This window comes from Arabidopsis lyrata, assembly GCF_000004255.2.
Source record: "Arabidopsis lyrata subsp. lyrata unplaced genomic scaffold ARALYscaffold_7, whole genome shotgun sequence".
NCBI classification, from domain to species: domain Eukaryota; kingdom Viridiplantae; phylum Streptophyta; class Magnoliopsida; order Brassicales; family Brassicaceae; genus Arabidopsis; species Arabidopsis lyrata.
In genome coordinates this window covers 11,164,464-11,292,779 of record NW_003302549.1, presented here as the reverse complement: position 1 = coordinate 11,292,779, position 128,316 = coordinate 11,164,464, and the positions used below count along the sequence as shown (strand labels likewise).

General features: G+C 34.4%; 18 protein-coding genes across 21 annotated transcripts; 8 read left to right on the top strand and 10 right to left on the bottom strand.

Annotated features, from left to right (window-relative positions):
• Nucleotides 1-1,881: 1,881 nt before the first annotated feature.
• LOC9306157 (transcription factor MYB39) lies at nt 1,882-4,694 on the bottom strand. Its single transcript, XM_021016765.1, has 3 exons — nt 3,417-4,694; nt 2,295-3,077; nt 1,882-2,159 (listed from the first exon to the last, which is right to left on the bottom strand). The coding sequence occupies exons 1-3, from the start codon at nt 3,680-3,682 to the stop codon at nt 2,123-2,125; spliced, it is 1,086 nt and encodes a 361-aa protein (XP_020872424.1). The 5' UTR covers nt 3,683-4,694; the 3' UTR covers nt 1,882-2,122.
• Nucleotides 4,695-14,363: 9,669 nt separating this feature from the next.
• Nucleotides 14,364-16,175, top strand: LOC9304108 (uncharacterized membrane protein At4g09580). The gene is made up of 4 exons (XM_002870038.2): nt 14,364-14,941; nt 15,224-15,494; nt 15,590-15,760; nt 15,859-16,175. Exons 1-4 carry the CDS (start codon nt 14,727-14,729, stop codon nt 15,982-15,984), a joined length of 783 nt encoding a protein of 260 aa, XP_002870084.1. The 5' UTR covers nt 14,364-14,726; the 3' UTR covers nt 15,985-16,175.
• A 3,864-nt stretch (nt 16,176-20,039) lies between these two features.
• LOC9306155 (AT-hook motif nuclear-localized protein 23) lies at nt 20,040-21,455 on the bottom strand. The gene has a single exon (XM_002867989.2). The coding sequence runs from the start codon at nt 21,203-21,205 to the stop codon at nt 20,321-20,323; it is 885 nt and encodes a 294-aa protein (XP_002868035.1). The 5' UTR covers nt 21,206-21,455; the 3' UTR covers nt 20,040-20,320.
• Nucleotides 21,456-39,329: 17,874 nt separating this feature from the next.
• On the bottom strand, nt 39,330-41,483 carry LOC110226210. The gene is made up of 4 exons (XM_021016977.1): nt 40,910-41,483; nt 40,101-40,826; nt 39,895-40,022; nt 39,330-39,827 (listed from the first exon to the last, which is right to left on the bottom strand). Exons 1-4 carry the CDS (start codon nt 41,481-41,483, stop codon nt 39,330-39,332), a joined length of 1,926 nt encoding a protein of 641 aa, XP_020872636.1.
• A 5,163-nt stretch (nt 41,484-46,646) lies between these two features.
• On the top strand, nt 46,647-47,521 carry LOC9306154 (transcriptional regulator SUPERMAN). The gene has a single exon (XM_002870037.2). It carries the CDS (start codon nt 46,731-46,733, stop codon nt 47,343-47,345), a length of 615 nt encoding a protein of 204 aa, XP_002870083.1. The 5' UTR covers nt 46,647-46,730; the 3' UTR covers nt 47,346-47,521.
• A 4,188-nt stretch (nt 47,522-51,709) lies between these two features.
• Nucleotides 51,710-54,222, top strand: LOC9304107 (acetylornithine deacetylase). Its single transcript, XM_021017482.1, has 10 exons — nt 51,710-52,123; nt 52,336-52,580; nt 52,672-52,780; nt 52,859-52,997; nt 53,083-53,140; nt 53,234-53,251; nt 53,335-53,457; nt 53,547-53,700; nt 53,807-53,840; nt 53,923-54,222. Exons 1-10 carry the CDS (start codon nt 51,788-51,790, stop codon nt 54,030-54,032), a joined length of 1,326 nt encoding a protein of 441 aa, XP_020873141.1. The 5' UTR covers nt 51,710-51,787; the 3' UTR covers nt 54,033-54,222.
• LOC9306153 lies at nt 54,045-56,322 on the bottom strand. The gene is made up of 9 exons (XM_002867988.2): nt 55,716-56,322; nt 55,448-55,599; nt 55,265-55,360; nt 55,113-55,175; nt 54,950-55,018; nt 54,759-54,861; nt 54,604-54,675; nt 54,432-54,520; nt 54,045-54,353 (listed from the first exon to the last, which is right to left on the bottom strand). Exons 1-9 carry the CDS (start codon nt 56,194-56,196, stop codon nt 54,204-54,206), a joined length of 1,275 nt encoding a protein of 424 aa, XP_002868034.1. The 5' UTR covers nt 56,197-56,322; the 3' UTR covers nt 54,045-54,203.
• Nucleotides 56,323-66,977: 10,655 nt separating this feature from the next.
• Nucleotides 66,978-68,338, top strand: LOC9304106. The gene is made up of 4 exons (XM_002870035.2): nt 66,978-67,400; nt 67,489-67,574; nt 67,675-67,825; nt 67,931-68,338. The coding sequence occupies exons 1-4, from the start codon at nt 67,296-67,298 to the stop codon at nt 68,171-68,173; spliced, it is 585 nt and encodes a 194-aa protein (XP_002870081.1). The 5' UTR covers nt 66,978-67,295; the 3' UTR covers nt 68,174-68,338.
• A 545-nt stretch (nt 68,339-68,883) lies between these two features.
• On the bottom strand, nt 68,884-70,892 carry LOC9306152. The gene is made up of 7 exons (XM_002867987.2): nt 70,549-70,892; nt 70,384-70,464; nt 70,082-70,261; nt 69,808-69,975; nt 69,670-69,723; nt 69,414-69,560; nt 68,884-69,335 (listed from the first exon to the last, which is right to left on the bottom strand). The coding sequence occupies exons 1-7, from the start codon at nt 70,615-70,617 to the stop codon at nt 68,964-68,966; spliced, it is 1,071 nt and encodes a 356-aa protein (XP_002868033.1). The 5' UTR covers nt 70,618-70,892; the 3' UTR covers nt 68,884-68,963.
• A 6,825-nt stretch (nt 70,893-77,717) lies between these two features.
• On the top strand, nt 77,718-78,803 carry LOC9304105 (abscisic acid receptor PYR1). Its single transcript, XM_002870034.2, has one exon. The coding sequence runs from the start codon at nt 78,014-78,016 to the stop codon at nt 78,587-78,589; it is 576 nt and encodes a 191-aa protein (XP_002870080.1). The 5' UTR covers nt 77,718-78,013; the 3' UTR covers nt 78,590-78,803.
• Nucleotides 78,804-83,630: 4,827 nt separating this feature from the next.
• Nucleotides 83,631-85,878, bottom strand: LOC9306151 (transcription factor MYC4). The gene has a single exon (XM_021018990.1). It carries the CDS (start codon nt 85,755-85,757, stop codon nt 83,961-83,963), a length of 1,797 nt encoding a protein of 598 aa, XP_020874649.1. The 5' UTR covers nt 85,758-85,878; the 3' UTR covers nt 83,631-83,960.
• A 3,385-nt stretch (nt 85,879-89,263) lies between these two features.
• Nucleotides 89,264-91,663, top strand: LOC110226757 (probable ADP-ribosylation factor GTPase-activating protein AGD8). 2 transcript variants are annotated; one of them, XM_021019343.1, is made up of 7 exons: nt 89,266-89,436; nt 89,590-89,708; nt 90,021-90,453; nt 90,543-90,818; nt 90,899-91,024; nt 91,106-91,207; nt 91,299-91,663. In XM_021019343.1, the coding sequence occupies exons 1-7, from the start codon at nt 89,359-89,361 to the stop codon at nt 91,404-91,406; spliced, it is 1,242 nt and encodes a 413-aa protein (XP_020875002.1). In that variant the 5' UTR covers nt 89,266-89,358; the 3' UTR covers nt 91,407-91,663. The 2 variants fall into 2 exon arrangements, with proteins under 2 accessions (XP_020875001.1, XP_020875002.1); XM_021019342.1 differs by having other exon boundaries at nt 89,264-89,436; nt 91,106-91,663.
• Nucleotides 91,664-92,042: 379 nt separating this feature from the next.
• LOC9306150 (ubiquitin carboxyl-terminal hydrolase 20) lies at nt 92,043-95,314 on the top strand. The gene is made up of 8 exons (XM_021019003.1): nt 92,043-92,794; nt 92,878-92,998; nt 93,086-93,196; nt 93,302-93,456; nt 93,560-93,889; nt 93,997-94,119; nt 94,216-94,726; nt 94,859-95,314. Exons 1-8 carry the CDS (start codon nt 92,297-92,299, stop codon nt 95,077-95,079), a joined length of 2,070 nt encoding a protein of 689 aa, XP_020874662.1. The 5' UTR covers nt 92,043-92,296; the 3' UTR covers nt 95,080-95,314.
• Nucleotides 95,315-99,464: 4,150 nt separating this feature from the next.
• On the top strand, nt 99,465-101,848 carry LOC9304104. The gene is made up of 4 exons (XM_021019530.1): nt 99,465-99,716; nt 100,332-100,529; nt 100,648-100,866; nt 101,280-101,848. The coding sequence occupies exons 1-4, from the start codon at nt 99,654-99,656 to the stop codon at nt 101,475-101,477; spliced, it is 678 nt and encodes a 225-aa protein (XP_020875189.1). The 5' UTR covers nt 99,465-99,653; the 3' UTR covers nt 101,478-101,848.
• Nucleotides 101,849-102,972: 1,124 nt separating this feature from the next.
• On the bottom strand, nt 102,973-104,402 carry LOC110226009 (putative RING-H2 finger protein ATL53). The gene has a single exon (XM_021016404.1). The coding sequence runs from the start codon at nt 104,048-104,050 to the stop codon at nt 103,118-103,120; it is 933 nt and encodes a 310-aa protein (XP_020872063.1). The 5' UTR covers nt 104,051-104,402; the 3' UTR covers nt 102,973-103,117.
• Nucleotides 104,403-105,392: 990 nt separating this feature from the next.
• Nucleotides 105,393-108,247, bottom strand: LOC9304103 (uncharacterized protein At4g17910). Of its 3 annotated transcripts, none has more exons than XM_021019798.1 (16): nt 108,169-108,247; nt 108,005-108,068; nt 107,888-107,933; nt 107,675-107,814; nt 107,526-107,602; nt 107,352-107,424; nt 107,181-107,270; nt 106,990-107,063; nt 106,801-106,888; nt 106,593-106,719; nt 106,406-106,510; nt 106,212-106,335; nt 106,079-106,130; nt 105,960-106,004; nt 105,777-105,875; nt 105,393-105,690 (listed from the first exon to the last, which is right to left on the bottom strand). In XM_021019798.1, exons 1-16 carry the CDS (start codon nt 108,222-108,224, stop codon nt 105,538-105,540), a joined length of 1,413 nt encoding a protein of 470 aa, XP_020875457.1. In that variant the 5' UTR covers nt 108,225-108,247; the 3' UTR covers nt 105,393-105,537. The 3 variants fall into 3 exon arrangements, with proteins under 3 accessions (XP_020875457.1, XP_020875458.1, XP_020875459.1); XM_021019799.1 differs by having other exon boundaries at nt 107,675-107,811; XM_021019800.1 differs by lacking the exon at nt 105,960-106,004.
• A 3,190-nt stretch (nt 108,248-111,437) lies between these two features.
• On the bottom strand, nt 111,438-113,090 carry LOC9304102 (putative pentatricopeptide repeat-containing protein At4g17915). Its single transcript, XM_002867984.2, has one exon. The coding sequence runs from the start codon at nt 112,897-112,899 to the stop codon at nt 111,508-111,510; it is 1,392 nt and encodes a 463-aa protein (XP_002868030.1). The 5' UTR covers nt 112,900-113,090; the 3' UTR covers nt 111,438-111,507.
• Nucleotides 113,091-115,017: 1,927 nt separating this feature from the next.
• Nucleotides 115,018-116,410, bottom strand: LOC9306149 (RING-H2 finger protein ATL29). Its single transcript, XM_002867983.2, has one exon. It carries the CDS (start codon nt 116,046-116,048, stop codon nt 115,164-115,166), a length of 885 nt encoding a protein of 294 aa, XP_002868029.1. The 5' UTR covers nt 116,049-116,410; the 3' UTR covers nt 115,018-115,163.
• Between the last annotated feature and the right edge of the window lie 11,906 nt (nt 116,411-128,316).

Genomic DNA, 128,316 nt, shown 5'->3' with positions numbered 1-128,316 from the left:
TTGCTTTGTCATTCCCTTTAGCATTATCTACTGTGATAGTGAATACCTTTTTAATTCCCCATTCCTCTAGACATGCTCTAAGATGATCAGCAATGGTGTCTCCTTTATGATCTGTCACAGGCTTGAACCAGATAATCCTTTTCTGCAAATCCCAGCCCCTGTCAATCCAATGAGCAGTGATCACCATGTAGCTGCAAGCAGTTGTAGGAGCAACCCAAATATCAGTCGTCAAAGACACTCTCTGCTGTTCACAGCTAAACAGACTCTTCAATTTAGCTGTTTCACTAAGAAACATCTTAAAGACGTCTTCAGTTGCTGTCCTCCTACAGTGAACCGTGTACAATGGAAGCATATTTGCACAGAATCTCCTAAATCCTTCAGACTCCACAAATGCAAATGGTAACTCACACAAAACAAGCAACTCATTCACTGACCTCCTAAAAAGCGCTTTATCATAAGGAACTGTAGTGATTGCACCCCTCATATCACCAGCCAACACCTTCTGAGTACCAAGATCTTGATGTGCCTTGTAAAACTTGCATCTTAGCAGATGACTCTTCATGGAACTTGTCCCATGTAACTTAGTATCACAGCCAATCTGTTGGGAACAATACCGACACCTAGCTACACCTACAAGATCTTCCTTCTCAATATAATGCTGCCAAACTTCAGCTCTATGCGCTTGCTTTTTCTTTGCTTTCTTCGGCTTTGGAACATCACTGCTTGATCGCTCTGTCGTGGGTTTTCTTCTCCTTCCCGCAGAAGATTCTGTAGTACCATCACCATCAGCTTCCTCACCCAAAAAAGCTTCGTTGTTGTCTTCAGTTTCCGACATCTACATAGAAGAGAGATTATAAGGAATTAAGGTTTCAGGTTTCAATCTTTCAGTTTCAGACAAGCAGAATACCTAGACAGACACAACCGGAAATGATAAATTGAGCAATAACATCGATTCGTAAAAGCCCCAAACCCAAAGAACGAAACCCTAAATCCCAAATCGAAATCGACACTTAAACAGAGAGAGTAGAGGATTTCTAACTCACCTTATACCAAATCGGAGGACAAACAAGGAAGAATGACTGATAATTTGACGAGGAAGACGAGATTGAGGCGTCGCCAGTCGCAAATCGAGAGTGAGGCTCGAGGAAGTGAAAGAAATGAAATGAGATTAGGGTTAAAAAAATTTGGCTTTTATATTTAGGTTTAATTTTCGGTAATCGTCGGTAACCGATCGGAATACCCGAACCGAACCGACCGAATAGAAAACCGAAGTCCTAATTTCATCTATTCCGATCGGTATATCTCCCACATCCGAAGCATACCGAATTGCGTTTTTTCGGGTTCGGTCGGATCGGAAAGTTCGGGTCGGGTTTTTATCCCAGGCCTAATTGAAAGGAACACAAAACATTTAACCTATAAATTAAAGAAAATCATATTTATAACCTATACTATACGAAAAATTAAATCAATTTCTGTCTAAAAAATTCATCAAAACTCAGTTGGAAATGGATATTATTTATCGATTCTAAGATGTTGAAAATTAATATCCGTCCGATTAGACTATTAACTAATTGTCTTTATCAAAGTATTTCAAACCTGCATAATGCTTTTTGGGCAAAACTAAAAAAAAAAAAACTAAAAATACAACATTCAACATAATTTCGTATGAAGAATACAGTAATCGTGTGTTTGGGTTATCATAACTCAATAATTAAAAAAGAATACCATCTCTTGGTATTTAACATCTTTACTTAACTTTCTTCAGTGGTAAACAGGCATAGACTGTACCTATTAACACGCCCAAATTAAACATCCCTAGGTATAATTTTTATTAAACTTGTGAATCAAGTTATATAGAGTTGTTTGACTGTATAATTAGACTGATGGATCCAAAATATTGTTATTAAATGGGGAGATATAGAAAGGTCAAAGGATTACAATGTGTTTCTTTACACAACAACCAAACCAAATAAGAACAAATACAAACATTCCTTTACAAGAAAAGAAATATAAACTTAAAATCAATAATTAATGACAAAAAATTAATAATATCAATCGAATATTTATCTTTGTGTATGTATTTTCTTTAAAACTGAGTATACGACCCGAACAAAATCCAGTTCTACCATGGGACGGGTGACGATGTGGGCGACGTTAAGCTGCAGATTTAATAGTAAAACTCTGTTAATAAACATTTTAATTTGAGAAAGTATTTTGTGTTACCATATATAAATATAATATATATATATATATATATATATATATATATAAATCAATGTGGAAAAAGATCTTACTCTAAGAAACTTTTCCAGCAAGAATCACTTGTTTCATCATCAAGGAACTTCTCCCAGTCCTCTAGGAGATCTGATGAACCGGATGACTGTTGAGCCGTACCGGGATGGTTCAAACTGGTTGTCTCAGGAGATACCGATATCGAACCAGAAGATGGGATTTCTAGTAATTGATCACCATAGTAACCCGGTATCATACCGGTTCTGGTATGATCATTTACCTCGGTGGTGGTACTGGTACCCGGTTTTGCTGTATTCAAACTATCTTGAGAAACCGTAACCAAACCAGGAAGCTGGTTATCTTCAAAACCATCCCAAACATTTTCATAAGATGGAATGAAATCCGAGGTGGCGTCAGGAGCGATTCCACTTTGGTTTATGAAAAGTCCAACCGGGGGATTCGGTTTAGGATTCACTGAATTGGTATTGAAGCTATTGACTACCGGTTCCGGTTTAGGATTCACAGAACTGGCGTTGAAGCTATTGATGTTTGGTATGGCTTTGGGGGTTATGATTTGAAGCATTTTATGGATCAATTGGAGTTTGAGAAGATCTTTCAAAGCAGTGTTATTGTTGAAGAGGTTATTGTTACCAAACTGGCCATTGTTGATTGCCGCGGCTAGCATTTGAGAAACATCGAGGATAGGACTAAGATCGTTGGTTCTTGGCTCATGCGTCATTGGATCAATCCCCATTTGCAACAACTTCTTCCTCATGTGAGTGTTCCAATAGTTTTTAATTTCATTATCGGTTCTTCCTGGAAGATGACACGCAATTTTCGACCATCTGTATACAATTCGATTCAAACGTTACTAAAAAGAACCAATATAACATTAACCTTTCGTATGGTTAGAGAATCATAAACTGAATTTAGACTATAGTCTTGACTCTTGAGCATGTGAATTCTATAATAGCAATAATAATATATTCCAAACATAAAATATGTTTGCACATTACATAAATATTTTATTGTCAAACTGAAAATGTTTTATATTTCAAAATTTTGAGAAAATCATGTAAACCAAAACACATAAATTACGCCTGAAACAATCAAGACCTAAATCATTTAGTGCTAACAAAATAGCATAAAAGCTTTAACGGAAAAAAAAAAAAAAAAAGTCTTACTTGTTGCCAAGAAGGGCATGGAGTCTAACGATAGTACTCTCTTCTTCATCGGAAATTTTGCCTCGCCGGATATCAGGACGGAGATAATTCATCCACCGGAGGCGACAGCTCTTGCCACAGCGGTTAAGTCCAGCGAGCTTAGGAAGCGAACGCCAATTCCCATAACCGTTCTCGTTTATATAAGCAGTGAGCTTATCATCTTCTTCTTGCAGCCACGGTCCTTTCTTCACGCCTTTGTCTTGATCGCAACACGGTGATCTTCCCATTTTGTTTATATCAAGAACCCTAACTTATCAAAGGTTTTTGAAGATATGATCTTCTTTGTTTCGTCGCTCCCTACGATCAAGTTTGTATGTATATATAGAGATATGTGAAAAGTAGCCATGACATAACTAAAGTAAAGTTGTGTATGCATTCGTCAGAATTTGATGTAAATATTATTTTTCAGTGCGTGTCATAAGTCTACAATATATGAGTCATTCAATAAATCAGTTAAATAACTAAAATAATTATAACAAAATCAAGATTAGGTAATGATAATATGATATGTGTCATGGCGTTCGAAATTCGAAGAGTAATTCGAGGGGATGACGTTCAAAGAAAGAATGTATTAAAAGCATAGGAATAATTGTTAATGGATTTTGTTATTGTGGGTTAGATTTATAAAATATGTGCCCTAGCTTTGTTAGAAAAAAATGTAGATATTCCCTCATACAATATTTTTTGCCAAATTTCTTACACACTTTTACTTGTAGATACAATCACAAATTATAAACAGTTTCATAATCTGAAAATTCAAACTAATCTTATTGATGAAATTCTGTTATAAAAAAAATGCCACATGCCACATTTCAAAAGTTAAACATGCATGCAGACATGCAAACATTTCAAAAGGCCACATATGTGCTCATTTTTGAATATTTCCCATATATATGTCACTGACTTGCTGTATTTTTTTTTTTTAAACTACAAATAAGAATTTGGCTTAAATGCATGATTATAAATTAAACTTGTTAACTACTTTTCTTGAAGGGTATATATAAGTAATATTTAATTAAAAAGCAAAATTATGTTCTCATTGCAAAGTTCATCAAAATTGGAATCTTGTATTTATCATTAAGTGATAGCTTCCACCGCATTCAAAGAAATTATCTCTACCTGCTTCAATGTCTCATGGTTGATCAAAGCCTACTCTTTCTCTTCTTTTTCTTCTGTTTGAATTCAAACGAAGATTATTATTCTCCTCCTCGTCGTAACCAAAACCTTGTTTGTGCCTGCCCCGCGTTCTGAATTTCTAAGTCACATAAAAATTACCTATGCTATATTATATATATATATATATATATATATATATATATATATATTTCATTTGTTTTTTTGTTTAATTTTTTTGTAGTTTTTTTAACGTTAAAATGTTATTAAAAAACTACGTGAAACTCTCTTTAGTATAGGTTATCTCAAATTTCTGTTTTATGTATACACAAACTTATATTATTTGGATGATCTATTTAATACGAGAATTGCGAATTGATTTACATTAATAAAGGAAATGGATAGCTTTTTCGATTGATTAATTTAATTAAAGAGCTTCTCTCGAGGATTCCAAACATTTACTCGATAGCGTGAGGAACACATAAACTACAACGTGGATTATATTAGAAGGTGTAACTATAAAGTTGGTATTATACTTCTGGATCCTTGGAAAAATCTTACATAGAATAGAATGTTTGTTGTCTTCAAAGGAATGAGAAGGATCACGACAAACTAGAAAAAAACATAAAACGAAGTTTCCCACGGTTGGAGAAAATGTTTACTATAATTTTTAATAATGAGGTTTCACTCTCACAGAAGATCTTGTTTATATACTTAATTACTATTTTTGACCGTTAAATTACTGTCATGAATAAAAGGGTCAATGTGATCAGGCACTTGTTTCACATTGTCAAATTAAAACCAAACACTTACCAACTTTCTATTGATCTCGTTGACTATTTAAACAGTCGTATAAATTAAGGGTTCCATGTAAGTAGCACCATATAGTATAAAATTCCTATGCTATATTTATTTGACATTGTCAACGAGTATAGATAAGACAAGCCTTAAAATTCTATGTAATGTTATTGTTACACGGCTTATGCCACATAGATAATACATTAATAACGAGTTGGGATCGCTCAATATGTTATAAGACAGATTGCTTCTTTGCTATTTTGAGCGCAAATTTGAGTGGGAAAGAGACTTTTGCTTTCACTTAATACGAAAAGAAACAAATTTGTATATGTCAAATGCCAAAAATTTGGTGGACAGGCGATCCAGCTACCCCCGGACATTAGTCGGAAAGCTTTCCAAACTCGGTTCAGGCAGTGTGGTAGCCCATCCTTCGGGGTGGTAGTGAGTCCACTCTGTAGCACTCCGGTGCGTTCCTACCGAGACTGACCGGATCAGCCAATCGGGTATATCAAAAAAAAAAAAAAATTTGGTGGACACCCGAAAAAAAAAACTCTATAATCATGATGCATGTTAGTTTGGATAAATTTTCTCCTGCGCTTATCTCACTTTCTTGACAAGGAAGTATATAATTTGGTAGATGGGAAAATCTTGGAAAAATCAGTTAACTTGTAAACTTATATGAACGACCAAAGGTTAGGCTATACGTAAATATAGAATAAAACAAGAGTTTAAAATAAATCAACATAATTGCATAAAATATCCGTTTGCAAAAGTTTCTAAATAGTGTCCTATACTAAAGCGAAACATCCGTGATCGTGTCTCTTGGAGACGTATATGTTTGGTTATTTCCAGCAAAACAAACACTAATTGTCATATTATATGTTGTCGTTACATAACGAATCCATATATATAAATTCTAGAACACTGAACACCCAAGCTAAGAAGAAATAGTCAAAATAATTTTCAATAAGAAAAGGTTAAACAATAAAAATGTGAACGCGCGTTTTTCTTACATACAATTACAGTAGTATAATAATTTTATTACAAGATATGCTATTTAAATTATACGTGTTCTTCTATTACATTTGAATGAGGGAAATCGAGAAGGAAAAGAGTTCCTGTAATATTTGTTAATTCATTGCGTTTATAGATATGTATTTCACAATTTTTTGCGAATTAAAAGTTAAATCAAAGTGAAACTAAAGTTGTTCCTACATTTTACCGGCGTTGGCGTTGACCGTTGTGTAAATATTTTTAAGGGTACTATAACCTATATTTTATATATATTTTTCTATTTAAATTTAATTATTTGAGAAAATTTCTACAATTTTTCAAATTATTTCAGAAAATTAATGAAAAATTCCTTCAAGTATTTAAAAAATCTTCAAGTATTATTTGTGGATTAAACCCTCTACTAAAGCTTATTAATGAATTAATGATTTCTATTTAATTAACGTTGAGTTGTGCTTTTCGAAATAAAAAAAAAGATATATGTTTTTGAGCTTAAGAGAACAATAGTATGATTAGAAAACGTCGTTTGATATAATTGATCCAAAATAAGTTCGACTATTGGTTGAACCCAAATTATAACCTTGTATTTTGTTGATTTATATGCTTACACACACTAGATCTATTAAAAAAAAGTAGTCGAAAGAGTAAAAAAAAAAACAAGTATGGCCAATTGTTCTTTTTTATGTCGCTGGCGACACAACATAGCGACTGAACGAACAACTTTATTTTTAATTAAATCTAAAACCATCGACAAGTTACACATGAAAGGCCGTGAAAATACCCAAAAAAAAGTTAATAATTAAAAGAGTTCTCTCCCAGGCCCAATAATCGAGACAACACTCTACGACATATTCTCCGGCGCCGGTGTAGCTTTTGCTCGCCGGCGTCGGGATATCTTTTGCTTCTCTCAATTTTTCTGCAACTTTTCTCGATCCCTTTATAATCTTTTTCAATCCCTTTGCAACTTTTCACTCTGTCCAGTACTACTCTGCAAAATCAAACCTAGAAACTCTCCGGCGAATCCTCTACACTTCGTCCAGTCCAGCCCTTGGCCAGCAAAATTGATGAAAAAGGACTCTTATATGTCTTCTTGCTCTTCAACTGACGAATCTGAGATCTGTCGCCCAAAGTTCTCTGGATCTATGGATTTTAAAACCCTCGCCATCCTCGTCGCTCATTGTCTCTACCAGTTTCCCTTGAAGTCAAATCTGCAACCTTCTTGTTTCTCTACGAAATGGAGCTCTGTCGGAAGGATTAGACCTAGCACAATCGCTCCCTTTTCCCAGCATGAGTCCGTACAGCGACGGCGACCTTCTCTTCATCTGCACAACTGAGACAAAGCTAGGGTTTTGCTTGTTGGGCTCCAGTAGAGATGTCTTGGCCCATATGGAAACAACCCGGTCCAGCCCACTTAGCACCAAAAATCAGGTTTGATTGGAACTCAAATCTATCTCCCTCTAGTCAATCTCGGTGTAGTTTTATGAAACCATCTGTTCGAAGACTGCATTTGGATAATAAACTGCCGTTGTTGCTAGTATGGTTAAAGATTTTTTTAGACAACCTGTTATTAGAATTATCTAGGACTCTTGCCTTTGAAGCTAGCAACTTGAATGAACTCGGCATTATGATCCAGTCCATACGGAACTGTGGTTACCGATGTGTCTTCATGCTCCCTTCATCAACTCGACTGATTCATGAGCCCGTTAAACTGCCTCTCATCAACTTGTTGAAGTTCCCACTTAAGAACCTGAAGACTAGTGGCATTATGATCCCCATTCAATGTAGTGGGGGTTACCACAACATTTTCAAGAGTTTCTCACCTGAGCCTAAGACCGCAACCAACCCTATAACCATCTTCAGACAGAGCATTCTTAACCCTGTTCAAACCCTTGGCAAAGCTCTCCTTCGGGTAGACATCCTCATCCCGGTGAGGTTCCCAGCTTTAGCTTTCTCAACGCTGCTTAGTCTTCGATCCAAGACAGTGGCCATCTTTTCATCCATCGAAGTATTCATGGAAGAAGCATCGTTATTTCTTGACCTCACAGGTTCCAAAACCCTTGCAAGGAGTTGGTTCATAGCTCTCAAGTCCACAATTTCGATGACCCTTATATATTTTTATCTCTTTGTTGTATTGGCTTGGGGGATTGCCTTACCTTGCTGTTTTTTAAACTTTGATCTTTATGTTGTATGTTGTGTTCTATTTTAATGGAATGAAGCATATATTTGTCCAAAAAAAAAAAGAAAGGCCGTGAAAAAATGCAATTGAGTCACCACGTCGGTCAAATGGATGCAGGAAAATTTAACGACAACAGTGTCACAGCAACATAAAATCTGTAGAAGATATTTTTCACAACAAAAATCAAACTACAAAAAAGGGCAAATGGATGTATTTTTCAGTTACCAAAAAGAACAAGGCGGCCTATATTTGCTGAAAAGATTGAAAAAAAACAACGGCAAACATAAATTTAGAGTTTTGAAATCGAATTTCAAAGGAATATAGAATGAAATCTCAATCACGATTTTATCATTAATTGAAAGAGTACAGAAAAAACAAAAATATGTATTGAAGGTCGAACACATTACCTCCTAAATTAAATGTTGTCGACTGTCGACCACTTTTATCATTTTGGTGGGAATAACGATTCACGATTCACATTTATCAATTATTTTTGTATTGAATTAGTTCCTTCCCTAAAGTCAGTTTAAGAAAATAACTCTTTGTATACATAAAAGTGAAACCCTAACTCGTGAATCATTGTTGCAAGTCTTTGGATACATAGAGTTATTTTCTTAAACTGACTTTAGGTAAGAAACTAATTCAATACAAAAGTAATTGATAATTTTAAACTAGATTGGGTGATACTTAAGAATTTTATTTTATTAACGCCTTTTGATTTTTTGGTAGATTTTGTGGAGTTGTAAAACTATAAATATAGTTCGGACGGTAGTACTATATATGACCTAGTTGATGATAAAAAGTGTTATAAAGTATGGGAAAAATGTCATTAAAATCCTCAACTTATTCAAAACGTTGATTTAAATCCTCAACTCACGATGAAACGAAATAAATATCAAACTTATGTTGACTTTCCAAATAAACACCAAACTTTCATTGACTTGGCCATATTAGGCATGACGTTAAGTGAGTTAACAGACAATGTTAACGAGATTAATTTTCTGTTAACAGACCCGCTAATTAAAAATGACAGTATTGTTTTACTATAATCAAATCTCATCTAAGTCATATAACCTAAAGTCGTATTCATATAAGTTAGTTATTTACGTAAGAGTCACGAATGTACGTACGTATAGTTGTGTCTGTTCGTAAAGTTGTGTATTTTCGATTAACACATGTACGTACACGTTGTTTCGTGTTGTATAAGTAGATCGAGTCAAACTCAATAACATCATTGTGTGTAATACATTTTATCTTATCAATAAAGATCAAGTTTCTCATACTCTATTTTTCATTTTGGTTTTGTTCTTCATACTCTGTTAAAACAGAGTTCGTTTGTTGATCAAAACACTAACAAGTATTCCTTCTAAACATAAAACGAAGTTGTTTTGTCGTAACTGTTCAATAAAATCTCGAGTTTCAAATCATACTCTATTTAGGGTTAGGAATTTTGCTCGATTTGGGGATCTAAGATTCACTTTAGGGATTTAATTCAATCGTTACGACAAAACGACGTCGTTTTGTTGTTATATGAAACAATGTCGTTATCAATTAACATATATGTTAACAGAAAATTACCTCCGTTAACGAGATCTATTAACCCACTTAATTAATGTCGTACCTAATATGACCAGGTCAACGGAAGTTTGATATTTATTTGGAAAGTCAACATAAGTTTGATATTTATTTGGAAAGTCAACATAAGTTTGATATTTATTTCGTTTTGTCATGAGTTGAGGATTTATTAACCCACTTAACGTCGTACCTAATATGGTCAGGTCAACGGAAGTTTGATATTTATTTGGAAAGTCAATGAAAGTTTGGTGTTTATTTGGAAAGTCAACATAAATTTAATATTTATTTGGAAAGTCAACATAAGTTTGATATTTATTTCGTTTCGTCATGAGTTGAGGATTTAAATCAACGTTTTGAATAAGTTGGGGATTTTAACGACATTTTTTCCTATAAAGTATCTAATACAATTAGTTGTGTTATTTCCAAACTGTCAGATATGTATACTTCGTTTGTAACAATTCCAACCAAAATTTCAAATTTAACATATGTTTAAATATTTTCCAAGAAACAAAGATTTTGAAGAAAGTCTGGTTCGGCTAAAACTAGTTTGGTTCAGTCATTTTGTACATAAGTGAAACTGAACTGGTTGCAAGAAACACTATATTTCGATTTTTTTATTCGGTTTGGTTCAATCATCTCTTTGGAAGAAGAAAAAAACAAAGCCATGCTGGTTTTGTGGAAAATTGAACCAGAACTTTTTTTGGTCAGAGATAAAGCCTCTTTAATTATAGAAAGCTAAAGGGAAAGTCGAAAGAGCCCACGACCCAATGAAAAGATAAAGCTGTGAATATGCACTATTGAAACCTTTTCTATGAACTAAGCAAACATCAAACGGTGACAAACAAAAAAAAACATCAAACATTATGTATTACGTGAATATATCTATTTGGCTATTTCTTTCAAAAATGGTTCCGGATCTAAATCAAATCGCATATGAACTTTAATATCGAACATTTGAAATTAGGATATCCTACTTTTTAAAGCAAAGATCCATTGAGGCTATATATGTTAAATTATATAGAGCCAATATATTCGATTAAGATGAAAATATCATGAGGATGCTTCTTTGCCCATGAACTCTTTTCTTGTTTTGTATATATCGATCTTTTTATCTTTAATAATATGAAAATTTCTTATTATCAGAAGTTCAGAACCAACTTGAAACTATTAAATTAAACTAAAGTAACCCTGAAGTGTTGCACGCTGTGTCTGTCTCTTTATTGCCTTTAACAAAAGAGAATCCATCTTGATTTCCATCTAACATTATACTCTTTATATAATAATGGTGTATGTAAATAAGTTTAATTAAGCCCACTAAAACTAAAGCAAACTTCTTTTTTTTGCGGGATTTCAAGTTGGATTCAAAAACTATAAGACTTTTAAGATAAGTATATAAAAAAAAAATTCAGTTATTAGTTTATTCATATTCGCCTTCAAAATGCACCTTTTGCTCCATCTCACAAATTCTTTTAAGTAATTAGCTAGCAAAGAAAGTTTATCATTTTTCTCCTCTATATATATATGTACCACCATTCCTCTTATACCTATATCTCCACAAATTCTTGACCAAAAACAATCGCCACTTTCTCTCTGGTTTCATTCTTTCCCCCAAATGAAATACATACACAGTTTCATTTTATTCAAATCAAGACCGACATATACGTATAAGCTATCCACCATTCATATTTAAAGTTTTTGTATGCATATATACTATATATAGATTTAAGGTCGTGCCTGGCTCCCTGTATGCCACAAGAAAACATCGATTTAGTTACAAAATCGATCACTAGTGGCGTACAGAGTAGTCAAGCATGACCAAAGCTTTCTTGATATATATATATATATATATATATATATATAGCACAGCATGGATTGTGTCTAGATGGTTCTGTTTTGTGGTACTCATATCTATATTATTTTTTCGAATTCTTTACTTCAGTAATGTTTGAACCATGTAGTTAGCAGTTACTATATAACTTAGATGTCAACGAGTTGGTAATCCAAAAAAATGCTAACGGGTTTTATATTCATGTTTTTTGAAATTATTTATGGCGGTAAAAAGTACATTGAATAATTGTCGAGTTTGTCAGCACTAATTTTTTTTTTTTAAGAAAAAAATTTAGTACGTCAAAGAATTAATCATCATTCTTCTTGGGTTTTTTTTTGTTGGTTTGTTAAAATTTCTTACTTCTTCTTGGTATTTGTTTTGCATAATCACATATGCATAAGCATAACTAAACCTGTTTCAGATCTTCTAATCCAGCCAGGTCTCCATCATTCAACAATATAATAAATATTTTTCTTATGTGGTCCTATCGATCACACAAATACCGTACCTGTTTGGGAGCCCTACCTGTTTAATCACACTCCGAAATTTCGTAAAAGTTGTAGATTACCATAGTAATGTTGTATCATCAACGGTTCCAATCTTTATTCATTTTGTTAAAATCTTGTAAGAATAGCCAGGTACATCGTCAAGACCTCAACAAGAGGCTCTCAAGTCTGGTTAGAGTTAAAGCCTCTCTGGCTCTCTTTAATGGAGCGGGGTTTAAAAGACAGTGCATGCGATGCGTTGTATGTTGTCTTTTCTTGTGTGACAGACGAAGTAGAGAACACAACACATTTGTCTCACCTATTCATACATTTGTCCCTCCCAAATTTTCTCAACTTTATTTTTTTTTCATTAACAAAAAAAATTAAATTAAATTTTATTTTTTTAATGTTTCTTTCCTCAAAATCATCGACACTGATTAGATGATAGATATTTCAGAGAGGTAAACCTAGGTCTGTAGATTAATAGCTAGTAACAACAACAGGTTTGACTGAATTTTTTAATTGCCGATTAACAGCAAAAAATGGCAGATATAAATCTAAGGACATGTTTTTTTTTGTTTTCCTTTAAATCCCGGCAAATGAGTCTCCTCTTTTGTTGTTGCAAATTTAGATATTTTTTCAAAACATAAGCAAAAAATCCATCCAAATGACGTTTTTGGAGTTTTGCAATATAATATAAATTCCCTCAATGCCATAACACGAATGGAATTGCATTTTACTTGGGTAATTTTCCGTTATCTTTTGGCAGGGAAATAATATCATTTGAGCTCAAGTTTTTGTCTATCTTTTACTTCTACAGACTTAATTCAGTATTATTAAGTATAGTATTCTCTTCATATATATCTATGTAATTTACTTTTGTCGTGAAGCAACATAGGCAATTTTTTTTGGTCAACAGGCAATAATAAACTCACATGTCAATGTATCGTTTAAACGTGTCATCTGCCATATTCGGTGGGCGAAGCGCCACACTATCAATTATCAAATCAATATATTGATTGTACATTTTTTTTAATAATGAATTGTAGATTTATTGTTAATACTCACAATGAGAGAATTCTATTTTCAAAATACAATGTTGATTGTACAATATAGTAAAATTAGTAGTGCTACTTTTTTTTGCTGCCAAAAAAAAAAACAAACAAATTATCCTCCATATTATAATTTATAAAAAGAAACAATATTGCATGCTTAATGATTTTTTCTTTGAATGGACTATATATATACTACCAATTACCAAATGTAATATTCAATCATCTACATATCCATAGCTTGCACGAATCATGTAACTTTGGTTATAATTATGTTATACTTATGCGTACCAATCATAAAACTTTTCCAATAATACGGACAAAATTACACTCATCATGTGTCTTCGAACTTCGAAGCTATTGGAGAGGTAACATGCATTATGAATATTATAGCTAAAAAGTGATATGAAAAAAAAAAAAAAAAAAAAAAAGTGATCATAACTTAGATCAAAAAAGAAAATTAATATGATGTTTAAAAAAAAAAGATTAACAGATAATGTCAGTATGTCACCTTTAGTTTGAATAGCCAATAGTTGAAACAATTATATGTAACGTATATATTGCTTTAATTTTGTTTCATAAACATATATATATATATATATATTGATTTTAAGCAGAATGAAACAAATTAATCCTATTGCACTATTAAAAAAAAAATTTTATTGCTTAAAGTAATCGGACGTCTCAATTTCTCATTTTCATTTTTATCTACGTTTTCTAAATTAAGCACTCGTGTTTATCTATATTATAAAATCATCCTTATTTCATTGTTCAAGCAACAGTTTTATAGTATTTCCCAAAATTTGTACGACTAACACATATATCAACTCTAAATAAATGATTTACTTATATAATAATCAAATAAAACCTTCCTAATTGTTAACGAATTTGGGTATACGACATGCATGTCTATAAATTCCGGGGCTAAATTTATAAACCACGAAAACATGAGGGCCGCAAATAGTTTTGTTATTTGTTTTAAATTTTTTAATTTAGATTTTTACATAATCAATTCCAAAAACAAATCCTTCAAAATCAAAATTCGAATATTCCTTTATATATTTATTTTCTTCTTTCCTCTTCGTCTCCTTCTTCAAATTCAATCTTTCTCCGTCATTCAGATTTCGAGGAGACAGAGACAGAGAAAAGGATTCGTGTAAGCAAAAGCTTTTAACTTTTCTTTCTATTTATCCTCCTTTCTTCTATCTCTCTCTCTCGATCGATACAAGAGAGATGGAGAGAGAAGAAGGAGAAACAACAATGATCGGCGTTGTTCCGGCGAAATCAGCGACTCCGATATATTCTCTGAGCTTTTGGGAGGTCACGGCAGCTTCCGGCGTCGTTTTAGGGTTTCTTTTGGGACTTGTTTGCGTTTATCTCACAATGCCTCAATCTGATTACAGTTTCCTCAAGTTACCTCGTAATCTCGAAGATCTTCAGATTCTTAGGTAAATTTCTTGTTTTTAGAATTGATTATTTCTGGGTTTTTAGTAAAATTCAAGCTTTGATTCAAAGACCGTGACTTTCGAATTTAGGATTCTGGAATTTGTATATGCTTGAGCCTTGAAGCTAAGCTAATCTCAGATTGGGGTTATTTCTAATATTGGCAATGTTCATTCACCAATTTGATTTACTTTCCTAAAAACAGATTGAAGAAGGAATTTTTGAGTTTTTAACATATTGAGCGTTGGAATTGATTGAATTACTAAAATTAGTGTTTTGATTTGCAGAGATAATCTTGAGATATACACAAGTGATTACACAGTTCAAGTTCTTGTTGGATATTGTCTGGTCTACGTTTTTATGCAGACGTTCATGATCCCTGGAACTGTGTTCATGTCTTTGCTTGCTGGTGCTCTCTTTGGAGTTGTCAAAGGAATGGCTCTTGTTGTATCCACTGCAACAGCTGGTGCTTCCTCTTGCTATTTTCTCTCGAAGCTCATCGGTAGACCTTTACTCTTCTCGCTTTGGCCCGACAAGCTTGTATTCTTCCAAGATCAGGTTTGGAAAACAAAACAAATCAATCTTCTTGCTCTTTTTTTAATGGAAAATTTTGAGGAAATTTTGAAGAGTTTTTGCTGGTTTTGTTGTTTTAGGTTGCGAGAAGAAAAGATCGGTTGCTGAATTATATGTTGTTCTTGAGACTAACACCAACATTGCCTAACACTTTCATTAATTTTGCTTCTCCAATTGTTGATGTTCCTTACCATATCTTCTTCCTTGCTACATTCATTGGTCTGATTCCTGCTGCATTTGTCACTGTCCGGGTATGAGAAGTTCAGGCATCTTCCTGGTTTTTTTATCTTATGGTTTCAATGAGTATGAATATTTTCTAACGAAAAATGTGTTTGATTTTGTGACACAGGCTGGGCTTGCTCTTGGAGAGCTAAAATCATTGGGAGATCTCTATGACTTCAGCTCCATGGCGACTCTGTGTCTCATCGGTGTGCTCTCTGTGACTCCAACACTAATTAGCAAGAAAAAAGCCTAGAAGAAGAAGAAGGTCAATGGAGACATAAGACAAAGCCTTCTCTGCATACGATGATGATGAAAATTAGAGCATTTCATAAGCCTCTTTGTGTACATATCATTTAGAATGTTAAGAACTTAAGACCAATCATAAAACCCTGTTCTCTACATGTTTTTTACTCGAACGGGTTTAATGGGCCTTGGGATTAAGTATATGGGCCTAACAAAAAAAACTTCATAAAAGTAGTCTGAACTCTGAAGTCTGAACCTGAATTTTCTTTGCTTGGGCCTTGGGATAGGAAACGATTTTACATTTTAGTGAGGAATGACCTAACAAGAGTACGAGTAAAATATTCAATCTAAATATTTAACAGATAATAATAATAATAAAGTGATATCATAGTTTTTATTCTCAAAGTATCAAATAATATACACCCAAGAATGTGTTTGGAAGACCAGAGTTCGAATTTTTCAGTTGTGATTTAAATCATGGTTTGTTGTCAGTGTCTACGTTTTAAATAAAAAAAGATATCCGTTTTTTATAGAAAACAATGATGAGTCTAGATTTTTGTGTGTGATTCTCTTTTAAAACCCAAATATACATGAATGCATTTTATGTGTTGTTTAATACTCTCTCTGTTTCATAATATAAGTCGTTTTAGGTAAAAACACGCCGATTAAGAAGATCTACTTTTTAAAAGTTCAACTAATTATAAAAAAGAGTACATAATATAAATAATCATAAAATATTAAAGTAATATATAATTTGTATTGAAACTCGTAAACGACTTATATTGTGAAACAAAATTTTTTATCCAAAACGCCATATATATTATGAAACGAAGGGAGTACAAATAAACAAATGCATGTGTTTATAGATTTATCGTCTTTTGAGATTACAATGATAATTGATAAGGGCTCAAATTTCGGTTTATGCCTTATGTTTTGCTCAGCCTATCTGATTTGTATAGTGAAGAATACTTTTCAGTGTTAAGATCGATAGAGCAGTACTATTTGAATCATCTAGGGTAAATAATATTCTCGTGTGAGGTAAAAATGTAGGTACATGTGCAGGTGATGAAGATGATGATTCATGTCCCTCGAACTGTTTTATAATATATATGTACCAGATTTACCACTCACTCAAATGGGTCTCATAGGCTTTGGCAATAAGTTTAACAAAAAATAAAACCATAAATATTGCACGTAAAAAAAAAAAGAAAAAAGAAAAAAAATAGACATTGTGCAGCCAATCTCATATGCTTCTTTTGCTTCTCCGTTGAATGTTGATGATTAATCACCGATGAAAAACGAAGCATATCTAAATATTATCTAACTTCTAATATATAATATCATAAGTTCATAACTTTACTTTCGAAGTTTTAGAACTTGTACATTATATTCTTTTTCGGCTAAACTTGTTCATTTGAGGTAACATATAATTGTCCTATAATTTAACAAAAAAACGCTACGTCATTGAAGCCATATTAGTCACATTGAAGAAAATGAGAAGATGCTTGCCGGAAAAAGAAAAACGCAACATGAATAAACGTTTGAGTTATCTGCGAAACTTTTTTTTGTAAACTCTACTCCTCCGGCTTGGATTAACAACCAAAGTCTTTTCCGCTAATCTAATTGCACGGTTGATAAAATAAAAGGATCTTTTAGATGTTGTTGGAGTCGACTCGATGGTGCCTTTGGACAACTTCAAGCTAATATTCTCCAAGTATCAGTCAATATTGATATCAAATTAATTCATCAAAGTATTGTATTATTGTATGTCTAATAATATGAATTAGATCATCAGTCAAATAACTTTTGTTTAATTTGACCAGTATAATGCTTCAAGCTTTCAAAGAAATTATCAGTCAAATGACCTAAAGTATATAGAAATCAATAGCAAGATCAAAACCTTAGAAAAACAATTCTTACATTAACTATTTTTATGTTAGATATAAACGTTTCCTTTGTTCTATTTTAATTCTCTAATCGCATTTACAGACCAATAGTTTCGAGATTAATGTATCAACGAAATTTAGATATAAAAAACTCATGTTAAATAGAAAGCAACCAGACTTTAGATTCATTATATTTTTAGTCAGTTTAAAATATATAATAAAGATTAAATGTAGTTAAATCAAGTGTTCAGAGGAAAAAATGGTTTGCTTCCAAGAGATGTTAAATCTTGTATATATGCATATTTAAGTTTTTCAAAATGTGATTTACGTCTAAAGAGTTGTTTCATGTATTAAACACATATTATAGTTAATATATATATATATATATATATATATATATGTGTCTATAATATACAGTATATGGATAATTACAAAGCATATAAACTTGCTAACATAAAGGCAATAAATGTTTACTAAAATAAACAGTGGAAACATAAATATAGTCTCCCTAGTAATATGATAAACAATGGGTTTGAAACTCAAATAACTAGTAAGTATATTCTCGGAAAAACGGCCAAAATCAATCCCAACTATTTCCATGCGGTCTTTTTCAACCCAAACTCTGACTTCATGCACTTATCAACCCGAACCCACATAAATTTCAAATAATAAATCTGAACTATATAATTGTTAGCCAATTTCAACATATATCCGTTATTATATAATGTAACAAATATGAATTATGTAACATTTAGCCAATTTAATAAAATGAATGATTCATACACAAAGAACAGACAATTATAACTTAGCAATTCTAATCGATATTAACAAATACAAAAAAAAAATATGTTGAAATTGGTTAACAATTATATAGTTCAGGTTTGTTATTTGAAATTTATGTGGGTTTGGATTGATAAGTGCAGAGGGTCATAATTTAGGTTGAAAAAGACCGCATGAAAATAATTAGAGTTGATTTTGGTCGTTTTCCCGTATATTCTCACGCATTCGCATTACATGTTCAATATACTCTTGGTCGTTAATTATTTAAAACAGGAATATAAAAATAGGAAGGTAGCATAACTAAGGAACTTTTTTTCAAAGAATATAATTTCCAAATAAAAAGCTCAATTGAGTAATAAAAAGAAAATTCTCTTACAGATAAGCACCACACCACATCAGTTTAATATCTTATTAAGTCTACTTCCAATACGAGATTCCCATAAAATCATTAACAATTTAGTTAGATTATTATAAGCATTGGAATCTGATATAAAGATTTTAACTAAACGAGATAGAAAAACACAATCATCACCCGTACCAAATCAAACTTAATTTCATCCACACTAGTCGGAAACACACATTAATATACAAAGAGATCACTGAAAATATATAAATCATATAGTAGTAACTTTTGACACTGCATCCAAGAACTAAAATATACAAATACACATCCTAAAGGATCCAAATATTTACCTTCACTAAAGTGTGCTTTCTCAATATCTAAAGACATAAATAGACATATAGTTAGCAAGTTAAGACACATAGCAGATATAAGTATAATAAAACCTAAAACATGTCATGACACAAATCAGATCGGAGAAATATAAAACTCAATGACAAACGAATAGGTTTCATAGTTTACTTCGTCGAGACCAAAATCAAAACAGAATTGGTCATGTCGATATGTTAGGGCTCGAGAAATTGAAAGCCAATGTTGAACTGACACCAAATCATAGAAAAACATATATGTATATATAAGTTTATTACTATGCCACACACATACAACAGATGTATACCTATATCTATGTATATTAGTATATATATATATATGTCATATATAGCAGCAGATAAGAAGAGCATCCATTAAACAATATTTTTGTAGTAGTGGATCACATTGTTCTATTTGATAAAAATATTAGAAAACATATATTGAATTCATAAACTCTATCACCAAATCCCCCAGAAATATTTTTTGCACTTAATCATTGCACTGACCAAAACACAAAAATACCTGGATTTCACCCATTTTTATATGTATATACATATCAACAAACCTATATATAGGACAACAATACTATAGAAATTTTGATTCATGAGGGATATATAACCTCTATTCAAATTCTAGTCGGCTCTCTTATCATGGTCGATATCAAATTTGTAATACACGAAGTGGCTAGATATGAAGAAAGATTTGAGGGTTTTTTTCATCGCAGACGAACACAAATAGAGTTTCACAGAAAATAAAAAGGATTAAACATAAAATTCTACAAAACGCAAAAACAAAAAGACAGAGAAAAACCTAAGCTTAACATGATGAACAAGACAATGTCCGAAATCACGATGATAATTTGAAATTCATTAGTCCATAAAAAGCTTTTCTAACCTTTCTTCACTCTCGCAAATCTTCGCCGGAAAAGCTCCTCCGCCGGTATATATATAATGATTATTAATATATACACATCAGAAAGGACCTCTTCCACTGGAATTCCCCGGCCAACCTTCCACCGGAAGTTGCACATTTGGTTGCATATTCATCGGTAGATTAAAGAACGGAAGTCCTCCTCCTCCTCCAGCAGCAACCTCCGGAAACAAATTACCTCCGCCGTTAGATCCCCCTCCCAGCTGTTGCTGCTGCTCATCTTCTTCTAAAGGAAGTCTCTCATAAGCAACATTAGTAAACGAAGCTGCAATTACAATCACCGGTCCAGCCGCCGTAAGCTCACCCACAACGCTTCCTCCGACCACCTGACCTTGTCCTCCGGCTAAGAAAATTGTCAAACTAGTTGCTCCGGGAGGAGCCGGAGGAGGAAGAAACGACCCGGAGAGAGAAAGAATCTCGAACGTTCCTTGTAGCGTCACAACCGCTCCAGCCGCAGATGGCTGACGTATGCTGACGTTCGTGACCGTCCCGCTACCGCTCAGAACGCAGATCCCTCGCTGCCTCCGACGAGCATAAGTCGCAACGCAGTCGAAAACGTCGCAGCCGTTTGTTACTTCAAGAATGTGAGCTCTAAGAGTGTTTGCGCTCTCGCGCGTGATAATCACCGGAGGTTTCGGTTTGTTCTTCGATCCCGGTGGTCTGCCACGTGGACGACGACCAACGACGTCTCCTCCGCCGCCGTGACCTCCTCCTCCTCCAGAGCTTCCTGATCCTCCACCAGAGGCTAAGTCAAGACCTTGATGGTTGTTGTTGTTGTTGTTGTCTTCGTCGTCGACGGTGAAATGACCCATCCCAGCTCCGGGAGTGACGTCATCGGAAGAAGAATTGTGGTGAAGGTGGAGATCGGGACGATGGAGCTGATGATTAACGTAACGAAAAGCTGTGCCTAGATCAAGACCAGCCATACCCACATCAAAAGCAAAGAAGAGATTTTAATTTGAAAAAAAATAAAAATTATATAAAACACACAACAAGATTAAAATAAAGCTTCTCTTCTCTGTAGATTTGTATATGTTTTTTTTTCTTCTATTTTATTGAAATTTAAACTAAGAAAAAAGATATGAGAGAGGATTGAGAAGAAGTTATAGGAAGACTAAAATGGGAAGAGAAAGGGAAATGATAAAAAGTAGAAGGAGAAGGTGAGACTAAAATAAAGCATTAATGAAGAAGAAAAAATGATTGTGTATATATAGATATATGTATGTAAATGCAGTCACTTGTCTAACCTAAACTCTTACAAAATAGATATTGATAAAATTTTCGTTTTGGTATCGACTTCAATTCAAATTTTTTTTCTCGTTGAGTTTTATGTCGTTTTGTGTGTTTTGGACTCGACAATAAACTCCACTCTTCTTCTTCTTCTCCAAAAACAAGAGCGTGAAATATACGCGACTGCCATAAGCAAACACATACTCCCTCTGTTCCTAAAATAATGATGTTTTAGTTTTACACACAAATTAAGAAAAAGTAACTTTTATATTTTTTTAATTATTATTTTGTTAGTTTAATAATATTAGTTTTACTTCCCTCCTTCTACTATTGGTCACAAACAAAAATAATAATGATATTTTTAGAAAACATCAATCTTGGTGGAACAAGTAAAAAACTCAAAACATCAAATAACTAGGAACAGAGGGAGTATTAGGTTTCACTGTTTGTGTTTGTGTTTTTTTTTTGCTATGTTTATAACTTATATAGTATTTGCCAAAAAAAACTTATATAGTACATCTATAATAAAATAAAACTATTATATTTTAGTATTTCAGTCGATAACTATTGGAAAAAAAAAAACTTGTTTGTCACATGTTTGTATATGTTTATAGATTAGAAAAGTATATTATTAATAATTCCAAGGTATGAGTTCGCTTATTTTGTTCACATATAAACCCCCATTCAAAACAGATAAACTTATCTCATACTAGTTGTTATTGGTTTAGCCAGATAAAATACAAAGTTCCAAAGTTGGCGATACATTATGAATGGTATTAAGTAGCTTAACGGAAGTAGTATCCACGCGCATAATAGGAGCGTCGGAAGTTGGGAAGGAGATGTGTGTGAGTGGGTGTGATCTAATTGGTATAATAAGTTAAAATATTTGGAGAAAATGAAAGTTTAAAGTTTAATTAAGATGAATGAAGCCATCATGATAATATGTGGTTGGGGTTATCTTGTGGGTTTCATTAAGATGCTTCCTCTTTTCTGTCTTTCAAAACATTCTCCACCATCATTGCCTTGCCTTAATTTATTTAACCTTAATTAATATTATGTATACTCAGGCCTTATATATACCAATCATATCAGTTTCCTAAATTAAGATGTAAGCCTTGCAAGAAAAAAAAAATGTACATAAGCTATATTTTGAAGAAAAAAACTTAGGCTAACACATATAATCACTTATTCATAAATTAATCTTGGAAACAAAATAAATATTTTATTAGTTAACCATGGTTAACTATAAAGTTGACCAAAACTAATCAAAGTTAAAATTAATTAGAGAGAGAGAGGGAATACCAAGTGGGGAGAGGAGGGAAGCGGCGCGTGGGGTCCACGATTGTCTGAACCAATTTGGATGGGTTTCTCTTGGGGCTCATGGAGAGCTAAGCATTTTTATTTGGCTTTGACCGTCTTTGGTTGGAAATTAGTTGGATCTAATCATTTCAAACCAATAATTTCGTGCCTTTATTAATGTTGTTACATTCAATACATTATTTAAATTTACGTTTTACAATTATACTCCTCAGTATAAAAGATTGATTTTGTAAAGTTTTCACCCCATTTTAATGTTTAGTTATAAATACATTATTTATTCACACTAAATCATTTCTCATAACTATTAACCAATAGTAATTCATCAAATTTTAAAATTCTCAATTAATGATTTTTGAAATTCTTAATTTATTAACATTAATTGATAAAAGTTTTCAGAAAATTAATCTTTTTAATACAAAAATAAAACCTCAAAAATCATTCTTTATAAAACAGAGAAAGTATTTTTTTATTTCCTTATATAGATGCATCATGCATGTATGAATTAAATAAAGCTCAAGAAAAAATAAATATGATAATTGAGCTCAATTTAGTGAAGGCGTTTACATCAGAAATTACTTAAATTTCTTGCCATGTGAATCATTTGGTCTAGATTTTGTTCTGTTTTTTTTTAATCTTACAAATGACTTCAACCTTTTTTGTATGTTGACTACGATATGTTTGAAACCAACTTTGTTTTTCTTTTTTTAAAAGTTTCATCATTATCGGTTTCCAAGTGTTGTTGTCAATTTGAAAAACAAAACAGAAATATTGAAAACATCTATAATTAGTGTTTCATTATACGAGTCTACGATTTTCCAGTGAATAATATTGCAACTTACTTGATTTTGTTTTGGTTTACGATATTTAGTATTTTGGCATCCAGTTCATAAGATTTTTTCAAGACAACCAAGAGGTCCAAGAAATTTTCTGTTTACATATGTAAAGGATCGGCTAGACAATGCTACATCATATATCGTGTTAAAAACCGTCAAGACTCAATTGAAACAACCAATTTTGACACCATAGCAACACTTGGAGCTGCTTAATTTCGAAATAGTATTATTTATTTTTTACTCTACATTATCTGATTTCTAAATGCATAGTATAGTATGAAATTTATGGAACAGTTTCTATGACATAATGATTACCGTCAAATCAAAGAACCTGTGTCTTTATAACTCATTAAATTGTTTAGTTGGCTTCGATATTTTAGGGTAAATAGCACATTCCACGTGCAAAAGTTTTTAGATCTTTTAAACCTTTAGAATTTATAATTGTTTCACATTATGACTTAGTCACTTATATATAATCAAAAGGGCTTGCTTTTCAGTGAAAAAGTTGTTAATTCAGTTTTACGTATACAGTAATAATATAAATTAGTATATATGTGTATGAGTCGCTTCCATTATTTAAATTATAGTATCTAACATATTATTTAAATAACTTGATAGGTTGATTTATTTGTAACCACTAAAATTAAAAGGAACAACCTATTGGCAATGACGACTTTTGGAACGAACGTAGTGTGATGTCTGACAAAGCCATATATATAATATACATTTATTTTATGTATGTTTATGTATATTCAATATTTTCTATATTATATTTTAAGGATGTTTGTGGCATATAGTTCCTTATCCAGTTGCATTGTCTAGGCACATAAAACTTTCTTTTACAAAGATATTTGAAGTAAGTGGGTCTTTAAGTTATTAAATTAGCCACATCCAATGCCATCCTAAATATGTTTAACAAGGTAGGTAACCATATTTTACACACGTATAATATATGCATAAACCTATAAACATGTATATTTGTGTCGGTAGATATATTATAAAGTAGTTTCTATATTATTTCTTGACCATGTAATATTGAAGTTGTTAAATACTAACCGAATCAACACCGATCGTTTCAATTTCATATTATAAGATAATTCACCATAAAGTAATTGAAATACAATACAAAGATAATTTTATATAGTTTCACAGAATCTAGTAATCTACAAAATCAATAAATAAATAAATTCAATGGGTCCTTTAAGACAACCAAAATTCATTATTATTGATTGACTATCGTCTGAGATTAATTTATACTCTAATTTAAGTGAAATATACTGGTGCATATATTTTAGCGTATAGTAAAAGTAATACAAAATGGTGTAAGAATATAAAATATTGATGTGATATCTGCAACATCGTTACTGGTTATTGTTTTTCTTCAGGTGGTGGGAAACTATAGTTGCAAGTTGAGTACCGGTCTACCACTTTCTAAAACATAATAACCTGTAATTCTAATTAGTCATCAGTTTAACCGATTACAATACAAAAATGTTCCAAATTTTACTACTATTTGATTGGAACTCGTTTCTGATTCAAAAATATATAAGTAAAAGCCAAAAGTTGAACTCTCCGTAATGGTTAAAGGCCAAAAGTAAGTAGAGGGGCTAATGACGTAATGCCGTAGCTAGAGATACGCGTTAAGTAAACGCGCTAAGTTGCGAACTTTCTCGCTTAATTTAGTTTAAAAGAATCGGAGATGTCAAATCCAAGTTCTTGGATCAAAGCACGTACCCTCTAGGGTTTCTCTAACCAAGGAAAAACAAATTTATAAGCTAAATTATCCCTTGTTTGAAAAATCGCTAGGCGCTAGTCGGGCGCTCGGCATGGGCCTAGCGATTAATCGGAAAATCGGATTAAAATCGGGGATTAGTTTTAGGGTTATTTTAATATTTTTAAAATATATTATTCTAATATTGTAAAAATTTATGATTTTTATTAAAATTTGAACACAAGTTATTGTAAAATATCACAAACTCCCCATTCAAATGATTGAATAACAAAAATAAAAGGTTTTTTTATACTTGCAATCTAAAAAATAATCGGGGTATATAAGATTAGGCGGAAAGTAATCGGATTAGACGGAGAATAATCGGGTTACTGATTTTTTAGGGGATTAGTCATTAATCGAGGCGGATAGGGTGGGCCTAGCGATTAAGCGGGGAGTAATCGGAGCTAGGCGGGGATTTTTAGAACAAGGAAATTATCTATCATTCTATAGACAGAAAAAATAAAATAATTTACTTGTATATATATATATATATATATATATATCAATATATGTGTGTAGGTTTCTACAAAAGTACATGATGAATATTGAAATACCTAATTATGTTCACGCAAACACAGACATTGAACAGTGTTGGTACGAGGTTGAAAACTACTGTTCGTAAGCAGAAACTGGTTTTATTTCCAAAAACCAATAAAAAGCCTGCAGGCTAGCTGGAGATAAAAAATAACAACTCTATAATAACAATTTATCCCCAAAAACTAACAACTATATATATATATATATTATTAATATGTAAGAAAAATAAAAAATTGAAGTGGTAATATCCCTATTTCAAAGATCAAACTTTCTCGAAAAATATATATGAAACTCCTTAGACTCCACAGTGGTAGAGACTCATAGAGTTCTCAAATATATTATTATACTACTTTTAATATAACTTTTTTATTATTTAAAATTTAAAATTATAAGAAAACAAATAAAATCAATAAAATTTTGACAAATGTGAAATGAGTCTCTAAAGAGGTTCTCATAGATTTTCTAATGAAAACTAGTTCTCTGCTCTCTCCTTTTTTTATTACTTTTCATTTTAATATTAGTGAAAGATTTTATGAGAACCTTCCACTGTGAATGCTCTTAGAGCATGTGCAATGCAAGTTTCTCACCATAGTCTCTCAACTATAAAAGTAACAATAAAATAAAAAATAATAATATTTAATTATGTGAGTCTCTAGAAAAAGTGGAGAGAAGCTCTCAAAGTCTCTCCTATGAGAGACTCTCTCTACTTTTTTGAGAGACTCACATAATTAAATAATATTATTTTTTATTTTATTATTACTTTTATATATGAGAGACTTTGATTAGAGACTTGCATTACACATGCTCTTAGAATTTTGTTTATGAACATACGGGTTCTTGCATACATGTATTTATGGAAAATATGAACATACCAAGGAGAATGGAGGACACGTGGGAAATGAAAGAGGAGAGAGATGAACGCATAGCTGTCGGCCACGAAGCAGCTGTCACTTCTCTCTCATGAAAACATTGGGAATTGCTCTCTTTGTTTCTCTCTCTCTAAGCCCTTAAATTTCGGGGGAGAGTTATGTAAGAACATCTATCTACTAGGCTTCTGCATTTTCACCTGCCCTAATTTAAAACCTTTTTTACATCAATATGACAAATATCAAAAGAGAAGTCACGAGGTGGCTTTTATAATTTTTGTATATACCTTCACTGAAAAGTAGTTTTTGGTAATTCTATATTATATCTATAAGCTATTTGATTAGTTCATGAAATGATAATTAGATTAAAAAATCACTAATTTCTCAAATTTCACAAAACATAAAAATAATATTCTAGTATCTACATATGCATAATAATCTTACTAATTTATTTGACGTCCCCGATCCGATAAGTTTGTCCAAGTAAACTATTATAGAATTTCCACGAAACTGGTCCTAGTAATCTATTGGGTTCATTGAAAAGGACAAAATTAGTTATTACGTCTATATATTGACAACATTATTCAGATATATACATACGTATATCCATCTATATGAGTGTGAATGTGGTGTGAGGATAAAGAAGAGCAGGTAAAGGATGCAGAGGTATGGGGTTTGCTTGAAGTTGGAGATATCCTTTTTAATCATTTATTAAGCTCTTTGTGCTTCCCTAAAAAGCCTCCCCAACATTTAAGCTGTACTTCCCAGATAAATCCCTAGCTCTTTTTTTTGTGCCTTTTCTCTATTAATCTACTTGCTTTTTTTTTTTCTTATGGAAATTAATATAACTAGGACTCAGGACCCCCGCGATGTCGCAGGGGAATATATTTCAAAAATTATTAAAAAAATACTCCCTCCGTTTCAAAATATAAGGCTTTTTGGAGAAACTTTTTTGTTTCAAAATATAAGTCGTTTTCAAGTTTCTATGTAAATTATATATTATTTTAATATTTTATGATTATTTTTATTATGCAGTCTCTTTTATGATTGGCTGAACTTTTAAAAAGTAGATCTTCTTAATCGGCGTGTTTTTAGTTAAAACGCCTTATATTTTGAAACAGAGGGAGTATCAAACGAAAAAATCATAATGAATTGTAATAATTTTGAATTTTTTTAATAACAAATCAATATATATTCTACAAAAATTATGATAAAGAAAACCCTCACAAGCATTTATTTAATATATTAATATTAGAAAAATAATAATTTGTAACTAAAAAACTATTCCCAAGTGCAAAAAGCATAAACTAATAAACCAAATATTACAATGGTTTGATAAATAAGCCTAAACGTTCAACGTCAAATAAACCAAATGCTATTGTGTTAAATTAAACGGCAACAACAATTCATTTAAATATATTTTAGTATTTAAATATTTTTTTAAAAATATGACGAACTTATCCGAGAAACGCAACCGTAAATATCAAATATTCCAAAAACTGCAATGGTTCGTCAATTATACCAAATGTTGCAATAGTTCATCAAATATACTAAAAATAACAATAGTTCGTAACACAAAACCAAAAGTTGCAATAATTCGTCAAATAATCCAAATGTTGAAACAGTTCAATTAAATAGATACAATCTCATTTAAATACATTTTAGTAATTAAAAATTAAGAATTAAAATAATAATTTATGAAAAGTTACACTGAGAGACGCGGCGGTAGATAATTAAATGTTATAGCTATTTATAAAATAAACCAACAATTGCATTTGTTCGTGAAATAAACTAAATATATAAACCAAAAGTTGCAATTGTTCGTAAAATAAACTAAATATTGCAATGATTCGAATAAGCGGTTCAACTGTTTATGAAGAGTTACAATAAAAAACGCAATCGTAGAAAACATTCCGAATGCAATTTATAAAGAAAAACATAACCGTAATATATATATTTTAATTAATAAAAATATTAACAAAAAGTTGCGATAAAAAAACGCAACCGTTCAGATGTGCAAATGGTATTTATTAGATTGCTATTATATATAGATTACTTTCATATGGCTATATTGAAGAAACCAACATTATACCTTACAAACGTGTATCAATTGTTAATTTGTTGCAACATTGGTAATGATTCGGTTTTGTTGTCAATGATGGTTCAAATTATTAAGATAAATTGATGTTACCGAACGATATTTTATGTACTGTATATAGGTCAACATTTCGTTTTTTCCCACGTCAGAAGCACAAATCTATTGAACGATAGACAAATATTCGGCAGAAGAAAGGAAAATGTTATCAGACAAATAAGAAAGGAAATGGAAAGACTTGTGATTGCTTAGGAAATAAATTCTGGGATTGTAGAGTAGTTGTGTCTTCTATCTTAAAATAATTTTAGAAAGATTGTTTATCATCATCTGAAACTGATCGAATTCAAATGTTTTTCTACTTTAGTTTTTTTAACCTCAAATTAATTACCCATGAATGGTCTCCTTTAGGGCTGGGCAATCGGGTACGCGGGTCGGGTTCGGGTAAAACCCGATCGGGTTCGGGTCCTTCGGGTAGAGAAGTTTAGGATCCAATAGGGTAAATCTAAAATATCGGTTCGGTTTCGGTTCGGGTCCAATCGGGTTCGGGTCGGTTCGGGTTTAAAATTTCAGAACCGCTAAATACCCGAAAAAATCGGGTACCCGTCGGGTTCGGGTAAATTATACCCGATTATACCCAAATACCCAAAATTTTACCCTAATACCCAAAAATTTGCCCAAATACCCGAAATTTTTACTCGAATATCCGATTTTTATCCAAAATTTTATCCTAATATCCGAATTTTTACCCAAAATTTTACTCGAATAACCAAAATTTTATCCAAACATCCGAAAAACTTACAAATATCTCATGTATAAGTATATTTAGTCTTAAGTATTTAAATATAAATGTATTTCTTTTTTGGTAATTACTCTCGGATATTTGGATATAAATATATTTAACTCAAATATTAGATATATTTAAAATTTTATATGTAATTTCGGGTAATCGGGTACCCGTTCGGGTATCGGGTTCGGATCGGGTTTTACCCTATACCCACGGGTACGACAATACAAGACCCAATAGGGTAAATAGCTAATACCCGTACCCGCCCCGAACCGGTTTTTTCGGGTCGGTTTCGGTTTGGGTTTTCGGGTCCGGGTTTTTTGCCCAGGCCTAGTCTCCTTACAAGAAAATCGGTTTACATCCAAACAAACACACATGCATGTGTATTATTCAGCTATATATATTACGTACGGTATATATATATATTTACAAACCACATCAAACAAAATCGAGCTTAATTATTAGGAATTCATTTTTTTTAACATTCATACAAAAAAAAGAAGAAAAAAAAGAAACCATTTGTTTGAGATTTGTATGCATATGCCTAATTCGAGAAGAATAAACAAATTAGAAAAGATGGTTTGGAGTATTAAAAACCAGAGAGAGTATTATTACATCCGTTCTTTTATAAGTGATGTTTTAAGCTTGTAATTTTGTTCTTAAATAGATGATGTTTTCAGTTTTCAATGTAAAATTAATTACGTTTTTATTGGTTTTGACGATTTATATTATGTAGATTGTTTTTTAATTGGTTGATTAGATAATAAATGATGTTTTAGTTTAGAAATAAACAAAAATTAAATGATTTCTTAATCTATATGCATTCTCCTAAAACATCATTTATAAAAAACGGAGAAAGTATTTTAGAATAAGAAGAGCTAGCTAATTAGCACCATTCTTGGTTACAATTGACCAACTCGAATAATTGAGGCCACTGAGAGCCTTTTGTGATTCTTCCAAGTGCATTAAACTCTAATGGAGTCTTAATGCATGAGCTAATTTGTCCATTTCCCACCATACACCTAATTAACGAAATATATAAGTTAATACAATCTTTAATTAATAATAGAATTGGACCAAAACCAATTGGTTGATGACTTTCGGACGCGAAATCGGTGATTAGCTCGCCTTAATGCGTTTTTACGTCCGAAGTCCCCACAATTACTTTATGCCTTGAAAACCAAACCCTTCACTTTAAATTAATCAAGTACTGTAGTAATTTAAATTAATAAATGTCGTTAGCTTGTTATTTTTGTAATATGCAAATCTATAATTGTCGGCCTCTAATACGGAGCTTTGGATGCTAGACGACAAAAACTCAATGCTTCCTTTAACTTTTTATTCGTTTTTAGTAAACTTAACTCAATTTTTTTTGTTTTAATACTTCGATTATAAGGAAAATTTAAGGTGATGCAAGAATTTGTTTTTGCAATATTTAATTAAAATTGATGATATTTTCGTGGGGAAAAACATATTGAACACTAGTTTTCAATTAACATGTGAATTAAGGCAATACACATACACGTTTTAAAGTGTACTATAAAATTAGTTGATAAGCTTTGTGATTTACAAAATAGCCAACGAATCGGTAGTTAATTAAACAACATAACACATACTTAATTATGAAATTAGTAATTTTAAACCCCTTAAAAGTGTGACATATATAATTATAATAACATGAAGAATATTTTAACCATATGAAGTTAGATACAGTCATACAAAAAATAATAGGATAATCGATGCATTTTTATATCGATACTTCCTTTTGTTATATTATAAATCTACAAATTTTTAACCATTTTTGATTAAGAAAGGTTGTGTAATAAAAAGTTCCACGAGACTAGGATAATGTTTTTACTATGCAATCATTATGCAATGAACACTTTTCTTATATATTTAGGACATACACATAAATTCTTATGTCTTTTATGCACACTCCCATATAACAATAGTAATCTAATATAGTAGTATTTTATCAAATATCCACCCATTTATTAGTTAAAGAATAACGTGTGTTGAATACAAAAAATATATATAACCAAGATGTATCAACAAAGGAATATTTCATATATATATAATTAGTTGACAAATATAACTAATTAACTATTTGTGTAAAGTAATCTTATTTTAAAGTACTTTTTAATGGTCTAATATTCACATGCTTGAAAACACTTTCCCTAAACAGTATTTGTGAAAACAATAGTACACAAATACTTAATTATTAGGTTAACAAAATGATTTTTCATAGTTACTGGAAAAATTAGATGAGATTATCAAATCTTAAAATACTACGGTTACAGCAGTCCGATATTTATTATCTTCTCGTCATTTTATTTCAGAGATATATAAGACACTTCAGATTAATTATTTCAATATATATATATATATATATATATATTAAAATTCAAAGATTATTATAGAATAAAGGTTCAAAAGTCATTTTAAAAATCGAAGAAATAAGAATACTAAGAATATCTAACATATACAGATAGCAACCTTGATCAGTACTTGTACTTGTGTTTTCTTCTTCCATTACCTAAGAAAAATTTAGTGTGAAAAGATATGTAATCAAATCGCACTAACTAATAGAGGACATTGATTATGTTTGCATATAATATTTGTACTCCTTTTTTCCTTTATACTATACATATATTGGTGTCGGATCCCGTAATTCGGATCCGGCCCGGAAAGTTTAGGATTCAGGAAACGAAATGGGCCGTCAAGCTAGCCCATATGATGAGATGAAAAGCCCACTTGATTTCAAATCCAGCTCGAATGTAACGTCGGAATCTGCGAAGTAAATAAAGTGCGGGTCATACGGAATTCGCAGATTGGAGAAGATTCGAAACGGAAATAATAATAAGGGCGTGATTCGCGGCTAGATTGGTGGGAACGGATTTCGACGATGTAGTTATAAATAGGGGTTGTAGATCATTGTAAAGGGGACCGAATTTTCTTGAGCAATAAACGGATACACATACTTCACTCTTTTGTTTTCTTTTTGACGATTGCTATTCGAATTAGCAAGGCTAGACGACCCGATACACATCATAAAATTTGTATTGCGGATTCCGACATCCACAATTTGGCGCTAGAAGGAGGGGATTTCTAGTCTTTTACTCCAGAATATCAATCGAAAAGATGTCAGACATAGCGGATCCGGCTTCAGTCCTCGACGAGATCAAGAAGTTGCTTAAAGATCTGTCCGAGAAGACCGACCAGCAGCAGCTCGCCACCACTGCGTTGTCTGAGAAGCTTTCAGCGTTTGAAGAGCAAAGCGGCAGCCAAATCGCAGTCCTCACAGCGAGTTGTTCCGAAATCAGGTCAGCCCATAATGCTTATGCGGATCGGGTTGATACAATTCTTGCAGGAACTTTGCGGACCAGCGGACCTCGCGGCCATTTGGACTTCCATGGTCCGAACGTTTCGGAGGTTCAGGATCCTAGGCTCGTTTCCCCGAACAACGTACTCCCATCTTCTTTGCCTTTTGGCTCTCAGAGTGAACCTGGAGATGGATCCCGTCATGCTCAAGCACCTCAAAACTCAGCCGGCGGTCCCTTTGTTCCAGCCAGAACACCTCTCCCCATTCATCTTGGCAGCACCCCGCATCATCCTCAAACCGAGTCCCATCCACCTCACCTTCCGGTCAACCCGGAAATCCAGAGCTTACAAAATCAGATTCGGGAAATGAGTTCGAAGGTTCATCAAGCCACCAGTTCGGCTCCCGAAGTCGATAGAGTGATCGAGGAGACGAGAAGGACTCCCTTTACTCCACGAATTGTAGCCCTGCGAATTCGAGACCAAAGGAAGGTCAAACTTCCGGGGTACGACGGTAAGGGAGATCCCAAAGAATTTTTAGCGTCTTTTCAGGTGACCGCAGGTCGGGTACATTTGGAGCCAGACGAAGTAGACGCGGGCTTATGCAAGCTCTTCGCCGAGAACCTATCCGGGCCGGCTTTGACCTGGTTTACTCAACTAGAAGAAGGATCGATCGATAGCTTCAAGGAACTATCTACTGCCTTCATCATGCAGTACGGATACTTCATCAAGAGCGATGTAACTGATGCCCAGCTGTGGAACCTCTCACAGGGAGCCGGAGAGCCGCTCCGGACTTACATCACCTCCTTTAAAGAGATTATGGTCCAGATCCCAAATTTGTCTGATTCCGCAGCTATTGCTGCACTCAAGAACGGTCTATGGCACGGATCCCGTTTCCGAGAAGAGTTGGTTGTTAACCGACCAGCCACTATTCAAGACGCCCTCCATCGGGCAACGAACTGGATAAACGCGGAAGAAGAGCGGGCCGCTCTAGCTAAAAAGTTCAAAGCAGCTCCGAAACCTGCTCAACCTCTTCCTCAGAAGAAACCTGTTCAACCTGAAGCTCGGAAACCTGGAGCTGGCACATTCTCAGTGGATCGGGAGGAGCCAAAAGGTTCTCCGAAGATTTCACCTGCGAAGCAATCTTTCTCGCCAAAGAGCAAAAATGGCGCTTTCCCGAGTAACAAGTGGGTTCGTGACCCAAACGCCTACTGCGAGATCCACAAAGTCAATGGGCATGCTACGAAAGATTGCAAGGCTCTAGGAAGGTTACTGGCTGCCAAGTTCGCATCCGGGGAAATAACCGAAATCGACATTTCGGAGCTCGAACCAACTCATCCGTCGGAGCAAACAGTAGCAACAGAGGAACCATCTCCTCCTAGCAAAAAAACCAAAAGGATCCAGTCCCCTGATGTTTTTAAAGGACCGAAGAAGCAAATCCAGGTGATTATGGGGGGATCCAAGCTCTTTCGAGATTCCATTAGTGCAATCAAGCAACACGAACGGAGGGCAACCCCCCCCGATTATCAAGAAGGCCAGACTTACTGAGGAACAATTACCCGAAGTAACATTCTCCGAAAGCGAAACCAGTCAACTTGACAAACCACACGATGACGCTCTGGTCATAACACTCGATATTGCGCATTGCGAAGTATCTCGGGTTCTCATTGATACTGGGAGTTCGGTGGATTTAATCTTCCTCGATACTCTGACAAGAATGGGGATATCGAAGCAAGATATAAAGGGGCCACCATCTCCTTTGGTTTCCTTTACTAGTGAAACTTCAATGTCGCTAGGAACGATTGTGCTCCCGGTATCCACAGAGGGCATAGTCAGAATGATCGAGTTCACGGTGTTCGATCGTCCGGCTGCTTATAATGTTATCTTGGGAACACCCTGGATTTATGAGATGAAAGCAGTACCTTCAACGTATCATCAATGCTTGAAATTCCCTACGAAATCCGGAGTAAAGCAAATCCTGGGAAGTCAGCGAGCTGCGAGGATGTGTTACATGTCCAGCCATAAGCTTAAAATTCAATAGCAACCACAGTTCGAGGTGCCTGCAAATCCCGTAAAAAAAATAAGCAGTGACCTCGTGGAGGCAGTGGTAGTTAATGAGGAGTATCCGGATCAAACTGTGAGAATAGGAGCAGGATTAAGCGAAACACTCCGAGTCGAACTGATAACTTTCCTAAAAAGGAATAAAAAAACTTTCGCCTGGAAAATCGAGGAGATGACTGGGATCGATACAAAGGTCATTTCGCACGAGCTCAACATTGACCCGACTTTCAAACCAGTAAAACAAAAACGCAGGAAACTTGGTCTAGACCGTGCCGAGGCTGTAAATTCCGAAGTTCAGCGCCTGCTCGATGCCGGTTTGATTCGCGAGGTCAAATATCCGGACTGGTTGGCAAACCCTGTTGTAGTCAAGAAGAAAAATGGGAAATGGCGGGTTTGTGTAGATTTTACAGATCTTAATAAAGCCTGTCCCAAAGATAGTTTCCCACTTCCGCACATCGACCGACTTGTGGAGTCAACTACGGGCCACGAAATGATGTCCTTTATGGATGCTTTTTCCGGGTATAATCAGATTTTGATGAATCCGGAAGACCAGGAAAAGACAGCTTTCATCACGGACCGTGGAACTTACTGTTATATAGTCATGCCTTTCGGGTTGAAAAATGCCGGAGCCACTTATCAACGGTTGGTGAATATGATGTTCAAAGACATCCTCGGTAAAACGATGGAAGTGTATATTGACGATATGTTGGTGAAGTCAATATCAAGCACTTCGCATATTGAGCATCTAGAGCAGTGCTTCGCAATTTTGAATAAGTTTGGAATGAAGCTGAACCCGACCAAGTGCACTTTTGCAGTTTCGTCGGGAGAGTTTTTGGGTTATATTGTCACGGAGCGAGGAATCGAAGCTAATCCGCGACAGTTGAACGCTTTTCTGGCGATGACTTCGCCTGGCAACATCCGGGAAGTTCAGCGACTCACGGGGCGGATAGCAGCTTTGAACCGATTCATCTCGAAGTCAACTGATAGGTGCCTTCCATTCTATAATCTGCTCCGAAAAGCGAACAAGAATTTCATCTGGGACGAGAATTGCGAAAAGGCTTTCAGAGATCTAAAAGATTATTTGTCCAAACCTCCTGTGTTAGCGAAACCCGAGTTCGGAGAAGAGCTTTTCTTGTACGTATCGGTTTCTGACAGCGCAGTAAGTGGAGTGTTAGTGCGATTGGATCGGAACGACGAAAAACCGATTTTCTATGTAAGCAAGTCTTTTTCAGGAGCGGAGTCAAGATATCCGATGATGGAAAAGCTAGCTCTGGCAGTAATTACTTCGGCTCGGAAATTAAGACCGTATTTTCAATCTCATACGGTTATTATCCTAACCACGTAACCTTTAAGGGCAATTTTGCATAGTCCGAGTCAGTCAGGAAGATTGGTTAAATGGGCAATTGAGCTAAGCGAGTATGATATTCAGTTCCGAACAAGGACAAGCTTGAAATCTCAAGTCCTCGCAGATTTTCTGATCGAACTACCTCTGGTCTCCATGGAAGTCAAAGAAAATGAAGGACCTTGGATACTTCATGTAGACGGAGCGTCCTCAAAACAAGGTTCCGGGATCGGTATCCGATTGCAATCCCCATATGGTGAAGTAATTGAACAGTCATTTCGTCTCGCATTTAATGCGTCGAATAACGAGGCGGAGTACGAGTCTCTCCTTGCAGGACTTCGTCTAGCGGTTGGGATTGGTATCACAAAATTACGGGCATTTTGCGACTCGCAGCTCGTTGCTAATCAATTTTCCGGTGATTATGAAGCAAAGGATGGCAGAATGGAAGCTTACCTCGCTCAGGTTCAGGAATTGAGTAAAAAGGTTCTTAGTTTCGAACTCACTAGAATTCCGTGAAGTGAGAATTCAGCGGCGGATGCCTTAGCGGCATTGGCGGCGAGTTCCGAAGTAACAGTGAGCCGAATGATCCCTGTCGAAGTAATTGAACATCCCAGCATAGCCACCAGAGAGCTGAATTTCGTGACTACACGGTCCATGCAAAGAAGGATGAGTGTGGAACAAGAACCACAAAGGGTCGAGGAAACTGAGCAGAACTCTGAAGTAGAATCCCTAATCGGAACACCGCCTAATCCAGAACCACTACAACCAGTGCTACCGCTTCCGGATTGGGGGGCAGACTGGCGGATACCCATCAGAGAATACATCCTTAATGGTATTCTCCCTACGGATAAGTGGAGGCACGGAGACTGAAAGCTAAAAGTGCTCGTTTCTGCATTTCGAGCGACATCCTCTACAGAAGAAGCATCTCGGGTCCTGACTTGATCTATATTTTCGGACAGCAGGTCCGTACTGTGATAAAAGAGATTCATGACGGAGTATGCGGAAATCACTCCGGAGGTCGCTCTTTGGCTTATAAAGTAAGAAAGTACGGATATTTCTGGCCCACGTTAATCGCGGATTGCGAGGAGTATGCGCGGAAGTGCGAGCAATGCCAGAAGCATGCACCTTCAATTCACCAACCCACCGAGCCATTATCATCAGTCTCTTCGCCTTATCCATTTATGAAATGGTCTATGGATATTATTGGGCCTCTTCATGTTTCTACTCGCGGAGTGAAATTTGTCTTGGTTCTTACCGATTATTTCTCGAAGTGGGTAGAAGCGGCAGCCTACGTAAACATAACTCAGGTTCAAGTTCGCAAGTTCATTTGGCAGGACATAATTTGTAGGCACGGTTTGCCATATGAGATCGTTACTGATAACGGACCTCAATTCATTTCACGGCAATTCGAATCTTTCTGCGAAGAATGGCAAATCAGACTCAGTCGATCAACGCCTCGTTACCCGCAGGGTAATGGTCAAGCTGAAGCAATGAACAAAACTGTTTTGTCTACTTTGAAGAAAAAACTCAAGTCGCACAAAGGAACTTGGTTTAATGAACTACAGAGTGTTCTCTGGGCAATTCGCACTACTCCTAGGCGTGCAACTGGTGAAACACCATTTTCATTAGTTTATGGAATGGAGGCTGTAATCCCTGCTGAAATATTTGTGCCAAGTCCGAGACGGATGAATAACCCGCAGAACGAGGCAGCAAATAGCGAACTGATGGTGGACGTTATTGATACCATTGAGGAGCGACGTGATCGAGCTTTGATTCGAATGCAAAATTACCAGAATGCCGCAGCTCGATACTATAATTCGACTGTCCGAAGTCGGCACTTCGACGTTGGGACATTAGTATTACGCAAAGTTCAGCAAAATACAGCCGAAGACGGAGCAGGAAAGTTAGGCGTCAATTGGGAAGGTCCTTATCGAATTACTCAGGTAGTTCGCAATGGAGTTTATCGCCTTGAAAACATGGAAGGAAAAACAGTCCGAAGAGCTTGGAATTCCATTCATCTGAAGAGATACTTTGTTTAAGTATTTTATTATCTTCACTATTGTAAATCGAACTACGACAGACTTGATCCCCACCTTTGGGTACGTAGGCAGCTCGGACCTCGAGTGCAGTCTCTAAATCAATAAAATATTTACATTGATGAAACAGTCTAAATATTCAAAGCCGAGATCTATCTCGCAACTCGTAAAACCGAGAGTAATCTCGTAATTCGCTCTTCGCAAACCGAAAAGGTTATTTTCGTACTATTTAAGATTCTTTTCATCCGAGCTCAGTGCTCGAATAGACGAATCTTTATCTCTAGAAACAAATGGAGATTTTTCTTCTAAAACAATTTCTAAGTATATTTACTTAAAAGAATAGCTGGTTCAACACAGTTCAATTCGGACTTCGATGTCCAAGTCTCGTGTCATGTTTCTTAAAAACCGGAAATACTTCAAATGTATTTCGTTTTCCTTTATGAACTTCTTGTCCGACTTGCGTTAGCAAAAAGATTTTCGGGAAGGAAATAGCTTAAGTTTTTAAAATCCAAAAGATACGGGAAGCAAAAGCAAAAGGTTCTGATTAAAAACAAAAGGGGGGCCATTTAAGCCATAACAACCCCGGAAATCAAATCAAGGATCTTTAGGCTTCGGGATCCTGCTGTCGCTTTTCCTCCGACCCCTAGACTGTTTTGAGCTCGGACATGAGACTTTTGTTGGAACCGAACTCATTGATTACAAGTTCCTCCTAGGTATATGGACCTTCAGGTGCCGACTCGGGAGGAGTGGCAACAAAGAGATGAGCAAACTCATCAGGACGAGGCTTGAGAGCGTTTATCTTGTTAACTCTGGCCTCCGCATCCGCTTCATCCTTCTTCACAGACTCCAGCTCGGCATCAATTTGCTTTAGTCTCCGCAGCTCGGTTTCTTATTGACTCATTCTCACTCAGGGCTTTCAGGTAGATCTCATGCTTTGAGATCAAGCCACTGTAGTGTTCTCGGAGTTTCTTTCGCTCATCCTTCCTTGCTGCCGCGAGCTCCTCGTCCCGTTTTTCCGCAGCAATCTTGCACCATTCCTCACTTCGCTTGATTTCGGCCTCCAACGAAGTTATCTTGTCACATGCCTCAAGGTACATGTTCTTTCCGGTCTTCAGTTTCACCGACAGATCCGTGTTAACTACATCAAGATGGTTACAGCGAGCTTCGGCACTCAACATCCGTTCCCAGATATCGTTGGCCTTCGCCACAGCTTTAGCATTCTCTTCCTCCATCTCTTTCATTTGACGGATCTCCTCTTCGAGTTCAGCAACTCGAGTCCTAAGGCTGTCAAGCTCGTTCACGGGGAAGAGCTGGCTCTCGTGACAAGAAAAGGTGGTGTTGTATTCGAGCATAATCTATCAGAATGAAAAAGAAATCGTTAGTTCAAGCGAAACGAGCTGAAGTAAGAATTAAAGGAGGTACCTCTCCAAGTTTGTCGGCGAAGCGAAAGTAATTCGCCCTGTTGACTTCTTTTAGCTCGCTGAAGGCCGGGATCTTCATCCCAGCCGGAGTGAAGTTCCTCATGAAATCAGCTGGAGACTTTGGAGGGGCTAATTGAAAGTTTTATAGGAAATCAATATGAATGATTCGTACTTTGCAAAAAGAATCGAAAAACAATATAGGATTACCAATTGGAATAGGGATTTCTTGACGACCAGATTCCCGATTCTCTGAGTCTCGCGAAGGCAAGACCATGACTTGAACGGGAGGTTCGGACAGCGGAGTCCCCTGAGAAGTGTCTTTAGCTCCTTGGCTAGTAGTCCCGGCATCTTCGGAAGGAGTCACATCGACATTCGTGTGAGAACGACTTTTGCGATGTAGAGGAAGAACATCTGAGTCCTCGCTCTTGCGTTTCCTCGAGGAAGTTGCAGTTGGTCCTCCGTCAGAATACTCTTTTTCTCGAGATGATCGGGAGGAACGGGAATCCGAAACTCGGACTATCTCTTTACCAGCAGACTCCTTCACTTGATCTCGACGATCAGAAGTCTTCGATTCAGATGCCGGCATAACAGAGCCGGAAGACCTTCCTTTCCCAGATGCGGATCTGGACTTTCCCTCTTCCAGGGCCTTCGCCATTCTGGCCTTATCTTCCTTTTCTCTTGCCTCCCTAACCTTTTCCCTCTCTTTTTGGAGCCTCTTCTCTTCACGGTAGGAGACTGGAGACATGTTTCTATCGATGATGGGAGAAGTGTGAGGTGGAGAAGAGGTAATAAGGTCGGAGCGACTGCGGACACGGGAGCACGAGTTCCGAATTCGTTCACAAGTAAAGAGTTCCCACGCGAGGTCACTTTGATTGCAAATCCTGATGAACTGTTCTGCAAAGGTATGGGAGACCGGTGTCTTCGGAAGTTTAACTGCAAAACAAAAAAGGATTATTTCACCGAGGAGCGAAGTCAAGAAATGAAAATATGCAATAAATCCCTAAAAATCGTCTAACCAGGACGACGTGTCCAGTCCCGAACAAAAAATCCTGCATTTGGACCATAGGTGAACTCGTTAACAGGAAAGAAGAAATACGATTTCCTCCACTTCTCATCTTTTTCAGGAAAGTCTCCGAAGACCCTGAAATGACTCCTCGGGCTAAGGAAGAAGGTTCTCGGGGTTCGCCCCTTCTTCATTGTGTAGAGATGAAAAATGTCGGATAGCGTAATCCGGTATCCATTCTCCTCTGCAAGAGTCTGGAGGCATAGAACTATCCGAACTACGTTCGGGCAAAGCTGAGGCAAAGCGATCCCCAGTTCATGCATAAGTTCTATCAGAAGCCCCGGTAAAGGAAAGGAAAGGCCGCACTCCGAAAAGAATATTTCGAAGGCGCAACAGTGATCGGTATTAGGAGATTCAGGAGACTCTCTGGGCTCCGGAGCTATCAGTTTAACTTGTCGAGGGATACCGCAGCCGCCTTTCATCAGAGCTAGTTTCCTGTCATCGAGTTCTGAGGAAAAGTATTTCCCAAACTCATCTTCGAGGATGAAAGATTCATTTCGGACCTTCTTACTCTTCTTCGGAGCCATAACATGAAATTGAAAGTTCTAAAGATGAAAAAAGATCTGGCAAGAAATGAATCGAGAAACCCTCAAGAACACTGGTGAAGATCTTCGCCGAAAACCCAGGAGATGAAGATCCCGACGGAGAGTATTCTTCGGATGACGGGGGAGAACCACCGGAATTCGAAGGAGTACGGCGGAGGAACGACAATTGACGGAAATTTCTTCACACCTAACGGTTGAAAATCTAAAAGATCTTCAGATCTATGGCCTAAACCTAGCGGAAAGCAGGTGCTAAGAGTAATCTACTTCTAAAAATCTAATCGGATTCAAGAGTTCAAAGCGAAAAACAAAATCAATCGGAGAATTTAGGAGTAAGGAGAAGAGGGATACCTTTAATAAACGGAGGACAGAAGTGGATCATGGGTATTGAAGGCAAGGTACAGAACCCGAAGGGTCCAGTCTAATATATAGAACGTTTTGGCGGGAAAAGTGAAAACCCTAGGATCTCGAAGCGTCGCCTCGTTCCCGAGAAGAATCTCTCGGTTGGCGGGAAAAGTGAAAACCCTAGGATCTTGAAGCGTCACCTCGGACACGGAAAAATCCCGAGATTGACGGTATTTATGTCGAATTTCCTTTGTTACAAGATTTTCAATATCATAAGTATCCCGAAGCATACACCTCGGAACACTTGGGGGGCAAACTGTTGGTGTCGGATCCCGTAATTCGGATCCGGCCCGGAAAGTTTAGGATTCAGGAAACGAAGTGGGCCGTCAAGCTAGCCCATATGATGAGATGAAAAGCCCACTTGATTTCAAATCCAGCTCGAATGTAACGTCGGAATCTGCGAAGTAAATAAAGTGCGGGTCATACGGAATTCGCAGATTGGAGAAGATTCGAAACGGAAATAATAATAAGGGCGTGATTCGCGGCTAGATTGGTGGGAACGGATTTCGACGATGTAGTTATAAATAGGGGTTGTAGATCATTGTAAAGGGGACCGAATTTTCTTGAGCAATAAACGGATACACATATTTCACTCTTTTGTTTTCTTTTTGACGATTGCTATTCGAATTAGCAAGGCTAGACGACCCGATACACATCATAAAATTTGTATTGCGGATTCCGACATCCACAACATAGACTTCACATTAATCACTATTTAATTTGGTTATTTTTTCGGGTGATATAAATTTACATATATATGTTTGTTTTTTCTTCCAAATATATATATATATATATTTGTTTGTATTTGTGTGATATATATGATTTGTAACTGTTTCTTACATCTAACTATCTAAGTATTGGATTTTCGATTGTCAGAAAATACAGAGAGCATGGAATTTAAATATGCTGTAATAAACTTCATTTTCAAATTCAAACTAATAAAGCTGAAAAAAAGTAGTGTAAACTTTTGTGGCACATGTTTTGCCAAACTAATGTTTTAGTTCTATATCACCCATTACATATAGATTCGTCGTAGTCTTTCCAGTTTTGTTACGTTTTTAAATATCTTATAATGTATACTTATTTAATAACTTTAAAATAAATTATCTAACAAAAAATAAAAATAGAATTAGTGTCCGTGTGCTTATTTTACCTGCAAGTACGGGCATGAAGGCTAGGGATTTGATAGATAGCCAATACGAACACGCATCACGTGCTTTTCCAAACGCTTCGATCACTCTGAAGACGCCACGTGTAAAAACTAGCCAAATAGTGTCAGAACTTGCCATGTGGGCACGTGCGATTCCCAAGCTCTAACATCTATGTATGCCTCCATGACTCCATGTGATCATTTGAGCCAATCTAAAAATATTGTGGGTGTATTGTATATATGTCAATAAATATTACTCCTAGTAGATATACATTTAAATAAGTTTTTTTTTTTTTTTTATGAGTTTAAGATTCAATTAAGCCGAATATCAGCTACTCAACTTAGTATACATTGGATATACTAATCGATTTTAAATAATTTTACATAAGATAGATTTGTTTGTGTATATAATATTAATATTATGTCATCGACATGCACCAAGTCGTTGTTTATGATAAGAACATTAATGGACCGATTAGGTCTTAATTAACCAATATTTTGTTTCACGGAAAGCAATATGAGAAAGCACGTATTAATTACTCTCTCTGTTCCTAGATATTTGATGTTCTAGAGTTTTAGTTTGTTCCACTAAGTTTGATTTTTTAGGTTTTTGTTTTATTTTTTATTGATTAAAATTAATATATCGTAAACTTCAAGACGTAATGATTAACTGTTTTCTAATACTATTGGTTCAAAGTTATTAAAAAATATTTAGTATAAAAAAGTAATTGACAAATAATTAAACAATGATTGTTTCTTAATATATGTAAAAACTCTAGAACATCAATCTTTCAGGAACAGAGAGAGTAGTGAATAAACAATAGCCAATAGCTTGGAGACATGAAATACAATAATGAACCGAATCAAACAAGACTCAGTCCATATTATTTTATTGTCTGAAACATGAAATCATCATGTTAATTTTACAGTCAAGAAAACAATGCGTCTATAAATTTATTTTAAAGCAAAATCTTATATAATATATATGTTGACAAAAGAAAATCTTATATTACATAAGATCAGGATTTTTTCTTTTCATCAAATATATGTTAAATAGATAAATATAGAGAAAGATGTGATGGGCGGCCAAAGGTCGTCGTCCGGGAGAAGCGGTCGTTTGATAGCTGCAAAAGGATTCTCTTTGCTCCCAAAAGCTTCGCTGGCAAAACGTCATTTTTTGCTTCTCCCTTAATCTATCTTTCCTTTCTTCTCAACTTCAATACAATATATACAAACGTTTTGACCCAATGAGATATACAAGTACCAACAATATTGGTACATTTGTTTAAATCGGAGATGCATATTATGGGGGTAAGCCTTTCTTCAACATCGTTCCTCTAGTGTTTGTGATGGATAAAGTTGAAAAATTATATACACTTATAATTAAATGATGATATTAAACTGACTAGAGCTACAAACATATTTTGTAACTGATGGCGAGTAGAACGATTTAATTTATTTATTAAAAAGTGATTGACATAAAAAAACTTGAGTTTATGATGGATGTCTAAGATTTTATTGGAAAAGAAGATGGTATTTCAGGAAAAGATAACACTAATTTTCAGCTACCTTATTTTTTTCGCATTATAACAAAAAAAATAAAAAGAGCGTTTACTTCAAACAAAATGGTTTTCTAAATATAGTTAGAAGGCCTAAACTACTTGTCCAATGGCCCATTTGAAGCAAACGCAAGGATCCACAGTGACCTTTGTTTGGGCTGAGCTTTTAGCATTAATACTGTGTTTTGATTTTCTAAGGAAAATTAACTGCCTTTTTAGAATTTTATTTATTTGAAAAATATGACAAAACAAATGCAATCCACATGGTCCAACGAAAGAGTGATCTAGTTGAAATCTAACTAAGTTCCCAACGACACCAATGTAAATGTAACTTTATATGGCAAATATATTTCGGATATCAAGGCCCATCACTTTCAGGGAGAAGCAAAAAATGACGTTTCATAATAAAATTTGAATAAAATTTTCATTTGGCATAAGAGAAAAATAAATATTATATTTGTCTACATAGAAAATTATATTCCCTCCGTTTCATAATATAAGTCGTTTTAGATAAACTTTTTTGTTTCATAATATAAGTCGTAAGTTTTTATGCAAATTATATATTACTTTAATATTTTATAATTATTTATATTATGCATTTTTTTTTAGGATTGGCTGAACTTTTTAAAAGTAGATATTTTTAATCTGCGTGTTTTTAGCTAAAACGACTTATATTATAAAACGGAAAGAGTATATATAATGAGTTCATACACCATATATGTGTGTCTATATATGTACATTGTTTGTAATGTATATCTTGAATTGTAGCCATATATCATATATGTAGGATGATTATCTAAAATATATGGTCATATTGTGACACTGTAAAGCTACTCAAGTCATTTGTCAGATTCTAACAAGAGAATCTTAGTAATGATCACGCAAAGCTAAGATCTTTGCCTCACCATTTAAAGCAAACAAACTTTGTCTGAACCTTACATAGGACATCAAAGTCACAACCAACTTTTTCCTCTTTAAATCTTCACCTATTTTACTAATTTGAACATTTGTTTTTTTAGTTGCGTTTCCTATATTAATTAATTGCATAGCAATCTATGACTTAATGTCTTTTTATAACAAAATATCAATGAAGATAGAAGACGAAAAAAAAAAAAAAAAAAGATAGAAGACGAACACACCTAAGTGTAGAGTTCTATATAAAGACGTAAAGTTGTAATGTAAATTTCGGAAAGTAGCTAAATATATGTAAGTAGCTAATAGAAAATCAGACTTCATTTTTAGTTTTCTAACATATTTTTTTTTTGATCAACGGTTTCAAACATATTTAAGTTACTAAAAATATGTTTGCAATGAAATAGAAAGATAGTATATTTTATTGCAAATTTTGAATTATACATGTGATAATCAAAAGAGTAATACTTCGGTTCACCCCTAGGGGTGAATCCTTTTATTCACCCCTATTTATTTTAACCAATCAGAATTCGCCACATAATAAAAAAATTAAATTCAGTTAATTATTAAATCTAATCCCTAACCACTCTTTTATAAACCCAAACCGATATATAATCTCGTTTAATTACAAAATCTAAACCCTAATTCTTCTTCGTAAACCCAAACCGCCATTTAAACTCGTTTAATCGTAAAAAATCTAAACCCTAATCGTACTTTCTAAACCCAAACCGACATTTAATCTCGTTTAATCGTAAAATCTAAACTTGTTTATAAACCCAAACCGATATTTAACATCGTTTAGTCAAAAAATCTAAACCCTAACCCTTTCAAATAAACCCAAACCGATATATAATTTCGTTTTAGTAGCAAATTAGATTTTATAATTAAATTTTTATTATTATTATTATTAAGTGAAATATTCTGATTGGTTGAAATAAAAGGGGTGAATATAAAGGGTTCACCCCTAAGGGTGAATCCAAGTATTTCTTGTGTGGTCTTATCCTCAGTAAAATTTATTAAGGTTAAAAATATTATTTTCATTTACTGAAAAAATGATATTTTGAAGATAAGTGACCTATCTATATATATTTCGGGTCCATCTTTATATTTATTATTATTTACATCATTATCCACCAACCCCATCTTCTTCTTATTCTTCATCTTCTACTGAGATTTCTCTTACAATCAAAAAAACTTCATCCTTGAATGAACGGTGGTGCATGGATGTGGAACCCTAACAAAATTGAAGAATTGGAGGATGATGATGATTCTTGGGAAGTCAAAGCCTTTGAGCAAGACACTAAAGGCAACATCTCTGGTACCACTTGGCCTCCAAGATCTTACACTTGCAATTTCTGCCGCCGTGAGTTCCGTTCTGCTCAGGCCTTAGGCGGCCACATGAATGTCCACCGCCGTGACCGTGCCTCATCTAGGGCTCATCAAGGTTCCACTGTTGCGGCTGCGGCTAGAAGCGGCCACGGCGGGACCTTACTCAATTCTTGTGCTCCACCGTTGCCTACAACAACACTTATAATCCAATCCACAACGAGTAACATTGAAGGTTTGTCCCATTTCTACCAATTGCAAAACCCTAGTGGCATTTTTGGTAATTCCGGTGATATGGTGAATCTTTATGGCACGACTTCGTTTCCTTCGAGCAACCTTCCGTTTTCAGTCTTGAATTCTCCGGTAGAAGCTCCTCCTCGGCTTATAGAATATTCGACAGGAGATGATGAGAGCATTGGCTCGATGAAAGAGACGACAGGAACATCAGTGGATGAGCTTGATCTTGAACTTCGACTAGGGCACAATCCACCATGACATTTCCTTTTCATGACCCACTCGAAGTCTCGAAGCTTTCACATTAATATCCATTTCATACACAGGTTCTTTAAATCGTAATTTACATGTTGTTGTTAAATTCTGAATTAAATTTGGCTTGAATTGTGTATCACAATTTAATTCATTCGATTTCATGGTTTGGTTCCTTGCTTTCATAGCGTAAGTTTACAAGTATATATATGGTTACTTAATCTCATTTGGTTAGATCGACATACATACACTAGACCCTGCATATAATATCTGATTTATATATACTTAATTATATAATTTTCATATCTCAGAAATCTTTCACAATCTATATATGTATTGATGGTATATTGCTTTATATATCTGTCTTGATCATTACTTGGTTTAGCAAGGATTTTCTTAAAAAGTAACAAGGCTTTTTCTAATTCAAATCCCCGTTTGATGGAGAAAATTTACATTTTTAAAACATTATCAGTAGTTTATTTCAAATGCTCAAAACTTTCAAATTATTAAAAGTGTCTTCAAATTTTATAAATCATTAAACCATTCCTCAACAGAAGATAATTAATATGGCAACATTTTTTTCATATTTCGAAGAAGAAAATTTGTTCTTATACCATTTCCATATGCTCTAGGGTTTTGGAGTATTTGGAATGACGAAGAGATATACATTGAAAGGATTTTTATTTTTTACTCTGTTTTATTACTCCATGGCACGTTAACTAGTTTGTACATGTATTATTTTGATTTAGTTTTTGATTAAATATTTAACTACATATTTAAAACGATTTATGGATATATTAATATCTTATCATAATTAGTTTTCAAATGGTCAGAAGTATCATTTGTGACAGAGAATCTGTTTTTTTTTTCTAACTAAAGTTCTCTAATATATCTGATATAATTTAGCAATAATGCTGAATTTTGATGCATTTTTTATATCCACGAGGTAGGGGAGAAACTTAAATTAATCGTGCTCTTATATCCTCTCGACTCTAGCTAAAGAATCATGGGTTCGACAAAAGAAAAAAAAAACAGAAAAAAGTTGAACAAATCTATTCATGAGGGAAGGAAGAGCCCTCGGAACCGTGTGATATATGTTGCTTCTACTATCTCGATATTAAATACTTTCAATTCGGTCTAATTATAAAAAAAACGTAGAACAAAGAAACGTCACAATAATAAATAGAGGATCTAAATTAGGGTAAAGACAATTGGAATCCAAAAAATGGAAGAAGATTTGAGGACCACCTGAAAATGGAAGAAAGGATAGAGAAGGCATGTGAGTTCTTTTTAATTCGTTGCATGTTTCTTCTTACTCAGATCTATTTCTGTCTCCACTTCCATTTTTTATTTATTTCTTTTCCTTCTTTTTTCTTCAATATAGTACTACTCTCTTTATATTAGATTATAACCCGAATATTAGTACAACTACACTGCCATAAATTGTTTTTTAAAAAAGGAAAGATAAAGAAATTATCAATAGAATTTGACATTATCTTGTCTTGGACCCCCACATGAAAAATTCAAAAACATTTAAAAGTAGGCAATTACCTTAGAGTTATATAGAATTAATTACGGATTTTGCTTTTTTTTTATAATGGCATTTATGGATTTCGCCCTTTTTTGAAAAATTTATGGATTTTGCCCTTTTTTAGGCTCCAAAAATATGATTTAACATGCGTTTCATTCGTTATGTTTGGGTTTAGTCGGTTCAATTTGTTCTTAGGGTTTAGTATTTGGTATAATGTACGTATTTTTGCAAAAAAAAATCATAAATACGTACATTTTTAAGTGTTAAAAAGGGCAAAATCCATAAACTTTTCAAAAAGGGGCAAAATCCATAAATGCCATTATAAAAAAGGGCAAAATCCGTAATAATCCCGAATTATATATGTTGTTTCTTCTAGTTTTTGGTCCCCGCTTCCTCACCATCTCTAGCATTAGCATCATACTTTTCTTTTATTTCATATATATTTTCGACATAACATGTGGATTTTCGATTATAACTTTGGAAAATTTACACCAATCATTTATAATAGTATATTCGTAAAACAAAATAAACCATAAACTTTCTACAACGCAGGGTCATATTCAAAATCAATTCTAATATTTGCGTGTTTTTACTTTGAAGATGAACCGAAGAGGACAGAGATACAAACCGAAGAGGACAGAGATACATATACCGACCAAGATTCGTGTACATAAAAGCAAAACTGAGATATGAATTTGTTGGCATGCAAATAAATTACAAATGTTTGATGCTAAGACCAAATAAAATTAAAAAGGGATTTAGGGATTTGGTATCTGTGAGAGGAACAGTCCATTGAATCAGTGAGATAGGATACTTTTAATTATGCTGTCTTCTTCTGCTCAACATGGTTCGAATCCCCATAACAATCATCCATTGTCTTTTTCACCTTTGTTTTCATAAATGGCAAAACCTTTGGTTACAATTTGCGACAAAGGATGACGTAGGTGCCATTTAAAGTTGTATAATTAGATTGTGAATTCTGTTGTAGTTTAACTCTTACTAGCATTGTTAGTATTTGAAATTTGATAATGTCTTTTTTTTTTGTGCAAATGTTTTTGATAATGTCTATTTCACAACTTATCCACATTTCTTCGTTTTTATTAAAATCATGGTTTTATTAAAAAAAGTAACAATAAACTAACAAGTTAATTAAATAACAAATCTAAAAATTACACAATCAAATTTACTTGGTTAATCTGTTGATAGTTTAATTCTCTCGTGAAACCTAGCTCACATGTACTAAAAGTTAATATTAAGGGAATGTATCATTTTCCGAGAATAGTCTATATGGGTTGTTTGGGGTAAACCGGAGATATCGTTTTCCAAAGACCTTTTGAGAACTTATCAATCGTAATCCTTGTACATTGTTGAAGCTGTGATCACTCATATATTCCATTATATCAAGAAATCAATGGGCATTGTACTATTGCTTTCGATTGGACTAAACAGAAATGGCGAGTATATACCTCACGCAAGGTCTGAGCATCAATCTCGTTGTTTCTATCCTCCCCGTTTAGTTATGTTGCCTGGTTGCAATAATTTTGAAAGTGATAGGATATTAAATGTTGTTTATTTTGTTAATCCATAAGTTTCATGATATAACCATATATGGAATCGTGTAGCTGTCTCGAAACGTAGTTTCATCACTTTGATTCTTACATTAATTGGAACCATATTCGTGGTTGTCATCTCGTAGGGTTATCACAACTACAACAATTTGTCTTCTGTGCAACTTGAGAGGTAAAACACGTGCACCATATCCTATTGGAATGCACCTACTTATCAACTATTTGGAATGATGTGATGATCAGAATTGGTCATATATTACATCCTCCATGCTTCGTAGGATAATATCCAGAGCGATATTGCAACAGATCCTTACTTGGTTGATTACCAATGTATGGGATGCTATCTCGTAGGGTAATATCCAGAGCGATATGACATCACTGCAACATATCCTTACTTGGCAGATTATTTCAGAGCTACATGAACAAAATAGGTGCTACCACACGCACACAAGCCTTATAGAATGAAAAACTCTTTTAACCGTGGATTATACTGTGATAGATCACATCTTCGTCTAGGCAAGTCTCTTGAGTAATTAGCTTCTTCAGTTTTTTTCCTCCAACCTTATAAAATCACAATTTAGTGATGTTAATTGGTTTAATGTTATGCTTGCTTTTATATTCGAATCTTTAATTTCTTAAATCTTAATCCTTAAATTTTCCAAGTTTGCATTGTATCACAAAACTCTCTTTATTTTGGTTCTTTGATTCTATAAAGTATACATGTTATAAAAAAACATTATAATTTTTGTTATTTTGACCACCAACTTCATTTCCATTGACAAAAGTGAAAGATACAATACAAATGCATTCAAAGTTGGCTAAAGATATTATATTACAATGGATTCCAAGAAATATACATAGAGAGGGTGTTGCATCCTTGCATCATTTGCTAATTTGTCCGCCTACTATATCCTCTTTGCTCTTCTGACTTGAGAATGTCCATCATATATATTGCCCAATGATGCGTAATCTTTCTGGATGCTTTGCTTGGCCAATTGATGTTGTATGTGTGAGTTGCAATAGATCCCAATTACGCCAAAGAATACACATTTTCAAATCAATATAAAACGGAACAACATTAAGCAAAACCTTGTATTTTGCTCAAAAAAAAAAAAACCTTGTATATTAATTTATTTTCTTTGCTGTGGTTAGTGATATCAAATATATCAATCTTCTTGTAGATTATTTAATTTGGTTCCGTATAAAATTTTAATTAATTAACGTAACACTCCACCTAAAAAGGTCCAAAGTCAAAAACCTTAAACAACACACGAAGCTCGTAACAAGCAAACCGAAACTTATTTGTTTTGTTTGCAAATCACAAAAAAAAAAACCACATCTTTGGTGCAACAATGGCTTCGTATTCCAAAGCACTGGTCGAATTCATAGGCTCTCTTGACAAAGACTCATACGTTTCTCTCTTATCAAAACTCATCGGCGAGTCAAAATTCGTCCAGAACAATCCTCCGGAGCTCATCCCTCAAGAGGACCTAATCGTCAAACACGTCCTTGAGTCTCTCCGTCCTTATAGCACAGAAACTGGTGGTGGTCCTCTGGTGATCAATCATGTGGCGTATCATTCAGGCAGAGGTAATCTCATCGTTGAGTACCCAGGATCTGTTCCCGGAAAGATCTTGTCTTTCGTCGGAATGCATATGGACGTCGTCACCGCGAATCCTGATGATTGGGTAATTTATATTGATTCCAATTCGTGATTTTGATCGGTGCCCATTTGAATTAGGGTAAAATCTGATACTGGGTTCTTGTTAATTTCCGATGAAATGATCCGAATTGTTCCAAATTTCAAATCTTTCTCTGTTTTGTGTACTCTAGGGTTTAATCGGTTTATGGATTCCAGCTACTGTGATATTGAATTGTTGATTTCGGTTTTTGTGCATAGGAATTTGATCCTTTTTCGCTAAGCATAGATGGTGATAAGCTTCGTGGTCGTGGGACAACAGATTGTCTTGGTCACGTTGCTCTTGTCACCGAACTCATGAAGAGACTCGGGCAAACTAAACCGTCATTGAAATCAACGGTGGTGGCGGTTTTCATCGCTAGTGAAGAGAACTCTTCCATTCCTGGTGTTGGTGTGGACATGCTGGTTAAAGATAAACTTCTTGATAAGCTCAAATCCGGACCCTTGTTAGTTTCCATTCTTTTCTAATCTTCTTGGGGAGTTTTTAGACGAAAATTGGAGGATGATTGAAGCTTTTTGATGTGTATTCTTTTGAAGGTATTGGATTGATACGGCGGATAAGCAGCCGTGTGTTGGAACTGGCGGTATGATACCGTGGAAGATTCATTTTACCGGAAAGCTTTTCCATAGCGGTTTAGCTCACAAGGTAGTTTCTACATGAATGGTTACTCGGATTGATGAAGTTGCAAACTCGGCATTGATCTTTTTCTTCTGTTACATGAAGGCGATTAACGCGATGGAGTTAGCAATGGAAGGGCTTAAGGAAATCCAAGCCCGGTTCTACAGAGACTTTCCGCCTCACCCACAAGAGAAAGTTTATGGTTTTGCAACACCATCCACCATGAAGCCTACACAGTGGTCTTGTAAGTTGAGGAATCTAAAGCAAAATGTATGCCTAATGACTTCCAATGTTGTCTACTTACTCCAAAAAATTGTTTGGTTTTGCAGATCCAGCAGGCGGAATCAACCAAATCCCTGGAGAATGTACCGTTTCCGGTGATGTCAGGTTATGTTTCTAAAGTTGTAAATACTGTAAGTAAAATCGAGATGTCTCATTTTTTTTTGCTTACTTTTTCTTCTCTATTCTTTTTGATTTCAGGTTAACTCCTTTCTACGAGTAAGTCACTTCACACTTCGCCCTTAATTCGTTTCCTTAATGCGTTTAGACACACAGTAATGTTTTTTTGGTTGATTTTGCAGAGTGAAGGAAGTGATAACGAAGTTGCAAGAGTATGTTGACGACATAAACGGTAACATAGAGAAGCTCGAAACCCGTGGTCCTGTTTCGAAATATGTCTTGCCAGATGAGAATTTACGGGGAAGGTTTGGATTTTCTTCTTCGCCTGATTCTATTCTTTCTCACATTTTATTGTACGTACCAAAATCTTAAAAGTCTTAATTTTCTCTTGCAGGCTCACGTTAAGCTTTGATGAAGCATCAGCTGGAGTTGCGTGTAATCTTGATTCCCCCGGCTTTCATGTTTTATGCAAAGCAACCGAAGAAGTTGTTGGACACGTGAAACCTTACTCGATCACCGGTACTTTGCCTCTAATCCGAGACCTCAAGGTAATCCATTAGATAAAACCTAATCTAACTAGACTCAAGACTGATCTTTCAGAGTTCTCTGCAACTGACTCTTTCTAAATTGACGAATCATGGTCTTGGTTTGTAGGATGAAGGTTTCGATGTGCAAACTTCAGGATACGGTATTACTACACCCACCTCGGATTCTCTCCTTTTCTGAATTTCCTCATCTTTGATGCTTATCTCTTTTAAATTTTGCTGCAGGTCTCATGGCTACATATCATGCAAAGAACGAATACTGCCTTCTTACAGACATGTGCCAAGGCTTTGATGTCTTCGTTAGGATCATTTCTCAACTTGAAGAACAAGACTAAAATGAGATAGAAGATCATAAAATAAAAGCTTCACATAGCTACTCTCTCATTAACTTAATGGTTCTATACATTTACTTTGCTTCTATCTATTTGTACAAGTCAATGGTGGCTCAATACATAAGACACTTTACAAAATTTAAAACAAAGGATAATGTTTATTCAGTTATTTATCTATCTTGAGTTGTCGTCACCTTCAGTTTCAAGTTTCTGAACGCGTAGCCGGAGTCTTTGCTGATGATGGTGTAGTTTCCAGAGACCATTCCCCAATACAACGGCAGAGTATATACCATGTGTGATGATAGGAGCAAGAAGATTGTTTGTCTGCAAGATTTTCGGTTTGGTATCAACGATTTTTGACAAATTCGAAAAAAGGAATGCGTGAACAGAAGAAGTAAAAACCTGAATCCATTCAAAGCCGAGGTATAGACCCAAAAGCCCTTCGAGAAGAGGAGAGTAGATTTTCTTCATCTGTCTTCGCTCGTACCACGCTGCAAAAAGGAACATTGAGAATCCTTAAAGTGTTTGATTGTGAAACATATCTAAAGCCTTCTGCTTTACTAAGTTATGGTACCTGCAAACAACTTCTTCAGCTCATCACGGGCAGAGCGAGTTTTCAAGACAGGTGCCATTATATAAGTTGGATCTAAGAGAAATAACAAAACAAATTTAGCTAAGAGGTTAAAATGTTTTGTAACATAGAGAAAGATTTTAGGAGTACACGGAAACCTTTAGGGGAAGCAGCGACGTAATAGAGAGAACCAGTGAGAGCGGCTGTAATAGTGGCTGCAAAAACTTGAGCAAATGGTACAAATGGTGGCAAGAGTCCAGTCTGAAAATTCAATCAATCTAAAGTAAATACGCTTGTACAAGTTCAAGGAACAAGAAGGAGACGAGGACGAACAGCAAATCTATAATACCAAAGCGACCATTCCTCGAGAATCCGAGATGAGATCTGTTCCCCTTAGGAATATATCAGCTAGTGCACCCTGTAAAAACAATATCAAAACCACAAAAACTTCACACACCGAAAACAGAAATCCGAGAAACAAAACAATTGAAGATTATCAGACAGCACAAAACCTGAAACGCAGCGCGATAGAAGAGCTCTTCTCCAACTGAACTTGCCGCAACTACTAAGATAAACTAAAGAAAGACAAGACAAAGGTTTAACATTCTTTCTCAAAGATTCAATCAATACTTGAAATTCAAAACATTCTGTTAGAGTTCTTCACCTGCCAAGCTGACATTCCATGAAAGAAGCCTCTAAGCTCGTCATCTTCAACATCTCTAATGGCACGAGCATGCGGCGACAATTTTACAACTTCATCCTAAACCAATAAACAATCAAATCTTTCCCATAAACACCAAAGCAGCTTCAATACCATTTAAAGAGAAATCCCTTATCACTAACTTACATCAAGAATGAAGAGAAGAGCCATAATAGGTGGAGAAGCATAACCAAGTCCAGCAATAATTGTATCCAAAGAAGCATTAAAACCTCCTGTGTAATCAATTCCTGCTACTTCACATATGAATCTTCCTGCTACAGCCATTCCACAATATATTCCTGTTTTTTTTCCCCAAAAACACAAAATCAAATTTCAAATTCATTGTTCAGATAAAGTTTCAATTTTGAAATTTCATAAAGGAAACTTCTTTTTCGAAATTGCTCAATCATCTTACCGATTCCATAACTCAACCTAACAATAGCATCGATCTTATCCCAAGCTTTAAAATCTCCACCGCTTCCGCCGACAAATTCGCCGACGGAAGTAACCTCACCAGAAGGTCCAGCTAAACCGCCACTACCGGCTCCAACAAATTCGCCGCTACTGAAACTTCCCACCGACGTTACATCTCCAGAAGTAACAGCTAAACCACGCGCCGCCGCATCTCCGTCGTCGATCACTTCACCGCTGCTCTGTCCAGCGGATGACGACGACGCTTTAACTGACTTTAATTTCTCTAACGAAAGTCCGTTTAACCGTGAATTACTCTTCCCGTTACGTTTCTTCAAATCCGATCTCGAACTCGCCGGAGAATCGAAAAGCTTAGAACTACAATTACTACTCCTAAATCCACCGCTTCCGCGACTACACCAAGACGAAGAAGAAGACGAGAGAGTGACTCTTGTGGTACTACAAGACAACAAAGGAAGACCCATTTATAACATGCGACGGCTCTCAGGCGAAGTTATCGGAATAACGCCGGTGATCTCGTCGGAGAGATTCTCTTCTTCATTTAGTGAGAGAGATCGGTGACCGTGCGTTTTTATTTTCTCATTTTATTTAATTAGTAATATATAATAAATAAGTGGAAAACCATCGAAGCTGTCAAAATAAATAAAAAAATAAGTGGAAAATTTTGGACCGTTGGATGATAGAGAAAGAGTTGATCTAACGGTTGTGAAGAGTTTAGTTATAGAGACCACTTAAATTGAGAAAGAGTAATTGAACTTGACTACGTACCTTCGTCGATGATTTTGATTTGTACTACTTTGCATGTCTACACGTTACCATTTGTTTTTGTGCAGTACGTAAAATGGGCCGTAATTTTATTTAATGGGCATTAGTTAGAATGAGTCTATTAACTCATTTCCATTGCTTGACATCTTAGCATATATGAATGAGACCGAGCGTTGTATGTGGATTACACCCAAAATGTATGTGGGAAGACAGTCATGTAAAGAAGCCAAGACGTAAATCAACATAAACGTAAGGTAAGGTTTATGTTGATTTACGTCTATATGTGGTGGTGTGTGTCATTTAGAGGAGATGGGAGGTGATTCCTCTCGCTTCTTGGTATTCTATTATTTGAAATCGGGAATCTATTTCATTGTGCGATATGGAAAGGTATTTGTAAATGATTGTTTAATTTTTAGGTAGATTTTTTGGGTAGATTTTTTGGTGAAAACTCTCATCGGAATGACCGATTATAGACACGATAATTTTTTTGTCTTGAACACTACATGGTGGTATATTGGAATGTCAAAAATAGAGTTGGTTTAAAAAATTGAGGTCCAAAGAAACTAGCTTGAAAAGCTAAAGATATTGACTACAGTTCAAAGTGTTTATTTTGGATGTTAGAGGAGAAATCCAACTACACATGACCTACATGCTTGGGGTAATTTATGAGTGAGAATTTGATATATTTATTTTCGAGCTCTCACAGATTTGATGAGATGTCTATATTTCAAAACCTTTCCCACGAGTTTAGGATGAGAGCCGCCCTTGAGATTTTGTGGGGTAGAAGCAAAAAGTAAACATTGTGGACCTCTTATACAATGAGTAAGAAAAATGTAACAAAAAAGCAAGGGCTCAAACTGCCACCTCTTATTATATCACTTAAATTCTTTAACCAACTTCATTAACATACAAGATTGCAAGCGCGTTTGAGTTGCTTTTATTCAAGGCCAACTCTGTTAAGGACTGTATGTGCTTGTCGTTTTAAAGTGCCTAGAAAGATGAAAACATTGGTAGGCTTCACCGAATGCAGTTTTACTAACAATGCATTCTTGTGTGCTCAGTAAATGATTCACCTTATCTCTGGATAGCTAATAAATTACTCCAACAATTGTCTATGTTATTGTAGTCTTTGTTGGGTATCTAACAGAAAAAGTATGTTAGTTGGATAATGTTTGATGTGGAAGCAGAGCTAGTTTTGCACATTATTGTCACACTCGTAATGAATGCAAAATCTCTAGAAAGATTTGTCATATCTATCATGCTTGCCACAAAACAATATATAGGCACACGCTCTGACTTTTCTCGTCACAAGAAAGAATGTCATTTAAAGAATAGGTGGTGTTTCAAAAATGATGATGCTTATGCATCTTTTGTCTTGAGTTCATATACATTCCAAGAGGAAGATATATTAGTTGGATCATACTGTACTCCTCACATGAAAATGTTTAAATCCATGAATCTTCATCACACTCGCTGATTGCTCGAGTAATTACCCGATACACTTAACCGCAAGGTAGTATATACGGGGTCGATCCACAAGAACCAATGGTACACTAAAGACTTCCGAGACTCGTTCTTAGCTAAAGCGAAGAGTTGTTTTGTTTGGGTTTTCAGAATTATAAGTAAAAATGCAAGTAATTTAAACGATTAAACTTATGAATTAAAGACATTGGGCATTAGGGTATTTCAGAGATCAACGAATAATGGAAACATGAGACAAGGAATTCAATGATTAAGCACCGTTCTTGAACATGAACACATTTAGACTAATTCTCTTTCAAGACATTAATCACTAAATTTGACTACTCGATTACTAAACTTTCGCATGTAATTTCCTAGTCAAATTCGCATTATCAAACAAGTTCATTAAGTTCACAATGCGTCCTAACGTCAACTTTCGTTGGCTAGAAATACATTGCTCAATTCACATTCTTTCAGGCATTCTATCGAACACTTTTGATGCATAGAAAAACCTAGAATCTACAACAGGGTGATCAATTCTATTATAGCATTAAGAACATTTGAATCAAAAAACCTATAGAATGAGAATTCCAAACAACAATCAATCCATCAATCCATTGAATCTCCTAATTAGAACCCTAAAACCCAATAGGAGAACTACTCACACATAGAAAAAGAGATAACAAAAATCAATGAAGAAAACATGATGAAATTGTAGAAATAACAAGATAGGGTTTAGAAATCTTCTCCAAGTGTCAAGAGGATGAATTCCTTTGCCCAAAATTTTTTACAAACCAAAGAACAAAGTTTAGAACTGAAAAATATCAAGGATAATGTGTAAAGAGTCGAGCATAGGGTTTTAAAATAATAGGTAACGAGCCGGGTCGGATCTGGAATCGGGTCAATTATGGGCCAAAAGTACGTCTGGGGAAGGGATCGATCGATCCGGTGGGTAGATCGATCGATCCCGAGTCACTGGAAACTGCTTCTCGTCCGTCATAGGATGGGATCGATCGATCCACTTGTGGATCGATCGATCTGGATCTTCTGGTCTCCAACTCCGCAACAGCTTCAAATGCTCGGCAGATTGACATGTCTTCACTAATTCGGGTGTAACTCTTCAATGCACCGTTAGATTTCCGTCAAACCACTTGGAAAATCAAGCTAACATCTTCATCTAACTTGTGCCAAAAATACAGAAAGATCTAACGGTAGGAAGTATTCTATCTGAGGCAAAACGTCTGACACTTCTAAACGAAACTGCATCTCCAAATGTGTGTTTATATCCCAAAACAGCTCGTTTTCCTCCAAAGCAACCTAAAACCTGTAAAGACTCGATAAATGACTAAAAGACACTAAAAACACACTTTGACTCTATAAAACATATGATGTAGGAAAGAAAACAAAGATTCAAAACCGATAAAAACACAACATATCAACTCCCCCCGACTTAGATCTTTGCTTGTCCTCAAGGAAAGAAAAAATCCTTATCAAGAGAAGAGGTTTGAAAACACGAGAACTCACATTTTCTTCGGGATCATGATCTTATCAATTGCCTGCAAACCACTATCACAAAATTCATCAAACCGTACTAGACTGTACTTCGCCATAACCGTAGCAACAAAATTAAGTCCCGAGATCTAAAAGAACTTCCAGAATCAGATAACTTAACCTTTTAACATTTATTAGCAGTGGCATGTACTCTCACTAAGGGAATATCAAACACGTTATGGGCTAGGTGAAAGGGCTATTATTTGGTGACTCAAGTGTTTCGGGTTCTCAAACAGGGTAAAACGGATGCATGTCATTATGCGAAATCACAGTGAGACACAAACCAATTAGGAGGTACATAGCTTCCCTTAAGCTCGGATCAAACTAACCAACACACTATCCCAATCAAATCAATGAGTACCCTTGATGCTTATCAATATAACTAAGAATAACTTGACATTTCCGGTTCCATTCACTCTCCTTTCCCGTTTCTTCTTTTCATTTTTTTTTTTTTTTTAATAAACAGGGGAGTGGAACCGGTGTCTCACAAAATTTGCACCAAGAGAAACCGCAAACGACAACAACATATCCCATGAATACAACCTCTAAACCATAGTGGCTCAATCTCAAAACATATCAACAACCAGTAAACTACAAATCACTATCCTAACAGAAGGAAAGCTATGTCGGTTCGTATACTCCGTAGTTTTCGCACATGGATGCATATCATGATGATTATATAAGAATGCATGAGGTTTCAAACAATGGATGGGGGAAACAGGTGTGGTACTAGACTAAAAATGAGTCTAGCCATTCAGAGTTAGCAAAGAGTGGTGAAAATGATGCAAACAAAACTCTGAATGTATGATCCATTACATGATTCTCAAGCCCCTAAGTGAGATAAATTAAGTCCAGATTAAGTTCAAATATATAAGATAAAGCTCAATTCATCCGAATTTCAAAGAGATAGGGACTACTATAGAGTGATAAAGTGATGGATTTTCCTGAACTTCCAAGTTATCGAATAGTGCTAAAATGGTCCCAAGGCAATGTAATCAAACACGGTGCAATTCCCCAAGAAAAGATCATAGTTCTCAAACAAATTTTGACTCAATAAAATACACAATTTTTTTTTTTTTACTCGATAAAAGGAACTCGACGACTCAAGAGAAAACATCAAAAGAAACAACCAAAGCAAACTCGATTAGTAGACAAATGACATCCTCCCCCCGACTTGCTTCACACCGACTCGGTGTGAAAACAATTCGAAGAAATGATGCCATACACACTCAAAAGAAAAAAATTTTAAAAATGAAAATGCAAAAAAGATAAAGAAAAAACTTACTTGGGATACATTGTGGGTTGCCTCCCACCAAGCGCTTATTTTAGGTCGTAAGCTTGACCTCTCAACACTAAATATTAATCATAAGAATCAAAAGGTTGAGCCAATGGACATTTTGTCCTTCTCATGTTAGTGCAAGAAATGAGATGTGCCAAGTAACACAATATTATCCATGGTAAAGAGATAAAATTCGCATCAAGAAAAATTACTACAAATGTAGCATATACTTTGAAATATTCCTTGATGGTTGAATGCTTATGAGGATCAAATGCATTTGGAGGGAAAATAAAGTCAATTTCCTGGTTACAAGAGGTTTGAACAAAATAATCAACTTCATCGCCATTAATCTCATATAGCACAATATCTCCATCCATATAATCAACCTCATGATCTTCATACTCATGCAAAATCTTATCAATATCAAGCACAAATCCTAGGAAAGATTCATCAAGAAGAGATCTAGATATTTCAGGCATTGAAAACTTAAACTCGAGATCATGAACATTCAAAGCACAATGATATTTAATATCAAAACATATTTCATGGTAATCCCTAGCAAGTTTTGCTGCTCTTAAAGTATCTAGTCGTTGAAACTCACATATCAAATCGTAATATTCATCAATGATCATGGGAGTATGCAAACTAGAAGTCACATCTTCAATGCATGACAACTGAATATCCTCAACATCATGAATTTCAAGGGTTGAAACGCATGTTCCTTCTAATTTGCTTGGTGGAACCCAATATATTACCTTTTCAAGCGCACGGGCTTCTTGTTCTTCATAGAATGTGACTTCTCTTCCTTCACATGCTGCCCGGTGTGATAAGAGATTACACCGGATCAAGATCGCTAAATCACTCCTAACAAATGTCGGATGTTCGTTGTGAAGTTCATCCAACTTCACTTTTTGTTCCGGTGTAAGAACACTCTCATCAAACGGTGGCTCCACATATGGTTCATCATCTTCTTCTTGCGGCCAATCATTGTATTCCATGGCATAGAAAAAACAAATGAAAGTTAGTAATAAATAAAAATGCTCTAGACTAAAAACTAATCCTAAATCCTTAGGTAACGCAATTGGTCCCCGGCAACGACGCCAACTTGATTGCTCGAGTAATATACGGGGTCGATCCACAAGAACCAATGGTACACTAAAGACTTCTGAGACTCGTTCTTAGCTAAAGCGAAGAGTTGTTTTGTTTGGGTTTTCAGAATTATAAGTAAAAATGCAAGTAATTTAAACGATTAAACTTATGAATTAAAGACATTGGGCATTAGGGTATTTCAGAGATCAACGAATAATGGAAACATGAGACAAGGAATTCAATGATTAAGCACCGTTCTTGAACATGAACACATTTAGACTAATTCTCTTTCAAGACATTAATCACTAAATTTGACTACTCGATTACTAAACTTTCGCATGTAATTTCCTAGTCAAATTCGCATTATCAAACAAGTTCATTAAGTTCACAATGCGTCCTAACGTCAACTTTCGTTGGCTAGAAATATATTGCTCAATTCACATTCTTTCAGGCATTCTATCGAATACTTTTGATGCATAGAAAAACCTAGAATCTACAACAGGGTGATCAATTCTATTCTAGCATTAAGAACATGTGAATCAAAAAACCTATAGAATGAGAATTCCAAACAACAATCAATCCATCAATCCATTGAATCCCCTAATTAGAACCCTAAAACCCAATAGGAGAACTACTCACACATAGAAAAAGAGATAACAAAAATCAATGAAGAAAACATGATGAAATTGTAGAAATAACAAGATAGGGTTTAGAAATATTCTCCAAGTGTCAAGAGGATGAATTCCTTTGCCCAAAATTGTTTACAAACCAAAGAACAAAGTTTAGAACTGAAAAATATCAAGGATAATGTGTAAAGAGTCGAGCATAGGATTTTAAAACAATAGGAAACGAGCCGGGTCGGATCTGGAATCGGGTCAATTATGGGCCAAAAGTACGTCTGGGGAAAGGATCGATCGATCCGGTGGGTGGATCGATCGATCCCGGTGGGTGGATCGATCGATCCCGAGTCACTGGAAACTGCTTCTCGTCCGTCATAGGATGGGATCGATCGATCCACAAGTGGATCGATCGATCTGGATCTTCTGGTCTCCAACTCCGCAACAGCTTCAAATGCTCGGCAGATTGACCTGTCTTCACTAATTCGGGTGTAACTCTTGAATGCATCGTTAGATTTCCGTCAAACCACTTGGAAAATCAAGCTAACATCTTCATCTAACTTGTGCCAAAAATACAGAAAGATCTAACGGTGGGAAGTATTTCATCTGAGGCAAAACGTCTGACACTTCTAAACGAAACTGCATCTCCAAATGTGTGTTTATATCCCAAAACAGTTTATTTTCCTCCAAAGCAACCTAAAACCTGTAAAGACTCGATAAATGACTAAAAGACACTAAAAACACACTTTGACTCTATAAAACATATGATGTAGGAAAGAAAACAAAGATTCAAAACCGATAAAAACACAACATATCACTCGCTACAAAAGTGAGTCCAACTTCTTTCTTGAGAGATTTTTGCGATCAACCATGTTCGTCAAAATAATAGATTATAACATACATCTCCATCTTATATAGTGTAAGAATGGAAGATTTTTTTGAGATTTCGTGGCATCCTCATATATAAAATTTTTTTATTATTGTTAGAATGTTGCTAGAGAACCGAGTTTTCTAGGAAGGATAAAAAAAAAAGGGTGGATAAATTTCTACCATAAATTAGGAAATTGCTATGAAAGCTGTGGATCTTCCATAAGGTGTTTCTTTTGGGAGGCGTTACTATTACAACATATGTAATATTTTTCGTATTTTTCTTACGCATATGTAAAGTTTGTCCTACGAAAAATGATACATAAGAGGTGTTTCTAGAGGAAGCTCAAGTATGCTTGAAAGAGAAGAATGACTTTAACAGAGTGTATGAGAGGGAAGTTCTCATAAACAGCATGTCTTGGTTTTATGAAAAAAAAAAAACTCTAAAAACAAGTGTGTCTCGGGAGGGAGCACATGGAACACCTCAATAAGTGCCTCTATCTATTGCAGAAATATAAACATTGTACGCTTTTGTTATAAACTATTTTATACATGCTTCTTCTCTGTTATGGTTTGTTTGCATAAAAAGCCAAACAAGAAGTTTTCCAGAGAATAAGCATATGTTAGGCAGGATTTTAAACATGTGCAAAACATGGTATTATAGACAAGTTCATCTCTTCCGCATCATCTAATTCACATTTTAGGTTTGCATTTATTTTTGTCCATGCAAGATAAAAATCTTTTAGAAAATTATCTAAAGATGATATCATCCAACGAGTTCATTTCTTGCTAATCATGTCCACCTATGAAGTCTATAAAAAATAAGATGAAAATAGAATTAGGTATTTGCTTATTTTATTCAAGGAACAATGCAATAAAAAAATATATGTTTCTATATATTGCAATTCGACATACATGCATATGGTACTAGCTAGACGTACATTGACATTACAAAAAAACTATTTTTATGGATACGAGATGCATATCTCTAATCTTAACATACGGATCAAATGTTACACAAACATAAAGCAATTATTAGGATATGGTAATTGTAGACGTGCATCAAAATACTTAATATAGAAACTTCATTAATCCAAATGATACTAGTTTATTGTATGTCATCTATTTCACACTTTATACACACACACTACTATAAAAACTTAAAAATACATATAATTGTGAGAAGACATATATTTACGTTTCTATCACAGATTAAAGAAAAATCAAAATATACTACTACAAAAATGGTCGTATATCCTTGAATGACAAAAACTGACAAAATTAGTGTATAAAGTTTTCATTAGTTTCATCAATGTTATGAAATATTCACTCAGAAGCCGTAATATATCTTTTTGGGAATTGGTAATGTAAAAAAAATCTGTTAAGAAATTAATGTTCGATAAGGTAAAATCCACCAATAGACTCGAGAATCTTTATTCAAAAATAGAATTATAGAACATAGCATTAATACATAGAAAAGTTTCTTATCACATAATGTTAAATTTTGTTACAAGGAATCTTAGTTTTTGAATGTGTCTTCAAATCTCACATCCTCCAACAAAGATTCCAATTATGGTTTCTTGTGTTACCAAATGTGGATGATTTATATGATTTCACGAAATTTTAAATTTTGTGTTTCGTGTATAACACCAACTATAGAATATTTTTTTCAAAGAAAAGATAGTTTTAAGGATTTATATTCGTTTTAAAGGAGAACTAATGGAAGTAACATTACTAAGAAAACTATAAAAGCATAAAGTATGCATGCCTTGACATTACAAGTTAGTCGCTATTAAATATGAGATTTTTGATGTTTTAAGTATGTATCCTAAAATGAGCAAAAACTACGTAGTGCATCATATTTATCCAATCAACGCCATTCATTTGTAAATAGTTTCATATTCACGTCAATATACTATGAGATCGATCACTCAACTCAGTTTAATTTCTGATGAGTTTTGGATATGTTCTTTGAATCATAAAATAAATGATTCATGTGAACTCTCAAAGTAGGTTTTAACTAAATTATAGTAATAAAAATAGCCAATATAAAACAAGTACATAACCAAATACCAATCAAAACATGCATTTTTATAATTCGCGATTTAACTTATTTAACTAACAATTTATATGATATGATTTAAACGTGATAAACTCATATAATAAGTAACTAAAGCTGAATTAACACATAAAATATTTTATTTAAAGATTCGCATAGACCTCCATTGCGAAAACCACAATATATACCTTTATCACGATTTAAAACATACATTTCGATCATTAAAGCAAAAACGATTATCTTACTCATATAATAATCAAGATGTAGAATTATTATTTGTCTTTCTTTAGTGAATAAATTGGATATATATATATATATATATATATTCTTATGATTTTAGCCTACTCAACTACGAACAAAAATTAGTGTGAATCATTATAAACCAGTTCAGAATACATGACCTTAACATAGACTGAGTAATAATAGTCTTTCACGACTAAGTAGGGTAGACATTTGTAGAGCAGACCCAACATTTTAAGAACTAAATTGTTGGGTTAATTCATAAACATGAATATACTTGTGGCGGTACAAGATATGTAAACTACATTATATGTGTTATTACAAAATTTAGATAAGTTAGGTTACATATGCGAATACAAAATTCATCTCAATTTATGTCATTTTTTAAATTCAAACATATGTCATAAAAGAATAACAATTATAAAGCCATAGAACAATTTATAATTAAAAACTAACAAGTAAATATGGTGAAAATTTTATTAATAAAATTAAAAATGATAATCAGAGAAAACAACAAGTAAATACAACTAAATATACTTCCTAAAATATAAAATAGGAATACAGTTAATCAATTAATTGCTTTAGTTGCAAATAAAGAAAATAAGACAAGATATTAGCATAATAAAGTAATGAATTGATGGATTGACCCCAACTTTGGTCTTTAAATATGGTTGATCTTCTTTTCCTTTGGTCATCACTTTTGATTTTGTTTTGTATTCTCTGTAAGTATTTTTCTAAATTCATCTATTTATCTTCACTTTGATTGGATTTTTCTTTACATCAAGTGAAAAACGTGTTAAATTTCTAAAATTTATAGTTTTTCTTTTGCTTATTTTGACTAAAATAGTTTTATTGCTTATTCTAGAAATTTGGGATATTATGGTTTTTCAAATTTCTTTCATATTTATGATTAATTTTTAATATTTATTTATGAATTCTAATTATAATTCAAGATGATCATTTGTTTAACTTGTATCCTTGATTATGAATCAAAGATCAATTTGGATTTAGGATTCTTCTTTCCTTGATTAAAATGATTTAAAGCTCTAAAGTTTTTTATGTTCTCAATGTTTCATTTTGTATCTTAAAATTTGATTATATAAAAGAATGAAATATAAATTTATAAACATTGATCATGTAGTTTTATTTATGGAGATTTCTTCCTTTTTCTCCTTGAATTGTGTTAAATATATTTTCAAGTTCTTTTATAGTTAAAAAATCACATTATCAATAAAATTAGGTAGTTCTTCTAATGAATTGGATTTTAAACTGTGGTTCATTATTATTGGTGTTTGAGTTTCATTAACGATTTAGTTTTTTTTCTTAAGATTCAGGGATTTGGACTCTAATAGATTTGTCAAGAAACAATTTATAATATCAACTATGGTTTCAAACACTCATGACTATGATCGGATTGTGGTATCTAAAGAGGTTACAACAACATCTTCCTCTAAAAACACATATGACTTGAACGAATATAATATTACAAAACCATCTTTCTCATTACTATATGATTTATCGAAGGTTTTATACATATGTTTTATCCATTTATGTTCATCATGGATGGAAGAATATCTTTCATTTCCATGAAAAATGAATCTAACTACGGGTTTATGTTTTTAGAATGAGGAACAAATGACATCGTATGTGCAGCCTGATGACGATAGTGTTGAAAATAAAGAAGTTGCAGAAGCTATATTCCTTGATGATAACAATGACTTGTCTCATATTGAGGGAGAAGTACGTAATGTTTTTTTTTAGATAGTTTGTTAGATATTAGCTTATGCATGTTACCAATATGATAGTATAACAAATAATAATTTTGCAGATAACTGTTTGTGATACATGTGGTATTCAAGGATTTGAAGATTTACTTGTGATATGTTGCAACTGCAAAGTTGGTGCTGAACATACGTAATATTTGTTGTCACTACATACATAATTTTTAACTATGCAATTAGATAGTAGAAACTTTTTTATATGAGTGTCTTTTATCATTTGTTTGTTATTGTAGTTATTGCATGATGAAAAAAATAGATAAGGTTCCCGATAATTGGTCTTGCTATGAATGCACTGAAGAGTTAGATGGAATGCGAGAAGAAAAGGGAAATGAAGAAACCAACTCTAGAAAAAGGAAAGCAGATGCTGTTATTGATTATTTTGAGGTAATCCACAAAAATAAAGTATTTATAAAAGAATTATTTTTCTAAAACATATCATAATTGGCGATTAAACAACAAAAACCACTAATAACTTTTTTCTTTTTGCAGGCATCAGAAAAAATATCATCTCAAAGACAAACTAATTTGTTGAATACACAAAGTAATCCTAAAATCGGAGATGTTAACTTGAACGTGGACCTTAACATAAAACTAGATGAAGTCCCTGGTATAGATATTAACAAAGTCCATGGCATAGATCTGAACATAGATCCTAACATGGAACTAGGTGAAGTTCCTGGTATAGATATGAACGAAATCCGTAACAAAGATCTGAATGTGCATCCCAACTGAATATGTCCATGTTTCATATCTTGAGACAGGATTTTCAAGTAACTTCCAAGCTCAATGTGCTAAGAAACCTCGAATGGATACAAAACTCCCTTTTTAAAATAACTTTGAAAAAAAAATTATTTTGTAATTTCTAATAAAAGAGAGCATAATATATAAAAAAATAAAGAGTTATTTTTGTTATTTTTAATTATTATTTTCTTAAAATGTGTTATAAAAAAATGTGTTATTTCTTTTGATAAAATATGTATTATTTCTTGTAATAAAATATGTGTGTTTCTTATTAGTTGAAGATTAAAATTCCTAACCTTTTTTATCCAAAAAATATTGATGTTTTGTTATAAAATGATTTTCAATGGTTTCCTTTTTTTGTCTGATATATATTTTCTAACAAAATGAATAAAAAATCTAATGGATATACATCATAAATACAAAATTGTTAGCACTATTCACCGAAGGTGAGGCTTTTTCGACAACACTCAATCTTTATTCTCGTTTGAGTCTAAATTATTTATTGTCTCCTTTCCCATTGCTGCTTGTTAAAATTGTGCAATCAAAATTAGTTGTAATTTTATAAGAAAAGGAATAAAAATTTATTTAAGAAATTAATTTAGTTCAAATTTATAAATTTTATAAAATATATAAGAATAATATTTTTTAATCAATTTGAGTAGAAAATGACATAAAATCGGATGTAAAAATTATTTGCACTATTGTTATGAAATAACAATAACAAACAAGATAAACTACAATAAAGAAAGAAAAAAAAGAACAACAACAGTAAGAACATTGATTAGATACCACACTGTCCACCAGGTCCACCGAAGGTGAGCATCTCTCCTTGGCCTATTTCAAACTTACGAAACCATACATCATAACACTTCGGACTATCCACATATTCCTCAAACTCATTCGAGTCAATATCTACTAGTCTTTTGTCCTCAAAACACTTAAGTTGTTTCATGAAACATGAAAACTTGTTTCGATATCCTACTTCTTTCGGAAAAGTCCCTGCCCCCATAGAAGGGCTGGTAGCTCCAGCTAGCCCTCCTGTATACCCGCCGAATAAAACTTGTGATGCTCCTTGCATCGAATAAATTTGATAAGGCCAATAGCCTATCAAGGTTGATCTCGTCATCAATAACCAGTTTTTTGTTCTGGAATCCTGTATAATTGGTCCATAGTTTTAATATATAATTTGCTAAATATTTAAATATAATTTTGTTACTTTATTTTTTCTTACCTGACCGACGAGAAGATGAGCAGTGGACTGTCTTTTGCCTAAAGTACTAACTTTATGGTAAACCATACCGGGGTAGATTGTTTTATGGACTTGGACATAGCCTCCTCGACATAAAGCGTTGTAGCATCCGTTTGGGTGTCTACTTGACTGTAATATATAGTTAATATACATTTGATTACTAACACATCAAAACCAAAGAAATTTGAAGTCATTAAGTTTGACATTTGAATAAAAATATAAAGTAAAAATCACTTACTATCCAGTATGTTGTTAACCTTGGACGATCATCTCGGTACAATCCTGTATGCACCTAAAAGAAGATCAATTGTGCGATAAATTTATAACTCGACATATGATGATTTTTATGAGCAGCTAGATTTTGTAGTATACTTACAGCCCAACCAAATTGGATGCTGCTTATTACATCTTTTTCTCTGTGATTTAGCCAAATCCAAGCTTTACTAAATTGATTTTCCAATACTCGTGGTTTGTAAATATTGAACACCGCTTGCGCTCCATCCCATCTCTTTGTGTAATTCTCAAATGGTCTAATAATTGCATACTAACCAAAATAATTTGCAATGTTATTAAAATTTTATAAATAAAAAGTCGCAAAATAAATCTTTTAATAAAATACTTTATTTTAACATCGTGGTTAAAATACTTACATGTAGATTGGCTTCTGTAATTATTTTCTTCGGCTGGCTAAAGTTATTAGTATAGTTAATTTGCGGTATGTGAATTGGTACTTGTCCTTTAGGACACCTTTCTTCAGATTCACCGGTGAACAAATCTGATGTTTCCGGCTCCGTCGATACCATGGCTTGAAACTCGACACTTGGTCTCATCTAGAATGAAGACAAACAATCACTTGAGAAATAATTTTGATATGAAATATCTCCATGGTTATGGTAACATGAAATTTGTGCATAAATAAACTCAACTTTCTAATGATCATGAACCCCCATACCTGGATTTGGTGATCCTTCATCAATGGATGTTGAAATGCAGGTTGCTTATAGATATCTACACATTCGTATTCTATTTCTTCCTGCGATAAACATTAGATATATGAGTCAAATTACAAACAAATAATGTATTAATTGACTATCAAAATTTTGTTTTTTTTTGCTACCTGAACTGTTTGAGCAATATGACAAGAAAAAAGATAGATGAAGAGATATAATAACCAGTACGAAGCCATAGATTATTGTTTTGATCCTAATCTGCTTTCCAAGACAACATCTTGTAGTATGTATTTAACCTTGAATTTTTTTTAGATAATTTCGAACTCTTAATGTTTTCTGGTCTTAAGTCAACGTAACGTACTGACTTATTTTACAGTAATTATTCCAAAAGAGACGTGATTGCCAACCGAAAGTCAAAACCTGCTGATTTTGTTCCTAATTTGTTTGTGTTTTCGATTGATAGACTTAATTAGCTTATATAGCTTCTAATTATTTGCAAAAAAACACGTAAACTATTGGATTTTGTGAATAAGATTTGCTAACTCGCCAATTTTTGTAATTTTATCCTTTATCTATAAAAATATAAATAAATTCTACGACGTACGAAGTTAGAAATAATACGCATTATAAGTCTTATACATATTTTCTAAACGTTTTCATGGTCGTTTACTGAACTTTTTATAATTGTAAATAGTAGATTAAACTCCTTATCACAAAAATTTAAATTTGACAGTAACAAAGACGGGTTATATTGCATTAAAATTAAACTAGGGGATTTAGACTACAAAACATAAGTTCAACATTTTTATATTAATAGAAAGAGATATATTTAATTACTACAAATCATACTCAGTTTTGATCGTACCCAAATTGATTCAATAATTTCATGGAGACATTGGAGACATAGAGCCAACCAACCAAAGAGAAACCAGTGCCTTTTCTTTTGTCAACAGTCATATTAAATTAGCTCAAATAAGCCAATGTTAGGAAAAGTTGTTTACATAGGTAATAAGATGCGGCTGGGTAATTGTAAGTGTAAGTGTACATGCAAATGTAACTATATTACAGAATAAGATTTCACAGACACACAAATCATAGCATTAAAAATATTTTTTCAAAGAGAAAGAGAGAGCTTTCTCAGAATAAGATTTCACATACACACAAATTTTTATACATTCCACTCAATCATAATGATTTAATAATAATGATTTGGTATTAACACAAAACTTTAGAATACAAAAAAAGTAAATTAAAACCAAACTTTTTTTTTTTTCCGTTTTTAGTATTTTCAGTTAATCCTAATATCACACACACTAGATCATCACCCGTACTTTTGAATTTTATTTATTACAAAATTTATATAATATATATATTAGAACTAAGTTTTAATATTATAATAGTAAGTGAAAAAATATTAATTTTTTTGTCAGTCCCTATATACAATATTAGAATAAATATAAAATTTTTTCTATAATACTCAATTATGAATAATTTGTTTTTTAAGATATGAAAACGGAAAATAATTTTATTTTTTAAAAAGTAATATTTTTTGAACAATGAGTTAATTTATGTTAACAACCACAAAATAAGATTGCATATATTTCAGTAAGATCAAAAATTAAAATATCATAAATAAATCGCATATAAAACATAGATTATTTTCAATTAATTAAGAAAATTAGGTATTATTTTGAATTAATTTAGAAAATTCTTTTTCAATTCATAATTTTTTGGTTGTTGAAATAGAGATTTGTTTGAGCTAATCTAACTACAGAATTTGTTTGAAATTTATAATTACGGAATTTACCAATTATTCGCATAATCGAATATGTTATAAACATATATTTAGTATATAATAATATCAAAATTAACCCGTGCATGAAGTCTATATTTTTATTTTAGAATCTCAATATTTCATTTTAAAATATTGCGTGCACAATCTATTATTTTTTAATTCTAAAATTGCTTGCGAAATCAAATTTTTAAATATTTAGAGGTGTCAAACCATATTTAAATGTTCTACACTATTTTTAAATGTTCCAAATTAAAATCTTTAATTTTTTTTTGTAGTTTAAAAAATTATGAATTTCAAAAAACAAATTGTATGAAATTAAATATAACTATTCAAATAGTTATAAGGATCAAAACTCATTTCATCATATAATATATTATATTTAACCCGCTACCTATTATAAATATTTTTAAAAATAATCAAATTAGAGTATTTATAATTTTTAACTTTTTGAACTATTAAGTATTTATGATATTCTCTAAAAATATCAAGTAAAACTTATTTTAAATGTTGCAAATTAAAATATTTAACTTTTTTATTGTAGTATATAAAATTATACATTTCAAAAAAATAAATGTATGAAATCGAATATAAATATTCAAATTCTGACCCGTTGCTCAGTCGGAATTTTTGTTGACTTTATTTTTGTGTAAAAAAAATATATTACTCAAGTCTGAATTTTTGACCCGTATAATTGTTTCCTTTATATTGAACAATTTATATGCGTTTTTAAAAATTCAACTCTTGGCATATGCAGAAAAAATTTACTTTTTTTTTATTATGTAGATGATATGATGATTTATTTGTTTCATATAAATATAATCATATAAAGATGAGAGGTGAAGTTTAATGATTAATAACAAATTAATATGGTAAGTTAGATATCAAATCTTATATGTTCGTTTTGATTGGTCATTTAAAAAAAAAATAATAACAGATTTTCGTTTTATAATTTAATTAAATTAATTAAATGACATAAATTAGTATTTTACTTGTACAGTAAAACCTCTATAAATTAATAATGTTGGGATTATGAAATTTTATTAATTTAGAAAGGTATTAATTTATCGATAAATTAATAATTATTAATTTATAGAGAGATTTAACTAATTTTTTAATTTCTTAAAAAATTTCTATCTAAAAATAAAATTTTTTTATATAAGCAATATCTTTTTAAAACCAATAACAAGTAGAAAAACAGTTATTAAGTTTAAAAGATAATACAAATTTTTTTCCGAATAATAGAGTCATATTTTACATATAATATTTTAAATATATATCATAGCAATTCATATATAACATATATAAATTTATATCATATATATATTAAGTTAAATATACATATATATATATATATATATATATATATATATATATATATTAGAGAAATTGTTAAAAATGCCCATTTTTCAATACCCCTTTTCAAAAATACCCCTTTTGAGAGTACATTTTTAAGTTTGCCCTCTTTTAGTTTTTAATGACCATTTTACCCTTATTTGAAATAAAATTAGGTCCACAAAATACAAAATATTTTTTGGCGGGAAAAGTGATCCCGCAATTTTCCCGCCAAAACACTTGTAAAAACCTTTAAAATACCTTGTAAAATTTTCCCGTAAAAATTATTCCCGCCAAAAAATTTTCCCGCCAAAAATTTTTTTTTGCGGGAAAAGTTATTCCGCAATTTTTTTGGCGAACTTTTTTTTGCGGGAAAATTTTTAGCGGGAAAAATTTACAAGGTATTTTAAAGGTTTTACAGAGTATTTACAAGTGTTTTGTAAGGTTTTACAATGTATTTTAAAAGGTTTTACAAGGTATTTATAAGGTTTTATAAGGTATTTATAACTTGTAAAACCTTATAAAAAACTTGTAAAACCTTATAACTTGTAAAACCTTATAAAATAGCTTGTAAAATCTTATAATATCTTATAAATACGTTGTAAAACCTTTTAAAATACATTGTAAAACCTTATAAATACCCTGTAAAAAACCTTTAAAATATCTTGTAAATTTTTCCCGCTAAAAATTTTCCGCCAAAAATTTAACGCCAAAAAAATTGCGGAATCACTTTTCCTGCAAAAAAAAATTTTTGGCGGGAAATTTTTTTGGCGGGAAAAAATTTTACGGGAAAATTTTACAAGGTATTTTAAAGGTTTTACAAGTTTTTACAAGTGTTTTGGCGGGAAAAATTGCGGGATCACTTTTCCCGCCAAAAATATTTTGTATTTTGTGGACCTAATTTTGTTATATTTCCTTATATATTTTTGATATCTTTTATTAAAAGAAGGGTAATTTAGTCATTTTGTACATAAAAAGGGGTATTTTTAAAAATGGACAGCCAAAGAGGGCATTTTTGAAAAGGGGTATTGAAAAAGGGGCATTTTTGTGAGTCTCCCTATATATTAATAAGTTTATACAATTATTAATTTATGATATAGATGGGACCATATGTTTACATGAGATTTTCAAAAAAATTATTATCTTATTAATTTATCGATTTATGTCATTTTTTACATTGGTCCCAACTCGGGACCGGAAAAATTTATTAATTTAGAGAAGTTATTAATTTATAGAGTATTAATATATAGAGGTTTTATTTTATATCCTTAATAAATTGAATGAAATTTGTTCTAAAAGAAGATTTTTGTAATGGCATTCTTAAGTAAATTCTTACAAAAAGGAAGGTTAGTTAAATGTATCTTATAAAGTGTACTCCCCAAATAATAATATAGGATTTTTGTAGATCGAGCACTACTAGCAAGCCAAAAAACATTATCTTATTTAAAATAAAGGAAGAATTTTTTAAGTAAATATTTCTAAAATATACTATTTCTGTTTCACTTTAACTGATGTTTTAGAGTGAAAATGATAAAATGATTGTAAGTGTTTATTCATATTTGATTTTGTATTTAAGTAATGTAGCAACAAAACATGTTTAATATATTGTTGATATAGAGTACAAATAATAGGTAATGTAATTTATTAGTTTGCAATAAAAAAAATATAAATAAATTATTAAAATAATAAAAAAATGTTTAAACAAAACTAATGGCATAATTTACTTTTGAAAGCCTTAATAGTATCGACAAAGATCGTCGTTCCTTTGGTTAACTATTCTTTGGTTTATCTCTGTTTCTATTGGATTGTTTAGTTATCGTTTCCGTTTTCGAACTGCAACTTTGTATCTCTTTATCTCTCGTATCAATTTATCTCAGTGGAAAAAAAAAACAAAACTAATGGCATAATTTACTTTTGAAAGCCTTAATAGTTTAGGCAAAAAATAAGATTTTCTAATGCATACTGTAAATATAATCAAATTAAAGGTTTTTCTCCAAAAATGTAATTTGCTACAACATTTATTTGATTTACTATTTTATTTCAATTTATATTTCTCTTACCAATATTTAATTTCGGATTTCGTTTTCCAACATTTAATAGTTTAACTATCAAGTACCACCTTAAGTTGTTTTCACAAATAAGGTTTTCGAGTTAGTATCAACTTTCTAAGCAATAGAGGGGACATTATATACTTGACTGGCTTCATATATATATATATATATATATATATATATATATATATGTGTATGTGTGGTAATTTTTTAAAAATACATCAAATATATCAAAAATAAATTATTAATTAGCTTTATATGTTATGAAAAAAACAGCAATAAAGTTATGATAAAAAAAAAAAAAGAAGAAGCAAAAATTTAGAGATCATATTCTCTACCATGTCCTCCAAAGGTGAGGATCTCTCCATTACCAGTTTCAAACTTACGAAATTATTACATCATACTCTCTATGTCCCAAAATATAAAAACTTTTAGACAAAGCACGAAGATTCAAGTAATAATTAATTGAAAATACAATTCAACCAATCAGAAAAGACTGTAGAATTTAAAGAGCCAAAAATATGAAATAACATTGTACATAGAGATTTGTGAAACATCTTATAAACTGAAACAAAGAATATTTTTAAACATTCTATATTATGGGATCCACTACATACAACTCTTCAAGCACTTTCGAGTTAATATCAACAAATGTATTATCTTTGTAAATTTGTAATCCTTCATTTCTTTCATTGAACACGACTCGGTTTCTCTAGTTGTCTTGGAAATGTACCGAACCCCATTTGAAGACTAGTAGATCCAGGTAATTCCCCTGTATATCTACCAAAGTAAACTTTTGTTACTTCTTCCACTGAATAAATTTCATAGGCCCAATAGCCTATTACCTTGGATCTTGTCATTAATGGCCATTTTTTGGTTAGTGAATCATGCTTATTTTTCAAGCCATCTGACCTCGAAGCTGCTCTCTTCTCAGCCTTTACGTTGAATGACTCAAACTATGATTTCTTTAGCTTAAGTGAAGTGCGTTTAGCTTTCACTCATTTTCGGCTTAAATTTTCGGAAGTCTAAACATACAATCTCTTTACAACATGTACAGACGTTTTCGACGGTTTCTACAAATATGTAAAATATGTCAAGGTCTCTTACAAAACTTTCTGTAAGTTAACGTCCGCAACTTATGTTCTTTTGCATAGCACCAATAATCCTTCCGTGGAGGCTGTCACTAGCTAAAACGAGCTCGTCCGGAGAAAACACAACATATATAATGTAAATTTATTACCAGTTTCTTCAGTGTGTAAGTGCTTATAATTTAAATGACAAGATGCTGCGTAATCAAGATTTAAAATAAATTTGTGCCCAAAAAATCATGTCCAACAGTTACGATCTTGGAGCTTTTGTAGTAAATTTATATATTAAGGTCTCTTTCGGATGATTCCTTCCACCGTTTTTTTTTTTTTTAATTAACTCGGGTGATTAGAGAGGTTTTCTACGCCCAAAGACTAATTCAGGGGCCCGGAAAAATCATGTTAAATTGTTCGAACCCTAGTGGCCAATGCTACTCGAACCCATGTGACGAGAATTACCTCTCTTTACCACTGGACCAAGGCGACTTGGTTCCTTCCACCGTTTCTCTCCCAAACTTTCCTCAAAAACAGTATTTTTTAGAACAGGTGAGACTCAAGTCCAAAAAAAGTTGATCTTTATCTCACCATTGTAAGATTTCCTCTTAAAATATTACTGTTTTAAATAATTGCAACTCCTTTGCATTTATTTTTTTTACTTAAAAAATCCTTTCTATTTTCTCGTTACAAATTGTAGATTTGTCAAAGATTCATTCAATTTATCACTAAATATAATACCCGACCGAAATGATATCTAAAAAAATAATGAAAAAGTGACTATATTTATGTAAAGAGCATAAAAAAACATTTAAACAAAACTTATAAAAATCTGAATTGTTATTGATAATTTCAAATGACCAAAGAAAAAATCACAACAATTTTCATCTCTAGGATTTCATTATTTTTTCACCAAATACATGAACCCTACGAATACGAGTTCTTAAAACAATTAAACAAAATCACCACACTCTTGTAAAAAAAAAATCAAAAAAAAGAAACTTATACGAAAATAAGACTTAATTCCCTTATTTCCAAATCCGAATAAGTAACCAATAGTACATAACAGAAACTCCACGTCAACTTTCTTTTTAAAAATCAATAGATTCTATTTTTTGCACTCTCACGTATATTTCTCACTTTACCCTTACTAATTTAATATAATTCCAATTTTACCCTCATCTTCCCTCTAAAATCCAATCTCTCTCTCTCACACTCTGAGATTTCAACGATAAATAAAAAGAGGGAGAGAGAGAGTCTAAGCTCGTCGTCGTCTTCAATGGTGAATCTCAAACCAATTGGATAAAACCATAAAACAAACAAAAATCCCCCAAAAAAAAAAAAACTTCACTAATAAAGTCAAATCACCACCACCATGCCTTCCGAGTTAACACCAGAAGAACGATCGGAACTAAAACAATCAATCGGCGAGTTCCACACATACCAACTCGGTCCAGGAAGCTGTTCTTCACTCCACGCGCAACGAATCCACGCGCCGCCGGAACTCGTCTGGTCAATCGTCAGACGATTTGACAAACCACAAACATACAAACACTTCATCAAATCCTGCTCCGTCGAACAAAACTTCCAGATGCGCGTCGGATGCACGCGCGACGTGATCGTCATCAGTGGATTACCGGCCAACACATCAACGGAAAGACTCGATATACTCGACGACGAACGGAGAGTTACCGGATTTAGTATCATCGGAGGCGAACATAGGCTGACGAATTACAAATCTGTCACGACGGTGCATAGGTTCGAGAAAGAGAATCGGATCTGGACGGTGGTTTTGGAATCGTACGTCGTTGATATGCCGGAAGGTAACTCGGAGGATGATACACGTATGTTTGCTGATACGGTGGTGAAGCTTAATTTGCAGAAACTCGCGACGGTTGCTGAAGCTATGGCTCGTAACTCCGGTGACGGAAGTGGTTCTCAGGTGACGTGAAAACAAAAACGACGAAAAAATTGATAAAATGATTTATTTTTCTTTTTTTAAAAAAATTCAGAAATGTTGCTTCATATAAGATTCTCTTCTTTGTCTGTTTTTTTTTTTAACTTCATATAGTCATATTTTACCATTTTCATATGTTGAGAATGACATAAATGTCCTTACGTTCAAGGTTATTTTGGGCATTAACGTTTGTGGATAACTATGAATCTTTCCATTTTCGTTAGGTATATTCCGCGAGTAAGTCAAAATTTTCGGCTATGCAACAAACTCTCATAAAAAGTTAAAAAACCTTACTATAAAAGTTACTAAAGAATTCATAAAAGTGTTTGACACAAAAATAAATTATCGTGAAAGGTTTTACTTTTCTTTTTCTTTTGTTAAAAAAGTATGGGGATAAGATTATTTTCACGTGTTTTTTGCTGTTATTGCTTTAAGTATGGTAGATTTTTTTTTTTTTTTTTTTTTTTTTTTTTTTTTTTTTTTTTTTTTTTTTAAAGAAGGGAAAATTTAGGGGGGGACCCGAAAAAAATTGAAATTACTTTTCAAAAATTTCCCTTTTCTTTTATCGATTACTTTTGCAAAAGGGCCAAAAAAAAAATTTTTTTTTTCCTACCATGAACAACAATCACAATTTTCGTGGGATTTATTTTTATTTTTTTTTTTCTTTTAACACCAATGGGATTCTTATTTGATTTTATTAAATTGTGAACAAAGTTTTTCTCAAAAAATGAGTTGTAAAAAGATAAACAAATTATGAAGGAATAGATAGAAAAGACGAAAGAACCCATAAGTGGTAGTGTTTAAAAGAAGAAGATTTTAAAAGTGTGTGCCGTTTTCATTCAGATTCGGGTCTCCTTTTGCACAATAGTCAGGCTAGTGTCCCACTTGAATATATTGTTATAAAATTTGATGTGGGCGATCCATTATTATTGTGGGAGTACTTTAACAATTTACTCTCAGTTATTTAATAAATGATGTTTTAAGTTTATAATTTTATTTTTAAATAGATGATATTTTCAGTTTTCGATGCAAAACTAATTATTTTTTATTAGTTTTGACAAATTATTTTCTGTAAATTATTTTTTTATTCGTTGATTAGATTATAAATAATGTTGTAGTTTAGAAATTAAATAAAAATTAAATGATTTTTTAATCGAATTTTTGCTGGATCGAGACAATAGCAAAAGGCCATTTATTTTGTAATTTAAAAAAAAAAAATTAAAAAAATTCCTATTTGCAAACTTGAAAAATGAAGATCTTCTAATTAAGGCAAAGGTGATGATGATGTTGGTGCAAGTTGTGCCAGCTTGGTTAAATATTGCAAGTTGCCAACTTGGTTATTAAACGCCGAACATAAAGGTTAGATTAAAAATTATTTTATTTGCGCATAAAGTGGAAAATGAGGAATACTACAACTATAAAGAAAAATAAAATAGCATGTACTTGAAGTCTTGAAGTTGATGATGGATGGTTGAGCCAATTAGAAGATCGATATTTTGAGCATCCTCACCTACTTTATTCATTATCATCGTTAACGTCAAATCTTTCTTTCATTTCTTTAGTCACGACAACGCGATCCAAATCTGAAAAATATTATATATCGAATTATACGTTGAAATAATGAGTTTATGGGAAGTTTAATGGTTTATTATATTATCTGATAATTCATATGGTAACTGCGTTTTGCGGTGCGGGAGAAGTGCGGTATTACATTGCGGTACGGTTCAACTGCGGGACGTGCGAGAGAAATATATTTGCGGGACAAGTGCGGTTTGTATAAAATAAGCGGTACGAAATAAAATTTGATTGGTGAAAAAAGCTATTTGCGGGACAAATGCGGTTTTATATATATATATATATATATATATATTAATAATTAATTTTTTTGTTAATAAATAAACAATAACATAAATTTATAAATCATTAGTAATACACAAATTGATCAAAATATAAATTTAATTTTTTGTTTTAAAATTTAAACCATATATTATAAATCAATATGTTAATATCACAGTATGAAATATAGTAGATCATTTAGTAAGTATATTATTTACACTAAAATTATTTAACAAAAAATAATTTAAATATTTATTATATAATTAATATGAAATCATTTAACCATATTTTTAATAAAAATGACTATAGTTTCTTTATATTTCTATAAATCTGTTTTTTTCCTTAGTAAAACTGATTATTTTATAGTTTATGAAAAATAGTGAAGTAAGTTAAAAAAAAATTCTAAAAAAGACATGTTTAAAAAGTTATGCATTATTAAGAGTTTTTTTGTTAAAAACTTAAAATATGTGGTGGTTATTAACTCCCATTTATTCTGAAAAAAAAAATTAACTCCCATTTACTAATTATTCTATAAATTAATAAGCTTTCTCATTATGTTCTCTGTATCAAACTTACACGTGACCACCATTTTGGTTATTTTGCTTTTTGTACTACCTATTTACAAATTAGTGACTATTTCAGTTGTTAAAAAAAATAAAAAAAATAAAGAGATTAATATTTCGTTTTATCTACTGCGGAATTTGTAAAACCACTGGGTAATTGGTTGTTGGACAACACTACTGCGCTCCAAGTGTTAAAACCTTGTTTTGAAAACCGTGAACAGATTTTTCTTTCTTTTTAAAAAACCACAGATTACCTAAAAAGATAAGTGATTGGTGACAAAAGACGTTTTTCAAAAACCACACTTGAATTCCACACCTCTCCTTGTCACCATTCAGGGCCTAGGTATATCGAATTGGACTTTTCTCTAGAGATAATTTGCCAAATAGTGGTAGAAAATGTAGAATAGCCAATAACAAAATTTGGTGTAATTGTAGAAAAGAAATAAATAACAAGTATTTTACTCATCTAATGAAATAACGATTCAATAAACCAAGCGAGGCAAAGACAACAAACCAAGCGAGGAAACTCGCTCGAGTCTTCAAAGACATCTTTATCGCAAAACCTTATAAAACCTTTTGACGCTCAATCAGGGTTGATCCGAAAAAAGTTAAATGCAAACACATTAGATGTTACGCAATGTCTGTGTCAAAAAAGTGTTTTATTTTATGTTTTTTTCTGTTATATCATATCATTTTGGAGATAAGTTCAGATTTAGATAAATGATTTTCGACTTATATTCATAAGAAAGTTATAACCTGAGGTTTGGATACCGAGTATTCAATTTATATGGTGTTTGGCTTATTAACATGTTGGCTTTTTCGCATGAATAATGCGTAGTAGGTTTCGCTTGGCAATGAAAATTTTTGATTGACGCTATTCGCTAACTCTCGTGGTAAACCTGAAAATGAAATTGTACATTCAAGTATATATATAACTGAATCATATCGTTTTAAATAATGACTAGCCTTGTTATAAACTATTTTTTTCGACAGCCCATGCCACATGCTACTTCATTACACATGAATAAATTACATAATGGTTCCAGCTTTTGTTGGGCTTTTTGTTTTAGTTTTTGGGTTTTAGGTTTTAGAAAATCCAAAATATAATTATTATATTTTTGGTAACAAACTTAAGACAAAAATCGAACTTATGTAAAAGATAAATCTCAAAATAAAATTACGTGGATTTTATATCTTAAATAACTTAAAATTATAAACAAATTCTTGTCATTCTAAAAAAAAAATATACAAAATGAAGGGTGATGGATCAGTTCAAAAAATTCCAAATCCGCACACACTTTGGAGCATCAAATAAAGTACTAGTATTATTGACACAGACAACCATGCAACAAGATTATACTATTGGTAAGAAAAATTTAGCAAACCAAGGGGGATATTCGATATAGCCTTGAAAACTTTATAATACTCCATTAGAATGTATGCGTATTATTATGGCAGAATAACTCTGTCAATTATTTTCCACTAAACAATGTGTTAATTTAGTCCACATCAATAAATCCAACATTCATAAATTTTCTTTAATATCTTCATAAAGTAATTACAGTATAATAAGCTTTATAAATCTCAAAAACACGCAAATTGTTGAACTTACAACAACGTTTTAGGATTCATTTTGATGGTGTTTGATCCAGAAAACGATTATCAAACAAAGTATAGTGGCTATTACATGTACAAACAATACATGTCTCCTTGTCTTTATTTGGCAATAATGTGCCCTGTTATTTTAAAGGGCATGCTTTCTTCTTCTCAATCACACGTTCTCTTCGCACTGTCACTCACATTTTCGAGGAGATTGATGCTAAAAAGTTTGGAAACAAACACAATAATATATGCAGCAGAAAATCACTTTAATTAATCGACCACACATGTCTCCACTATATATTTCTTTTGTATGACTTTAGCTTTTTCTTCAAGATCCATAACCACGCTTTCCCTCCCCACAACCTTTTAAGACCTCTTATATTCATATTCCCTTTTTTACATTTTCATTTCACAATTTTTGACCTTATGATAAGAATTGGGTTTTGATACGTAATTGGTCCTATCCTAGTGGTTTCACTTCTTCTGTCAATATCAAGAAATCCATTTAGCATTTGAAAGTTTTGAATCATGATTTATGCCACTAACTTATTCTGAAGTTTAATTATGGTTAACGAGGAACATTATGATTCTGTGATTGTGTCATAATACTTTTGGGCGTCATGTAACAATTTTGAACTTGTAAAATATGTTTTGACAGCAAAATAGTTATATTAGCTTATTTTGTTTCCATTGGATAAATTAAGAAACCGCATGGTTATATATATGAATCCATGTGAATTCGGTTGGAAAATCACATCTCAATTATATGTACATCATGTAATTCCAAAGAATATTTAGAACAATAATGATCGTGTTACATCTACATTAATTTTGAGGTCCCACATTGGAACCTCTAAATAGATGTGATTGATTTAAATAATCACTATTGAAAACAAAAATGAGTTCGGTACATTCGTTCATAGCCAATTAGATGCCTCTTTTGATGCCAACTTCCCAATGACTTGTCCCACATGATGAACACAAAAACTCACTTGGTAAGTGAAATACTCAAACTTTTACTGAAAGACAACAAAAAAACTCAAACTTCAGTCCCATTTGTTTTATTTCTAACAAATTAAAGCCTTATTTACATACAAATACGAAAATTCATACACCAACACCAAACACATTTATTCATGAAACCACAAACCCCAACCTAATCATATACTACACTAAGAATCCTCTCTAACAAGCATTCAATAGCAACAAGTGGGTACTGCAAAATTACCCTTACCCAAATAGAGTTTACAAACTACATTCACAAGAGAAACTTGTGAAATATTTTAACCTTATACTATGATCGTTGTTTTCCGCTTTTCGCAGTATTTCTCCGGATTATTAGCCCTAAAGATGCTGACTTCGATTCATGGACATTCTCCGACTTTCTCCATTAGAGCAACCTTGAGCTGATCTTGCGTGAAAAACTGATTCCCCATTTTCACAGTCGCTTGTTGGATCATAAGATCATTCACTACCGATAAGCTCGCGTGATTCACTTCCAAATCCAATTCCTTGAGTGCTTCCATGAATTTAGCACCAGGATGATTCCTCTTACTACATTGAATCCTTATCATTGCATCCCAACCAATAATCTTCACATCAACCTCCATTTCTATCAACACACTCGATTCTTGATTCAAACATCTTCGATCTTTAACCGAACTTTTCGAATTCCCCGCCTCTTTGATCATCCCATCAAACTGCTTCTGCAACTCTTCTTTATCAGATTCAGCCTTTTGCAGCTTAGACTTAAGCTCATTGATATACGAAATCGCGTCTCCTAAAAGAGAAGCTTTATCCATCTTAGAGACATTAGGAACCACAGCTCTTAATGAATAGAATCTCTGATTCAACTTCTCTCTTCTCTGTCTCTCTGCCTCTACATGATTCAAAGGCTCTTCTCTTCCATTCGCCGGTTTTCTCCCTCGTTTCCTCGGTTTCTTCTCCGGTTCAACCACAAATCTATTACTCTCAGCTTCTTTAGCCACAGAAGCTTCAAGATCAGAGTGATTCGAGTCGCCGGATTTCGCAGGCCGTGGAAGAACAGAGGTAAAAGAAAGCATCCCTTCTTCATTATTCGAAACCGGAGATCTCTTATCTTCTTCCATAAACCGGCTTTGACCAGAGAATCCATTCTCCATCCCGTTCTTAACTCTCACCATTTCACCAGATTTCAAAACTTGGTTTTCCACAGAGCTTCCATTACAAAGCTTCGAAATTGGTTGAGAATCAGAATTAGAAGTAGAGTCATTACCACCATTATTCATCATCACCGGAGCAGCTACAAGACCAGATTCATCTCCATTGTTATTAGGTTCACTAATCCACAAACCTGGATCATTCTCTCCTTGATCTGGATTCAAATTAAACGCCCAAGAACCAGACTCACCACCACCGTTGAAAAAGGTGTCAACTTTATCAACAAGATCTGAACTTTGATGTATAATCTCCGACGAACCAAGCTCAACGACACCGTTCCCAGTCGCTACACACACCATTGTTTGTAACCCATAAATCTGACCTTGACGAGCTCTCTCACAACTTGATCCAGCTAAAGCATTAGACCCAGAAAGCCAAATCGTGTTCGAATTTGAGAAAGCTTGACCAGGTAAACCAATACCATTGACAAAGCTCTGTGTCATTGAAACCAAGAAGAACCATTCAGTATCTGTAACTTCTTCATCTCCAGCTTCATCTCCTCCTCCTCCACCACCACCGGAGATTAAAGAGTTGAGTTCTCGTATCACTCTCTTACGATGCTCTTGTTCAGCTGCAGAAGCTGGATTTGATTTCTTCTTTCTAGATTTCTCTTCTTCTCCTTTGTAATAACCATCACCCCAACCTAACAAGGTTGTGTTGTTGTTGTTGGTTCTTACTCCGTCGTCTTCTCCGGCGAAATCGTGAGATGATTGCCAGAACACGGCGTAAGTCCAGCTCTCGTTTGCTCCTTCGATTAAAGCTTGGAGTCGTTGCTGGAGATTATCTTCGTTGACCGGAGGTGGAGGAGGAGGAGGAAGTGGAGGAAAAAGAGAAGAATGATCGGAGCCGCCGATGAAAGCTTCCATTACCGATGCATCGTCGTCGGTTGACCAGAGATTTGTTGTACCGTTGGTTGATTGGTTGAGATGGTAATCGGTTAATTGAACATTCGTCGGAGACATAATAACACTTCTCCGATGGAGTTAAAAAGAGAAGACTTTTTTTTTGTTTTTCCGGTGAGGACAGAGGAGAGAAGTAAGTTTTTAAAGCAAATATTGATGTTTGGTTTGATTGTTGGGGAAAAGGGAATGTGTATTTATTCATAATTTTTTTTAAAAAAAATCTGTAAAAACTTTAATCAAAGAAAAATAAATACTTTTATTTTCACCAAATATGAACTATTTTTTTAGTTATTAGTTCTGAGGACGTTTTTCATGGAGATTTTTTTTTTATCACCTGAAATTTTATTAATGCAATTTGTTGTAAAATCACGGTATAGTACATTGTCTAAACAAGAGAAACTTAAACTGATAGACGAAGTAAAAGTTTTCAAAGTCAAAACCGAAAGAAAAAGAGATTTTTTTAGAATCTAGAATTTATGGAAGAAATAATCATAATATTAGAAATACAAAAAATTCATAGCAAAATTGAAAAAAGTTAGAACCTTAAAACTAAAAAACAAAAGCAACCAAGCTAGAATATTAAGAAAACAATAAATCCAAAAGAAAAAAAAAACCTCTTCTTTTGATGTCGGATGAGATTTACCAAAAATGTTTACGCTTAACCCGAAAATAACATTAACCACCTCATATCACGATGTGAACTAATCTCCCGAAACCAAAATCCAATGATTTCATAACCCGACAAATAACTCGAACACGCTTCTGAATGCGACGACTAGTAACTAACTAGATGTGCCCACTACATTTAACTATAACGCGATCACATCTAAACAGATCATGAAATCAAGGATAAGGAACGAAGCTTAACTTCTTGAAAAACACCAATCTCAAAGACGAAAACGACGATGGAACAAGACCGCTATCATCCACAACGAACAAAACTAAAGATAAAAAAAAAACTCTATAAACTTATATAACTACCATAACATTCAAACAAAACATAACTTATATTTAAAAGAGAACGAATCCAACATGAATGGAAGACTAAGACAAAAAAAAACAAAGAACGAGAGGAAAGACAAAGGATGGACGGATAATAACGAAACCCACAAGGCCACAACCAAACTAAACTAGCGGCTTAGAAGCGCTGATAACTACTTCACTGAGGTTCGAAATGCTTATTTCAAGATAACATAAATTTAAGTCATTCACTCAAATTTTCTGATTAGTAATTGTTATATCATTTCTTTAAATTTTTTTTACTAATCTATGAAAGAGTATTGGATCAAATTTGTCAAGGAGCATTTTAAATCAACGTTGTCCTTTTTATATAATAGTGATAATTAGGAAAAATTAAAGAATGAAAATGATTTTTCACTTAAAATAATGATCTTGTCTCCCTCACTTTTGGTGTTGATGTCAATGTCTGCTTTTCTTGTGATTAATCCATCATGTAATTCTTACAAGCAAGTATCAATTAATTTCTTTGGAATATTTAAACAATAGGGGTCGATTCACACTATCACAATATAATAAAAACGGCGAAAAAATTAATATAAATATGTGAGTTTGCTAAATTTCAGTTGGTTATTATTGGAGGCATAAAAATTATGATTAAAGGGATTAAGGTAGTGTTAACACCAAAGATTTGGATACAACTTTTATACACAAAACCTATAATGCAAATATTGTAGTTAAACATTTTTTAAAAAACATATTTTTGTTGGCTTCGTTATTGGACACAACTTTTTGCATGATAAAGAACAATAAAAAGACATGGGTGATTTCGATAACAAAGGCGAAAGAGACGTAAGAGCATAAAGGCAAAATAAAAGGTCTAGTATTAAAAGTTTAAAACAAAATTAGAATTAAATTTTTACCAAAAAAAAAAAAAGAATTAAATTATGAAAATTAGACGACCTCACAAAAATATCACATTATGGTGGGTGGGTCTCTTGTTTTTTTATTGGTCAGATTTCATAATATGCTTTCTTTTTCAGTCAGAGCAAATGCCCAAAAATGTTGGTCTCTCTATATTCATATCCGACGAAACCATAGTGTCACTGTACAGTGACATTTTGGAATCGCATAAAAGCATACAAAACAAATTAGCCTGGGCTTTATTACTTATATTGGGCCTCACACATTTTGGCTCATTAATAAAACTAGTCCCCAAAGATTTATAATTTGATTTATGGTATGCTCAATGTGAAACAACAAGAATAGCGAGACATTTTTTTTTATATACCTAATCGGCCGATCCGGTCAGTTTTGGAGGAACGCACTAAAGTGCTACTATGTAGACTCGTCGCCAACAACTAGGTGTTAGACTACTACACTGTCTAACCTCGAGTTTGGAATGCTTTCCGACTAATGCCCGAAGTATCCAGTTAGCCTAATCCTGGATACCATGTGAATTTCTTGGGCCAAAACCCAAGCTCAGACTTCTCACACAAATGCGATTTTTGTTTTCAGAATAGTTCGAACCTGGGTTATTTTCTTCAAACATTTCCCCAATTTTTTCTTATCACTAGACCACACTCGTGTGGGCGAATAACGAAACATTGAGCATACAATATGAGACATGCTTATGGAAAGAAAGCAAAAGTCGTATTTTTATTTCATTTTTAGAATTTTCAATTTACTAATAAATGTAAAGTTCAGGTATTGGAATAAAAAATACTATACATACTGTACTAGTAAACTATATGATAAACATAATATTAAAACGAAAAATGTTAACACAAGATTACACAAATTAGCAAGTAATCTTTGAAATGAGGTTAAAGAAAAGGTGAAAATGATAAGCTATCGCCCGTTTATCATCCATGTTGCTTCAGAAACGGAATTTACACACTACACGTGTCGTTTCTTAAATATGCCACTTTCGTAATTCTTAGAGTATATAAGGGTATTTTCGTCAGTCTAGTCAGATCAAATGTTGCCATCAATGTTATTAGGCCTGGACATTCGGGTACCCGTTCGAGTTCGGTTCTTTTTTCCGGGTATCGGATCTATTCGGGTAGGAGGTCAAGACCCATTCGAGTATTCTAAAAATTTGGTTCTGGTTCGGTTCGGATTCGGGTCGGTTCGGGTATTTTAATAAAAAAGCAAAATACCCAAAAATAACCAAAAATACCCGGAATATTTTCGGGTTCGGATCGGGTTCGGGTTTTTAACTCATATATACCCAAATCTAACCGAAATACCCGATTTCTCGAAAATACATTGGTTACTCTTTACCCAAATATAACCAAAAATATCTAAAATACCAAATATATTCGGATTTATGATTGTAATTTTAGGTATTTCGGGTATTATAAATATAAAAATAACTAATATTTTTAGGTGTATATTTGTATTCGGGTACATTCGGGTATTAGATTCGGTTCGGGTTTTTTTCGGGTAGGAGGTTAGGACCCATTCGGGTATTTTTAAAAATCGGGTTCGGGTTAGGTTCGGATATTGTTCGGGTTTTTCGGTTCGGGTATTCGGTTCCGGGTATTTTGCCCAGGCCTAAATGTTAGTACTGTTTTTTTTTTTTCCAGATTAAATAAAAAATCTTCATTTCTTTCAAATTTGTGATCCATTGTTCGTTCACATCTTCAGATTTTGTTTTCTCGCGAAAATTTTCTTTAGAAATCCTTCAATTTGATCAACAATGGCTTCTTCTGCTGACAACAATCTTACCGACAAAAACATTGTTTTCAGAAAACTCAAATCAAAATCTGAGAACAAGGTATCAATTTTTTTCTGAATTCTTTACTCTCTTATACAAAATTTGTTCTTAGAGTATCGTCAATTTTGATATTGTGTATCTTAGATCTGAGAGTTTTTCAACTAGATCTTCGATTCGTTTATGCCAATTTTGGTTTTGATTTTGCCAATTTAGGTCTGCTTCGATTGTAGTGCGAAGAATCCAACTTGGGCATCGGTTACTTATGGGATTTTCCTCTGCATCGATTGTTCAGCTACTCATCGGAATCTCGGTGTTCATATCAGCTTCGTCAGGTAATCAATTCATCATCTGATCCAATTCTTCGGCATTACTCTAGCTTAGATTTTGGCTAAAGGTTTAAGCTTTCGAGGCCTTGATAAGGTTATTAGTTCTAAATGTGTTGCATTACGTTGACTTTAGTGTTTTAAGATCAGCTTGGGTTAAGCATTGTTGACTTTAATTCCACTAGTTTATTGAAATTAGACTGATTCAAATTATCGATCCATTGACTGCTTTACGATTTTTCAAATTGGTTCTTTGTGTTATTGGATTCAATAATGCCACATTACGTTCTGATGATGCTGCAATTTTTTGTTTTTGTATAGATCAACGAATTTAGACTCGTGGAGCCCTGAGCAGCTTAGGACAATGATGTTTGGTGGCAACAACCGCGCTCAGGTGTTTTTCAAGCAGCATGGATGGACTGATGGTGGCAAAATTGAAGCAAAGTATACTTCAAGAGCTGCTGATTTGTATAGGCAGATTCTTGCTAAAGAAGTTGCTAAAGCGATTGCAGAAGAGACGAATTCTGGTTTACTGTCATCTCCAGTTGCTACTTCTCAGCTACCGGAAGTATCTAATGGGGGTTCTTCTTATTCTGTCAAGGAAGAGTTACCTCCTCCTAAATATGAAGGTGCCAGTGCCACTTCTTCGCCTAAAGCTTCTAATACAGTTGTGCCTAGTACGTTTAAGAAACCTATCGGTGCTAAAAGGACAGGCAAAACTGGTGGTCTTGGTGCGAGGAAGCTTACTACTAAGGTAAGTCTTGGGCTGTTTCTTGGAGCATTGAATTTTTATTTTCACTTGTTTAGATTAAAAGATTGGATTTTGTTTTTGGTAAAATGTAGCCAAAGGACAATCTCTATGAGCAAAAACCGGAACAAGTTGCACCGGTTATTCCCGCTGCATCATTAACAAATAACGGGGAAAGCAAATCATCAGCTGGTTCATCATTTGCCTCTCGGTTTGAGTACAATGACGACTTGCAATCTGGAGGACAAAGCATTGGTGGTACACAAGTGCTTAACCATGTTGCTCCACCAAAGTCGTCAAGCTTCTTTTCGGATTTTGGAATGGAGAGTTCTTTTCCCAAGAAATCAAGCTCCAACTCGTCAAAATCTCAAGTAAAGCCATGGTTCTCAGTAAGAAAATTAGTAAATCGAAATTTCAACCCTCAGCTAAACCATTTTTTGTTTCTAACTAGGTTGAAGAATCAGATGAAGCAAGAAAGAAGTTCACAAACGCAAAGTCCATATCTTCAGCTCAGTACTTTGGGGATCAGAACAAAAACGCTGATATGGAATCAAAAGCTACTCTTCAAAAGTTTGCAGTAAGTAACAACATTCACCACAATTTCAAAGGAACATTTCTCATCTTTCTCTTCTAATGCCGCCAATGTGGGAAATTACAGGGCTCAGCATCTATCTCAAGCGCTGATTTTTACGGTCACGACCAAGATGATTCCAATATCGATATAACAGCTAGCGATCTCATTAACCGACTTTCTTTCCAGGTAAAAGATCCATACCTACTCCTGATTCTTTGGTTCTTGTTCAGATCTTTTAACCTGTTGATGAATGTTCGATTTCAAATGTTTGATTCAGGCGCAACAAGATATATCGTCCTTGGTGAACATAGCAGGGGAAACAAAGAAGAAGCTTGGAACTTTGGCTTCTGGTATCTTCAGTGATATTCAAGACAGAATGCTGTAAGAAGAAGACCACGAGGTCTCACATGTTTTTTGAGTTTTTGATTTGACAGAGAAAAAAAAGTAAGAAAGAAGCTTTGTCGGAAACTTCCAATGAGGTTCACGTTTCTCTGTTTTTATAGAGCTTTTTGGGATTATTGAGACGTGGCTATTGTTGTTATCATCAACATCTATATTGATACACACTATTATATTGGACATGTTATAGACTTTATTAAAATCTTTGTTTGTTTGCAGAAAAAGTGGATTTAATTGTGATGATACAATCTGTTTTGAATGTTAATCTCCAAAATAATAGAATTCTTGGTTCTGCAAGATTTTATTAACTAACTAATATTTGCACTTTTAATAAGCAAAATAAAAAATACTTACTTTGTAAAATTTTTCCAATTTAAGTCAGATTTTTTTCCAAAATATATGCCAAAAAATGTTGAATAACAGAAAATTAAAAAATATATATTAAATTTTAAATTACTATTATCTTACAAATTACCAATTAATGCTTAATTTATCTTTAAAATATATAAAAATTAACTAAAAAAAAAAAGAGTCAAAATCCAATGTTGACCACCGACCTAAGGAAAACAAATTTACCGTATCTGGAAGAATATCTGTATGTATCATCATCAGATACATAAACACACTTTACAGTTTTACGCCCAAAATTCAATTCCCGGAAGATTAAAAACCCTAAACAATGGCGATTCGATTTTCCCTCGCAATTCAAATCATCTCTTAGTCTCCTTCTTCTCACTTTCCTCTCTAATTCGCCGCCGATCTTTCTTCAAACCCCTCTTCTTCACCGGAATTTTGATCTCTCGCACCGAAATTTCGACTTTTCATCTCCTATCGACGAAACCCTAATTTTTCAGTCAGAAATCGAACTTGACGACGATGTTAATGGCTAATTCCGACGTATCTTCGTCGATAATTCCCAACTCGATCAAAACCCTAGATGAGAACGAGTCGATTCAAGCACATGTTGTTAATGTTCAGTCATTGGCTCTTTCGTCCCCAAATCGAGATCGCGGCGATGATAATAATAATCATGATTCGCTCTCAATTCCGCCTCCGATCTATGATGGTTACACCTCTTCTTCGTCTGACGAAACCCAATCCGTTCATTCTCCGATCAATTTGGATCACGATGAGTTCAGCAATTTTCCAGACTCTCAGACTCGAATTGGGACTACTTCTCAAGCTCTAGACGATATCGACGATGATCTCTGGGACGCGTGTCCGTCTGATGATCTCCGAGAGGCTCACAGACCTTGGACTCCCAATGTTTCGCCTGGTTTTGGAAGCGATGATGATGATGACAACTCTAAAACCGAATCTCTTCGCAAATCCTTATTCGGATTCCCGCAAGAACCTGAGCCCGTGACTGGTGTTGTATGTTCTGATTTCGTTTTTGATTTTGGTTGCATTGTTTTCAATTTTGTTCTCTGATTACGAATTTGATATTTTGTTTGTAGGGTGCTGGACTTTGGAATCTAGGCAACACTTGTTTCCTTAATTCGGTGTTTCAATGCTTCACTCATACTGTGCCACTTATCGAGAGCCTTCGTGCTTACAAATATGAAGTTCCCTGTCACTGTAAGACTCTTCCTAATGTAGTGTAGCTTTTTGTTCTTATGTTATGTTGTAATGATCTTATAATATATACATGTTTTGGCTTTGTAGGTGGCAATGAGTTCTTCTGTGTTATAAGGGCTCTTCGATATCACATTGAGGCTGCATTGAGGCCTGAGAGATGTCCAATTGCTCCCTATTATTTTCTTAACAATCTTAATTGTATCCTTCATCGAATTCTTTTTCATTAATTTTCTGAATATGTTTGCTTTTGAGATTCTCTGATTTTGTTTATGAGATGCATTGATTTATCCTTAGCTATCACAGATTTTTCGCCTGACTTCCAGCGTTATCAACAAGAAGACGCTCATGAGTTTCTGCAAGCATTTTTGGAGAAGTTGGAGAGATGTGGTTCGGATAGAAGAAGTTTTCATGGCAATATCTCTTCTCAAGATGTCTTTGCTGGTCGTCTCATCAGTGGAGTAAGCAGTTTACTCGAAATATTATACTTGGTTAAGTGTCAAAGGTATTTCGGTATGAGTTTCATTTTGATTTCCGTAAACATGTACGTATTTCTGCTTTCAGCTCCGTTGCTGCAACTGCAACTCTGTCTCCGAGACATTTGAAAAGTCTGTTGGGTTGAGTTTGGAAATTGAAGATGCGGATACCCTTGGGAGTGCACTTGAATCCTTTACCCGTGTGGAGAAACTTGATGAGCAGTTGACATGTGATACCTGTAATGAAAAAGTTTCAAAGGAGAAGCAAATGTTGCTTGATAAGCTCCCTTTGGTTGCTACTTTCCATCTGAAGAGATTCAAGACTAATGGATTTTTTATGGAGAAGATCTTTAAGCATGTCAAGATCCCATTAGAGATAGACTTGCAGCCATATATGAGGAATAGCCAGGAAAACGAAGTATGTGAAACTTAAACTATCTCTTATCTCCCTTTTATGTTCTCAAAATGTTGTATTTATCTACAGATCGCACACTTTGAAACCCACTTTACATCTTTCTTTTTCAGGTTTCTACAAAATACCATCTTTATGCTCTTGTGGAACATCTTGGGTATTCAGTAGCTTATGGACATTACTCCTCCTATGTGAGATCCGCTCCTAAGATATGGCATCACTTTGATGACTCGAAGGTGATATTTTTAGTAATTCTATTTGATCCGGGTGCTTTAATAGATGATTTCCATAAATAAACTTTTCCGTGTTGTGCTTATGACAAACCTTGGCAGGTCACTAGAATCGATGAAGATAGGGTGCTATCACAGGATTCATATATTCTTTTTTATGCACGGGAAGGAACTCCCTGGTTTTCTAGTGCCTATGAAGAGTTGCAGCCATTGCTTGAAGCGAGTTTACTAAATTCTTCCCCAAAGTCTGTGCTTGATTCTTCTACTAACGGGGAGTGTTTATCAGAGATCAGTTATGAGAATGGCGATAAATCAAGCAAACCCTGCGATTCTGCTGGAGTGTCTAACGAACATGTCAAGACAAAAGAAGATTTTGTTTCCCTCTCTAATGAGCTAACCGAAGATGTGTTTCTATCAGCAGAGTCTTCTAGTGGCGAGGATTCTACTATGGGAGAGCTTTTGGACCCGCTTGAGACTGTTGATTCTTACAGTCCATGCACTGAGAATGAACCAGATTCTTGTTTAGCCATTGAAAGAGCAACCACTGTTGATGATTTTTTTCCTCTGCTCCTGGATCAAAATCAAGAGTTGTCGTCGTCTCCAAAACAGCAAGGTAAATTTCAATTCTCTGATTACAGGAAAGATTGTTGAAACTTTTGAATCGAGTTTTATGTTTTATTTGTATCAATGTTAACTGATGGAGTTTAGTGCTTACTTGGTTTATGTGTGTGTGATGATTCTGCAGAAGGAACTTTTCAAATGCAGCTCTCGCAAATCGAAGAAATCGCAAAGAGCCAAGAACCTTGGAAGCAGCCATTATCATCAATAAGCAACATTGCAGATTCCATGGAAGCAGAATTTGTGAATGGAGACCTCATGAAGAAACCTTCACCTAGGGCTAGAGAGTTGTTGGATCAAGCCATTTCTACAACTGGTTCTCCACCCAAAAAGTTAAAAACAACATGAAAATGTTGCCGCATCTGGACACAGAGAGGTATCTTGTCGACTTTCTTGTCGACCTTCTTGATCGCTTATTAGCTACAAACTTCTTCTTCTAGGTGTTATAATTGACTTTGATTAGACTAAATCAGGCTTTAATCGTTTTTGGTTTCGTGCATACTAGTAGTTCTGGTCTTTTTGACTTGGCTTTATTGATGAGAAGTAAGGATTAAGAATCTAATAAAGCTTTAGATTCTGTTAATGGTTTTTGCTTCATTTTTGTTGGTTCGAACCTGAAAACCCCAACTCGGATCCTAAGACAATTAAGACTAGCGTAAAGATCACTGGTTTATATTTGTTGACACATTTTCTAAGGTCACTGGACTTCGACGGAAAATTAAATTGAAATGTGAATAACCGATAATTCAACTGAAAATGAAAACCGACCGGTTTGGTTACGCTCATTTTGACTTCTTGCTTAGTTCTTTACTAATAATAATAAATCAAGTGAGATCGATTTACTACTTACTTACTAATCATGTAAAGTAAGTACAGTTGTCAGTAAATATCTAAAGATTAGTGGACTATTGAGTCTAAGATAATATACATTATGAGTAAAAACTTGAAGATTAGTGGACTATGATAATGTACATTACATACATGTCTATATCTCGAGTTTTGTTTTTAGATTGAGTAGAGAAATAATATACAAGTGTTTCTCGAAGATGCGAAATAAATACTAATTCTGTGATGTTTATCGTCTACTGAGTCTAGTCTTGTTTCGTTTATACTTTTACTTTATATGGTTGATAAAATTAAAATACTAATTTCGAAAAAATTAATAAAGAGAAAACAAAGGAAAAATATGATAAGAAACGGGTCCATCCACCGGGTCAGATATGGCGTGCCGTGTCCAAAGTGCTTCAATTTTGACTAAACCTTTCGATTTTTCTTTTTGTTTTAAATATTTTTGTAGTTCTAACGTCAGGGAAAATAACTCGTGTTTATATGTTTTTAAACTATTTACCTCACAATTTTATCGTGAGTTAAACAAAAGTGAACATGAATGAAATCATGCGTAATTACTATATTGTAATCTTGGACTAACCTTTCAATTGCTTGCATGATATTGACTAATCGTTTACCTTTTTTTTCGTTAATTTCTTTAGCTTTAATCCAAAATAACTCGTGTTATAAATTTTAAATGAAATCTAATCACATATGTATTTATGCAAAAATTAGAATGAATTACAGAAATTTAATTATATTTATGAATTTCTATAATGTAATAGAGATTAACAAAGGAAACATAAATGATCAAATGAAAAGTAAACTAAAAAAACCAAATGAAAAGTAAGAAAAACAAATGTGGATGTGGGAATATCAAAGTCAAGTGGCGTCCTTATTCAAAGTCAATGGACAATAAAATGCATATAAGACTTGTGTGTTCCTATTTAAATGACTGCACACATTTTTCAAATTTGTCACAAAGATACTAACTTATCACCAATACAAAATATGTAATATTTAGTATATTAAATTGTTTCAGTTTTATATCAAATACTATGTTTCATCTTTTCTACTTACGAAAAAAAAAACAACAATTTGGCATATTCCTTCATCTACCATCATGCATGACAAATGAATAAAAGCTGTTATTACTTATCATCATATGACGTCTATAGAATGCATATTATATGTCTCCCTTTTAATTTATTTCCTTGTCGTCATTCTTTTATTTTTATTATAGTACATTATAGGCATTTAAACAAAAATTAAAGACACACATTATACGATGATTCATAAGGTAGAAACAATTATATATATATATATATATATCATCGGGCCAACAAATTCTATATCCGCATGAAACACGGAAGTCTAAATTAACAACGCAATGAGTAGACTCTTCTACAAATGAATTTCAACAACAAAAAAATGTATTTCAATAAATAATTCCATGTTTCACCTATCGAATTTTTAGAACAAAACACACTTTGTTGTTCATTCAATATTGTGACATTACGTTTAGGGAACATATTGATTTATCAAAACTAAATTAATTGTACTTTCATTTCAGATGAGACATGACAGCGATATTCATAAAAGTTTTGGTGAATTACATTATGTGTATAAGAGTTTTATATAACCAAAGGACATGAGTTTTAAAATGGAATTTCCTTTTCAAGTGATGCATATTGGAATAGTTAGTACTGACTTTGCAATGTTAATTTACCTAATTAAATTAGAACAACAACCAAACGCAAGCACTAATAAACAAAAGGGTGTGTTATTGATATAATCACCCATCTTTTGACCTAAATTTCTGCATTAATTTCTTCTTTATTAATTAAAAAAATGATAAACAAGTACACATGGATTAGGTTATTATGTCCAATTCATGAGCTTGTCTCCGCTTATTGCTCGCTTTAAAAGCTATAACAATGGAATCTAATTATTGATATCATCCATCTTCTATTATATACAAATATACATACACCAATAATAATAAGAACAAACTAAAGTGCGATTCACACTTGTTCCAACTCATTCTTATGCACCTCACCAAAAACAAAAACTCATTCTTATGCACATATAATAGAAATACATATACACCCACATACAATACTTCCATAAAACGAAATTTATAAGTATAAATGAAATTCTTATTCAAACATTTCTGCCATTACATTCTGTTTTTTTTTTCAACAGTCAAGTTATTTGAAAACATTACGTATATTGTTGATGTTATATTCAACTGTTTTTGGACACATAAAAGGTTTTTTTTTTTGGTAAGGGACACATAAAAGGTTTTTGGTTAGCTGGTTGTAGATTGAGATGAATTAAATTATTTAACCAAAGAATTACATAAGATAACTTAATAGCTATTCTAGTCATTTTAAAATTTTGAATAAGCAAAATAAGTTTTTTTTTTGAAAAATAGAGAGACCACCTGATGAAACATATAATGGGATTCTAAAGGATAGAGATGAGATGTCAAAAGACTCAAAACTACAATAATGGAGCAATAGTTTTCTCCACTTGGCTAATATAATATCTAACACGAAAACCTTCCCACATTTTTTTTTCTTTTGCTAAAGGTAAACAAATTTCCATATTATTAATAAAACAATTTTATTTTATAAATAAATACAATGTGTATGTAACCAACAATCATGTTGTGCTCTGAGATTATGTAACGGACAAAATATTAACAAGGATTTAAAATTTTCACAAAAAAACTAGGATTTAAGATTAAGTCCAAATAATAACACAACTGTATTATTTTGAGAAATTTTTATAATAGTGAAAGTTAGAAAACAGGAATAATGGAAAAGAAATATTACTTATGCAAGTGATATTATATTATTGAAGATTTGTTTAAGAGAGAATATGGGAAAAATATATAGAGATTATCTTTAGGGTAATCCCCTATATATTAATAGAGAAACATATTTTTAAAAAAACCTTACCATCATGTGTTATTAACAAGATTGTCATGCTGATGTGTCGCTCTCACAATGATTTGGCTTCTATTTAGATATTTACCCAAGATTTATTAGACTATTTACATAATTTGTCTTTAGTCTCATACATCCATATATCCTATTAATAATTAAAAACATACACTTTTTGTTTATCTTATATTACTATATTTTTATATTTATATTTTTCTTTATATACATTTATATAAATTTTCTTTAGCGGATGGGTAAACAATCTTTTTATTTATATTTATATTTATGTTTATATTTAAATGATAAAATATATACATTTGGTTCAAGAATCTCTAATTCAAAACTACAAAATCTTTACATCTTTCATAAATTTTTTACTTAAATAAATAAGATAAACCACATTTGTATATAAACCAAAATCTGGCCACATTATAACCATTTCGTAAATAATCCATTCATAATCTAAATATCTTAGATTTGGAACACTACAAAATCTTAGTTTGGAAACTATCAAATCTAATCTTTGCTAAATTTTGGATTTCTTATACTTATTAAAAAATATATATATTTTTATACTACAAAATCTCAAAATCTTTAAAACATACGGAAAGACATATTACCATAAATGGTAACATTTCGTCAATATTTTTTTATCACGTTGAAGCTTTATTCAAGGTTCAAATATTTCACGGATAAAACATATTCTTATATGAAATAGTCCCAAATTTGAATAAAACAAAAAAAATTTTGTAACATGTTTCGTTTTACACAAACAGATCTTGGATACCGGATAATAATTTTAATCATAATAATTTTACTTAAATCACTTCATCCCGCACATCGTACGAGTTGTTATCTAGTTGGTATATTATGAGAAAGATATTGGAATTTTAAATTTTAATTTTGATAAAAAGATATTGGAAAATTTATATAAATAAAAAATTAGAAGGAAAGAGGAAGGAGGTTGGGTTGGTCGACTTTGCAAAGATAAGAGAGACTGACTCTCCTTTCTCTCTCTATCTCCTCATTCTTCTCTCTTTTTACCTTCTCTGCAAGAAATCTTCACTTCTCTCTCTCTCTAGAAAAAAACTTGGAAGCTGACTCGAAAAAGACTCTCTTTTTCTTCTTCCTGCAATTACGATAATGGCAATCGAGGATCAAGAGAACACAATCCGTGAAATCAAACCTAAGAACAGAAGAATCATGGTACTTTTTTAAACAATACCCTGTTTCTACTTCTTCTCTGTTCTTCAAATGTGCAATGGTTTTTGTGTGTTTTAGATTCTGGGTTTGGGTTTTTTGATTGAATTTGAAAGTTAAAAACTTGAAAATGGCGAAAAGTTGTAATCTTTTTTGTTTTTTTCTTTTCAATTTAAAAATGGGTTCTTCATTGAAGTGCTCTGTTTTTTTTTTACCTAACAAAAAGATTTGATTTTTGATATTGAAGAATCAGAACAATGCTTCTTCTTCTTTTTTTCTCTCAGGGTCGATTCCGTTAGTTAATTTTTACTTTATTTGGTGTCACGAATTGGTACAATATATGCTTTTTTTTTCATGAGATACCAACTTTATACTTTTAAACTCTTAGAAATCCAGTGAAATAGTTGAAACACGAATCTGAAAAAGAAAATGGAACAGAATCAAATTTCAAACTTCTATCACAAGATGAATTTAAAGAATTGAAATAAAGAGTTTTATGAAGGTTTAAGAGATATATATGTCTACATGTTTTCTTGAGGTATATGTTGATTATATACCAAATGGTAATGTTGATTTTATGAGATAGATGATGAAAATTGAATAATATTGGTTTTGGTGTAGGGAGCTGGTGGACCGGAGGAGGAAGAGAACCGGTGGCCGCCATGGTTGAAACCTTTGCTTAAAGAGCAATTCTTTGTTCATTGCAAGTTTCATGGAGACTCTCATAAGAGTGAATGCAATATGTATTGCTTAGACTGCACCAATGGCCCGCTTTGCTCTCTTTGTCTTGCTCATCACAAGGATCATCGCACCATTCAGGTAAAGTCTTGATCTTTGATTCTTGTATAATACTTGTGTCTCTTGCGATAATTCGAAAGGTTCGATATATACTTTATTCTTGTTGAGGTTCTGAGATTGTCTTGGTTTGTTTTGGCAGATAAGGAGATCTTCTTATCATGATGTTATAAGGGTGAATGAGATACAAAAGTATCTTGATATAGCTGGGATCCAAACATATGTGATCAATAGTGCTAAAGTCGTCTTCTTGAATGAGAGGCCTCAGCCTAGGCCTGGGAAAGGTGTAACCAATACCTGCAAGGTTTGCTATCGTAGCCTCGTCGATGATAGCTTCCGCTTCTGCTCTCTTGGCTGCAAGGTACATTTCCAATACTACCAGCTTTTTCATTTTTATTGATACAAATAGAAGAAACTTTGGTATTTGGTTGACACTTTTATTCCCTCTTTACACGTTTCATATAGCAAAATCAGGTCTCATACAGTTTCACCTAACATTTGCTTGCATTTTTGGTAAATTCAATTCCCTTTTAATTGGACGAAGAAAAGATCAAAACTTTTGAATTGAGTCATCTGAAAATCTGATCTGTGTTTTACAGTTTCACCTAACTTTTCCTTGCATTTCAGTAAAACTCTCCTTTATTCGTCTCTAGAAAACGATGGAAACATTTCTTTTCCTATCGCGTTTACTCAAACTTTGAACGAGATATATTTCTTTCTCGGTAACATTCTCTGATACTTACTTTCTCTATGTTTTTGGTAAATGAAATCAAGATTGCTGGAACATCAAGAGGCTTCGAAAAAGGAAGGGAGAATCTTCTAATGGAAACAGAGGATTCAAGTAGCAGCATTGCAATTGGGAAGAACATAACAAATCTCCAGAGTTTCAGCCCATCAACACCTCCACTTACTAGTAATTGCAGAATCGTCAAGCGAAGAAAGGGAATTCCTCACCGATCTCCGATGGGATAAGAACCGATAAGAAAGAAGCTTTTGCCACTTGCCAGTTTCTTCATCTATAAGATTACACACAAAGGGTTTAGCTAATACAGAGACTTCTTCTGTCTCTTCTCTTTCCTCGTATACCAAAGAAATGGTCTTTTGCTTGTGTTAGCAAAAAAAGAAAGGCCTTAAGTTAGGTTTTGTCCTACTAATGGCAAATATTGTGAATATGTAATGTGCTTGTATATGTGATGCAAAAAGGGTAGAAAGGGAAATATAGGGGTTTTAGTGGGCTAAAAATGGGAATAAAAACAAAATAGTTTTTGGTTTTCATCTATGTATGCATGGTGTAAATTTGGTTTGGTTAGGTGCATACATGGATCTTGAATAATAATAAATAAATAATGAGATTACATACTTTGTGTATTTTTTGCGATTTCAAAGAAAATATTACGATTCATTTCAAGGGTTTTGGACTTGCAAAGTTGGAATAAAGATTTTTGGCTTTAACAAATAATAACATATGGTTCTTAGTTGGACAAATGGAGCGACTTTAAATATAATTGGTGTTGTGATAATAAATTTATTTAAACTTTATTAGTTATAAAAGGTATATTAATTCTCATGGGCCATTGTGTTGGAAAGCAATTTGGTGGGGAAGGCCTAATTTGCTTTCTCTTTTAACTTTCTTGAGAAGGTAATAAGCATTGAGACTAGAGAGAGAGAAGAATATATGTTTTTCCTAAAGAGTTTTTTTTTTAATAGTTATTCCCCCTTTTCTAAAAATCCCGGGTTACCTCGATTACTTCCTGCTTAATTGCTACGCCCACCCTCTCCGTCTTGATTAATGACTAATCCTTTAAAAAATCAGTCACCCGATTACTCTCCGCCTAATTCGATTAATCCCCGCCTAATCCGATTATTTTCCGCCTATTCTTACATATCCCGATTATTTTCCGCCTATTCTTACATATCCCGATTATTTTTTTATTGCAAGTATAAAACAACTCTTTTTTTTTGTATTTTAAATATTTGAATTGGAAGTTTGTGACGTTGTACAATAATTTATGTTAAATTTTTTAATAAAAGTCATAATTTTTAATAAAAAATCATAAAAATTTGCCTTAAATATATTTTTATGTGTTTACTAGTTTACTACAATTTTGAAAACAATATTAGATTAATAAATTTTTAAAATATTAAAATAACCCTAAAACTAATCCTCGATTAATCTCCGATTTTAATCCGATTTTCCGATTAATCGCTAGGCCATACCGAACGCCCGACTAGCGCCTAGCGATTTTTCAAACAAGGCTTATTCTTCAATTATATGGAACGAGCCTAAATAAAAAATAATATACTATTTACGTAAAAACTAAAATGATAGATAAATTGATTAATTTTAACGTTTAGTGGTGTAGACAAACGTTCTAAATATTTAATATAGAAAACTTTGGTAATCAACAATAAAAACACATGTACCAGTTTATAAATGCGGATAAAAAATATATATAGGGAACGAAAATTCAAACCTATAAACTAAGATGATGTATATATGTATCCTTGAAACGTATCTATAATATGTATGTATGTATAAATTTCTGAGTGTAAATACAATAATATATGTTTCATATTCCCACCCCAAATAAAGATATTGTAAAGGAAAATACTCAAGGACATAGGTTTAGAGATCTTCTAGTCCTTCCTTGAGTCCCAAGGACCAATTCACCACTTGAGAATGATCTTTTCAAGTCTACAAGCTTTTCTCTGTTTCCGTTTTCAAGATCATAATTTTCCTCTTCTTCTTCTCCGCCTCTCCTTATTCCCAGAACAATATCCGCGGCCGAGAACCGACGTGGATGATGAGAACTAATTGAAACACTAACCTCTTCACGATGATCAACAACGACTACATTTCCTTCTGCTGATCCAACATTGCTCGTGAATCGATCAAGATTCATCACCACAACATGATGATCGGGTTGTTGAGTGGTAGGGATGATGATCTTAGTCCGACAAAGCGGACAATTTGAGTGAGATTTGAGCCACCTATCGATACAAACGACGTGAAAAGTGTGGTTGCATTTAGGCAATAACCTTAAGCTCTCGTCTTCGTTAAACTCTCCAAGACATATTGAACAATCGGTACCTTTGATCTTGAAACCGTTTTGATGCTTCTTTAACTTGAAGAAACCAATCTTTTTAATGAGAGCATCATCTAAGCCGGCGTTTGAAGACTCATGAGAAAAAAGGTCGTCTTGGTCTCCACTTTCGGGCGAGTTAACATCGAGAATTATATCTGATCTTCCGGTTTCTGAGGCAGCTTCATTGGTGGCGTCGTTGGCGCAATACTTTGAGACAAGAGTGTAGTAAGCTGCCAAGAGAAAGGCAGTTGCAAAGATTCCAAAAATAGCGATGACAAGAGGGGAGAGATTAGGGTTTGATGAAACGCCGTCGTTTAGGAATTGTTCATAGGAAATTGGTGGTGGAGAGAAGTTGATGTAACTACACCATTGAGGGCAAAATGTGGAACATAAGCCTTGAGTACAATCTCTTGGATTTATGTATTGATTCCAAGCATTAGGATTTGGATCGGACTCCATGAAAGAGGAAAATTAAAAGAAAAGAAAAATTGAATCCTGGAGGGATTAATCAAAGATTATGTTACATTGATAAGTGTATTCATTCATATATGATAATAATCCAAATCGTAGCATCAAAGAGATAAGAATTTGTTTATATGTGTGATGAATGTGGTTTATAGATGTGGAATGTACCAAAACTTGATATTTTATAATATAATAGAGATTCTTTTGGTATATGAGAAGCTTGCTTTGTTTTAGTTTTTTTTTTTTTTTTTAGCTACTTACTTTTTTGTTCTTTTTATGTGACTTTAACTTTGTTCTTTAGCTTTTTTTTTCTTTTTCTTTTGATGATAAAATTGGCTTGTTGACTAAGATATTGAATGTGGTACGTAAATATGTTAGCTTTTATTTTTTATTTTTTTATTTGGTAAAATGTTAGCTTTTATTTTGATGTCATATGATTTCTATTAGAAAGATCTATAATAGTGTTGATTTAAACATTACATTTTTTTTTTTTGAAAATAATTTAAATTTCATGATAATTTATTTAAACATTACATAACATAAAGTCGTTATATGCAACAAGAGGGGAACATACCTTGAGTTATATATGTTCAATCTCTTGCACTATGACTCTAGTGTTCATTGTTGTACAACACTCCCTTTAATTATGAAAAACCTTTAACAAAGGAAACAAAAACAAAGACAACAAACAAAATTCAAAGAAACTAATAGCGTATAGAGGATTTAGATAGAACTATGGGGAAGAAGGAAAGACTTTTTGGACAAAGAAAAAAGAAAGAAAAACGCCACATTCAATTACTTTCTCAACTCTGTCTCTAGATGCGACATTTTTGTTTTGTATGTTCATTGGTATAGATCAACGAATTTAGACTCATGGAGCCCTGAGTAGCTTTAGACAATGATATTTGGTGGCAACACCCATGCTTCAAGTCTTTTTTAAGCAACATGGATGGACCGATGGTGGCAAAATCGAAGCTAAGTATACTTCAGGAGCTGCTGATCTGTATATGCCGATTCTTGCTAAAGAAGCCATTGCAGAAAATACTACTAATTGTCAACCAGAAGCATATAATGTGGTTTCTTCTGCTGTCAAGGATGAGTTATTGATGGCACCATGTTGCTCCACCAAAGTAATCATCAAGCTTCTTTGCGGATTCCAGAATGGACAGTTCTTTCTCTAAGAAACTAGGCTTCAGCTCGTCGATAGTTCAAGTAATCCTATGTGTTTTAGTGACAGCATTGATCTAGCTAATTACAGTCATCTTTTAACTAATCTGAATCACTAGGTTGAAGAATTGGATGAAGCAAGAACGAAGTTCTCAAACGCAAAGTCCAGTTCTTCTACTCAGTTTTTTTAAGGATCAGAAAAATTCACACGGCAAAAGTTTCATACACAGAAGAAAGATTCATACTTCACAAGACTACAATCAGATCAGAATCCAAAACTAGCGTCAGTTTACAAGATGTAGTGAGCTTTTAAATTACCAGAACTTTAATCGGAAACCGGAGATATGAATGGTTCCAATAATAGCAGATAAAGCAAAGGCGTAAGCCGTTAATATCAGAAGAGAAGAGAATGGAGAAGCAAAGATGGTATCTACGGTGAGGTTCACTATTCCTGTAACAAGATTTGCCTGTAAAAAACGGGAAATGTGAAATCAGTTCGAAGAGAATCAAGATTCATAAAGATTTCGGAGAAATCAACTGACAGCAGACTTACAAGTAGAAAGGTAGCTAATAGATTTTGGTCAATTGCTTCTTCAAGTGATGAAAGTTTGTTCATCGGTATATAACTAGACAGCATAAATATTCCCAGCGCCTGGAAACAAAAGCAGAGACGAATAAAATCTCAAATCGCAAAGACAAAGTCACCACTATGATCAATTCTGAACTATAAAGAGACCTGAAGATCTTGTGCAAGCACCCAAGTAACGTAAGGCATGTTGCACTGCATAATATAGAAACGGCTTCAAACGTTATTGTCCCTTTAAATGGTTTTGAGCTTTAAGTGAGTATCATTACCGTTCGACGGGAGATCCTCTCAACGTAGTTGTCAAGAAGTATAGTCACAATCCTGAGACAAACATACATAATACATGACCATGAGTATCTTTATCATAATGAGATGGTATGTTCTATAACAGCTTGTTTTTACCATAAGAGAAGAGAAACGAGAAAGACTCTAGCGATTGAGCTTGTGGTGCTTCGAATATTTGAATGTTTTGCGTAAAAGAGACGATAACCTAAGTGAACGCCAAGAAGGTACATGCCCCAATAACCTGAATCAAAATAAAGTTAGACGCGGAATAATCAAAAGAGAGTAGTAAATAAACCAAATCAAAATCTTACCAAGAATGCTATATACTCCTTCCTTGTTTTTGCTGATAATGTCAGTTCCTCTTTCGTCCGAAAGCAAATATGTGTTCAGTCCACTAATCAACCAAGTTTGGTACCCTGAGAACCATGGAAGTTGAAGATAGTTAGGTTTCACAATCTTGTAATTTAAAGATAAGAAGAAAGCAAAATCTGAACAGACCTGCAAGAACAGAGAAACCTAGGATTCCACAGTACTTGGCTGGTATGTTAACAAATGATGTGAGAATTGATATGGCTGCAAGTGTGAAAAAGAAATTCCAGTGTACTCCATATTCCGTAACGTGGACCTTCATATAGTTGATAAGCAACAATGTTAAAACTTTGTAAAAAGAAAAGTATTTAAGGCAGAAATGCAAAAGTGTCTTTACCTGATAATCCACACCTGAAGTGGTAACGAGACGAATTAACGCGAGTAGTAGCAGAGGAGCAGTTGCTTTAAGTCCAGTTATCCAGTTTCTGAAGCAATGCAAGAAAAAAACTGGACTGAGTTCACATAATGCTGAACCAGTAACAAAGCATTTCAAAAAGGCTAATGGAGTGCCAAGAGAATCACCCACCCTGATGAGACGTCTCTAGCTTGCCGAGAAACAATAGCATTAGCCAACACAAAAGAGCCGACCCCAAGATCCATCTGTTTGCATTACAAATTGTAATATCAAGACAAATACAAAGTTAATCACAATAGGAAGACAAATATCATATTAGTTTAGGGCCTAAAAGACTATGAGATTAGACATTGCAAACATACCAAGCTAGTACCATAAGTCTCTGTCTTGGCGTACCTCCTCGGAAAGATAGTAAAGTCAACAGCCAAGATACACAAGCATGTAATAAGCATCTGCAACAAAAAATCTTTCAGAGTAGATGAAAGATAAAAGCAGAGTAGGCTTAAAAATTAAAACTAAGTAGTGTTGTATACCAGAGCAACTCTATAAGAAGATACGCTTGCTCTGAACGACAGAGACTGTCCTCTCTGCAACCCCGAAGAAGATCTACTTATAAAACCTTAAGTTAGCATAAGTTAAACCCGTAACTAACACATGTATTAGTTTGGAAAATACGGGAAAATGCCACATGACTTACAAGTTTCTACCTTTTGGCAGTCAGAGAAAGAATCAGCAACAACAAAGACAACAAAACTGCCCCAAGATAGACCCATTCTGATAGAACCTGTAATAAGAAGTTTTGGTGATCATAAGAGAACATTAAATGTAGCAATTGGTAAGTCAAAAATGGACGTACAGTGAAAAACAGGAGCATGGGGAAGACAATGAGGATGAAATCCAACGATATGGCATGAGTGTAAGCCTTCCAATTTCTGGAAACAACAATCTCATCGTCGTTTTTCTTCGATGAAACGGCTATTCCACCATTATTATTATCTATAACAAAAATGTAACACATCTTTACACTAATCGAACTAAGGAACATCACCCAACTTCAAAAAACACTCACCAATTTTCCAGTGGAAGTCAATGGAGTATCGTAAAAGAACCAAGAGCTGAAACAAGAGAAACGTCATTATTATCAGAAATTGAGCAAAATCGAAGAAATGGGTCAAAAGAAACTTACGGGGACAATGGTTAATAGTGCTGCGATTTCCAGAATTGAAGATCCATCGAGATTGCTCACAAATCTGTCAAAAGTCAATTCGAACAAAAACCCATCAAAGGAGGAATCACAAGTTCAAACAATCTGACGAAATCGACAAGAAACAAAAAGAGAGAAGCTTTTACTGTTCTTTGAGATGCTTGTTTGGATTCAGAGTTTGCTTTGGTAGAGAATCCATCATCAAAAAACTCAGAGATTAAAAAATACGTCAGTCCTTCTCGTTGATCAACTGTATATAGATTTTAATTTGGTTTGAATCACGAACCGGCCGGTTCAATTGATAGTATGGGGAGTCGACTTTTTTTTTTAACCTTTGTAGCGGTTTTAGTTTTTTAGTTTAGTTTTTGTTTTTAAAAATTTGAATAATAAATTCATTCGATACACTAAAATCTCTATACATTCGAAAAAAATTGAGACAATGATATTTTACTAATTTTAAGATATAACTAGATTTTAACCAGCGGTACACCGCGGGATGATTTAATTTTAAAGTTAGTATAAAAATATTTTGTAAATTGTATCTCCTTATAACATATTTATTTATATTATAGTTTACAATTGTTATTAAGTAACGGTATACCACGAGTCCACGAGATAATTATTAATAAACTGAGGATTTAACCCGTATTAAAGCGGTATATAAATATTGATTCAAATTCGTCCGCCATATAAATCATTTCCGAAATATAACCCGTTCCGTAATTTCTTAACCCGTCCTGTGATTTGTATTAAAAAAATAAGGATTAAATCCGTATTGAAGCGGCGGATTAATGATATTTTAATTTTTTTATTATTGTTGATTCAAAAACCCGTCCCGCCAAACCCATCCCGCCAAAAAACTCATTTATTTTATTAATGTTCTTATTTATGATATGATTCTGAATCATTGTCTAAATATTTTAATCGATGTAGAACGTTGAACACACATTTTCGTCAATTGGATAATATATGTCCGTTTTAAAATTTCGAATCACAGTATATGCAGAAAAAAAATTGATTTTTTTTTTTACTTTATGTATTATATGATGATTCAAAACAGTTAAAAACAAATCAAACAAAGATGATAGGAGAATCATAATTATAAATCTTAATCAAATCTTCTAAAAATCTAAATTATTAAATATAGAATATCCGGTGTATGAGTTGGGTTAAATATAACCCGACCCAACAAATTTTTTGTGAAGAAATTTTTAAAATGGGTCGGATATCCGATATACCCGAAAGCTTTTTTACCCACCCGTCACAAAAAGTGCTGCGATTATACTAGTATAGATAATTTACAAAGTGACTTGTTTTAATTGTAAATTTTTGTAAACGATTATTTTTTACAATAGAAAAAGATGAATTTAGACAATCATATCTATAAAATTAATGTTTTGGATGTTTTCATCCGAAATTGGATTGTTATTAATTTTGTAGTTTTGGCCTTGAAATTTTAATATTTGAAAAAAAAAACTATGTCGATAAAAAATTACAAAATCTATAGATGAATTAACTTATACAACGATATACTTAAATTCAAATTTATGATTAGTGATCTCAGTTGTCGTATTTTAATAACTATAAGATTATAAAAATGAAAATGATACATATTCAAAATTAAAAAACTGAATCGTGTCATACAAACCATGAGATTGAAGTTTCAACCGGAAGAGATGGGTCGTCTATTGGCGACAAATGATGAAGTTGGTGATGGAACAATGAGCCGTGCAAAATTCATGCTTCTTTTCAAGCCATCTTACCTATAATATATTACCCATTATTATAGGTAGTTTCCCTACTTTTATCTATGTAATTAATAATAATAGACTCACCCATCAAAATATAATATCAAATAAAATCAGGCACTAGAGTTATGTTAACACAATGAAACTATAAAAATGATACAAACTCAGAGTAATAATAGTGTTCTAATATTAACTATATATGCAATGCTTAAAGAAAACATAATCGGCCTCATCTCCATACTCTGAGCATGTTACTTCTTGTTGATGGCCGACATCAGAGGTGGAACGCAATCGGCCGAGGTTCGAGTAACCACCGGAGAAAGTGTTGAGGAGGGAGTGTGTTTCTCACCATGGAAGGTGAGTTGACGGCGGAGGTTGGGGTAATCATCGAAGAGCGAGCGATGGTGTTTGGGAAAGCTATAAGAGTCCTAGAAACCTGTTAATAGCGATAAATATTCAAAAAGTCTTTTGGATACATATATCGATATATACTAAATCTAAACAAAAATTGAGAAATTATGACGCTTTAACTAATGATTTATGTTCAAAATAGTACTCTAGGTTAATGATTAAATAAAACGTTTAACGTTTATACATGAATAGAAATTGTAACTTTTGCGATATTAGCACAACGCTACGATTTTAATTCTTTTATACTTATATTAGTAGTGACTTTTCTCTAGATTGTGATTCTTTAGATATCGAGGTAGGTTTCTTTCAAGTATCAAGTGCGTATAGAATTTGAAATATAACTTATTCAAGTAAAATTACATATATCAAAGTGTTCAGAAATTTCAGATTTTTGCGTTTTAGTCAATTTACATTTTATAACTATTGACTTCTGATAATTATTTTGCTTTTGATTCTACAAAATCTTAGAAAATACTAGATTGCTCGTTTACTTCTTCCACACAAAAAAAAAAAAACGTCTTAGAATATGGTTTTAGAGAATCAGGACTTTTATTGTATTTTCATGATACATAAACTTGTCACACAATCTCAGTACTTCTCGTTGATCAACTATTAAGATTTAATTTGGTTTGAATCACGAATTGGCCGGTTTAATTGATAGTTCCGGTTCTTTAGACTCAAGCCGGTTAACAAAAGCAATCTGGAAGGGTAAAATCGTAATCTCCCGGTTGCTTTGGTTATTTTTTGGCCAGACACAACTATAAATTGTTGTTTCCGCTCTGAAAATCCTTTTAATCTCGTCTACAATCTTACCGCCAAAACTTTTGTTTTAAGAAAACTCAAATCAAAAATCTGAAAACAAGGTTCGATTTTTCTTGTTTCCGTAATTTTCTTTTCACATTTTTGTGTTATTCGATTGGGATTAATGTAGAATTTTGGATTCTTCTAGGTCTGCTTTGATTAAAGTGCGAAGAATCCGACTTGGGCATCTGTTACTTATGGGATTTTCCTCTGCATCGATTGTTCAGAACAATCTTAATCCAATTCTAGCAATCTCTTGATTCTGGGCCTTAGTTAGCGTTTACTATCTGAAGAGAAGACAATGAAGAAGCAAATATGGTATCTACTATCAAATTGTTACGTTGATAGTGATTTTCATTTGGCTTGAATGACGAACCGGCCGGTTCAATTAATAAGTTTGGTTATGGGATTTTATCCGGTTCACATGAGTACAGAGACCTTTTGTCTTTTGAATGTAAAAAATCATGACTTTTATTCTATTTCATGATACATAAGTACATTACACTTTCACTTCAAAACTTATCGTCAGGAATTCCCAACCAGGGTCAATTTCATTTTGGCCTTCGCCTTTCTGGCTTCACCGTAACACCCAGACATCCGTAAACCCGACAAAACCGCCCGTCTTGCTGATGTCGGAATCTTAATTCCCTTATTGTAACACGACAGTAGCAGCTTTGAAGCACAAACAAACCTCATGTCTTTACAGAGATTATGCACAACAGAGGTGTAAGTATACTCATCTTTCACTTCCATTGACTCAAAATATCTCATCGCCCGGTCCACATGACCCGCTTTACACAATCCATCTACCAAACAGTTACAAGTCACAAGATTCAATCCAATCCCCATCTCTCCCATACTTACAAAATGCTCCTCGGCTCTTCTCGTCTGTCCTGTCCTTAACAAACCATTGACTATAATCGTGTGTGTATACTCATCCGCTTTCATTCCTTTCCGCTCTATCTCTCCTAACAAATCATCCACTGCATCCAAATTCCCGTCTTTAAAATACAGATTCAACAATGTGTTGTACGAAACAATGTCATGTCTCCTACCTTTCCTAACTAGCTCTTGCATATACTCATACGCCTCTTTCGTTCTACCTGTCTTAATCAAAGCACTAACAACCGCAAAATACGCATACCCGTCATACGTATACCCTTCTCTTTTCATCTCTAAGAACAACTGAAGCCCTCTTCTAATCCTCCTAGTCTTAATATATAATTTCAGGATTGTAGTGTATGTAACAGCATTCGGAGTGTAACCCGATCTCTTGAGCTCAGTCAGCATCCATTTCGCAGTACCGACCCTCCTGGATTTACAAAGCCCGTTGATAAGAATGTTATAAGTCATAAGCTCCGGTTTAAACTTACTCTGCATCTCTTTAAAGAGCTCAAGAGCATTGTCTATATACCCACACTTGCATAGAGCATCAAGAAGAACATTGTAAGTATCAGGACCGGGACTTAGCCCGGCGAGCTGAAGATCCTTATAAAGAACCCGAAACGCTTCTTCGTGTTTCCCTAGCTTAAAATAACAACACATCAAAGTATTGTAACTCCACAAATCAGGATAAATACCCCACTCAAGCATTTCGTCGAACAGGTAGAGGACACGATCTAACATCAGCCGTCTAGCTGCTCCGGCGATTAAAGAATTATACGTAGCGACGTCTGGTCTAATTCCGGCGTCTCTCATCCGAAGAGTCACAGCGTAACCTTCTTCTATACCAACGAATCGACAATAACCACTGATCAATGTGTTGTAAGTGACGACATCAGGAGCAACACCTAATCTGATTCCGTCAATGATCAAGGTCTCAGCTTTTTCCAATTTCCGAAATTTGCAGAGTGAATCAACGCAAATGTTTAATAACCTCGTTGATAATCCAGTGAAATTCACCAACCCACGAACCATTCTATCGGATTAATCCGAATAAACATAAAAGAATGGTAGAAGAAGCAGATGAATTCGTGACATTGGATTTGATAAACAAACTAAAATGGAGGAACTTTAGATAATTCAGATGCAGATCTTGGCGAAGAATTTGATGGGCATCGGAAAAATGTGAAATTTTCGAAACAAATTTGAAAGAGATTTTTGTTTTCCTCATTGCAGTATCTGAGAGGGGGGTTTTACAAGAACAGTCTTCAACTTCCAAGTTTATTGTATTTGCATAATAGACCTTTTAGTTTTTGTTTTAATCAAAGTAAGTCCTAAATTATAAATGTTAACACATACACCAACAAATAAAATTCTTTCTTTTAAGGTATGTAGCAGAATTGATAAACCATGTCATGCTTGCTTGTTATTTTGCAAATAAACAAGTGAGAAGTATAATTGAATAGGCTTAAAATATGCAAAAGGCCAAAAGCAGATTTCTTTATTAGGTGATAATTAGAAGCAAAACTAATAAATGACTAGCAATCCAGTCTTGTTTAAAACTCATTAATAGAAAAATAGAAGACATTTTGTTCTTCAAACTTGGCTTTTTGGCTACTATAAAAGCAGAATAAAAGCTATAATATGGGTTCTGACGATTCTATATCAAAAGACTTGATGAGCTTTCCCATAGTATCGGTTTATAGATACGTTAATAAATATAATTAGAAAACTGTTGAAAGCCATTTGTTAGAACAAAAAAAAACATTAAGAACAAAATCAAAAACAGCAAAACATAGTTATAATTTTTTTCAAAATGTAATAATAATTACTTTAGAGATTATAATTATTAAAACATATAAATAATCTATTATTTATATATATATATATAGTCATCTTCGTCTTCATCTTTCTCTTTAACTAGACGGGATCTCGTCCATCTCGAATTTTAGATGCATCGAGTGAAGAGCATCTTTCACATCCTTGATATTGAGTTTGCGGTCGTTGCTCAATCCCACAAAACCCAAATTTGCTTCATTCATTGCCTTGATCGAGTTTCAAGACAGGTTGCATGGGACGACGATCATTCTGAGTCAAAAAAATTGGAAGGTTTGTCATCGTAAAACAGAGAAAAAAAATTCAATTAGCTGAGATGAGTTAGTTTTACAGGTAGGTTGGTTATATAGATTGTAAATGCTCAAGAGCTTCAAACTCCTACTAATTTAATTCAATTCTCTTCTTTCTTTTCTTTTCTTTTTTGATAATTTAAAGTAAATCCTAGATATATGGAGGGGCTTAAACTAATCTTTGGGAGAGGTACAGCCCACGTCATGGACCCATATCCGTATAAGTGTCTAAAAGAAATGAATTGGAGTTTCGTGCAACAGATAGATCGAACTTGAAACATGTTGGCGTCTCAAGTCCGTCTCCTTACAACTAAACCACAGGGCCTGTACAATAGTTGCTATCCTTCATAGTTGCTATTTTGATTCATGTAACTTAATGCGAGAACTATTTGGGCTGGAAAAAGTCGATATATAGGTCATTATATTCATTTAAGTTAAAATATATATTGAAAAAGCGATGATTATCTATCACATTAGAATAATATTTTCATTATCCATTGGTAAATTTCTTGGCATCATGTAAGAAATTTGCTTCACCATTGAGCTTTTCATGTCATTTGTAATTTTAGTAATGATAGTACATTATGATTTTCATGTTATCTATTATCTATCACATTAAGCTTTTCATGTCATCCATTTCATTATTGCAAGTTTTTCATATCATTACATAATAAATACAAATTAGATTAGTTTATATTCTGTATGTAATCAATTTTCATTCATTTTGTACTTTTTAGCAATTAATTTATCATATGTAGTAATATTTTATTGGTTTATTCAGGATGCATATTACAGTATATGGTGGAATAACAGTAATTATTTCAGTTTATTTTTCACCATAGAATTGGTTCATCTCTTTCAAATCTAAATTTTGTTCTGCAAATAAAGTTGATTTGAACGCAAGGGCAGACTCACAAGGCTTTCCTTTTGTAAGGTCAATCACTCACAATCTTCTTTAGCATTACAAAGTAAATTGTCCGTTCTTATTATTAAACTCCGGTAAGAAAAAAGAAAAAAAAACCACTAATTAGCATCTTCTCAAGTTAATTTTTTATTTTGTTAAAGGTTTTCAAGTTAAAATGTCTTCTACCTACAAGATATGTAACCAATACAACAACAAGACGAAAAAATAAACTAATTGACAAAAAAAAAAGTGTATAATTTCTTTCTCCTTCAATTTTCAGATTGCGTTTGACCAGAGACTTCACCAAACCGGCGATGATCATATCCTCTGTTTTTAACAAGTTCGGCGAACGTAACACAACTCTCTGTCTGACTATGTCCTCTCGTGACCTTAATCTTTACATGTTCTGGTAATCTCAATGTATACTTATCTTCTTCCTCCGGTTTGTTTCTCACTATCGAGTGTCCCGTCGAGTGCGATCTAGAGAATTTCTCCGGCAAGTTTTGTTCCTTTTTGATGCTACTACTCTGTCCTGAAGATGGCCAAGTATCAATAGGTGTTGTTGTCTGATGACGATGATGATCGTCTTCCTCGTCGTCGCTTGTTTCTTGAATCACATCTATGATCATTTCATCGACGGTAGGCTTGGTGTTTTCCGGTTGCGGAGGAGGATCAAGATCTCGACGACAAACAGGACAAGTTCTGTGAGATTCGAACCAGAGATCGATGCATTCTTGGTGGAACACGTGGTAGCATGTTGTCAAGAGACGGAGCACGTGATCTCCGTCGAATTCGAGAAGACAAATGGCGCATTCGAGGCCGTATTTTTCTTCCCGGAGATCTTTAACGGAGGAGTAAGGAAAAGTGGGAAACGAATTAATGATTCGAAGGTCAAGACCGGGATTTACGGGAGGAGCTTCCGGTGGCTGGAGGGGATTGTCGGATACGGTATCTCCGCCGTGGTGGAGACGCCAAGCTTGCATCATTGTGTCGAGAAAACACTTGCAAAAATAGAGAGTGAAGAAACCAATGAAGAAGAAGACGAGGAGGATTACGGTGAGGATCACCGTGAGAGGCGGTGTAACGTAATGTTGTGGCGGAGGTTGCGGTGGCGGAGGTTGCGGTGGCAGAGGTGAAGGAATTATTGTCGACATTAAGTTGGCCGGAGACTGATTATCTCCGCCGTGAGATTTCTCATATACCAAAAAAACAAGAAAGCGAGAGACAAGAGAAATTCACTATTTATTTTTAAGGTTATTTTCTTAATTATTGTTTATTTAGAGTTCAGTTTTATTTGGTATAGTGTGTGGAAAATGTGTGTTTGGTGTGAGAGAAAGAGTGTGTTTTGGTTACTAAAAATAAAAAGTGTGTTTTTGGGTTTGGTTTTGTTTGCTTAATGCTATGCATTGAACGAGTCGTCTGTGACATTTGTTGTTGCTTAGTCCTAAAAAGTAGTCAGTTTTTTGTTTTTTTTTTTCCCGTTATAAGTCACGTATTTAACAAGCAAAAATTAGGATTTTTGGTTCATGGCTTTTCGTTTGTGGTCCTTTCGAATATACACAATTCATCAAGTTATAAGGATCTTTTGAATATACTTATTTGTTATCGGGATACTTCATAAATCTAACGATTATCGAAAACTCTCGATGAACGACCATTATTCAAAATCAGTGGTCATCGAGCTATCTTTGTATTTATTATACCTTTGAATCAACGAACATCCGATCAATTACTAGCGCTAATTTTACACAAGCACAATCCACAAAGGTTCTCCACGGGACCTGAATTGATGTGTTGCATGAAGAGACATATGTCGGGGAGGTGAATTTGCAAAACAATTTGAAAAACATCAGTCCTTTGTGGCTTTGGTGAAGAAGAGACAAAATATATATAGACCCGTCCGTAATCACTTATATCTATATTTTGACCTTATCATTAGTTAAGTCAAGTACTAGTAGGTTAAGTGAAGTTGTTTTCCATTTTCCATGGTTAGTAAAAAAACAGTTCTTTTATAAGACAATCTTACCTTTAATAATGTGAAACAACTTAAAGGACAAAAAGTCACAAAACTAGATAACTATATTATATGCATTTGAGAAAACCTTATCTTATCTTATCAAAAACAGAAAAAGTATCCCCAATTGTATCAGTATAGTGAATCCAGATCTTCCCAATTTCATAGATAAAGACACGAAAATGAAATGTCATTTTGTGTAATTGTGTTATCAATCATTCACATATTAACACGATTCTCATCACATCATTATTCCATTCCATATACATTTTATTGTAGTAATTTGAGACACAAAACCAAAAAAATGCATGCAGATAATATTAGTAAAACGTCTACTTTTTTATTGATCAACATATTTGTGAGGTGCTATAATATAATATTAAGAAATTTTCACGTTTGTGTTGAAAAAAAGATTTGTTCTCACCGTTTGGCAAAGTGAGATTTGCTTCTCACGTTTTGACATTTAAGCCAATTTATGACGAAAATGCTCCTAAAGAGTTAAACCAAACGATACAGTTACTTTGCGGTTTAGTTTTTTTTTGTTTTGAATTAAAAAAAAAAAAAAAAAATTTCAAGAAAACGAAGAAGAACAACGACAGAGAGAAGGAGAGATTCGAGAGAGAAGTAGAAATCAGTTCTGAATTCATTCATCCATATTCGTTTTCGACATCCCCGTTCGAATTGTCCGCTACTTGATTTGAGGCATCGCATTGAACTCCAAAAACCGGCGAAGAGAAAGTTGTAGGTTTTCCGGCGAAGAGGAACTAAGAAACCTCCGGCGAGATAGCAACCTTCGAGATGGCTGGGAAAAAACCAAACGACGAAGTAGATACTCAGGTGGAAGATTAATGACGGCTGTAAATTTAGGGTTGCAGAAGTAGATAATACTCAGGTGGAAGATGACTGCACAATTACAATTATACCCTTCAGCGAATTTCTTCTGTGTACGTACATGTGAAGTAGTATACGTACATGTGTCGAATAATCAACTTTAATTACATAAACCAATGATGCTTTATAAATCACGTACACGTTAATTAATATACGTACACGTTTCTAATAATCAACTGAATTTTTATGCTAGCCCCACAGTAAGTTGAGTGTCACCAACATTCCTGACATATCTTATCCCATATTTCTCAACAAAAAAATCAGTCCACTTGTTGTAATATAGTTTTTGCCATTACCTTTACTATTGTTCATAGTCGTCATCTTTATCGTCCTCTTTCTTCTCTTCGTCATCCTCATCTTCTTTCTTTTCATCCTCTTTATCGCCCTCTATCTTTTCTTCCTAATCTACTTCTTCATTGTTTCCACCTCTGACCCATGGTTAGTTTCATCAGCAATGCTATTCATCATGCACACACTATTCACACTATCCTTAACGGGTTGGAAAAAACGATACAATTTACACTTAGATTGCTAATATGAATAAAAAGAATGTTCCAATCTCACTTGTTTGTGATAGTTTTACTTCTCTCCTGGCAAGACGCTACACTTGGTGGTAATAACACCATTCTCTCTGTCATGATCACTACCTCGTTTCTCACGTACACATTATTACATGTTTACGTACATAGTCTCCAATGGATGTACTTGTGTACGTTAACTTTCCTAATATGCATGTGTATGCACCTATTTACGCTAGTACATTGTCTTAACAATGATATTTGTATCGTCCTTAACATACATAGTCATCATGATAATTCATACTAGCCCTAAGCATTAAGATATTCGGTTTGGTTTCCATGGGACTCATTTGGTACCGGGTATTTAGAGTATAGGGATTTCCCGCAAAAAATTGTCTTTCCATATTGTACTATTTTACTTCTTTCTTATCAGTTAGACATTGGTTAAATTGTCGAAGAAAAGAGAAAAATCATCATCGAGTCTCTTCGGCTTAGTGCTTAGCATTGTAGAAAAACAATTATACACTTCGTAAGACTCATTCACATTCACTAAACTGTACTTTGATTCAAGTAATATCCCCTTTGATGATCCTCCAATACCAAACCATTACCATGCATTTCACCTCTACCATGTCCATGTGTATTCGTGTAGGTCAAATATTCACCTTCATATAATGCTTCGTCTATACAGTAATTAGTGTACTTTCAATCTTCCAAATCATGTCATATCTCCCAATTAGGACTTTAAGATGGTTGAATGTCACCATCTTTTTAAAATCATCGATGCTTTTTCTATCACATACATGTTCAGTAGTGTACGTACACGTTTCTAGTATATGATATGAATTTCCCTATTAGTTGTGGAAGGCGGATTCGCACACTCAAGTATTTCGTTAAGTGGGAAAGATTATTCTTGAGGGACAAAAAATGAATACGTAAGAACTTGTAAATTGATACGAAAACTGCTATAGTATTTTTCTCTTCAGAGGAAGTCCCCCTTACATGGCCCTTGGCCTCTATATTTATACACAAATAAACGACATTAAAATGAATAATTAAGCACAATTATTTCTTCTTAAATGTGTCCGTTTTGATTCTTCGGCTTTAATGCTCAACGTTTGAATTTGGGTTGACTCCGATCTTCATGGGCCTCGCCTCTTTTGGCCCAACTGTCCTTGAACCGACTTACCCTTGCCTTTTTCATCGAACCCGTGCCACAATGCAGTCACTTCGGATTCTCGAAATGGTAACAACCATTTTCGAACATCCCTTCGGCTCACGGGTCCAATGGGCTGCATCTTTTATGGGCCATTACCCTGATTACGTGGCAATCTTTGGTTGGTCTCGTACTTCTGGTGCGGGATCCGACACCAACAATTAGCCCCCCAAGTTCTTCGAAGTGCTATTCCAATTCGGAGGACTTTAAATGCTCAAGTGGCCAAAGATTGCGCTCGAGAATCTTTAAGATTTCCCGCCGAAAATCACATCACTCCTTTAATTTCGGCAATAGCCATTTTTAACCGAGTGACATCTGTCATCATTATGACCGTATATTGATTAATTACTATTAAAACGGGAAAAACCTTCCCACTTCCCACACGACTTCCGAGGCGGTTTCATCATTAGCTTGAGGTAACTTCTTTTCACCATTACTCTCTTCTTTTACTTTTGTACTTTAATCAGAACCTCTCTCTTCGTTCCTTCACCAAAACCCTTCTTCGCCGGATCTTGAATTTTCTTTTCTTCCCAATGACTTCTGATTCCGATAGACCCGAATCTCCGTCTTTCGACGAGAGGCGCTCTAGTAACGACGAGTGCACCCGCCCTGGTGACATCGCCGGTCCGCACTATAGCTCCACTTGTACTCTTCAATCCCTCGAGCGGTTGAAAGAGCTTTGCCGGATTCCGCCGGAAATTATGGCGGAAGCACAAATAGCTTCCCCCACAGAATCTCCAGAGAACCATCGCGACGGTTACTTCTGTGTGTATGAGATTTATTTCAAAGGTTGCGGGCTGACTTTTCCTCTTCCCGAAGCCCTAATTTTATACCTAGCGGCCCTTGAAATCGCTCTTCCTCAATTAACCCCCAATCTTCTTCGTACTATTCTCGGCATTATAACAATCGCGGCGGAGGCCGGTTACGTTATCGGAGTTGCCGAATTAAATGAGCTTCTAAGCGTGAGAAGCTCGTCGAAGAAAACGGGGTATTTCTCAGCATATCCTAACGCCAACAGGAACATCATTTCGCATCTTCCAAACAAGGATGAAAATTGGCATCATCCTTGGTTCTTGATTAAGAAAACTCCCGCTTCGATTGGAAATCTTGCAGATTTCCTCCCTTCGAAGTGGTCGGCAAAACCCGGTAGAGATTAGGTCGCCCGTACCTTTCCCGGTTGTTTCTTTATCTTTATTAACTAACATCGTTGTTTCATTTCGCAGCTTTCATCGCTTCTAATCTCCCATCTGAAGAGTTCATCGAATTCTTCAAAATAATTCTTGAAGGGGAAACCCTTTGGAACTCCTTCACTCTCGAACGATTCATAGAGGCTAACCACAGACTCAGGATGAGTCCGCCTGGTCATCTTCACCAAATTCCTCCCCCTCCCTCAACTCAGGGAATGTCATCTCGGGCCCTTGCGGCCAAGCGTAAGTTGCTTTCCAAGCCGATGGCTGAGGCTTGCGAGGAGAAGAAAAAGTTTCTCGCGACTTCTATAGATAAGAAGGACTATAGTAGAACCTTGCTGGTCGATGATGGCAGTACCGAGGGAGCCCGATCTGTTGCTTCCTTCAGACTAACTCCCCGTCGCGATCGCCGCGACTCACGTTCTCCTCGGAGGGGTCAATCTCCTCGCCGTGATTCACCTCGTCCTCCCCGAGATGATTTTAGTAACGAGCCAATTAAGAACTTGGTTCGCCGGAAGAGAGACAAGTCTTCTCGCAGAGATCCTTCCCCGCAGAGGGAAAAGTCAAGGGCCCGGACTGACCGCTCACCTCGGTCATCCCCTCCTTCTGAACCAATGGGTCCTCCACGACCGGTTGACATGTCCTCCTCTTCCCAGCCGGATAGTGGAATGCCTGCCCGGAGCGCGTCTCCGAAAAAGGGGGATTCTGAATCTCGAGATGCTCCCTCGAGGCTGAAGCCTGCTCTTGTCCCGCAAGTTAAATCGCTTTCAGGTTTGGTGATTTACACACACTAAAACTTTTGTCTTTATTAAAATTCCAATTTTTACAATTCTTCCTTCTTCGCAGCTATGGAGACAGAAGGCAGCGTCTTCCGATGCTTCAAGACCCGTTCGGGTTCGATCTTGCCAGATTTCAACAAATGGCGCCCTGCGATTCGTGAACGTTATTTGCTTCACGCGCATCACTCATCTCGGGTTAGTCCCGCTTTCTTTTATGTATATTTTTTATTGTGTTGCCATTCTGCGAACTGACTCGTCATCCCGGGTTCATGTATAACGCCAGGCTCAAAGCGAATTTAACGACATGATCGAACATTACGAAGGGTTGGTCATTGGCCGAGAGAAGGAGATTGACATGTTGTCAAAGAAACTCTCCGCCCTTGAGGCCGAACTCAGTTCTTCTGCCGGCTCCAAGCATGATCTGGAGGACAAAGTCGACAATTTAACATCCGAGCTTGCGCAGATAAAGGGGGAGCTGCAGGGTCAGTACGACTAGAACTTCAAACTCCAGGAAGAGTTTTCTGGTATTCAAGGTAGGCTTCAAGAGTCCGAATCAAACGCAGATTCCCTGAACGACCAACTCATCGAGCTCAACGCGAAGTACAAGGCGATCGCCAAATTGCGTGACTCCGAGTTGGCGAGGTCGGCATCAAGAGCCAGAAAAGAGGTCAAGGGACGCGGGATGGAGTTGATCCAAGGGGCCATCCGATTCATGCAGACTGAGAAGGCTAGGTCTGACTTGGAATCTGACATCAAGGAGCACGAGAGCAACCTGATCCTGCTGGATCAGATCCATGATGCAGATTTCTCCGAGGATCAAGAGAGAACCGAGCTTTCGACTAACCTTTCTGAGAAACGGAGTCGCTTGGCAGCTCTTCCTACTTCGGCCTTCAACCCGCTTGACTTCGAGGCATTCTTTACTGAATCACCTCCAATAAGCGAATCGGGTTTAGACTGGGCAGGTAACGCTTGGCTCCTAAGGCTTACCTTTTCTTACCTTGTACCTCTGATTGACTGGAATTATTATTTCCAGGTTCAAGTGAGACGGAGGGCATTGTCCCGCCCGTAGCTCCTGTGGTATCGGAGGTTACTCCGGAGGTTGGTTGTCCCGCGGAGGTTGGTCAGGGAGCTTCATCTGACCAAGCACCAGTCAAGGAGGTGAATGAAATTCTGGTTGCTGAGCAGGAGCCCGAGGTGGAGATCGCTCCGTAGTGGCTGCGTCCACTTTAAATTGGGGATTGTCCCTTTTTATCTTAAGACTTAATTTCAAACTTATTTTTGCCTAAGGAGGCTTTATTATTATTTTCTTTTGAACAAGATATTTGCCTGAGGAGGCTTTTAAACCTTTCTAGGTTGTGACCCAAGGGGGTTTGGTTAAAATTAAATGCGGGTTTGCAAAGTCCGCTTTTAACCTTTTGTGGCCTTGTGGCAATGCTTTCGAGATTTTTTTTAGGCTGATCAGACCTTTCTCTTTAGAATGCGAGAACTGAGCTCGGCTTAAAGCGAGTTCCCCACTTCGGGTTTAGTCAACTCGGTAGACTTGTTGGGCTTGAGCCTTAGAAACTTTTGTAGTTAATGTGACGGTTGCCTTTTCCTTTCTCAAGGAAAACGGCTCGTCTTGCTGAACCCGTCTTCGAGCTGCCTACGTACCCATTTCGGGATCAAGCCAAATCGTAGTTCATGTACAAAAATAATGCATATAGCTTTAAACATAAAACTTCTTTAAGTTGATCACATTCCAAGGTCGCTTCACTGGATTGTCTTCTAGGTCTTTCAACCTATAAACACCGTTTCGAACCACTTCGGTAATAATGTAAGGTCCTTCCCAATTAATACCGAGTTTTCCGGCACCTTCTTCTTTTTTGTTGTCAAAGACGCGCCTTAATACGTAATCTCCCACGAAGAACGGCCTACTTTTAACCTTTGAATTGTAATACCGGGCTGCTGCCTGTTGGTAATTCTGGATCCGAATTAGAGCTTGATCACGCCTTTCATTTATGGTATCTAGTGAATCATTAAGCATTGCTGAATTTTCTTCCTCATTTAACGGTGCTTCTGTTCGACGAAGTCCGGGCACATTGAGTTCAGCTGGTACTACCGCCTCCATGCCATAAACCAAAGAGAATGGAGTTTCTCCTGTAGGTCGCCTAGGGGTCGTACGATAGGCCCACAGGACGGGTTGGAGTTCTTCATACCATCCTCCCTTTAGATGACTTAAGCGTTTCTTGAGATTGCTTAATATTGTCTTGTTCGCGGCTTCAGCTTGTCCGTTTCCTTGCGGATATCGTGGAGTAGAATAACTAACTTTGATTCCCCAGTCCGCACAAAAGGCATCGAACTCGTGTGAAATGAATTGTGGTCCATTATCAGTGACTATTTCGTACGGAACTCCATGTCGACATATAATGTTTTTCCAAATAAAGGTCTTCACCGCCGAATCCTTGATACCAACATACGCCTCAGCTTCAATCCATTTTGAAAAGTAGTCCGTAAGGACTAAAAGGTACTGTACGCCTCGAGTTGATTTGTGTAATGGTCCAATGATGTCCATTGACCATCTCATAAACGGGTATGGGGCGGAAATGGAGGAGAATAACTCTGACGGTTGATGGATTAATGGCGCATGGAGTTGGCAGCGCTTGCATCTTTGGGCGAACTTAACACAATCTGTGATCATAGTGGGCCAAAAGTACCCCATTCTTTTAACTTTAAAAGCCATAGCTCTTCCTGATGAATGACTTCCACATAATCCCTCATGCACTTCGCTCATGACGATTTCGACTTCGGGCCCAAAAATGCATAACAGGTAAGGGTCACTAACACCTCGCCTATATAACGCATCTTTTGATAGGCAAAATTTCGCGCTAACGACTTTCATTTTCCTGGCCTGCCATTTATTCTTTGGGAGCTCGCCTGTCGTGATGTAGTGCTTTATTGGCTCCCTCCAGTCAGCCCCCCAGTCTTTAGCCGGAATTTGGTCAACTTTGTGAAATATCCGTGGCTCTGGTTCGGGATGTTCGTTTGGTTCAAGAATATTCTCCTCGGTTTCTAACATCGTTTCTGGAATCACTTCTTCAGCTAAAACAACGGGTTCCTTGTTAGATGTGTCTGATCCCTTTGACTTCCTTCGTTTATTGGGTGGCGGTTCGATCTCTGGTTCGCCACGGTCGCGTGCCGCTGCTCGAGACCTTGTAACGACGAGGGTTTCCTTGTTGTCTTGAATGCTTCGCTCCGAGATGCACTCTACTGGAATAACTCTCTTTAACTCAGGATCTGATGTTGACGCTAATGCGGCAAGTGCGTCTGCAGTTGTATTCTCTCCCCGAGGTATACGGATTAATTCAAATTTCGAGAAGTTTTTAGATAGATCCTTCACCACTTCGAGGTATGCTTCCATTCTCGAATCTTTAGCCTCATAGTCTCCATTAAATTGGTTAACTACTAATTGTGAATCGCAATAGGCCGATATTTCTTTAGCTCCAACTCCTTGTGCTAGTCGAAGTCCGGCAATAAGGGCTTCGTATTCTGCCTCGTTATTGGAAGCATCGAATAATAATCGGAATGACTGTTCTAGAATTTCCGATGTTGGAGATTCCAACTTGATTCCCACTCCGGATCCTTGTTTTGTTGAAGACCCGTCTACGTGTAATTTCCAAGTTTGGTTCTCCGATTGCTCTATCGTTCCAGGTATTGGTAGTTCGGTCAGGAAGTCTGCTAAGACCTGAGCCTTCATACTGATCCGGCTTTTGAACTCTATGTCGTACTCGCTTAATTCCACCGCCCATTTCGCCAAACGTCCGGACTGACTTGGACTATGAAGTATTGTTCGGAGTGGTTGGTTAGTTAATACTTCAACCGGATGGGATTGAAAATATGGACGCAGCTTCCGAGCCGAAGTTACCACCGCGAGTGCGAGTTTTTCCATCATTGTGTATCTGGTTTCCGGGTCAGTCATTGACTTGCTCACGTAGTAAATTGGTTTCTGCTCCCCACGGTCTTCTCGAACCAAGACTCCACTAACCGCGTGGTTTGAGACTGATACGTACAAGTAAAGTTTTTCATCTACTTCCGGTTTGGACAGTACAGGTGGAGTGGTTAAGTATGCCTTAAGCTGCCCAAAAGCTTCTTCACACTTCTCATCCCAAAGGAATCCTTTGTTCCCTTTTAGAATTTGGTAGAAAGGCAACAACTTGTCCGTTGACCTCGAGATAAAACGGTTCAAAGCCGCAATCCGCCCAGTCAACCGTTGTACTTCTTTGAAGTTTCTTGGAGATGGCATGCTCAGAAAGGCATTAATTTGATTTGGATTGGCTTCAATCCCTCTTTCTGTCACGATATAGCCAAGAAATTCTCCGGATGGGACTCCAAATGTGCACTTCGCCGGGTTCAGCTTCATTTGATATTTATTGAGGATATCAAAACATTCCTCCAAATGTTTGACATGATCTTCTTTCTTCAATGATTTAACCAACATATCATCTATGTAGACTTCCATAGTCTTCCCGAGGTGATTGTGAAACATTTTGTTCACCAATCGTTGGTAAGTTGCTCCTGCATTTTTCAAACCAAAAGGCATTACCTTGTAACAGTAGATACCTCTATCTGTGATAAATGACGTCTTTTCTTGATCTTCGGGGTTCATCATTATCTGATTATAACCCGAGAAGGCGTCCATGAACGTTAACAGCTCATTTCCAGCGGTGGACTCTACAAGTCGATCTATATGCGGGAGTGGGAAACTATCTTTGGGACATGCTTTATTTAGGTCTGTAAAGTCGATGCAAACCCTATCTTTCCCATTCTTTTTCTTGACAACGACAGTGTTTGCTACCCACTCCGGGTATTGCACTTCTCTTATGGACCCTATTTTCAAGAGTTTATCCACTTTGTCGTTTACTATTTTTGCCCGCTCCACTCCTAGCTTTCTTCTTTTTTGTTTCACCGGTTTGAAGCTTGGATCTACGTTTAGTTCATGACAAATTATACTCGGATTTATGCCCGGCATGTCCGCTGCTGACCATGCAAATGATGCTTTGTTTTTCCTTAAGAGTTCGATCAAAGCTTCTTTTATTTGGCCAGTCAAAGTTGCTCCAATTCTAATTTTCCGGTCCGGCTTGTCTTCTTCCAGTACCACTTCGACTACTACATCCTCTTTCTTCTGCCCACTAGGAAATTTTGTTTTTAGTCCTTCTTTTGCTGGCTTCGTTAATTGCTATTGAATCTTCATACGGTGGCTAGCTAAGTAACAAGTCCGTGAAGCTTCTTGATCTCCCCGAATCGTTTCCACCCCATTTGATGTTGGAAATTTGATACATTGATGGTATGTAGAGGGGACTGCTTTCATTCGATAAATCCAGGGAGTCCCGAGGATGATGTTGTAAGCTGCGGGCTTATCGAAGACAACGAAGTCCACGATCTTCGATACCTTCTTGGCAAGGACGGGTAGCTTGATTGTTCCGAGAGACATAGCTGACTCGCTTGTGAATGCGACTAACGGGGATGGGGGTCCTACTATGTCTCCTCGGCTGATTCCCATTTTTTCTAAAGTACTTAAAAAGATTAAGTCGACCGAACTGCCTGTATCTATAAGGATCCTTGATACTTCGAAGTTGGCGACATCAAGGGTAATGACTAGAGCATCATCATGAGGCCTTTCGAGGTACCGCGTTTCTTCTTCATCGAATGATATTGATGCACCTTGAAAATCGACTTCTTCGCTTAAGCTTGCTTTGAGTGAGACATTTCGTCGATGCTTTTTGATTGAACTTATTGAATCTCCGCAAAATCTGGATCCTCCTAGAATCACATTGATCTTCCCCTTCAAACTTCTTGGTTCTTCCTCGTTGGATAACCTTGGTCTTTTGGAATCTTGATCTTTGGAGTTTTCCCTTGCTTCGTGGTATTCCTTCACAAAATCTTTTATATCGAATTTAGAAAGATCACCACTAGCCCAAAGCTCTGCGAGGTGCTTTTTAAGAACGCTACAATCCTTGGTTAAATGTCCGGTTACTTTATGAATGTCGCAATATAGACTTTCATCACGGACCCAAGTGTTTGATCTTCCTTTCCCTTGGAATTGCTTCCCAACGGAATTGTTGAAGGGTTGCGACCCAAACTTCCTTGGTCCTTTGCTCTCTCTAGGCTCGAACTTCTTGGTAGGGACGGTGACTGCCGGTTTTTCTTGTTTATTCCGTTTGGCAAAACTTTCTTTTTCGTCTTCTACCTCCATCCAATTGTTTGCACGGAAGAGTGCATCCTGAATTGTATCTGGTTTATGAAGTATTAAGTCTTCTTTAAACCTTGAATCATGTCGCAATCCTTTTCGTAGGGCAGATAAAGCTGATTGCTGTGAGATTCTTGGGAGTTTTGATAGCACTCCTTTGAATTTGGTGATGAAAGCTCGAAGTGACTCATTAGATCCTTGCGTCAAGTTCCAAAGATCGGCGTCCGAAACGCTTTTATCCATAAGGATAGAATATTGCTTTAAGAACACGGCTGACAGTTCGTCGAAATTGCTGATCGAACCCGGCTCTAATTGGGTGAACCACATTAGAGCTTGGCCACATAGATTCTCCGAAAACAGCTTGCAATAGCCTGCATCCTCATCAGCTTCATCCAACTCGACTCTTCCTGCTGCGATCAGAAAGGCTGCAAGATAGCTTTTTGGATCCTCCAATCCGCTGTAAGGGTCCAACTTGAGCTTCCGGGAATCTTTGATCCTCAAACTTGCAATTCGCGGGATAAAAGGGGTTCGCCTTGCTTCTTCAATGACTCGATTGATGTCTGGCTCCGAACTTGTAGCCTGATGAAATTTTGA

What these genes read in the sequence shown, in the direction of transcription:
- LOC9304103 (XM_021019798.1), bottom strand. Translation starts at nt 108,224, where the DNA reads ATGATGGATTCTCTACCAAAGCAAACTCTGAATCCAAACAAGCATCTC. An exon ending in TGACTTCCACTGGAAAATTG is followed by an intron (nt 107,815 to 107,887) that starts GTGAGTGTTTTT and finishes TTTTTGTTATAG; the next exon opens with ATAATAATAATGGTGGAATA. An exon ending in AGGTTTCTCTGTTCTTGCAG is followed by an intron (nt 106,511 to 106,592) that starts GTCTGTTCAGAT and finishes CATGGTTCTCAG; the next exon opens with GGTACCAAACTTGGTTGATT.
- LOC110226009 (XM_021016404.1), bottom strand. Translation starts at nt 104,050, where the DNA reads ATGGAGTCCGATCCAAATCCTAATGCTTGGAATCAATACATAAATCCA.
- LOC9306151 (XM_021018990.1), bottom strand. Translation starts at nt 85,757, where the DNA reads ATGTCTCCGACGAATGTTCAATTAACCGATTACCATCTCAACCAATCA.
- LOC110226210 (XM_021016977.1), bottom strand. Translation starts at nt 41,483, where the DNA reads ATGGCTCCGAAGAAGAGTAAGAAGGTCCGAAATGAATCTTTCATCCTC. An exon ending in AGAAATCCCTATTCCAATTG is followed by an intron (nt 40,023 to 40,100) that starts GTAATCCTATAT and finishes ACTTTCAATTAG; the next exon opens with CCCCTCCAAAGTCTCCAGCT. An exon ending in TCGCCGACAAACTTGGAGAG is followed by an intron (nt 39,828 to 39,894) that starts GTACCTCCTTTA and finishes TCATTCTGATAG; the next exon opens with ATTATGCTCGAATACAACAC.
- LOC9306150 (XM_021019003.1), top strand. Translation starts at nt 92,297, where the DNA reads ATGTTAATGGCTAATTCCGACGTATCTTCGTCGATAATTCCCAACTCG. An exon ending in CTGGTCGTCTCATCAGTGGA is followed by an intron (nt 93,457 to 93,559) that starts GTAAGCAGTTTA and finishes TTCTGCTTTCAG; the next exon opens with CTCCGTTGCTGCAACTGCAA. An exon ending in GGAATAGCCAGGAAAACGAA is followed by an intron (nt 93,890 to 93,996) that starts GTATGTGAAACT and finishes TTTCTTTTTCAG; the next exon opens with GTTTCTACAAAATACCATCT.
- LOC9306157 (XM_021016765.1), bottom strand. Translation starts at nt 3,682, where the DNA reads ATGGGAAGATCACCGTGTTGCGATCAAGACAAAGGCGTGAAGAAAGGA. An exon ending in CATGCCCTTCTTGGCAACAA is followed by an intron (nt 3,078 to 3,416) that starts GTAAGACTTTTT and finishes AATTGTATACAG; the next exon opens with ATGGTCGAAAATTGCGTGTC. An exon ending in TGCTGGAAAAGTTTCTTAGA is followed by an intron (nt 2,160 to 2,294) that starts GTAAGATCTTTT and finishes TTAAATCTGCAG; the next exon opens with CTTAACGTCGCCCACATCGT.
- LOC9306152 (XM_002867987.2), bottom strand. Translation starts at nt 70,617, where the DNA reads ATGGCTTCGTACTGGTTATTATATCTCTTCATCTATCTTTTTTCTTGT. An exon ending in TGAAGGATCACCAAATCCAG is followed by an intron (nt 70,262 to 70,383) that starts GTATGGGGGTTC and finishes TCTTCATTCTAG; the next exon opens with ATGAGACCAAGTGTCGAGTT. An exon ending in GCATCCAATTTGGTTGGGCT is followed by an intron (nt 69,724 to 69,807) that starts GTAAGTATACTA and finishes ATCTTCTTTTAG; the next exon opens with GTGCATACAGGATTGTACCG.
- LOC9306149 (XM_002867983.2), bottom strand. Translation starts at nt 116,048, where the DNA reads ATGTCGACAATAATTCCTTCACCTCTGCCACCGCAACCTCCGCCACCG.
- LOC9306154 (XM_002870037.2), top strand. Translation starts at nt 46,731, where the DNA reads ATGAACGGTGGTGCATGGATGTGGAACCCTAACAAAATTGAAGAATTG.
- LOC9306155 (XM_002867989.2), bottom strand. Translation starts at nt 21,205, where the DNA reads ATGGCTGGTCTTGATCTAGGCACAGCTTTTCGTTACGTTAATCATCAG.
- LOC9304107 (XM_021017482.1), top strand. Translation starts at nt 51,788, where the DNA reads ATGGCTTCGTATTCCAAAGCACTGGTCGAATTCATAGGCTCTCTTGAC. An exon ending in ATAGCGGTTTAGCTCACAAG is followed by an intron (nt 52,781 to 52,858) that starts GTAGTTTCTACA and finishes TGTTACATGAAG; the next exon opens with GCGATTAACGCGATGGAGTT. An exon ending in CTCTAATCCGAGACCTCAAG is followed by an intron (nt 53,701 to 53,806) that starts GTAATCCATTAG and finishes CTTGGTTTGTAG; the next exon opens with GATGAAGGTTTCGATGTGCA.
- LOC9304106 (XM_002870035.2), top strand. Translation starts at nt 67,296, where the DNA reads ATGACATCGTATGTGCAGCCTGATGACGATAGTGTTGAAAATAAAGAA. An exon ending in TGTCTCATATTGAGGGAGAA is followed by an intron (nt 67,401 to 67,488) that starts GTACGTAATGTT and finishes ATAATTTTGCAG; the next exon opens with ATAACTGTTTGTGATACATG. An exon ending in AAAGTTGGTGCTGAACATAC is followed by an intron (nt 67,575 to 67,674) that starts GTAATATTTGTT and finishes TTGTTATTGTAG; the next exon opens with TTATTGCATGATGAAAAAAA.
- LOC9304104 (XM_021019530.1), top strand. Translation starts at nt 99,654, where the DNA reads ATGGCAATCGAGGATCAAGAGAACACAATCCGTGAAATCAAACCTAAG. An exon ending in CTAAGAACAGAAGAATCATG is followed by an intron (nt 99,717 to 100,331) that starts GTACTTTTTTAA and finishes GTTTTGGTGTAG; the next exon opens with GGAGCTGGTGGACCGGAGGA. An exon ending in TCTGCTCTCTTGGCTGCAAG is followed by an intron (nt 100,867 to 101,279) that starts GTACATTTCCAA and finishes AATGAAATCAAG; the next exon opens with ATTGCTGGAACATCAAGAGG.
- LOC9306153 (XM_002867988.2), bottom strand. Translation starts at nt 56,196, where the DNA reads ATGGGTCTTCCTTTGTTGTCTTGTAGTACCACAAGAGTCACTCTCTCG. An exon ending in CTCTTCTCTTCATTCTTGAT is followed by an intron (nt 55,361 to 55,447) that starts GTAAGTTAGTGA and finishes TTATTGGTTTAG; the next exon opens with GATGAAGTTGTAAAATTGTC. An exon ending in ATGGAATGTCAGCTTGGCAG is followed by an intron (nt 55,176 to 55,264) that starts GTGAAGAACTCT and finishes GTCTTTCTTTAG; the next exon opens with TTTATCTTAGTAGTTGCGGC.
- LOC9304105 (XM_002870034.2), top strand. Translation starts at nt 78,014, where the DNA reads ATGCCTTCCGAGTTAACACCAGAAGAACGATCGGAACTAAAACAATCA.
- LOC9304102 (XM_002867984.2), bottom strand. Translation starts at nt 112,899, where the DNA reads ATGGTTCGTGGGTTGGTGAATTTCACTGGATTATCAACGAGGTTATTA.
- LOC110226757 (XM_021019342.1), top strand. Translation starts at nt 89,359, where the DNA reads ATGGCTTCTTCTGCTGACAACAATCTTACCGACAAAAACATTGTTTTC. An exon ending in AATCAAAATCTGAGAACAAG is followed by an intron (nt 89,437 to 89,589) that starts GTATCAATTTTT and finishes TTGCCAATTTAG; the next exon opens with GTCTGCTTCGATTGTAGTGC. An exon ending in CTACTCTTCAAAAGTTTGCA is followed by an intron (nt 91,025 to 91,105) that starts GTAAGTAACAAC and finishes GGGAAATTACAG; the next exon opens with GGCTCAGCATCTATCTCAAG.
- LOC9304108 (XM_002870038.2), top strand. Translation starts at nt 14,727, where the DNA reads ATGGAGAGAGAAGAAGGAGAAACAACAATGATCGGCGTTGTTCCGGCG. An exon ending in TTGTATTCTTCCAAGATCAG is followed by an intron (nt 15,495 to 15,589) that starts GTTTGGAAAACA and finishes TTGTTGTTTTAG; the next exon opens with GTTGCGAGAAGAAAAGATCG. An exon ending in CTGCATTTGTCACTGTCCGG is followed by an intron (nt 15,761 to 15,858) that starts GTATGAGAAGTT and finishes TTTGTGACACAG; the next exon opens with GCTGGGCTTGCTCTTGGAGA.